This window comes from Schistocerca piceifrons, chromosome 10, assembly GCF_021461385.2.
Source record: "Schistocerca piceifrons isolate TAMUIC-IGC-003096 chromosome 10, iqSchPice1.1, whole genome shotgun sequence".
NCBI lineage: Eukaryota > Metazoa > Arthropoda > Insecta > Orthoptera > Acrididae > Schistocerca > Schistocerca piceifrons.
The window spans coordinates 102,378,607-102,522,785 of NC_060147.1; the positions used below are offsets into that span (position 1 = coordinate 102,378,607).

Sequence of the window (144,179 nt, forward strand, 5' to 3'; positions counted from 1 at the left end):
GTACAAATGTTCTGTGTGTGGTCTCCTTTCTAGACAAACAACAGTGTCCAACAATAATCATGATAAACCGAAATCGAGCATTCGCCTTTCCTACAATCGACCTCAAGTTCCCTTTCCATTTCATGACGCTTTGAAAAGTTACGCGTAGATATTTAATCGACGTGACACGACTGTTCAAGCATTACACAGTTGTTTTTCTTACTCATATACATTACATTTTTCCACGTTTAGAGACAGCTTCCATTTTATCACACCACATAGAAATTCTATTCAGGCCATCCTGAATCGTACTACAGACAGTCAACGATAGCATTATCCCATTCATCCCATAATCTACAGCGTTCACGGTAAAAACAGAAGGGAGTAGATTACTGCTCACCAAGTCCGTGATACCGTTTACGTGCATATAGGACAAGGGCGGTCCTATTATACAATGAAGCGCCAAAGAAACTGGCATATTCATGCATATTCAGATACAGAGAATTGCAAACAGGAGGAACACGGGCCAGCCGGAATGTCCGAGCGGTTCTAGGCCAGTCTGGAACCGCGCTGCCGCTACGGTCGCAGGTTCGAATCCTGCCTCGGGCATGGATGTGCGTGATGCCCTTAGGTTAGTTAAGTTTAAGTAGTTCTAAGTTCTAGGGGACTGATGACCTCAGCAGTTAAGTGCAATAGTGGTCAGAGCCATTTAAAACATTTGAGGAATATGGCGCTGCGGTCGGCAACGCCTGTATAAGACAAAAAGTGTCTTGTGCAGTTGTTAGATCGGTTACTGCTGCTACAAGGGCAGGTTATCAAGACGTAAGTGAGCAATGGGAAACATCTTCTCCGAGGTGGCGAAAAGTTGGGATTTTTCTGGACGAGCATTTCACGAGTGTACTCTGAATTTCATGAGTCCGGTAAAACATCAAATCTCCGGCGTCGCTGCGGCCGGGAAGATATCCTGCAAGAACGGAACCAACGACGACTGAGGATAATTGTACACCGTGACGGAAGTGCAACCCGTCCGCAAACTGCTGCAGATTTCATCGCCGGACCATCAACAAGTCTCAGCGTGCAAACTATTTAAGGGGCTCCGGAACGCCCTATACTTGCAATGTTAAAATAACGCTTATAAATTACATCTTTCCTCACAAAGTATTTGAGGTAGGAAGTTGAACCATTTACAGATTATTTATTGGAATATGGGCTACAACTTAACACAGGGATTTTACAAAATTTTAGTTCAGTTATTAAAGATGATTTTTTTTCAATTGTAATGAAAATTCACAACATTTTTTGCAATTTTTTATTTATATATTCAAAAATATACAGTTTTTTTGGAAAAAGGCTGTGTTAAATTATGCAGAAGGTACTGTGTAACACTTACTGAAAGTTTGAAACAAATATGTTTGGAAGATCCTTAGAAAACATGTAATTAGTATGAGAAAATAAAAGTTTTGGGAATCGAGCGACAAAGATTAGATTAACTTTTTAGTCCATTCCAGGTCCATAGGATGGATTATCTTCATCCTCTGCAAACTCCTCCTCCAGCTTCCTCTTGTTCCTCCTCCTGTTTACTCTTGCTTGTATTTCTAGACTCTTTACAGCCCTGTCTGCAGCCCGAAGGCGTTCCTTGTCTAAAGCAAGCATCGCTCGTTGTTGTGTTCGTAGATTTTGCTACCATTTTCTTCAGTTGCAGTTACTGCAACACTGTTCCAAAACGTGGTCATGTATGAACACTTATCACATTTCAGTTGTATTTCACTAGCAAGTCCTACGTACTTTATTATGGAGAGTTCCAGACCAACTTCACTACAATGAATACATCTTACACAGCTTGAAAAAATTCCTTTGAGAACCGACATATCAAATATTTCATTCACATCCGATTCGCCCATAAAACATTCATAGTTTTCACTCATTGAACCAAGCTTCTTCTGTGAAGTATTTTCTTTCCCACTTTGACTGCTATGGGCAGGTGTACTTGAGAGGTTAGGTTCACTCACTTGGTTATCGTCTTTATTGTTTACAGTAATAACACATACCTTTGGCTTTCAAACATTTCTCCTTTTCTTAAAAGCCTTCAGAGGATTTCTAATAACTTTACTTTTACTCATTATTATACTTCAACAAAACAGAGACTCAAGAAACAGAATTAATTACGAATATTTTCGAGATAACGACAGAGTAAATAAACATGAAACAATCGACAATCACACCAGCGATATATATTGAACCATCACAGGTTAGCCACAACACATACTTTATCTCACATCACTAAAATGTACCTGATGAACACGGACGTTAATAATAACACCATTTGACAGCAGTTAAACAGCGCCACAGTGGGTCACGCCCATGTAGAACACATTTCAAAAAAAATTTAAAAATAGTTGTAGTCTTCGGAATTGAATAAATTATATATCTATTAAAAGGTAATAGTCTGCAGATTCAGAAAACGCAAAAAAGTAAAAATTGAACTTTTCATGATTTTGAGCCTTTCCGGAGCCCCTTAACGAATCATCTTCGATATTGGCTTCCGGAGCCGAAAGCTCACTCGTGAGCCCTTGATGACTGCCCGACACAGAGCTTTCCACCTCGCCTGGGCCCGTCAACGCCGACATTGGACTGTTACTGACTGGAAACATATTGCCTGGTCACACGAGTCTCGTTTGAAATTTTATCGATCGGATGGGCAATTTGGACCAATCTTCGATGAAAATGTCATGGAGTGGAGGATAAGGAAAAATGAAGAACTACGGGAGCTGTACAAACATAGTACCATTGTGGAAATGTTAAAGAAGAGAAGACTGAACTGGGCTGGTCATGTAGCAAGGATGCCGGAGAACAGACTGCCCAAAATAGCATCCACTAAGAAATTAGAAGGAAAGAGAAGAAGAGGAAGACCTCGAATTAGGTGGATGGAGAATATCCGGGAAGATGCAGCTAGGATGGGCATCAACTCTGATTGGACAACAATTTCCCTGGATAGAAATAATTGGAAGAGGCTCGTAGAGCAGGTGTGTGGTCGATAAGGCCTTAGCCACGTGTAAAGTAAAAGTAAGTAAAGTAAAGGATGGGCATGTACGGGTATGGAGACAACGTCATGAATCCGTGGACCCTGTATATCATCAGGCGACAAATGGTTCAAATGGTTCTGAGCACTATGGGACTCAACTGCTGAGGTCATTAGTCCCCTAGAACTTAGAACTAGTTAAACCTAACTAACCTAAGGACATCACAAACATCCATGCCCGAGGCAGGATTCGAACCTGCGACCGTAGCGGTCTTGCGGTTCCAGACTGCAGCGCCTAGAACCGCACGGCCACTTCGGCCGGCATCAGGCGACAGTTCAGGCTGGTGGAGGCTAGGTAATGGTGTGGGGCGTGTGTAGTAATGAACACTCGACATCCAGGTAACGTACTGGGTTCTATTACTTAAGAAATCTATGAGTCAGTCACATACCTGGGAATATATTCCGTAGGCTCAGAGCTCCGTGAAGTCAGTAACAGGTCACTGTGGAAAACGGTGTCCGGAAATGTAGGAATGAAGAATGTGCCTGGTCCCTTCATACATGGTTCGCAGAATGATGTACGAGAAAAGCAAGCTGGGTTTGGCACAAGTCTTGGTTTTTAATCCGTGCTGATTTGCTGACAACCCGAAGTACCTGGCGACGTATTTATCTTCAACTATTTCAATTGTTTCCCAACGTCAGGCATGTCCTCCATACGAAAGTCTGTGCGGCGGTCATACGGTGATATCTCTCTATGATCGCCATGAATGAATGAATGATTGAATGAATGAATCATTTTTCTAAACATGAAATTGCCACACCAGACTGTTCGACGAGTGACTGATAGACCCGCTTAGCCATTTTAAATAGGACAAGAATTTTCTCCGTTTATCTTTCTACTGACGCATGAATTTCCTTCTTCCTGTCGAATTTCTGCATTAATTTTTGAACTGAAAATGGAACAACGTTTTCTCATTATTTTCTGAATTTTTTTTATTGACCCACGACTGTTCTTTCCCGCACTTAACCTACCTACTCGGCAGAGATTTCTCCAGAGCGCGTTTTGGAAGCAGTTTTAACATTGCCCATAGTTCCTTTCGGTCCATCACAATGGAACTAAATGAAGTCCATTTATTGTCTTAATTGGATGCTAACAACCGTTTGTTCTTCTCAGCTTAAAAACTCTCCTAGCGTTTTCGGATTTGTTATGTACACTACTGGCCATTAAAATTGGTACACCAAGAAGAAAAGCAGATGGTAAACGGCTTTTCATTGGACAAACATATTTTACTAGAATTGGCATGTGATTATATTTTCACGCAATTTGGGTGCGTAGATCCTGAGAAATCAGTACCCAGAACAACCATCTCTGGCCGTAATAACGGCCTTGATACGCCTGGCCATTGAGTCAAACAGAGCTTGGATGGCGTGTACAGGTACAACTGCCCATGCAGCTTCAACACGATACCACAGTTCATCAAGAGTAGTATAGTAGTAGTACGCAGGGGGGCGTATTGTGACGAGCCAGTTGCTCGACCTCCATTGACCAGACGTTTTCAATTGGTGAGAAATCCGGAGAATGTGCTGGCCATGGCAGCTGCCCATTTTCTGTATCCAGAAAGGACCGTACAGGACCAGCAACATGCGGTAGTGCATTATCCTGCTGAAATGTACGGTTTCGCAGGGATCGAATGAAGGGTAGAGCCACGGGTCGTAACACATCTGAAATGTAACGTCCACTGTTCAAAGTGCCGTCAGTGCGAACAAGAGGTGACCGAGACGTGTAACCAATGGCACCCCACACCATCACGCCGGATGATACGCCAGTATGCCAGTATAGCGATGACGAATAGCCGGTCGGGGTGGCCCCGTGGTTCTAGGCGCTTCAGTCTGGAACCGCGCAAATACTACGGTCGCAGGTTCGAATCCTGTCTGGGGTATGGATATGTGTGATGTCCTTAGATTAGTTAGGTTTAAGTAGTTCTAAGTTCTAGGGGACTGATGACCTCAGATGTTAAGTCCCATAGTGCTCAGAGCCATTTGAACCATTTGATGACGAATACACGCTTCCAATGTGCGGTCACCACGATGTCGCCAAACACGGATGCGATCATCACGATGCTGTAAACAGCACATGGATTCATCCGAAAAATGACGTTTTGGCATTCGTGCACTCAGGTTTGTCAATGAGTTCACCATCGCAGGCGCTCCTGTCTGTGATGCAGCGTCAACGGTAACCGCAGCCATGGTCTCCGAGATGATAGTCCATGCTGCTGCAAACGTCGTCGAACTGTTCGTGCAAATGGTTGTTGTCTTGCAAACGTCCCCCTCTGTTGACTCAGGGATCGAGACGTGGCTGCACGATCCGTTACAGCCATGCGGATAAGATACCTGTCATCTCGACTGCTAGTGATACGAGGCCGTTGGGATCCAGCACGGCGTTCCGTATTACCCTCCTGAACCCACCGATTCGATATTCTGCTAACAGTCATCGGATCTCGACCAACGCGAGGAGCAATGTCGCGATACGATAAACCGTAATGGCGATAGCCTACAATCCGACCTTTATCAAAGTCGGAAACGTGATGGTACGCATTTCTCCTCCTTACACGAGGCATCACAAGAACGTTTCACCAGGCAACGGCGGTCAACTGCTGTTTGTCTATGAGAAATCGGTTGGAAACTTTCCTCATGTCGGCACGTTGTCCTTGTGTGAATGCTGTGGAAAGCTGATCATTTGCATATCACAGCATCTTATTTCTGTCGGGTAAATTTCGCGTCTGTAGCACGTCATCTTCGTGGTGTAGGAATTTTAATCGCCAGTAGTGTAAACTAAGCACCGTGGTCTAGGGGTAGTTCCGCTTCGAGCGCCGAGCGGGATGGTTCTTGTTTATTTCAGTTGCCGCAGCGTCGCTTGTGTGAAGTTTCCCTCGTTAGTGTTGTTCTTTCTGGCGAGTGAGCCGTAGCACCTCCGCTCTGACTTACTGTGTTCGTCTACCTGCAGTGGCGTCGGCCGCTCCGCTATGGCTACCACGGTTTGCACGTGTATTCCACGAAAAGGTACCTTGAGTTTCGATAAAACAACGCGACATGTGCAGCCCGGGTCTCTAGAAATCCACGACTGGTTTGTTGATACAATTCATGTGGACTGTGACGAGGTTCACAGCGCTTATTTTGACGTAGGCGGGCCGGCCGGAGTGGCCGAGCGGTTCTAGACCCTACAGTATGGAACAGCGCGAACGCTGCGGTCGCAGGTTGAAATCCTGCGTCGGGAATGGATGTGTGTGATGTCCTTAGGTTAGTTAGGTTTAAGTAGTTCTAAGTTCTAGGGGACTGATGACCTCAGCAGTTAAGTCCCATAGTGCTCAGAACCATTTGAACGATTTTTTTTCTTTTTTGACGTATGCCAGTACGTGTTTTACATGAAATTTGTGAATCCGCTTCACGTTGATAAATTATTGTCGCGACATGGTTCTCAAGTCCCGTTCAAGCATCGCGATAATTCCGTTAGCTAAAGTGTCACTCGTAGACGCTGAAATTGAGTGCACCAGTGTTCGAGTGTTCAACCTCCCGCCGCAGGTCAATGACAACTTTCTAAAGGACATATTGACTTCTTATGGTAACGTGAAAAACGCCCGTTGTGAATGTTGTTCTACTGAACACGATTACAGTGTTATAGTGGAATTCGTTCCGAAGAAATGCATGTCAAGCGCAATATTGCGTCACGTTTACGAGTGTGTGGTTATCGCGTTCGTGTCATATATACTGTTCAAAAGGGAACCTGCTTCCTATGTAATGAAAGTGGACACGTTCTGTCTAATTGTCATAGAGGGTTTTTGTATTAAAGCCGTCACTAATGCAGCGTAGCATATTGACGGTTTCTGTTCTTTTTCCTTCCACTCCCGACATTGGACCTACTGTAAGACGTCGTGGTCTCCTGACCTTCATTCCTTACATATTCCGCCCTCACAGTCATATTCCACACATCAAGACGCTTCGTTCGAACCGAAACTCGATAAGATAGAGTCAATATTGTATGAATTCATGTAAACGATATGCGAATAACTAATAAATCGCATTTGCGCACCGTGGTTGAAATACTCGAGGCTGGCATAAACACATACATTCCAGACACTACGGTCACAGGATCTTTTAGTTCGAGAGAGGCAACCGCACGCCAGGAGGCCGGTCCCAACCCATCTACGTCGGCCGGTGACCGCCTGCAGAGCAGACAGCGTTTTGCCCGAGTGTTCGGCTTGAAAGCAAATTCCGCTACATCGTGTGGGAGCGCCCAGCCTACGCATTCTTTACACATAGCACGCAATTTCAGAGATTTTCACAGGGAGACAGCAAACGCCAAACGCCAATACTACAGATTTTCGGATTGGTCGCCTTAAACGAAACGTCATTCTCCCGTTTTTGAAGAGCAGTGCTGATTGGCAGACGATATTTCTGACGCCTTGAGCTGAAAGAGTAATGGAAGAGACCGAAAGATATACCCCTTCACGTCTGGCGTGGAGAAGGGCCATTCCGTTGTCGCTCTTGGAGCGAGAACACGTAATGAGAGCGTGCGCGCTCGTACGTGTACTCAAAGAGAGAGGAACAAGTCTCTCCTCAGTACTTCACTGGGAGAGCACCTCTGTCGAGAGCGAATCGAAGTGCGACTCTATATTGAGTCCTTCCGATTAAGCGTTCGTTGTTCACTGTGTTGGCCGCCACACTTACTGTGTGGCATGAATGAACAGAGTTATAGTTAAACGCCTGCGTTCGATATTTTGAGTGGCATTGCGGTGGATTGTTTATCTGACCGGTGTACCACGCCAATAGCTAGACTAGGGGCGAATAGGAGTCCTTGACCATCAAGTCGTAGGGAGAGTTTGATAGGCGAAGGTCAATCCAGATAGAACGAGAGTTATCTTATTTGTCAGCAGCGAGCGGCGCAGACAGCAGTCATCGCAGCTTACCGTATTGTGGGCTACAGCTCTTCAAGCCCCATATTTCCTCCACAACAGTACACTTCACTGCATTTCACACGCAACAGCCTCGACTGTACCTAGCAACATTCTAATGGATAATTATTCAAGTTGAGTAGGCGCGGCTCTCAGCCATTCTGCCAAGTCAATAACAATCTTAAACTTTGTACAGAAATTTCATTAGCGAATCCTATCCTTAAGAGGTAACTTCACATTCCGAAAAGAACCCGGAAATTACTTGTTCAGTTCATAACTAAAAGTGCCATTGTGATTTCTCAGAATTTTAGCAAAATAAATAATAATTTTCGTTAGTTTCATGTTTTTCTTACACTAACTAGCACTACTCCAGTACCCAAGTATCCCCCTAGTTAAGTAAGAAATTTTGTGAATTTTTGTGTCATTTCATTACAGCAGACGACCCCAGAAGATATTTATTGCTGAAAGTTTTTCAGGCATTTCTCTTTAGAACGTTAGGAGCGTCTGTCTGACTTCTGTAGTAGTGTGGGGGTGGAAATTGCATCTTGCACTAGCCACAGGGTAAAGGGTACATCTCAGATTAATACGTTGCACAGAATGACAGAATAGCAACCCCACGCGCTCGCACTACTTCTGCCTCAGATGATAATGAACAAAAAGTCAATTCTGATAATCGTGTAACTGAATTTCCGCCTCTACCTCCGAAACAGCTTCAGAATCCTATTGTACCAGGACACAACCTGTAACAGTGACAGACAGGCGACGTCGCACTCAAGATAGTGATATTGAGGATTTGGCTTTGCCTTCTGCCCCACCCTCCTCCCCATCGATTGTGTCCCCTGCTCCTCTCGATGCTACGATGCCTCCCATCCGTACTACGGTGAGTGGGGAAAAAGTTATCTCCAGCATCCCTCCTGCTCGCGAAGTGGCTCCTCCTCAACTGCCTGTGTGTGGAGCGAGAGCGGCGTCCCCCCCAACGTCTTTGTGTCCTCCGTTACTGTATGAGACAACAAAATGTCCTCCTGCTCCTTCGTCTTCAGACACCGACGGTTTCCCGAATTTGCCGCCTACAACAACTCCTGAGGAGAATAAAATTAGCGACCAAGTATCGCCTGTATCTACATCTACATCTACATCCATACTCCGCAAGCCACCTGACGGTGTGTGGTGGAGTGTACTTTGAGTACTTCTATCGGTTCTCCCTTCTATTCCAGTCTCGTATTGTTCGTGGAAAGAAAGATTGTCGGTATGCCTCTGTGTGGGCTCTAACCTCTCTGATTTTATCCTCATGGTCTCTTTGCGAGATATACGTAGGAGGGAGAAATATACTGCTTGACTCTTCCGTGAAGGTATGTTCTCGAAACTTCAACAAAAGCCCTTACCGAGCTACTGAGCGTCTCTCCTGCAAAGTCTTTCACTGCAGTTTATCTAACATCTCCGTAACGCTTTGGCGATTACTAAATAATCCTGTAAGGAAGCGCGCTGCTCTCCATTGGATCTTCTCTATATCTTCCATCAAACCTATCTGGTACGGATCCCACACTGGTGAGCAGTATTCAAGCAGCGGGCGAACCAGTGTACTGTAACCTACTTCCTTTGTTTTCGGATTCCATTTCCTTAGGATTCTTCCAATGAATCTTGTGGTGTCACCGCCAGACACCACACTTGCTAGGTGGTAGCCTTTAAATCGGCCGCGGTCCATTAGTATACGCCGGACCCGCGTGTCGCCACTGTCAGTGATAGCAGACCGAGCGCCACCGTACGGCAGGTCTAGAGAGACGTACTGGCACTCGCCCCAGTTGTACAGCCGACGTTCATAGCAATGGTTCACTGACAAATACGCTCTCATTTGCCGAGACGATAGTTAGCATAGCCTTCAGCTACATTTGCTACGACCTTGCAAGGCGCCGTATTCAATTGATAATTAATATTATGAAGCATGTACCGTAACGAGAGATGTTCTACAATTGTGGATTAAAGTTAAGTATTATATCAACTACTTACTTTATTTGCTACTATTAATTCCTTTAACTGTTCCAGACCTCGCGCCAGTCAGCGTGTAATTAAACGCGTGCATTTCGGCCTCCTCTAGAAAAACAGTGTTGGCTCTTCTGCCAACACTACAAATCTCACTCTGGCGTCTGCTTTACCGACGATCAACTTTATATGATCATTCCATTTTAAATCACTCCTAATGCCTATTCGCAGATAATTTATGGAATTAATTGCTTCCAGTTGCTGACCTGCTATATTGTAGCTAAATGATAAAGGATCTTTCTTTCTATGTATTTGCAGCACATTACACTTGTCTACACTGAGATTCAATTGCCATTCCCTGCACCATGAGTCAATTCGTTGCAGATCCTCCTGCATTTCAGTACAATTTTGCATTGTTACAACCTCTCGATATACCACAGCATCATCCTCAAAAAGCCTTAGTGAACTTCGGATGTTATCCACAAGGTCATTTATGTATATTGTGAATAGCAACGGTCCTACGGCACTATCCTGCGGCACACCTGAAATCACTCTTACTTCGGAAGACTTCTCTCCATTGAGAATGACATGCTGCGTTTTGTTATCTAGGAACTCTTAAATCCAATCCCACAATTGGTCTGATAGTCCATATGGTCTTACTTTGTTCATTAAACGATTGTGGGGAACTGTATAGAACGCCTTGCAGAAGTCAAGAAACACCGCATCTACCTGGGAACCTGTGTCTATGGCCCTCTGAGTTTCGTGGACGAATAGTGCGAGATGGGTTTCACACGATCGTCTTTTTCGAAACCGACACTGATTCCTACAGAGTAGATTTCTAGACTCCAGAAAAGTCACTAAACTCGAACATAATACGTGCTCCAAAATTCTATAACTGATCGACGTTAGAGATACCTGTTGTATTGGTAGCTCCACAGAATGCTTCCGTCTTAGTGACTGGACCTGGAGAACATGACCTTTGTTCTACGGGGCAGGAGGCTGTGCCTACGACCCCTCCCACGCTTCCGTCTGGCCATGCCACGTAGCCGACAGAAACAGCATACGTAACCTGATCGTGCGGTGGCACGTAAGATATCTAAGAAAAAAGGTTCTGATGATGGGGGTTCTGGTCTCCCAATGTCTGCTTCATTTGTGGACACCGCAATTGACCATAACGCGCAGCTGTCTACCTAATGCTATACGTAACTAATTCAATACGCTCAATACATCCCTCTATAACAGTGATAAACGACCAAAGCCTACATCTTCCTTTCCTTAAACGTTAATCGTGTGGAATCAGAATTTCGGTTGGCTTCACTGCGTTCATTTATAATTCATGTGCGGACATAATCTTCTTACAGGAGGAGTTATTTAGTAACTTCTCCTGACCTGGTTTTCGTATGATCTTTAATGTAGCACCCGAATATTCTACGGGGACAGCGTTATTCTTTCGCGAAGGCGTTCCTATTGTTGAGGTGGAAATGTTGGATTCTTGCAGGGACATAGGTTGTCAACTTTTTAATCTTACGTTGGTTGTTTTATATGCCCCTTCTGGCACTGGTCGCGCAGTGGATCGTTCGCGTATTTATAAAGAGAATATTGTTTACCTGTTGCGTAAGAGTCCTTCGGGCATTCTATTGGGCGGTGATTTTAACAGCGCACACTCCGCTGCAGAGTGAAAATCTCATTCTAGATTTTAACTGTGTATTGCGTCCTGCGGATCAGTCTTCGAACTTTAATTTCTCTCGTGAAAATTGGTCCTCTCCTTACGCCTAAAAGTCGTCTAGATTTGTAAATAGCCGACGTTAGTTAAATTTACCCACTTTACTGCGACTTCTAGTAGCAGGTTCAAATGGTTCAAATGGCTCTGAGCACAATGGGACTTTACATCTGAGGTCATCAGTCCCCTAGAACTTAGAACTACTTAAACCTAACTAAGGACATCACACACATCTATGCCCAAGGCAGGATTCGAACCTGCAACCGTAGCAGTCGCGCGGTTCCAGACTGAAGCGCCTAGAACCACTCGGCCACATCGGCCGGCCTCTAGTTCCAGGTAAGATAGGTTTTACTGTTGAAGTCATCCAAGCTTCCTTTACGGATATCAATCTTGAACGGCAACCAGTCAAATTGTTTCACCGTCCGTGGATGCTAAACGTCGCTCACCTACGTAACCCCTCTCTTGGTGACATGATGCGAGTCATGTGGGACTGTACTCTATGGTCAACTGGGAATTTATCTTCCACCCTTGACAGGTGGCTCAAATGGTTCAAATGGCTCTACGCACTATGGGACTTTATATCTGAGGTCATCAGTCCCCTAGAACATAGAACTAATTAAACCTAACTAACCTAAGGACATCACGCACACATCCATGCCCGAGGCAGGATTCGAACCTGCGACCGTAGCAGCAGCGCGGTTTCGGACTGAAGCGCCTAGAACCGCTCGGCCACAGCGGCCGGCTTGACTGGTGGAAACAGTTAGCAAATACCAGGCTCAGGCATACTCTGATACTTTTCTGTGCTGCCAAAGCGCGAGACTTTAGGATAACCTATGAATATTACTATTCCATTCTGCGTGAACTTTATGCTGCTCCAGATCACACCACTCTGCGAATTGCGGATGCTAGGAGTGTAAAGGCAAAATTGCTGACCTTGAAGAGAATACAAATGGAAGGTTTGAAAATCCGATCGAAGCCGCGTTCATTGGTGACCGAAAAACTTCCGACGCGCTTGTATTCATTTTCTCACGACAAATAATGGACGTATCGTAATAGCGCAAGCTGACATAGTGCGTATCTTACACCTGTACTACGTAGACATCTACGACATCGATGAGTCCAGTGAAACCCTTTACGACCCACTTGTCTGCATCTTAGATACGACAGTTACACCTGAATATAATGCAACGCTCTTAGCTGCCTTTCAGTCCGAGGAAGTTTACAAACTTATTGCGGAATCGCCTTCTCAAAAGTCCTCGGGTGTAGGTGGCCTTCCATAGGAATTTTACGTGCAATTTTGGTCGTTGTTGTGTGCTTCGCTTACCTCCCTTTTGGATGAAGTGCTAGAGGGTAGAGTAGTACCCATGTAGAAGACAAGATGGATAGAGAATTTACTAAAACTAATCCACAAGGGATCCAACTACAGAGGATGGACATTGCGAGGCTTGTCTCCCGAGACGTAGCATTAATAAGTAGTTCCAAAATTAGTTCAGAAATCTCCGAGAAAACAGGATTAAGTGTTAATGGAGAAAAGACAGAATAGCTCTCTGGCCATAAAGAAGAAAATCCGAAGTTTTGCATCTTAGGGTGTAGGTGGATTCACTTTCAAGATAGTTGACAGGTTTGGGTACTTAGGGAATAATTTAAGTGACAGTAGTAGGTGTATAGGAACAGATGGCAGTCTAGCAACAGGGAACAGACACTTTTCAGTTTTATCAAGATCTTACGAAAAAATAATCACTAATTTCTACAAAATTATATTCCATCAAGCGGCTATTACAGCAGCAACATTGTATGGATGTAATACATCAATTTTCAGAAAGAAAAATGAAGAAAAACTATTAATATTTGAAAGGAAAATAGTAATGTTGATTTTTGGACATGTATGTGATGAAAATAGGGTGGAATATAGGATAAGAAAAAATTAATCAAGGGAGCTGTACAAACGCCATAACATAGTCAAAGTGCTAAAAAAGACAAGGTTGAAATGGGCAGGCCACGTAGCAAGAATGACAGAGAACAGATTACATAGAATAGCATTTTGAAGAACAATAGAAGTAAAGAAAAGAAGAGGAAGACCCAGAATTAGGCTGTGAGATAACATCTGGAAAGACACAATAAACATCGCTCTCGAAAGACGGAAGAGGCTCCTACAGCAGGTGTATGCTAGAGAAGACCATTTCCACATGCAAAGTAAACTACCGTAAACTCACCTACATCATTTGGTGGCCAAGCCGCCCATGAACGATCGAAGGTACCCTCTGTCATGCTTGTAGTAGTAAATTACAGAGTATGTATGTAGTTGTAAATACAGATAATACAGGAGTTGTTAGAGTTGTCAGTTTGTTACGTACAGCCATTACACTCTTGTTCGGAGTGGTGGTTTGCGACAGTCAGTTCATGACTGTTTGTGTCTGGCTGTTGTGATGGGTGGGTGGGGCTGTAGGCAGACGTATTTGTGTCACACCTGCCTCTGGGAAAGAGCTGTCAGCTGCAGGCGACCCTCCCTTACCTCACCTCCCTCCAGCCTAATTACCAGTGCTGCCAACTCTGCGGCGAGATTGCCTCGCTAGCTGGGGACTTCAACTTGCTGCCCAGGTCACATAATCGCTCTGACGGGGCAGACCCCCACTCGCCGGCAGGATTGCAAAACTGCCAAAAACTAATCACGCCAGAGGGCCGGAAGCAGCGGGTAGGCAGTACCTACGGGAGACCAGCCGCTCATTTTAACTTCAGAGATTGTTTAATACATGAAGTGACAATCCGACTTGCTACATAGCAGATTGTCATTTCATTCATCACATTATTTTTAAGTAACTTTTTCTGAAGATGTAAGTTTTATTTTTTAATTAATATATTTTTTAAATCAATTTAATTTCTTTTTTAACTTATTTATCAAGGTCCGTGGGACCGTGTGAACCAAAGCTACTCAGACATGCATCAAGTCTGTACATAACTGAATGCTGGACGGATACTTCAAGAAAAGATTTCCATCACTCATAATATGTCACTGACTGACCTTTTGGAAATAAAATTGTGCTTTTACGAGGGTTTCGTGTCAAAAACTCTAACCATTTCCTGTTGTCTGAAATCCTCATGCTGATGATACTGCCTGCTCTATTAGCTATGTTGTTTGTATTATGTTCCAAGTCTTTCATAATATCACTTGTGTCATATGCAAAGAACATTAAGTCATATTTAGCTGCAGATCATTGATATGTGTGAAGAATAGTAACAGACCAAGAATAGAGCCCTATGGTAATCCCCTCTTTACTTGACCCTAGTCAAAATCAAATGTAGTCCGTGTTTGTTGAGGCTGGGGGACAACCTTCTGTTTTCTACATTCCATACATTAAATGAATCGTTGTTGAGCTTGGTCCATAATCCCAAAACAGTCGAACTTTGCAAAAATATTTCGTGCTCCACACAATCAAGCGCTTTTCTGAAATCAAAGGAAATATGTGTTATCCTCAGTCTATAGATAATCTCTGCTACAACCTCACACACAAATAATTAATTGTGTTAAGGTGAGCTTCTGGGTGTTCTGCCGAGTTGTTTTTTCCATGTACTCGCTGCTTGCATTCCAACCAGACTGTGAGCTATTGTTTGTCTCACGCCGCTATTTATAACCGAGTTCGGTTCACAGCGCCCACAATGTTCTTTGAAGTTATTTCGTTTTTCAGAGATTCCACTGATATGTCATGAAACGCTAATTCTCTCAGTGTTTTCCAACTTTGGTGAATGTCATGGACAGACGAGATTTTACTACACTGAATGCCGGACCCTAAGCGTTATTTGAATTGAAACCACCACGCCTCTTATTAGAGTTTCTGACACGTTTGTTTCGATAGACTTCTTAATGATGCTGTCCCAGAAATTTGGCGCTTGCACCACGATGCTGGTCTCACCGTATTCCATTCTAGGTAGTGCCCGGCTATGGCTGATTTGTTTGGATGTATTAATCAGGAGATACTCTTCGAGAGATAGATACTCTTGGAGAGGACATTATTCGAGAGATAGATATTCTTCGAGAAGTAGGTATTCTTCGAGAGATAGGTATTGTTTGTGAGATAGGTATTCTTCAAAAGATAGGTATTCTTCGAGAGAAAGGTATTCTTCGAGAGACAGGTATTCTTCGAAAGATCAGTGTTCTTCGATGGATCGGTATTCTTCGAGATATCGGTATTCTTCGGTAGATCAGTATTCTTCACATGAATCGTCCTCTTCGATAAATTGAAACTCGATAGATCGAAATTCTTGGAGAAATCAGAATTATTGGAAAGGTAGAAATTTCTGAGCAGATATATATTCTTCGAGAATTGGATCGATATTCGTGGATGGGTCAACATTCTTTGATGTATCGACATGCTTCGATGGACCGATATTTCTCTATGAAACTAAATTCGTCGATGGAACGATATGTTTTAATAGATCGATATTATTCGATAGGGATTTTTCAACAGATCTACAAATTTCGATAGATCATATTCAACACATCCTTGTGTGCCGATAGATCGTTGTTTCTCGACAGATCTATGTTTTCCGGTGGAATGATAATTTACGGTAGACTTTTTTCTTTATGGATCAATATTTTACGATTGATCGATATTTCTCTATATACCGATATCTTTGGGTAAATCGTCAATTTTTAGATATATCGTTAGTTTCCGGTAGCTCTATTTCTTCGATAGATCGAAATCTTTCGATAGTCTGATATCTACAGATCGTTATATACATGATAGGTCAGCGTATGACGATAGGTTGATATATTTCGATAGACTATAATTTTCTATAGTTCTAAACATTTCGGTAGATCGATATATTTCGATCAGTTGATATTTTTTTTTCTTCTTCTTTTAGTGTTCAATCCTGAGGTTTGTTTGCAGCAGAGCAGCATTCCTCTCTTCTGTCTGCCGTCCTCTTCATTTCCACATATGTGTTACATCCAATGTCACTCATGATTTGTTGCATGTATGATATCCTTGGTCGCCCCCCGCCGATTCCTTCCCTCAATAGCTCCTTCTGCTATTGTTCCAATGATGTTGTTGTATCGTCGGATGTGCCCTATAAGTCTGTCTCTTCTTGTTTGGATGTGCCTCCGCAGAGATAAGGTGACAAAGTTCCTTCTCCGATTAAATGCAATATTGGCCTTTTGTATTCTGGTCGCAATTTCTTTCCGGTTTCTACCATCTCTTGTGATTTTGCTTCCCAGGTAAGCAAATTGCTCAATCACTTCCAGCTCCTCTCTTCCGATCTCATTCTCAGAGGTTCCTGTACTGCATACCATCACTTTAGTCTTTTTCTAGTGTATTCTCATTCCATATTCATTGCAAAGAATTTTTTCCATTGTTCTGAGGACTTCCTTTAGATCTTCTTTTGTCTCCATGACTATAGCAATATCATCTGCTTAACGTAGCATGTCTATCTTCTGTCCACTTGGTCTATAGCTTCCTGGATGTAAGCATTGAATATAAGAAGAGAGAGTACACATCCTATCCTTACCCCATTTCTAATATTTGCTTCTTGTTGGTGGTGACAGTTCCTAATCACTGCCAACTCATTCTTATAGAAACTGAGTATCACATGGATGTCTTTTTACTTTATTCCACTTTTCCTCAGCACTCTGAACATCTCTTGCCAGATGTTGTTGTTGTTGTGGTCTTCGGTCCTGAGACTGGTTTGATGCAGCTCTCCATACTACTCCACCCTGTGCAAGCTTCTTCATCTCCCGGTACCTACTGCAACCTACATCCTTCTGAATCTGCTTAGTGTATTCATCTCTTGGTCTCCCTCTACGATTTTTACCCTCCACGCTGCCCTCCAGTACTAAATTGGTGATCTCTTGATGCCTCAGAATACGCCCTACCAACCGATACCTTCTTCTAGTCAAGTTGTGCCACAAATTTCTCTTCTCTCCAGTACTATTCAATACCTCCTCATTAGTTATGTGATCTACCCATCTATCTTCAGTATTCTTCTGTAGCACCACATTTCGAAAGCTTCTCTTCCTGTCCAAACTATTTATCGTCCATGTTTCGCTTCCATACATGGCTATACTCCATACAAATACTTTCAGAAATGACTTCCTGACACTTAAATCTATACTCGATGTTAACAAGTTCCTCTTCTTCAGAAACGCTCTCCTTGCCATTGCCAGTCTACATTTTATATCCTCTCTAATTCGACCATCATCAGTTATTTTGCTCCCCAAATAGCAAAACTCCTTTACTACTTTAAGTGTCTCATTGACTAATCTAATTCCCTCAGCATCACCCGACTTAATTCGGCTGCATTCCATTATCCTCGTTTTGCTTTTGTTGATGTTCATCTTATATCCTCCTTTCAAGACGCTATCCATTCCATTCAACTGTTCTTCCAAGTCCTTTGCTGTCTCTGACAGAATTACAATGTCATCGGCGAACCTCAAAGTTTTTATTTCTTCTCCATGGATTTTAATACCTACTCCGAATTTTTCTTTTGTTTCCTTTACTGCTTGCTCAATATACAGATTGAATAACATCGGGGACAGGCTACAATCCAGTCTCACTCCTTTCACAACCACTGCTTCCCTTTCATGCCCCTCGACTCTTATAACTGCCATCTGGTTTCTGTACAAATTGTAAATAGCCTTTCGCTCCCTGTATTTTACCCCTGCCACCTTTAGAATTTGAAAGAGAGTATTCCAGTCAACATTGTCAAAAGCTTTCTCTAAGTCTACAAATGCTAGAAACGTAGGTTTGCCTTTCCTTAATCTTTCTTCTAAGACAAGTCGTAAGGTCAGTATTGCCTCACGTGTTCCAGTATTTCTACGGAATCCCAACTGATCTTCCCCGAGATCGGCTTCTCCTGGTTTTTCCATTCGTCTGTAAAGAATTCGTGTTAGTATTTTGCAGCTGTGGCTTATTAAACTGATTGTTCGGTAATTTTCACATCTGTCAACACCTGCTTTCTTTGGGATTGGAATTATTATATTCTACTTGAAGTCTGAGGGTATTTCGCCTGTTTCATACATCTTGCTCACCAGATGGTAGAGTTTTGTCAAGACTGGCTCTCCCAAGGCCGTCAGTAGTTCCAATGGAATGTTGTCTACTCCGGGGGCCTTATTTCGACTCAGGTCTTTCAGTGCTCTGTCAAACTCTGCACGCAGTATCGTATCTCCCATTTCATCTTCATCTACATCCTCTTCCATTTCCATAATATTGTCCTCAAGTACATCGCCCTTGTATAGACCCTCTATATACTCCTTCCACCTTTCTGCCTTCCCTTCTTTGCTTAGAACTGGGTTTCCATCTGAGCTCTTGATGTTCATACAAATGGTTCTCTTATCTCCAAAGGTCTCTTTAATTTTCCTGTAGGCAGTATCTATCTTACCCCTGGTGAGATAAGCCTCTACATCCTTACATTTGTCCTCTAGCCATCCCTGCTTAGCCATTTTGCACTTCCTGTCGATCTCATTTTTGAGAAGTTTGTTCCTTTTTGCCTGCTTCATTTACTGTATTTTTATATTTTCTCCTTTCATCAATTAAATTCAATATTTCTTCTGTTACCCAAGGATTTCTACTAGTCCTCGTATTTTTACTTACTTGATCCTCTGCTGCCTTCACTACTTCAACCCTCAAAGCTACCCATTCTTCTTCTACTGTATTTCTTTCCCCCATTCCTGTCAATTGTTCCCTTATGCTCTCCCTGAAACTCTCTACAACCTCTGGTTCTTTCAGTTTATCCAGGTCCCATCTCCTTAAGTTCTCACCTTTTTGCTGTTTCTTCAGTTTTAATCTACAGGTCATAACCAATAGATTGTGGTCAGAGTCCACATCTGCCCCTGGAAATGTCTTACAATTTAAAACCTGGTTCCTAAATCTATCTCTTACCATTATATAATCTATCTGATACCTTTTAGTATCTCCAGGGTTCGTCCATGTATACAACCTTCTTTCATGATTCTTAAACCAAGTGTTAGCTATGATTAAGTTGTGCTCTGTGCAAAATTCTACCAGGTGGCTTCTTCTTTCATTTCTTAGCCCCAATCCATATTCACCTACTACGTTTCCTTCTCTCCCTTTTCCTACTACCGAATTCCAGTCACCCATGACTATTAAATTTTCGTCACCCTTCACAATCTGAATAATTTCTTTTATTTCATCATACATTTCTTCAATTTCTTCGTCATCTGCAGAGCTAGTTGGCATATAAACTTGTACTACTGTAGTAGGTGTGGGCTTTGTATCTATCTTGACAACAATAATGCGTTCACTATGCTGTTTGTAGTAGCTTACCCGCATTCCTATTTTCCTATTCATTATTAAACCTACTGCTGCATTACCCCTATTTGATTTTGTGGTTATAACCCTGTAGTCACCTGACTAGAAGTCTTGTTCCTCCTGCCACCGAACTTCACTAGTTCTCACTATATCTAACTTTAACCTATCCATTTCCCTTTTTAAATTTTCTAACCTACCTGCCCGATTAAATGATCTGACACTCCACGCTCCGATCCGAAGAACGCCAGTATTCTTTCTCCTGATAACGACATCCTCTTGAGTAGTCCCCGCCCGGAGATCCAAATGGGGGACTATTTTACCTCCGGAATATTTAACCCAAGAGGACGCCATTATCATTTAATCATACGCTAAAGCTGCATGCCCTCTGGAAAAATTACGGCCGTAGTTTCCCCTTTCTTTCAGCCGTTCGCAGTACCAGCACAGCAAGGCCGCTTTGGTTATTGTTACAAGGCCAGATCAGTCAATCATCCAGACTGTTGCCCTTGCAACAACTGAAAAGGCTGCTGCCCCTCTTCAGGAACCACACGTTTGTCTGGCCTCTCAACAGATACCCCTCCGTTGTGGTTGGACCTACGGTACGGCCATCTGTATCGCTGAGGCACGCAAGCCTCCCCACCAACGGCAAGGTCCATGGTTCATGGGGGGAGGTCCCACCTGATAACGTTATCAAATGCCTTTTCCATGTCTACAAAGGCATATCCTCCACCTTCTCTTCAATTCTCTTCAGAACAATTTTTATGAGAATTTTTAATGCATGTGATATTATGCTTAGAGTTCGGTACTGTTCGCATTTTATAGCTGCTGCCTTCTTTCGTATAGGAACAATGATGCATTTCTGGAAGTCTGTCGGTATCTCTCCTGTGTTATAGATGGACCTAATAAGTTTAAGCAGCATCATTTTCATGCTGTCACCAGCATTCTTAATTACATGTGCAGGTATGTCATCAATACCCGTTGCTTTGTCGTCTCGTAGTTCTTTCCGTCAAATTCTTTTTGCAGAATGTAATCTCCCTTGTCATCTTCGTCTACTTGCTCTTCCCTTCCTATTAATACCTCCGAAAGAGGTATTCCGGCATACAACTCCTCTATGTATTCTTTCCATCTCTTCACCATGTCTTCACCAAACAGCAATTTCCCCTCTTTATTTTCTATTGTGCCTGAGAGTGTTGTTTTACGTTTGTTAAAAAATTGATTTGCTGTTCTGTAGGCTAAATCAGTTCTTTCGTTCTGCATATTTTCTTCCACTTCTCTGTACATTTCTTCAAGAAAATTTTCTTTTGCTTTCCTAGCTTCTCTATTAATTATATTCCTTAGTCTTCTGTATTCAGCTTTTCCTTGTTCATCAGTTGCATTTTTGTATAATCTCCTGTTTTCTATAAGCTCAATAATATCTGCTGTAATCCATTTCCTCTTGTTTTTTAGTTGAATTCTTCCAACTATCTTTTCTGCTGCTTTGTATATAACAAATTTAATTTGATCCCAGTCTTCATTTACACCACCATGTTGAAAATTCTTAGCTAGGTTGTCTGTTTCATGAGCATAGCCCTTTCCCAGTTCCTCATTTTTCAGTTTTTCTAGTTCCCATTTAAGTTTTACTGGCGTCTTCTTCAAACGTTTGAATCTCAGTGAACTTTTCATCAGGACCAAGTTATGATCACTGCCTATGTCTGCAGACGGATAGCTCCTGCAATCATTTATCTGGTTCCTCAAACGTGCTTTCACTAGAATGTAATCAATCTGTTGTCTCCTCAGGTCTACAGGGGCCTTCCATGTGCATCTTCTTCGTTTGTGATGCTGGAAAAGTGTGTTTGCAACAACTAATTGGTTCCTCGAGCAGAACTCGATAAGTCGATCTCCTCTTTCATTTCTTCTTTCAAGTCCATATTCGCCAAAAATTCCTTCCTCCGGTTCTTCACCCACAATTACGTTCCAGTCCCCCATGGCAATCAGGTTTTCATCTCCCTTAACATTTCTCATCGCATTACTTATTTCTTCGTACATTTCGTCAATGACTCCATCTTCTTCTTTGGATGTTGGCGTGTATATTTGTATTATCATAGTGTCCTTTGCTTTAGTTTTTGTTTGACTAGTATTATTCGAGAGCTATATCTCTTGACATATGAGCCATAGTCTTTCCTCAAAATTATTACAACTTCTATCATTCCTGGTCCATCCAGTGTGAATGACTCTGTATTCTCCAGAGCAGAAATCACCATCCCGCGTCCGGCCGTCCTGATTTAGGTTTTCCGTGATTTCCCTAAATTGCTCCAGGAAAATGCCGGGATGGTTCCTTTGAAAGGGCGCGGCGTACTTTCTTCCCCGTCCTTCGCTAATCCGATGAGACCGATGACCTCGCTGTCTGTTCTCCTCCCCCAAACAACTCAATCCAGAAATGACCTGGTTGGGGCCATCTCATCTCCAATATGCGTAGGATATCGATTCCCAGTCGTTCCATTTCAAGTTTTACATTTTCCAGCTTGCTACACTTAAGCAGTGTTCTCACATTCCATGTGGCTATGTGAAAATTGGGATTCCTTTCCTTCACGTTGTCTGTATCTTTTGCAGTCCCCACCCGGAGATCCGATTGGGAGACTATTTTATCTCCAGAAAATTTTACAGAAGATACTGACATGGTTTACTACTGATGCTTGGCATAACCGTAGTTCTTTAATGTGGTGGTTTCCCGTTGCCTTCCACATCCTATGCCGTTGACCATCGGTTGGTTCTTCCGCCTTTGGAAATGATTTCTCTTTTCCAGGGCAAGAGGGTGCCCTGTCCAGCAAATGGTGGGGTGATGACTTATCCCGGTCATCCCTCGGTCCCTGTCTACGTCAGCCATCACATGAAGTTGCCCACTCTCTACCGCATGGAGGAGTAGATCAGGAGTTTCCCTTCATCGGGTCTAGGACCTTAACGGCAATTCCTAGTCACCTCAAGTACTTTAAAGAGGTTGATAGGTCATTGTAGAACTTCTTCAGCCAAGTTCTTCCATGTTCCCCTATGTGTTTTATAAATTCAGGAAATACGCCATCCAGTCCTGCGGCTTTTCTCATTGTCAATCTTTTAATGGCCTCATTTATATCTAGTTCAGAAAAAAAACAGCGTTTCTGAAATTGAAGGATTGTGCTGCCAGGTGCCGGCCGGTGTGGCCGTGCGGTTAAAGGTGCTTCAGTCTGGAACCGCGTGACCGCTCCGGTCGCAGGTTCGAATCCTGCCTCGGGCATTGATGTGTGTGATGTCCTTAAGTTAGTTAGGTTTAATTAGTTCTAAGTTCTAGGCGACTGATGACCTCAGAAGTTAAGTCGCATAGTGCTCAGAGCCATTTGAACCATTTTTTTTTTGTACTGCCAGGTGATCAGTGACACAGAAGTGATAACTGTGGAGCTGAGTGGCTTAACTGTTGCCTCAGTCTCACGTCATTACAAGCCTGTGTGGGTTTTAGCCTCATCAACAAGTTTCCTCCATTCTGCCCTCTCTAGCGCGGTTCTCCGCCATTCTCGGACTCTGAAAGATTTTATATCTTCTTCCAGATCATCTGTCAACCGTCTTCGTGACCTTCCTCTCTCTCTTCTTTCGATTGGCCTCAATTCAAAAATCCTTTAAGTCGTTCTTCCAGTATCTATCCTGAGGACAGGCCCAAGCCAGGCTATTATTCTACTTCTTATAATTCTTGCGATGTCAGCTCCTTGTATGAGGCGATCCACTCAGTATTTGTTCTAGATCTCCAGAAACCCTTATTATCCTGAAGTGCCCCATAGATCTTGCGCAGTACTCTATGTTCAAATATCCTGAGCTGTTGTTCATCAATACTCGTTAGCGTCCATGTTGCGCGTCCGTAGGTTACAATTGGACTGATGATGATCTCATATAGTCGCAGCTTCAGCTGCCTATTTAATAATCTAGAGGCCAACATTTTCTTAAACGTGAGGAAGCATCTATTACCACTTAGGATGCGCAGTTTTACACTACTGGCCATTAAAATTGCTGCACCACGAAGATGACGTGCTACAGACGCGAAATATAACCGACATGAAGAAGATGCTGTGATATGCAAATCATTAACTTTTCAGAGCATTCACACAAGGTTGGCGCCAGTGGCGACACCTACAACGTGCTGACGTTAGGAACGTTTCCAATCGATTTCTCATACACAAACAGCAGTTGACCGGCGTTGCCTGGTGAAACGTCGTTGTGATGCCTCGTGTAAGGAGGAGAAATGCGTACCATCACGTTTTCGACTTTGATTAAGGTCGGAGTGTAGCCTACCACAATATCGGTTTATCATATCTCGAATTGCTGCTCGCGTTGGTCGTGATCCAATGACTGTTAGCAGAATATGGAATCGGTGGCTTCAGGAGCGTAATACGGAACGCCGTGCTGGATCCCAACGCCCTCGTATCACTAGCAGTCGAGATGACAGCCATCTTATCCGCATAGCTGTAACTGAACGTGCAGCCATGTCTCGATTCCTAACAGATGGGGATGTTTGCAACACAACAACCATCTGCACGAACAGTTTGACGACGTCTGCGGCAACATGGACTATCAGCTCGGAGACCATTGTTGCGGTCACCATTGACGTTGCATTTCAGACAGGAGCGCCCACGATGGTGTACTCAACGACGAACCTGGGAGCACGGATGAATCCAGGTTCTGTTTACAGCATCATGATGGTCACATCCGTGTTTGGCAACATCGTGATGAACGCACATTGGAAGCGTGTATTCGTCATCGCCATAATGGCGTATCACCCGGCGTGATGGTATGGGTTGCCATTGGTTACACGTCTCGGTCACCTCTTGTTCGCATTGACGGCTGTTTGAACAGTACACATTACATTTCAGATGTGTTAAGACCCGTGGTTCCACTCTTCATTCTATCCCCGCGAAACCCTACATTTCAGCAGGATAATGCACCACTGCATGTTGCAGGTCCTGTACGGGCCTTTCTGGATACAGAAAATATTCGACTGCTGCCCTGGCCAGCACATTCTCCAGATCTCTCACCAACTGAAAACGTCTGGTCAATGGTGGCCGAACAACTGGCTCGTCACAATACGCCAGTCACTACTCTTGATGAACTGTGGTATCGTGTTGAAGCTGCATGGGCAGCTGTACCTGTACACGCAATCCAAGCTGTATTTGACTCAATGCCTAGTCGTATCAAGGCCATTATTACGGCCAGAGGTGGTTGTTCTGGGTACTGATTTCTCAGGATCTATGCACCCAAATTGCGTGAAAATATAATCACATGTCAGTCCTAGTATAATATATTTGTGCAATGAATACCCGTTTCTCATCTGCATTTCTTCTTGGTGTAACAATTTTAATGGCCAGTAGTGTATTTTAGTTGATGTGGAATCCGTGCTGTTAATATTAGAGCCCAAATAGTCAAAGTTCCGCAGATGTCCAAAATTATTATTTTCCTTCCTGGTGAAATTCGTTCACTTAGTCTCTGTTTCATTTATGGAACGGCCTCTAGGTCCTGCGGCTTCGTTCAGCTCACATATTGTCCTCTTTAGTGATACTCTTCTTCTACTAATAATTGCTACATCATCAGCATATGCGCATACTAGAGTCGACTCTCTGCCTATGTAAACAGATATCTGAAGCTTAGGCATGGATGCTGATGCTTCAAGATTCAGATTGAAAAGCATCGTAGAGAGTGTGTCCCCTTGTCTGATTCCCAATTGCTCAGTTCTCCATCTTCTCGCACTGCATCCTTGAAACCAGCCAATGTAGCTTGAATAAGTGAGATATACTTCGATGGAGTACCAAGCAGCAGCAGATCATTTAGCATTTGTGCTTTATCGAAACTATCAAACGCCTGCTTGAAGTCTAGGTAGAGGTTATGAAGCTCAGTGTTATATTGTAAGTAGGTTGTTTAGGTTTTTGTGTTGGTAACACCACGTAGCTATCTGTATGAAAATCACTGACTGTGCTGTGTGCAGTCTCTGGCTGGTTGGCATTGTTGGAATAGTCGCTATTGTAGCGTTGTGCAGTTGGAGGTGAGCCGCCAGCAGTGGTGGATGTGCAGAGAGAGAGATGCCAGAGTTTTGAGGGGTTGCTATAAGCGGACGAACTGGACGTGTGTCCACCAGAAAACGGAAATTAGTAAAGATTGATGTCATGAATGATAGGTATATATATGACGACTTTTGAAAATTATTAAGGTAAATACATTGTTTGTTCTCTATCAAAATCTTTCATTTGCTAACTATGACTATCAGTAGTTAGTGCCTTCAGTAGTTAGAATCTTTATTTAGCTGGCTGTACTGGCGCTCGCTGTATTGCAGTAGTTTGAGTAACGAAGATTTTTGTGAGGTAAGTCATTCATGAAACGTGTAGGTTATTGTTAGTCACGACCATTCTTTTGTAGGGATTACTGAAAGTCAGACTGCGTTGCGCTAAAAATATTGTGTGTCAGTTTAGTGATGATCAGAATAAGTAAAGAGAGAAATGTCTGAGTACGTTCAGTTTTGCTCAGCTGTTTGAAAATCAAATAACGTAAGAGGTTTATCAGCATAGTCATTCATAAATTTTTCTAAGGGGAGGTTTCATAAATTCTAAGGGGAGGTTACAATATGCCTTTTCATGTATTTGCCCCAACACAAATATCTGGACTGTCGTTCATCTATTAGGCCGAAATACACACTCGTACTCCCCCAGAATCTCTTCTGCATATGGTGCATTATAGGTTATATTCAGCAGGGTAATTCCTCGGCAATTTGAACAGAAGGTCTTGTCTCCTTTCTTGTGTTTTGCTTGGATTGCACTCAGGGTCCATTCGTAATCTACTTAGCTGATTTTTTTAATGATTTTGCCGCGCGGGATGTGTGTAAGCTTAGGGACTGATAACCTGCGCAGTTGAGTCCCATAAGATTTCACACACATTGGACCGTTTAATGATTTTAGGCGCAAGATTTGTACAAAAATATATATACTAGTTTCCCAAACATACTGTGAATACTTGGCTTCATTTTATTGACTAAATAACTAATTATGAAATATTTTCTATCGTAATAAGCAGTGAAATGATCTTTCAAAAATTACCATGCAAAATAAAAACAACATCCAATTATAGTGTGGAATACAGCGAATCAACCACATCCGTGTATTCTGGTTGTCATGTGATGCTGCACACTACTGCATTGATTTGCTGATATTTTCATAGTGATGCCCAACAGGTGGCAGCACTTGCACATGATGACAAGGTTAAATGGTTCAAATGGCTCTGAGCACTGTGGGACTTAACATCTGTGGTCATCAGTCCCCTAGAACTTAGAACTACTTAAACCTAACTAACCTAAGGACATCACACACATCCATGCCCGAGGCAGGATTCGAACCTGCGACCGTAGCAGTCGCGCGGTTCCGGACTGAGCGCCTAGAACCACGAGATCACCACGGTCGGCGATGACAAGGTTAATACTGGTATCTGTTCTTTCGGACATGCTCTATCCATCTGAACCACCGAGGACACAGAGGATCGCGCGACTGCAGGGATTTATCTCTGGCACGCCTCCCGCGAAACCCACATTCTCAGCGTATTGTCCCGCACTACATTCGTAGTGCCCCCGCCCATTATAGTCATTACTCGTGGCGCGTTGTCGATTCCCGTAAGAGTTCGGGCACTGTTTGTTCATTCGCACGGAAGAAGAAGATGGTATCTTAGTATACAGGGTGTTACAAAAAGGTACGGCCAAACTCTCAGGAGACATTCCTCACACACAAAGAAAGAAAATATGTTATGTGGACATGTGTCCGGAAACGCTTACTTTCCATGTTAGAACTCATTTTATTAATTCTCTTCAAATCACATTAATCATAGAATGGAAACACACAGCAACAGAACGTACCAGCGTGACTTCAAACACTTTGTTACAGGAAATATTCAAAATATCCTCCGTTAGCGAGGATACATGCACCCACCATCCGTCGCAAGGAATTCCGGATGCGCTGATGCAGCCCTGGAGAATGGTGTATTGTACCACAGCTGTCCACAATACCAGCACGAAGAGTCTCTACATTTGGTACCGGGGTTGCGTAGTCAAGAGCTTTCAAATGCCCCCATAAATGAAAGAGGGTTGAGGTCAGGAGAGCGTGGAGGCCATGGAATTGGTCCGCCTCTACCAATCCATCGGTCACCGAATCTGTTGTTGAGAAGCGTACGAACACTTCGACTGAAATGTGCAGGAGCTCCATCGTGCATGAACCACATGTTGTGTAAAGGCACATGTTCTAGCAGCACAGGTAGAGTATCCCGTATGAAATCATGATAACGTGCTCCATTGAGCGTAGGTGGAAGAACATGGGGCCCAATCAAGACATCACCAACAATGCCTGCCCAAACGTTCACAGAAAATCTGTGTTGATGACGTGATTGCACAATTGCGTGCGGATTCTCGACAGCCCACACATGTTGATTGTGAACATGTACAATTTGATCACGTTGGGATGAAGCCTCACCCGTAAAGAGAACGTTTGCACTGAAATGAGGATTGACACATTGTTGGATGAACCATTCGCAGAAGTGTACCCGTGGTGGCGAATCAGCTGCTGATAGTGCCTGCACACGCTGTACATGGTACGGAAACAACTGGTTCTCCCGTAGCACTCTCCATACAGTGACGTGGTCAACGTCATCTTGTATAGCAGCAACTTGTCTGACGCTGTCGGTTATCGTCAACTGCACGAAGAATTGCCTCATCCATTGCAGGTGTCCTCGTCGTTCTAGGTCTTCCCCAGTCGCGAGTCATAGGCTGGAATGTTCCGTGCTCCCTAAGACGCCGATCAATTGCTTCGAACGAGTTCCTGTCGAGACATCTTCGTTCTGGAAATGTGTCTCGATACAAACGTACCGCGCCACGGCTATTGCCCCGTGCTAATCCATACATCAAATGGGCACCTGCCAACTCCGCACTTGTAAACATTGCACTCACTGCAAAACCACGTTCGTGATGAACACTAACCTGTTGATGCTACGTACTGATGTGCTTGATGCTAGTACTGCAGAGCAATGAGTCGCATGTCAACACAAGCACCGAAGCCAACATTACCTTCCTTCAATTGGGCGAACTGGCTGTGAATCGAGGAAGTACAGTACATACTGACGAAACTAAAATGAGCTCTAACATGGAAATTAAGCGTTTCCGGACACATGTATACATAACATCTTTTCTTTATTTGTGTGTGAGGAATGTTTCCTGAAAGTTTGGCCGTACCTTTTTGTAACACCCTGTATATGTAGTTAAGGCTCACCGGTCACTTGACCATCTTCTTCTTCCCTGTGAATGCACAAACAGTGCCCGAACTCTTACGGGAATCGGCAACGCGCCGCGAGTAATGAGTATAATGGGCGGGGGCACTACGAATGTAGTGCGGGACAATACGTTGAGAATGTGGGTTTCGCGAGAGGCGTGCCAGAGATAAATCCCTACAGTCGCGCTTTCCTCTGTGTCCTCGGTGGCTCAGATGGATAGAGCGTCTGCCATGTAAGCAGGAGATCCTGGGTTCGAATCCCGGTCGGGGAACACATTTTCATCTGTCCCCGTTGACGTATGTTAACGCCGCTAAGGGTGTTCATTTCATTGTAAGGTTAAACTATCACAAATCTGTACTTTATGTTTCCATTGCGAAAAAATACTTCTGTTGCAGCTGCGGCACAGTAAACGTTAGTGTACGCAGCTGTAGTCAGAAGGTCCGAATGGTTTAAATAACCGAGATTGCGAGGGTGTGTTACTGAAAGACTTTTCTGATTATTTATGTCCTGAAATCTGGCGTGGTATTCAGTTTAAGGGTGAGAGGCAAACGCAAATAATAATTAGTCTGACGAATGTCGTAGAGCACAACAAAGAAAGGCCACAGTTAAAAGTCACAGCTAAATCCATGCGAGAGGCGAAAGTCCAGATTGGGACTTGCACTTTTCGAGAGACGAGTGGGAAGTACGGCTAATGCTGAAGCATCACAGAGGCGGAAGGGCCCGGACAGAACGGGAGCCCAGATAAGTCCGCTGTGGGCACACACACACACACACACACACACACACACACACACACACAAGCTCTACCCGGCCGACTGACAGCCGGACCGCACGCACATCGGGTTTGGTTTCCGCACGCAGCGCCGCCGCCACCGCCGGCCCTGTGTGGCCACCCGGCCGTTACCCGCCGGAATTAATCGCCTCCCACACGCGTGCGTGCGTGTGCGCGTGTGAGTGCGTCAGACTGGAGTGGAGCGCACGAGCGGCGCTTAAGCGGGCGCGCCGCAGCCGCAGCCGCAGCCGCTAATCCCTCGGCAGGCTCCAGCGCTCTGTTCGCAGCTTTCCGTCTCCATGGCGCTGTTAACGGACGGACCCAGTATGTGGCAGTCGCCGCTCTGTGCCTACATCTCACCACTGCCACCCCAGGCAATTAACACCCACTAGTGTGACAAGGGCCTCATCAACACGTTTCTTATAGTTCTTCCTCAATAAGCATCCATGTAACTCACCCTGCGTTGTGACTGGTATTCGCGTAGAAATTCCAGTCTCGGTGCCGTAATCAAAAATGTTGAAACACGATCTCGTAACAGACTCCGGATGAAGAACGAAAAGCAAAGTTCACCACCATAAAATGGTACAAATGGCTCTGAGCACTATGGGACTTAATTGCTGTGGTCATCAGTCCCCTAGAACTTAGATCTACTGAAACCTAACTAACCGTAGCGGTCGCGCGGTTCCAGACTGTAGCGCCTAGAACCGCTCGGCCACTCTGGCCGGCATAAAGGTGGTGGTTGGTACTGTGTTGTCTGCAGAAAAGTACTAATGGCACAATGGCTCGTTTAGCAGGTCTCTGTGACTTCAAACGTATAGTAGTCGTTGCATGTCACCTGAGTAACGAATCCATAAGGGACATTTGTACCCATCTAAAGTTGACCAAGGGTACAATTAGGATTGTGAAGTGGAAATACGAAGGAACAACCGTAGATAAACCGAGACGAGGCAGACCTCATTCACAGACAGACAGGGATCGCCAAGCACTGAAGAGTGTGATCCTAAAAAATCGCATGAAATCGGAGGGGACTGTGCGGCTGATCCCGGCGGAGGTTCGAGTCCTCCCTCGGGCATGGGTGTGTGTGTTTGTCTTTAGGATAATTTAGGTTAAGTAGTGTGTCAGCTTAGGGACTGATGACCTTAGCAGTTAAGAAACATAAGATTTCACACACATTTGAACATTTTTGAAATCAGTGGAAGGAATCACTCGTGATATGCAAAGTGGTATCAGCAGTCTGGTCAGGTTAAGTAGTGTGTCAGTTTAGGGACTGATGACCTTAGCAGTTAAGAAACATAAGATTTCACACACATTTGAACATTTTTGAAATCGGTGGAAGGAATCACTCGTGATATGCAAAGTGGTATCAGCAGTCTGGCCAGGATAATAACAGTGCGTAGGTAGTTGAAGAGACTGGATGGCAATAGTCGAGCAGTCTTCATAAAGCACACATTTCTGTAGTCAATGCCAAGCAGCGCTTGGCGTGGGGTACCGAAAGTGAATAACTCCCCTACTGTGGTCATCTTCAGACCATTGAGTAGGAACCTCTTTCTGTTGGAGAATTTGTAGCAGTTCTGAAGCGAATGCCGTGAAGTGTTTCCTTCAGTTTAGAAATAGAATTGAACTCACGAGGGCTTAAGTCAGGGAAGTGTAGTAGGTGGAATAGCACTTAGCAGCCCCATCAGTCAAACAAATCAGTAACAGCTTGCACTGTACGTGCTTGAGTATTGTCCTGCAAAATGATGGTCAGAGCCTGCAGGAAGAGTCATCACTTCTGTCTCTTTGCTGTTTATTTTAGGAACACAACCTACGACCTGCTTAGAAGTGATGACACTTTCTGCTGGAACTGACCATCATTTTGCAGGACAATGCTCAAGCACGTACAGTGCAAGCTGTTACTGATTTGTTGACCGATGGGGCTGCTAAGTGCTATACCACCTTCTGCACTCCCCTGACTTAAGCCCTCATAAGTTCAACTGGCTTTCTAATAGGCCATCCGCCACAGAGGCTAGAAGACGTTGCTCTACAGACTGTGGTAGCAATATGAAGGCTGCCGCACCGAGACCCGAACTCGGGATCTTTGCCTTTTTGTGGGTAACTGCTCTACCATCGTCACAGGTGGAATTAAAGCTGTGAGGACAGGGCGTGAATCGTGGTTGAGTAGCTCAGTAGGTAGAGCACTTGCCCCCGAAAGGCGTGTTCGAGTCTCGGTCCGGTACACAGTTTTAATCTACCAGGAAGTTTCGTATCAGCGTACACTCCGCTGCAGAGTGAAAATCTCATTCTGGACACACTGTGATACGCAACAACGTATTACAGCAGCCACTCGGACATCGCCATTGAAATGATAGCACATGTCCAGCAGTCGCTCCATAACACACACGTCCGGCAGTCGCCCCATAACAGGCTGGAAGTGTGTATTGGCCACTGCCGGTGGTCATTTTGAATACAACCTGTGAGGGTCAATAGTCTCGTTACTGCTCAAAATTCAATTAGTGTGTGCACCTTTGTTGTTCCTTAGCGTGTGTTACCACAAGAACGGCACAATGTCATTTTGAAAATACGGCAACTCGTAAAGAGTCCTGCAACGAACACCATTGACATTCTAATTTATTCTACTTTTAGTTTCTTAACGTCAGCAGGCATTGTTCCATTTGAGAAAGCGAATGTTTACGCAAAAATACACTTACTAACTATTATTACAATCTGCTGAGTGGCTAAAAATACGAGCCCCTAAGTACCAATCCATTCGGTTTAAATTCCAAACCAATAGCGCTTCCGATTTGCGGTGGAAGTTTTAGGTGATGGACCCTATATACTGATGCTGTCTAATTCAATATTTCACAGATAATCAAATATAAAACTATGAATGGTTCACAAACTTCCTATAAAACATTTTCAAGTCTCGATCGCATTTAACGTAAATTTTATTTGCAAGGTGATGACAAATTTAGATGGCTTAACTACTGAAGTGTTGGCAGAAGAGCCAACACAGCGTTGCTAGAGGAGGTCGAAATGCAGGCTGTTAAGCTCACGCAGATTGGCGTGAGGTCTGGAACAAGGTAAAGTAATTATCCTATAAAGAAAAGAACGTAGTTCTTGGAATACTTAACTTTAATCCAAAATTGTAGAACATCTCTCTTGACGGTACATGCTTCAAGATAAATATCAATTGAATACGGCGCCTTGCTAGGTCGTAGCAAATGACGTAGCTGAAGGCTATGCTAACTATCGTCTCGGCAATTGAGAGCGTAATTCTCAGTGAACCTTTCATAGCAACGTCGGCTGTACAACTGGGGCGAGTGCCAGTACGTCTCTCTAGACCTGCCGTGTGGTGGCGCTCGGTCTGCAATCACTGACAGTGGCGACACGCGGGTCCGACGTATACTAATGGACCGCGGCCGATTTAAAGGCTACCACCTAGCAAGTGTGGTGTCTAGCGGTGACACCACAACTACCGTCTTCAGACCTGAGAGCAGACAAATCAAAAGAAAAACTGCAGTAAGTAACAAGTTACGTAAAAATTGCTACTGGATTACTTTCAAAAATTTAAATGGAATTAACGTGTCACATGTGGTATTACAAATGCAACTTGCAGCGTTCAACACCGTTGCACTGGTCATACCATTCTATTTTACCTGATCATCAGGTAAAAATCGGTTATACTCAGCCTGAATCGAACACAAAGGCAAATATATTATGTGCTGACAAACGTTTGTCTGTACATAACGAAGAGAAAATTTTATAAAATTAAAAAAATTATAGATGGTTTTTAAAATTTTAAAATTCTCAGAGGAAAAGCAGTGACACTCAAAATGAGCAACAAGAGAAGCACCATGCCGGGCAGGACTCCTCGCGATATTTCCGCAATGAGGCGTCCCCCGAACGGCTCCATCTGACTGACATCTCCTATGTTCTTTGCTGTTCCGATGCACGATCGAAGCAGACGATTATTTCTGCCATTTGACAGCCACAAATTTCTCCTCACTTTCAAAATTTCGCGGGAAGCCCTCAGAATATTCTCCAAAAGCTCATGTTGTATTTCCATGAACTGACTAGAAGTTTGCCGGCCGCGGTGGTCTAGTGGTTCTAGGCGCGCAGTCCGGAACCGCGGGAATGCTACGGTCGCAGGTTCGAATCCTGCCTCGGACATGGATGTGTGTGATGTCCTTAGGTTAGTTAGGTTTAAGTAGTTCTAAGTTCTAGGGGACTGATGACCACAGATGTTAAGTCCCATAGTGCTCAGAGCCATTTGAACCATTTTTTTGACTAGAAGTTGGTAATGGATGGGCTATCACTCCGATTGTCTTTGAATTCGTATAGGCGCAAAATGCAACTCGCTCCCACGCTGTGTACGGTAATATTGTGGTGGCACTTTCTCTGTGTATGCTTTGAGGAAAGGCCGAAGCTGTTTCAGGCTGTTTCTGGCTATCACACCCCCCAGTGAACAATTGTCTCTTTCGCACAGCTGTGAGCACACACCTTATACAGGGTGTTTCAAAAATGACCGGTATATTTGAAACGGTAATAAAAACTAAACGAGCAGCGATACAAATACACCGTTTGTTGCAATATACTTGGGACAACAGTACATTTTCAGGCAGACAAACTTTCGAAATTACAGTAGTTACAATTGTCAACAACAGATGGCGCTGCGGTCTGGGAACCTCTATAGTACGATATTTTCCACATATCCACCATGCGTAGCAATAATATGGCGTAGTCTCTGAATGAAATTACCCGAAACCTTTGACAACGTGTCTGGCGGAATGGCTTCACATGCAGATGAGATGTACTGCTTCAGCTGTTCCATTGTTTCTGGATTCTGGCGGTACACCTGGTCTTTCAAGTGTCCCCACAGAAAGAAGTCACAGGGGTTCATGTCTGGCGAATAGGGTGACCAATCCACGCCGCCTCCTGTATGTTTCGGATAACCCAAAGCAATCACACGATCATCAAAATATTCATTCAGGAAATTAAAGACGTCGGCCGTGCGATGTGGCCGGGCACCATCTTGCATAAACCACGAGGTGTTCGCAGTGTCGTCTAAGGCAGTTTGTACCGCCACAAATTCACGAAGAATGTCTAGATAGCGTGATTCAGTAATCGTTTCGGATCTGAAAAATGGCCCAATGATTCCTTTGGAAGAAATGGCGGCCCAGACCAGTACTTTTTGAGGATGCAGGGACGATGGGACTGCCACATGGAGCTTTTCGGTTCCCCATATGCGCCAGTTCTGTTTATTGACGAAGCCGTCCAGGTAAAAATAAGCTTCGTCAGTAAACCAAATGCTGCCCACATGCATATCGCCGTCATCAATCCTGTGCACTATATCGTTAGCGAATGTCTCTCGTGCAGCAATGGTAGCGGCGCTGAGGGGTTGCCGCGTTTGAATTTTGTATGGATAGAGGTGTAAACTCTGGCGCATGAGACGATACGTGGACGTTGGCGTTATTTGGACCGCAGCTGCAACACGGCGAACGGAAACCCGAGGCCGCTGTTGGATCACCTGCTGCACTAGCTGCGCGTTGCCGTCTGTGGTTGCCGTACGCGGTCGCCCTACCTTTCCAGCACGTTCATCCGTCACGTTCCCAGACCGTTGAAATTTTTCAAACAGATCCTTTATTGTATCGCTTTTCGGTCCTTTGGTTCCATTAAACCTCCGTTGAAAACTTCGTCTTGTTGCAACAACACTGTGTTCTAGGCGGTGGAATTCCAACACCAGAAAAATCCTCTGTTCTAAGGAATAAACCATGTTGTCCACAGCACACTTGCACGTTGTGAACAACACACGCTTACAGCAGAAAGACGATGTACAGAATGGCGCACCCACTGACTGCATTGTCTTCTGTATCTTTCACATCACTTGCAGCGCCATCTGTTGTTGAAAATTGTAACTACTGTAATTTCGAAAGTTTGTCTGCCTGAAAACGTACTGTTGTCCCAAGCATATTGCAACAAACGGTGTATTTCTATCGCTGCTCATTTAGTTTTTATTACCGTTTCAAATATACCGGTCATTTTTGAAACACCCTGTAGTACCCGGCCTGGGACGCCGTTAGCTCTGCGAGCCTTCTCACGCCGTTCTAGTGCCCTCGAGCGAATACATGGAAACTTCCCGATAGTCCGTTCCTCTGTCACCCAACATTCTAAGCTTGCAGTTCGCTTTTCTCACCGCGTTCCAGCAATGGGGAATTTCTTGAACTCGGCACTCCATACTTCACAAGCCCTGTTCCTCGATCCAGAGACTTTCAGATAATACAACAGCAGTAACGACATTTATGGTCACTTAGGAATATGTGGTTCACCATTTACGTCTCAATGTACACAAATACGCCATAATTTCTCTTTCCAGTTCAGTACCTCCTCGTCTGTTATTCAATCTACGCTTCCAAACTTCAGCATTATTCTGTAGCACCACATTTCAAAAGCTTCTGTTCTCTCCGTGTCTAAACTGTTAATCGTCTACGTTTCACATCTATACAAGATTACACTCCCGACTAGTACCTTCAGAAAAACTTCCTATCACTTACGTTCAGCTTCATTCTTCGCCCAATTGTAAATACTGTTTGTATTCGTTACTGGCCAGATTTGGTTTTTATGCCAATGTCAAGCAGTAATAGCTACGCAAGCATGCCTGTCACATAGCTATTGATTGACCGGCAGATGGCAAGAAAACAAAAACGAACAACAAGAAGTAGCCTGTACGCTCCATGTAACTGCACTAAAATTCATAGCAGTAATTCGAACGACACTTGCTGTAAGTGTGTCTTCTGTAAAATCTCACAGGAATCATGAAAAACACAGTATATTCATCACTGAGTGTACATGGAGGTGTGGTTTAAAAAGAAAATGGCGCCCAAGTGTAAACTCAGACTTGGTATTAATAGAAACCGCTACCTTGGTGATAATTAGTAACTTACTAATACCACTGTATAACAACTCATACAAACTACAAAAAACATACTCCTACATATGCAGAACATTGTTTTATTACTACCTCTCGGTAACCCTCAAGTGATACAGTATAAATAATATTTTACATTCAATAATTGATGAGTATTTGTTAATTTTTAGTCTCATTGGGTTCTCCTAGTCCATTCTATGTTATTATAGAATACTTGTAGGCGAGGGGCGGTCAAATGAAAATCGAACTCTCCCCACAACGGGCTCATGGAATGGTATCATGCAAAAGTAGTCTCCACAAACGTTAAGACTTTCATCCCACTGGTTGGTGAGATGACAGATTCTTGTTTCATAGAACGCAGCAGCCGATGACGGATCCACAACCGCATCCACTTGTGCTTTCCCTCATCTGACTGAAATTGGCGTCCATGCGTGTCTTTCTCCAAGTCGCCAAAGATATGAAAATCACACAGTGAAAGATTTGGGCTGTATAGAGGATGTTCCACCGTTTGCCAGTCAAATCGCTGAGCGTTACCTTCGCCCAGTAGGCAGTGACGTTTGGAAGGTAGGAGACGAGGTACTGGCAGAAGTAAAGCTGTGAGGATGGGTCGTGAGTCATGCTTGGGTAGCTCAGTTGGTAGAGCACTTGCCCGCGAAAGGCAAAGGTCCCGAGTTCGAGTCTCTGTCCGGCACACAGTTTTAATCTGCCAGGAAGTTTCATACCAGAGCACATTCCGCTGCAGAGTGAAAATCTCATTCTAAAATCCATAGGTGTTAACACATCTTCCGGTAAGGTCTTGATGAGCTTCTTGTTCGACTGCAGGTACCGTGTGTTCGTCGAAATCCCCGAGTGTGGAACCACTATCAAAGCACAGCCCTATGAAGACACTTTTCACAAGGTGCGACACGCGACAAAGTAATAACGTCCTGGAATGCTGTCGGACAGAATCATTATAGTGCCCGCCACCAGACGAAGGCTACGCTTCAGCGATTTGGGTGGGACAGACTGCAGTATCCTCCGTACAGCCCAGATCTGACACCTTGCGATTTTGACGTCTTTGGCGACGTAAAGAAAGAGATACGTGGACTTCGGTTTCAGTCGAACGAGGAAGTGCAAGAATGGGAGCTGTTGTGTACCCGCCACCGACCGACTACTTTCTACGAAACAGGAATTGATCATCTCACCTCCCAGTGGGATAAATGTCTTAACGCGTGTGGTGATATCTTTTGAATCGAATTATTCCATGGTCCGGCTGTGGCAGGTGTTCCATTTTCATTTGAGTGTCCCTGACAACTTTCACAACGTCATCCCTTGTGGATTAATATGAATATATTGCACAGCCCCAACCTAACGTAACTCAGCAGAAGCTGGAAGAAAGGATAGAGGAAAGCTGAAGTTCTGCCTCAGTACATGAGTCTCAAAAACTTCAGAATACTGCCTGCGAAAGGTAGAGACGTGTGTTAGAGATCCAGAGGAGGATACATGTTTTGCTACATTTATTGTACTCTACAATTGTGAATCTTGAAGTTTTCCTGGCATAACGAATATTCAGTGAGATTTCAGGATTACATACAGATGACGTCAACATCTTGCCATGACATTGCGGCTGAGCTATTTAGCCAACTTCTAGGGAGATTTAAGGTGGAGATTGCTGGTAAACGTAGCTAATTTCATACCAAAAAATGGTGCTGTGGCGCATTCGAATGGGTTAGTGCTACACGATCTCCCACTATCGAGTTCACCAACCTCTGTATAAAGATGTTCCATCAGAGGCACGAAGGCGCACACCTAGTTTTGATATTGCAATCATGCCCTCTATCAAACTGCGGACTCACATAATTAATATTCAGTGGTCAAAATTATTAACTCTGAACAGACGTGTCATTAGGCATAAAATTTTGTCTTTTGACGATATTATCCTGTGTTATCGAGTTGAAACCTACCATAACGATTAATAAGCTCACTTTACCATTATGTTGAACCAACATCCCAGCCATGAGCAAAGACTGTAACTTTTCTTGGCTCGCTAAAGGATGATCTCAGCTTGTGGAAAGTTAGTCTACTGAATATCATGTAAGTGCGGTAAAAGCTACATTGGTCAGACCACATGAGCAATACATGAAATCTGCATTTAACATGATCACCACACTTCAATTTCACACGCAGTTAGTCAGCCGTAGCCAACCATTGTGTCTTCTCAGTTCTGCTCTGCAACGAAAATCTTGGCTATGATGCATTACTTCTGTGAGTCACTTCAATGAATCTGTCGAAATACGTTTGGCGAAGATAGTATCAAAGGTAAGGCGTGGGGTTTGGTGCTTTTTTTAATATGTTAAGAAAGAAAATTATGTGCCTAATGGCCTGTCTGTAGTCGAGACGGCATAAGAAGCTCCCTGACGGCTCATGGTGCTGTTGCCAGCTTTCAGCAGTACAGAGCAGTTGCAACACTAAGGCGTTGCCAGAGACAAAATCGCCTTACGTTATTGGTCCGCGAAGCTGTCACAACAGTCCAAAAATGTCAGGGGTCAATTTTCGCCGACTCAACTACAGCCAGATTATTGTCCCGTGCGCGACTTCGATATGAAATAGAAAGCGAGGTGTGATCTCTTGGCTTTGTGCCGAAGCAAACGTTTCCTTCGTGTCCACAGGGCGCACGCAGCTCTTTTTGCGTGAGTCCACTCTCAGTCGTTTGCCACCGGTACATGCAGGATGGCCAAACAAGGACCATCTTGTCTTTTACACCAACGTATATTCCCAAAATACATGTCGCTCGGATCTGGTGGGATACGGATCCTGGAACTTGATCTGCTGTTTGCTGCTAGCAGAATACACCGGTAAATTAGTATTACTGACAAGAGAACATTACTTTGTAAGTAGGCTGTTTACGTTTTTATGTTGATAACACCTCGTAGCTATCTGTATGAAAATCACTGACTGTGCTGTGTGCAGTCTGTGGCTGGTTGGCATTGTTGGAATATTTGCTTTTGTAGTGTTGGGCGGTTGGATGTGAACAGCGCGTAGCGTTGCGCAGTTGGAGGCGAGCCGCCAGCAGTGGTGGATGTGGGGGGAGAGATGGCAGAATTTTGAGAACGGACGATCTGGACGTGTGTCCATCAGAAAGAGTGAATTTGTAATACTGTATATCATGAACTGATGTATATATATATATATATATATGATGTATGTATATATATATATATATATATATATATATATATATGTATATATATATATATATATATATATGATGTATATATATATATATGATAACTTTTGAAAGTAAATACATTGTTTGCTCTCTATCAAAATCTTTCATTTGCTAACTATGCCTATCAGCAGTTAGTGCCTTCAGTAGTTGGAATCTTTTATTTGGCTGGCATTATTTGCGCTCGGTGTATTGCAGTAGTTCGAGTAACGACGATTTTTGTGAGGTAAGTGATTCATGAAAGGTATAGGTTATTGTTAGTCAGGGCCATTCTTTTGTAGGGATTATTGAAAGCCAGATTGCGTTGCGGTAAAAATATTGTGTCAGTTTAGTGAATGTCTGAGTACGTTCAGTTTTGCTCAGATGTTTGAAAATCAAATAACGTAAGGGGTTTACCAGCACAGTAATTCATAAAGAATTTTCTAAGGGGATATTTCACCTTATTTAACAATAATACAGATTTTTCTCCCGCACTCGGAAAGAAAACGTCCGTGCAACATCAATTGACACGTTACTTTACCAGATTTCGATACTGCCATAAGGGCATTTGGTGTTTCAAGAAGAGATTCTCCAATTACGTAAGTCTGCAAGCTTTCGTGGCCGTTGTCACCAAAGTTAAAATATTCTGGGTTGTTGGACCGCGTCCTATTTCCTTCTAAAATTATGGTCATTTGGACTGCTTTGTTGGGATGTTCTTCAGGATGTTTCCGTTCCACTGTTTTTCCAACAGACGGGTCGAAACGTCGATTATTTTAGATGGAAATATTCCTTTAACACTATGAAAAAGCGGGTGGTCAGTGTAAAATAACCATTTTGGGCATCCTACATGAGGACGATGAACTTGTTCATCTGGTGATCCCAAAAGACTCTACGGGACAGGACAGCCGTTGGATGTATGTGGCTTTCGATATTGGAAGAACTAGCGAGAAAATTTTCAGATCTAGTTCTGTTGAATGACAATGATGTCAATATCCATTTGAGAAACAATATAATCAAGCTGCAGTCACTAGCACATAATCAGTTCTCTTCGTCAAGTCTTACCAAATAACTGAAATAAACATAGTAAAAAGAGAATATTTAGAGGATCGTCCGTCACAGTCTAAGAAGTCTGGTCGATTTTGTTTAACATTCTCTTGTCAATCGTGTGAACTACGTAAAGAAATTTCGTTCATTTTATGCGCACAGTATACAAAAACCTTTATGGTTTAAGTATTTCTTTACAGATTATCATTACCGTAATGATTTTGTTTCACGATAATTAGCTACTTACAAATTTCAGCTAACGCGATACACGTATGAGAAACGGTAATAAACTAAAAAGTAAACAAAAAATATGAATGTAGAACGTAAAATTACAGTTTAAAATATAAAATAAGAATAAGTAAAATGAATAATTACAGTAATAATATACATTTACATGTTTTAATTAGGAACACTAAAAGTACTCCACCAGCACACTGTGTATAGCTTTTAATAGTAAAATGTTATTTGAGAAACCAGCTTTACTACACATGAAAGGGGGTGGTGTGACAACTTACTTCATTTGTGTTATTACAAAAGATTCCGTTTTCCAAATTAACTGTTGTTGGTGGAGTATTTTACAAAAGTAAAAATTATTACAAAAATTATTGTTAAGATATTAAGAACGCTCATTACATTTCAACTTTTATATGAAACACATATTTTATGTATCATGGTATCGAAGATATTTCCTCTGAACCGGGCCGGCCGAAGTGGCCGTGCGGTTAAAGGCGCTGCAGTCTGGAACCGCAAGACCGCTACGGTCGCAGGTTCGAATCCTGCCTCGGGCATGGATGTTTGTGATGTCCTTAGGTTAGTTAGGTTTAACTAGTTCTAAGTTCTAGGGGACTAATGACCTCAGCAGTTGAGTCCCATAGTGCTCAGAGCCATTTTCCTCTGAACGTAATATGTTAAAATACGTTTCCGGGTGTGTTTTACCCCCGGAAAGTGAAACTGGGCAAAAACAAAAACCTGCGTATCGCATCATATTGACCGCTCTACATACCCTGGAAGTTTCATAAAGACTGTTTATTTACACTTGATAATGTTCCCTCGGGAAGCCGGCCGTTGTGGCCCAGCGGTTCTAGGCGCTGTAGTTTGGAACCGCGCGACCGCTACGGTCGCAGGTTCGAATCCTGCCTCGGGCATGGATGTGTGTGATGTCCTTAGGTTAGTTATGTGTAAGTAGTTCTAAGTTGTAGGGGACTGATGACCTCAGATGTTAAGTCCCACAGTGCTCAGAGCCATTTGAACCATTTGTTGCCTAGGGAGCTTCTGTTTGGACTTGTTTGGTGAGCGCATAGTGTGTAGACTGTGGGAAATGTTCTTAGGACCTATCTCCTTTGATACAGAGTTCTTTACGTTATGTGTTTCAGATCTGAGCTAAAGTCGATTTTATTCGACGAGTTTTCCAGTTCCAGTTTGGCTAACTTACACAACTAAAGGTTTCTGTCTGCGTATGTCACTGTACTTCTTGCTCACTGAGATTGAACCCAGTTTGTTTATGAAAATTACTTGTGCTTGTCTTATGTAATTTATTTTTGGTGTCGAGGATTAACTCTGCTGAATGTTGTTTACTGGAAGACTTGTCGGCCTTGTTGTTTAAATTTTATTTATACATAGATTTGTTCATTTGGATCCATCCTAAAGGGCTCAATCAATATTTCTCTGAATATAATTGCCCATTGGTTGTTTTCATATGATGGGCGTAGAGGTGTCAGTTGGTGAGTTGAGCAAATGTTACCGATGATTGATCCTTTCGAACTTATGTTAAGCGAAATCTTTTCTGTCTGTTTTGGTAAGGCCAGATTCCATACTGTGCTTCATTCACTTTGAAATCGAAGCTCTACATAGCGTACAAGGCTAAACCTCAACTGAAAGTTTCCCAATTTGCAAGTGGAAAAAAAATGTGTGTGAAATCTTATGGGACTTAACTGCTAAGGTCATCAGTCCCTAAGCTTACACACTACTTAACCTAAATTATCCTAAGGATAAACACACACACCCATGCCCGAGGGAGGACTCGAACCTCCGCCGGAACCAGCCGCACAGTCCATGACTTGCAAGTGGAAATCTGTTGCTTGTTTTCTTATATTCCTTTGGGTTATGAAATTTCAAGTGCCTCGTAAGAAAAGAAAAACAGTGTTTTTACAAATTATTAAGTTTATTCTGGGAGACGTGTTATTTTTCCTTGCCTTGGCACCTTAACACTCCCACCACCTAGCTTGCTAGCACATTTAATTCATTTTTGACAGTTTGTTCGAAATTCGAAAGAGGGAGTACATATTTGCATACGCGTGCATTCTCAGATGGAATAACATTATACAAATTGCGGTGAAACCGGTAGACGCTGGTACCACAGAGGTAAGCTACTCGCATGGCCCTTCGCGCCAGTTCTCGATACAAAGTAAATGACGAAAAACAGAGACCTCCGGTGTCAAATTCAGCTGAGGTTGCCATAATGAGATTTTCACTCTGCAGCTGAGTGTGCGCTGATATGAAACTTCCTGGCAGATTAAAACTGTGTGCCGGACCGAGACTCGAACACGGGACCTTTGCCTTTCGCGGGCAAGTGCTCTACCAACTGAGCTACCCAAGCACGACTCACGCCCCGTCTTCCTTGGGTAGGTCAGTTGGTAGAGCACTTGCCCGCGAAAGGCAAAGGTCCCGTGTTCGAGTCTCGGTCCGGCACACACTTTTAATCTTGCAGGAAGTTTCAGCTGTGGTTGACTGAAGCAGAGACATTGCGGAAAAATTGCCGACGTCATCTGGCTGCAATCCCAAAACTGTAATAGGTGGCATGCAACAGATAACGTTTAGTCTAACACCATCTGCTCCGTGCTCCCTTTGCAATATCCCAGATGTGCGCCAAGCGAGAAATAAGGAAACGTTCAGGTTCGCTTATTCTTTACCCCATCGTGCTTCTAGGGCAGCTCACAAAACGCTGTGTGACGAAAGGAATTTCAGTCGATGTCCCGCCGCAGTTTCATGCTCGGCTTCCAGGCGGATAGGCAAATTTTCGCCGGCGCACGAGGTCCTCCTTTCTGCAGCCATTACTGTTCGCGGTTACTGCGCCAAGACCTCGGCATCTCCGGCATTACGAAAGGCTCGGTTCGTCACAATGGATTTCCGATACTCCTATGGTACGAGGAGGTTATTTTACGGTTCCCTGTACCGGCATGCACCCGGCACATTAACACTGGTAACCGTTTTCGCAGCAGCGGAGCAAGAACAGATGCATGTAGAAACCGATTTACGCCCCCACACAGAGTGCGCTCGCAGCATGTTTTGAAGACAGATAATGTGCGAGGGCTGTTCAGTAAGTAATGCCCCAATTTTTTTCTCTGAATATATTTATTGTTAAGAGTCAGAATTTGGTGAAAATATACATCAACATGTCTTGTACACTTCCTACTTTTCTACGTAGTCTCTATCACATTCTATGGCCGTACGCCAACGTTGTGGAAGAGCATGTGTTCCCTGCTGGAAAAAGCTCTTGTCCTGTAGGCGAAGCCATGTTTTCACTGCGTGACTGACACACTCTCGTCGTCTTCAAAGTGTGTTCCCCGTAGAGAATATTTAAGCAGCCCAAAGAGCTGGAAGTCTCAGGGTGCCAGGTCTGGACTGTAGGATGGATGAGGCAATTATGTCCATCCCAAAAAAAATGGTTCAAGTGGCTCTGAGCACTATGGGACTCAACATCTGAGGTCATCAGTCCCCTAGAACTTAGAACTACTCAAACTTAACTAACCTAAGGACATCACACATATCCATGCCCGAGGCAGGATTCGAACCTGCGACCGTAGCGGTCGCGCGGTTCCAGACTGTAGCGCCTACAACCGCTCGGCCACTCCGGCTGGCTGTCCATCCCAATTTGGCGATGTGTTCTCGGGTACTCAGACTTACATACGGGCTTGCATTTTCTTGCTGGATTATTATCCGATCGAACACATCTGAAGCGGTTCTTGAGTTTATTCAGAGTCCTCACATATGCCTCTAAATTAATGGTTGACCCTCTTAGATTCGCATCCACTAGAATAACGCCATCACAATCCCAGAAGACTGTCACCATGACTATTCCGGCAGAAGGGGGTTGTTTTGAATTTCTTCTCTTGTGTGTGAATGAAGATGATGCTACTCCATGGACTGACTTTTTGTTTCCGGCGCAAAGTGGTGCACCCAGCGTTCGTCCCCCGTAACGATCCGTCGGTCTTCAAAACGCTCCAACAATTCAGGTGAAAAGCCCTTTCTTTGAATCTTGTAATCCTCCGTGACCATTCGTGGAACCCATTGTGAGTACCTCTCTGAATATCCCAGAATCTCCATCATTGCAAATGCTCACCGACAACTGTAGAGCCAATTGTCGAGTTGTGATGCGCCGGTCGGCACGAATAATGGCATCCGCACTATTCAGCATGTCCGGAGCAGTGGCTGCAACAGGACGTCCCCAGCGTGGCTGATCGTGGAGCTCTGTTTCTGCATAACTTTCTTTCTCCATTGCCCAACTGTACTCCTATCAACTGCAGCATCGCCATACACTGCACACAAACGCTTATGGAAGTTCACCACTGTTTCTTTTTCTGCACATATTAATTCAGTAACAGCATGGTGACTGTAACGTGAGTCGTATATAGACACCATTTTGACGCTGTACTACGGCTCTGCCATCAGCCAGAACGGTTCGAAACTTCACCGGCGCAAGAAACGAACATCAAATGTGTAGAACCAACAAGGACGTTTGTCTATGTACAGTCGTGGACAAAACGAACGAGACCCCTCGCCTTTTCGTTATGCTGATCGGCACAGCTTTAAAGTCTGCTACACAGCATAACAGTCAAGGCGACGAAGTGCTACCAACACTATGCACAGCAGTGAAATTGAAAAACTTTTCGAACTTTGGCCGACTGTTTTAAATCGTGTGGAAGACTATATTGATGCTGATTAGTGTGTTAAACAAAACATGTAAATGTAAGATATAAATGAAAGGAGAAACGCTAATTAGTATGAACTGTACTAATAAAAATGAATTTCAGCTTATCGAGATAACATAACTGTTTTAGTAAGACCAACTACCCCACATCGTTACGAATTAGAAAAATATTATGCGCATTCGACCGCGAAACGGTCTGTGTCAACATTCAGACCAGTCATACTGGATTGCCGTTGCTGACCTACCATGAAAGTGTGCAAATTTAGCAATGTGTGAAGATTCATAACCAAATTCAGTTAAAAATAACCCAGTGCCACATTTAACTCAATTCAATTACTGACAGAAGAGGAAAAAGTAGGCACTAACACGTATGAAATTCTACAAGAGTTTCATATCGACATCCACAGGGCGCCAGTACAGAATAAAGGTAGCAACGAAATATATTGGGGGCGCGAGAATTTCTTAAAATTGCTTTACTGATAGTCTATCTGCCTCCATCGAGATTAGAACCGAAAACAAACCAGACCTCCCTTGCAGTAGTATACACGTTTCACTACGCTTGCAGACAACCCAGGCAAACAGCCCTCTATTACTTCCCCAGACATGAATAAGCCGGCAATTTCGCAATGAAAATGGCAAAATGATCTGCAGTTTCTGTTGCATAGAGCTTTATGGACCCAAAAACATGAGTTTTATACCTTTATGTCCCCGCTTATGTGACATTCATTCGGGATGTTTATAGAAATAACAAAGTACTGTTATTAGCGAGTAAATTTAGTAGAATAATTCTGCATCACCCCAGGAAATAAACGGCGACATAGCTGCCAAACGTATTCTACAATGTTTCAAATCCTCCATTAGATTCACCACAGCTAGAAAACGTTCATTAGCCGAAGTATTTCTTAAGCTAGCTAGCAATGGGAATTCTCGCACTTCTAAAACGAGGTGGCATTAATACTGGACTCTGAATTGCAATGTGTATAGGCAAATGGATTTTATTTGCATTCCTGTAAACATGATTTGGATCGAAAGCGTAGCTACGATTAATATGCTGATGTATCGACTGCAAGTAGAACATGTCGAATAAAGAGTAAGTGGAATTATTTATGTGGCCCTCATCCTCCGTAATTGTCGTAGCTATTTTCGTTGTTAGGATTTCGTCACCTAAATCGATAAAAATGAAACACACTAATCAGCATTATTATAGTCTTACACATGATTGAAAACAGTCTGACAAAGTTCGGGAAGTTTTTCAATTTCACTTCTGTACATAGTATGTTGGTAGCACTTCGTCGCCTTGCCTGTTATGCTGTGTAGCAGACTTTGAAGCTGTGCGGATCAGCATAACGAAAAGGCGAGGGGTCTCGCTCGTTTTGTCCACGACTGTAAATTAATGGCTTTTTTTTTTTTTTTTTAATGTGGGGATTTACTTATTGAACGACCCTCGTAAATACCTAAAGAGAAAACTTATTCTCCTCATTTACACCCGTTTTCCTTTTTTACATCTTGTACATTTTTTTTGTTTTCAATTTGTAACGTTTTCAGATTTAATTATGTTATATTTGAAACTGTTTGTAGTTTATTGTTGTAACATAACTGTCGGTCTGTGTAGTAATGAGAAAGTGTAGAATTGTTCAGATAAAAAAAATGAATGCGAGGATAATTCGGAAAAAAAACTTTTTCGACAAACGTGGATGCACCTTTGTAACATACGTTAAAAACCACAGAACTTTTATTTGAAGTTTTTGTATATATACTATTGTTTCAACAGTTTTCATTCAGAAATGTTAAGCTCAATTTTTTGCCAAGGTGATGCTTCACCCATTTGCCATATGGGCATGTATAGAAAGAAAGTCTCCCTTATGTTGCTCTGTACTACGACATATTCAAAGCCGATCTGTATCGAAGTGCATCACTTGGGTAGGGCCACCTTGTAAGAACATACTGTCAAACCGTCTACCCTGGTTGCGATTTCAGTGTCAACTAGAGGGCTCAAGTAGCAAGTAGCAATTAAAAGTAGGATTTAACGTTCAGCGCCGTGTGCCATCTGTTGGGCGATACTTTTACTTCATCCTACGAACGTTGTGTCTCATGCTGTGGACATATAACCCATGGCCGAAGAAATGAACCAAGAAGCTAATTTGCTGTCACAAATTTTTACCTAGAAGCAGGACTGATGTATTTGGCTGGAATATTAGAGTCTCCCTCCCCTACCCAGAAATCTTGGTTGTGTAGCGTAGCCGGAGACGTAGATTAGATTGAAACTTGATGATTTCATAATTTGATTGAGTTGGTGAAGCCAACGAATATGAATGCCAAATAAAGTTTGCAGTAACACGTTGACTCATAGTGCAGCTTAATGTTTACATTCGTGACGTATTTAAACACACTTAAGGCTCTTTTCGTCACAAAAACTAAAGCTGCAAGATAAATTCAGGAAACGTATATTAGATAATGGACACGGATCCAACGAATATGACGAATATTTTGATGCATATAATAGACGTCTATAGTAAAAAAAAAAAAAAAAAAAAAAAAAAAAAAAAAAAAAAAAAAAAACCTACGAAAAATGTCAGTTTATATTTGACAGTAGTATATACAGAGGATGAATATTTTTTCAACTCTGCAATACGCAGGTAAACTTTTGTTTATGTCTTCAAGTACTGCATGAATCCCATTCCTGGTGTCAACTTCCAATCACTTTCACTTGCATATCATCAACCTCAAAACACAATTAACTTTCTATCGAAAAGAACGAGGCAGAAAATTTAAGGATATAGGAAGGTTTTTAGCAAGATGAGAATGGAACTTTTACGAGTCACATTTATTTATCATCCATATGTAAAACATTCTCGGTATTCTTGCCGCGTCAGTTCTAGATAAAATCTCGAGCTTTCGACGATTACCTCCATCGTCATCGTCAGGAGCTGACTGTCTTCACTGCTGCTGTGGTTGTCTCTTTATAGCCCGTGGACGGCTTCTGATTGGTCGGCATATGATTGGTCGGTTACTACGTACTGCTGTCGCAGACGGTGTCACTGTGTGCGCCGGTGGCGCCACCGCTTCCTTTGGAACGTAAACCTTGGAAGGAACGTTTCTGCTGCTTCTCTGCATCAAGCGCGCGTTTCCACGCACAGCTCAGATGGTATCCGCTATCGCGGTTAAAGTTATTTTGGCTTATTATTATTTCAACAGCCTCCTTAATAACAAAATCCCAGTACGTGGAGGCATGGGACAGAAATTTTGTTTCATCGAACAAAATTTTATGTTTGTTCGTGAGGCTGTCATCCGCAATTGCCGATTTCTCCAGTTCTCTGTTTTTAGTATGGCGTTGGTGTTCTGCACAGCGGTCGGAAACGGTACAAATCGTCTGACCTATATAATTACTTCCGCACTCACAGGGTATATTATAAACTCCAGGGACCCTGAGTTGTCCTTAACAGGGCGCATCATCTCCTTAATTTTCTTAGGAGGACGAAAAATCGGTCTTATACCTCGTCTACGCAGGACTCTTCCTCTTTTGCTGGAAATCGCGCCAGAAAAAGGAAGAACCGCAATCGTTGTTTCATCCTATGAGTGTGCAGCATTTTCACGTTTCCTTTTTTTTTTTTTTTTTTTTTTTTTTTTTTTTTTGGAGAACGCTGCCTTTATATCGCGTGCACCATAGCCATTCTTTCTGAACATGTACTTCAGATGGTTAATCTCGGACCTTATATGGTCCTCGTCAGAAACAGTTTTTGCTCTATATACCAACGCGTTCAAAACGGCTCTCTTCTGAGCAGGATGATGGAAACTCTGTGCAATCAGGTATAAATCGGTACGCATCGGCTTGCGGTGTACAGAGTGGCCAGGACGCCCGTCCGCCTGTCGTTGTACTAAAAGGTCTAAGAAAGGCAGTCTCCATTCCTTCTCCACCTGGACACTGAACTGGATGTTCGAATGTATGCTGTTCGTGTGTTCCATGAATTGTTCGAGAGCCGGCCGAGGTGGCCGAGCGGTTCTAGTCGCTACAGTCTGGAACCGCGCGACCACCACGGTCGCAGGTTCGAATCCTGCCTCGGGCATGGATATGTGTGATGTCCTTAGGTTAGTTAGATTTAAGTAGTTCTAAGTTCTAGGGGACTGATGACCTCAGACGTTAAGTCCCATAGTGCTCAGAGCCATTTGAAGCATTTGAACCAATTGTTCGAGAGCTTCTGCGCGTGTGGCCAGATCATAAATGTATCGTCAACGTAACGATAAAATAAGGATGGACGGAGGGGAGCCGAATTTAATGCACGTTCTTCAAAATTCTCAATAAAAAAGTTAGCCAGTGATGGAGACAACGGAGAGCCCATCGCCATACGTCCGTCATTTCATAAAATTTGTTACCATACAAGAAGTAGGTGGTCGTTATCACGTGCTGGAACAACTTTATAGTTTCAGGAGGAAAAAGATCCGCCAGCATTTTCAAAGTGTCCTCCACAGAAACTTTTGTGCACAGCTATACCACATCCAGGCTGAATAAAGTGTCATTTGGACCAACTCTAATCTGTTTGATTTTCTCAATGAACATCTGGGAGTTTTTGATATGATGTTCACACCGGCCGACTATAGGAGTCATCAACTTTGTGAGGTATTTGGCCAGTTTATAAGTAGAAGAACCAATTGCATTGACAATAGGTCTCATAGGAACATTATCCTTGTGGATCTTCGGTAGTCCGTACAACCTGGGCTGTCTACGAGCTCGGACTCTGAGATTTTTGTAACATCGTCTGGCAGCCCGGAATTCTTCAGTAACTTCATGGTTTTTCTGCTGTACGTCGAAGTTGGGTCCCGTTTCAGACATTTATACGTACTGTCCTCCAACAGTGATGTTATTTTACTATGATATTCGGTAGTATTAAGGACCACGGTGGCATTTTCTTTATCAGCTGGTAATATGATCATCCTATTCAAACCACATATGCCTTGAATGACATATCGTTGAAATATTCACTTTGTACACTTTATGGGAGAGAACACATTTCCGTTGCACTGGAACAGTTCACCTTGTCAGATAGAGGTACACCAGTTAGCAGATGTATTTGTCAGTGTCTATTAGCTTTTACTTGTCACTAATCACAGTGTAACATCTAGAGTGATAAGTAGAAGAAATCATATCGCAACGTTGGTGGAATGCAAAGGGATACAAATTCGTTATTTTGTAAAATGGACTTTAAACTGCGTCAAATCGCGTTTGAGGATCGCAGTTACTGGAAAGAGTGTGAGTTAACGAGCATTTCCCACTCATTTAAGTATATGGCCGAAAGAGTCAGCCTAAAGAAATTGTGAAAGGAACCCTGTCGTCCAGGACCGTCTGCTACAAAGGGCACAGATTCACCACGCGATGGCGAATCTCACAGGCGTCTATTGTCTATTGAGGCCTAAGCGCTGTAGTGTGCGAGTGAGACAGGTGAGAACCTACGTCATTGGGAAACCCAGTAGAAGCCGTTTGTGGACGAGGAGACGAATCAGTGCTAAATGTGGCGGATCTAAGATCGGCCATAAAGGGAAACATTTATGGAAACTATTTAATTGTCTGGTAGTGCAGGGAATGAAGCCAGAGTAATTTTAATCCGCCATCCTCCATAAAATTTCACGGTGATCCCGATAAAACTTGAATATTGGTCATATCTGTAATGGTTTAGGATTTACTGCTTAAGTGAAATTGACAAGTTTTGTAACAAAGACCTGAATGCTAAAGTCTGAACGCTTTCGTCGATCTTAACGATCGACATTTCACATAGAAGCGTATCATTGAAATGACGAATGTTGTAAACATCAACTCTGTGACTTTATTTGTTTAAAAGATATAGTAAATTTAAATTATCAGTATTTTCAGTTAAACATCAGATCATCATTTTCTCCACACAAAACACATTGAACGATGACAGCATGACATCTTATTGAATCAATAGGTAATAGAATATTTGTTTCAAAGTTTAGTGCATAATACTTACCTTTGTTCTTTATTTATTTATCAGAAAGCACATTGGTGCAAGGCTACTGGCCTTGACATTCAAAGTTAAGAAGGAAATTAATTGTATTGCTTTTATGCAAAGGAATTTAACAATGGATATTATTGCTACTTTCTTGAGAACGTGAAAGTGGTCAAACTTTGATTATTTAAATATGTTAAAATGTTAAGTAATGTAAAATAAGCTGTAGCCAATCAAATGGACGGCTTCAGGAAAGGGAACTGCGCTAGTCATTTGAGCGAAGATGTTCGGCGAGCGGAAAACGCATTTGGAGACAGCAGAGGGCAGTTATGGTCTAGACAATAGAGGACAGTTCGGCTGGAGACACCAAAGGGTACAGTTTGGATTGAGACGCGAAAGCGGACAGTCGGTCTTCAGGCAGCTAGGAAGTGAAACGTCTTAGAAAATTTCGCGTTGTGTGGTACCGCGGGTCTTAGGCTCTGAGCGGTGAGCAGCCGCGCGCCTTGTATTTAGCGATGAGATTGTGAATGATCGAACTGTGCCAAATGGATATTCGCTCGAGTGTAACTCTAAATACGACCACTTTCGCTATTAGTTTGCTTTCTTAATAAACATTATTCTAACCAAATCGCAACTGTGTGGCCTACATCATTTATGGGTCGTTAATTTAGTTCCCGGTATTATTATTACTGTTATTATATGTTATGTTAACTTTGAATTTCGCGAACTTGCCATCAGCGAGACAATTTAACCCACGGGTCACAATTTAGGGCGTGCGGTTCAACCCCTGGACGAGTTTGAGCCAAGACATTTCGTCGAAGAGTAACTGCATGTTAGCCCGAACATCTTTGGGATGTTAGCTCGCCGGCCGTTGTGGACGAGCGGTTCTAGGCGCTTCAGTCCGGAACCGCGCTGCTGCTACAGTCGCAGGTTCGAATCCTACCTCGGGCATGGATATGTGTGATGTCCTTACGTCAGTTAGGTTTAAGTAGCTCAAAGTCTAGGGAACTGATGACCTCAGATGTTAAGTCCCATAGTGCTCGGAGCCATTTGAACCATTTTTTATGTTAGCTCACAAGCAGCATTCTCAAAAATCACCGAAATCGCAAAGCCACAGTTTAGCGCATTCCTACTTCTGCCCTTTCCCCTGGAGGAAACAAGCTTTTTATATGACTGCTAAGAGGGACGCAAAGTGAGGGATCCCTTTACAGAATGATGTCCAGCCTTTTTCTGTATGGGTGGCACTACTGAGCCCACAGAGGCAGCTTGTTTAACGCTGTCGTGTTGGCACCGCCAGTCGGCTGCAAACGGTAAACATCATTAGCCGCCCCGTTCTGCCTCTGCTGGCCGGCACCTATTCCGGGGGTTCCCCTGGAAAGGGGCGCGGGAGGGGAGGTTGCTAGTGGGGAAGGGGGCGGGGGAGGCGGGGCAGCAGCGAGCTGGGGCGGCTTCGCTCTTTGAAGCCGCTGCGAATAATGAGGGACCCGTTTAATCAACGCGCGGTGCAAGGCTGCATTCCGAGCACAAAGGACGCCGCAGCTGGTTTCGGGGCAGGGTGGGTTTGCCCCGCGGGTGCCACAGGCCCGGGGCGCTGTGTGTACCAGTGTGTGTGTGTGTGTGTGTGTGTGTGTGAGAGAGAGAGAGAGAGAGAGAGAGAGAGGGAGGACCCAGGTGGGAACAGCCGATGCTCAAAGGTCAGCGTGGCAATAATCGGATAGCGCTGATTGCGAATGTCAGGGCACAGGGCTCCCACTCTGAGGATACTCTTTAGGCGCTGACGTCCGGCTAGCTGCAGCCCTGTTCAGTTGGGCGAAGAAGTTCAGTGGTGACGCACGGTGTCGCGTGCTGACGAGTGATCGAACTCTGAGAGCGTTTAGATGACGAGCGATTCAGCGCCTTAGTCGCTGCGGCTTCTCCGCAATCGGTTTCGGTTTCAGATATTTTGCAAGCCGTTATTCAGTACTCACATAAATATGGAAAACAATGGAAAACAGAATATACCTGGAGTAGTGTTATTGTCCGTATGAAATCATAAGACACTGTGATGAAACAACCATATGAATAAAAACTAGTATATACAAGATGTAAATAAACATACCGGGTGATCAAGGAGTCAGTATAAATTTGAAAACTTAATAATCCACCGAATAATGTAGATAGAGAGGTAAAAATTGACACACATGCATGGAATGACATGGAGCTATATTACAAAAAAAAAAAAAAGAAAAAAAAAGTATTGCTAGACGCATTGAGAGATCTCTTGCGCGCGTCGTTTGGTGATGATCGTGTGCTCAGCCGCCACTTTCGTCATGCTAGGCCTCCCAGGTCCGCAGACCTCAGTCCATGCGATTATCGGCTTTGGGGTTACCTGAAGTCGCAAGTGTATAGTGATCGACCGACATCTCTTGGGATGCTGAAAGACAACATCCGACGCCAATGCCTCACCATAAGTCCGGACATGCTTTACAGTGCTGTTCATAACATTATTCCTCGACTACAGCTATCGTTGAGGAATGATGGTGGACATATTGAGCATTTCCTGTAAATAACATCATCTTTGCTTTGTCTTACTTTGTTATGCTAATTATTGCTATTCTGATCAGATGAAGCGCCATCTGTCGGACATTTTTTTAATTTTTTGGTTCTAATAAAACCCAATGTCATTCCAAGCATGTGTATCAATTTGTACCTCTCTACCTACATTATTCCGTGATTTATTCAGTTTTCAAATTTATACTGGCTTTTTGATCACCTGGTATACGTGACAAATATAACGGAAAAATTGTTGCCAAAAATCTCGATACGTTCTTGACCGATTTACTCCAATTTTTACACAATACTCTAATGAGCATTTGCTTAAACATAGACCACATATTTTAAATAGATATAGTACAGAATTATATGTAATATTTAAAGTGAAAAACGTTTTACCAAAAAATCTCGTAAAGTTCTTGATCAATATTCTTCGAATTTTTGAACAATACTCTAAGGAACAAACGAATGGACATTAGCTATTTGTTTTTATGTATAATATGTAAATACATGTGCAATATATAAAGAGGAAACATTGTTATGAACAGTTTTGAATAGATCTTGACCGATTTAATTCAAATTCATACGATACTCTAATGAACATTTCAACGGACATAGAATATATATATTTTTATATACATAATATATAAATTTAATTGTAATACATAAAAGTGTACCATTGCTTCCAAAATTTATAGGAAAGTTCTTGACCGATTTACTTTAAATTTTGACACGATACACTAATAAACATTCAGATGGATATAGGCTATATATTTTTTTCAAACAATAATCTACAGGTTTTCTGTTAAAACTTACTACGAGAAAGAAAATGTTGTGAATGTCGTGCATATTAACAGTATCATTTCTTTTTTCTTATAGTCTGCTTAAACTACAACAGGAAGCCGTATAAACCGTTAGAAAAATTGTTTCTCACATGTATATTCTCTCTACTCACATATAATTTCAAGCAAAAATTGTATACACAACAGTGTACTGTCTTAGTTTCCACCTCGCTGCCGGTTTAAACAGAAAACAGGAAATGTGCGTTTGCGGCTTATCGCCTCATGACTAGAATACTACGACGGAATCTGAATCGTTCGAAACTTCACAGAAAATTATGCGAAATACTGTGCCGGCCGTTGTGGCCGAGGGTTCTAGGCGCTTCAGTCTGGAACCGCACGTCCGCTCCGGTCGCAGGTTCGAATCCTGCTCCGGCCATGGATTTGTCTGATGTCCTTAGGTTGGTTAGGTTTAAGTAGTTCTAAGTTCTAGGGGACTGATGACCTCAAAGTCCCACAGTGCTCAGAGCCATTCGAACCATTTAAGCCATTTGAACCTGCAACTGGAGCTACTATCGACACAGATTCAGCAGTACCCCATATAGTAATGGTCCAAATCAGTTTACTCATTTATTTTAAACCACTTCCATTCCCAATCCAGGTTTCGTTCACAAAACAGTAAACAAGGCTTAAGATCAGAGAGGGGAGAGGAGGTAATAGACAGAAACGGGGAGAGAAAATGGACATAGAAAGGGAACTAAGGACATTCACAGAGACACAGTGGAGGAAAAGATGGACAGCGAGAGTGGTGGGTGGGGGCTTGTGGGGGGGGGGGGGGGGAATCGATGCACAGAGGAAGGGGAGGAGAAGGCGATCGAGAAAGAAAGATGGGCAGAGAGAAGAAAGGGAAGTAGTTTAGTGGTTCAAAGCTTTTTTTGATGTGTGTAATAACACATAAAAAGGAATCGTAACAGATCGACGGACTCACAATCTGAAAACAAATAAAAAAAGAAGTTTTTGTAATTGTGATATAATTACAAATTAATAGTTTTCATTTTCATTACTTGTACTCTGCTACCTTGCTTCTTGTCAAATGTCATTATTGTAAGTCAACGGGGAGTACCCTATACATTTTAATGAGTGACTTTGCAGGCCCTATCGTTTCGTTACATTGGCTTAGAGGCTTAAACGTTTTAAATCGGCAACGGACGTCAGACCTTAGTATGTGACAGACAGAGGGACACAGAAAATCCTACAAGGATTCCGGAACCCAAAAAATGGATTGAAATATTTCAAGGATAAGAAGGGGAAACTACAGCCGTAATTTTTCCCGAGGGCATGCAGCTTTACTGGAGAGCTGCATCAAACCAGTCTCAGGACTGAAGACCACAACAACAACAACAACAACAAGAGTACGCAGTGTTTCGTCATTGTATTAGAGGTCTCGATAGTAAGTATTATACAGTTCCTTACATTTAACTTAGAAACATTTTTTTTTTCTCTGGTGCTGTTAGTATTACGTGACTCTTAACTACTGTTGTAGTTTGATAGAGATCCTCGCTTATGGAAAAGACCGCGGCTATGGGATTTTCAGAGATTCCGTTCTATATGAAAAAATCACTGGAAAATCTTAGGAGATGCCGAAACAATGATCTTTGACAGACACGACGTGGAACTTCCTAGTTAGGTGATGAAGCTGGTGGAAACGTTAATGAGACTCTACGGCGGGAACTGTTGAATAACTTCGGCACGTAGATTTGTTGAGCGAACTTTTGGTACAGCGCGTAATAAGTGGAGACTCCTACATCGCTAATTATATGTCAATGCAGATTGTGCCTAGCATATTATAAAAGTGATTACAATACTTAACAACTGTGTCCGACAGAATCTGGCGCAATATCTCTCAGGAGAACACCCAACAGCGCCAAGCAAGGGGAAGAGATGGACCAACACGTTATTAACTCGCTCACTTTGTGAAGGTCTTTCCCTCGAATAAAGCATCCAGTTTTTCTAAAATTGTGATGGTTTGGCCCGCATCTCGTGGTCGTGCGGTAGCGTTCTCGCTTCCCACGCCCGGGTTCCCGGGTTCGATTCCCGGCGGGGTCAGGGATTTTCTCTGCCTCGTGATGGCTGGGTGTTGTGTGCTGTCCTTAGGTTAGTTAGGTTTAAGTAGTTCTAAGTTCTAGGGGACTGATGACCGTAGCAGTTAAGTCCCATAGTGCTCAGAGCCATTTGAACCATTTTTTGTGATGGTTTGTTCATTTGTACATGTACGTCACATCTACCGACTTCCGTCCCATTCAGATAACTGCTTCATGGTGGATCTTTTTGTTTTTCTTTTGTTGGTTTGAAGATGCACAGTAACAATCAAAATGTTATCATTTAAATGACACAAAGGCAGAGATAACGCGAACGAACTTGATCCCCTTCTAACAGTAGTTTGTCGTCGGTACGAGAGCAATGAAGAATACCTCCGATGCGAAAAGGAATACGAGGCAATTATGGTTCAAATGGCTCTAAGCGCTATGGGACAGCTGAGGTCATCAGTCCCCTAAACTTAGAACTACTTGAACCTAACTAACCTAAGGACATCACACACATCCATGCCCGAAGCAGGATTCGAACCTGCGACCGTAACAGCGTGGTTCCGGACTGAAGAGCCTAGAACCACTCCGCCAACGCGGCCGGCAGGACAATTATGATTTCATGAAGGTTCGTCGAGCTGATCTACATAATTATTACCGAGATCATGCCCATGCAGCTTCAATACGATAACGCAGTTCATCAAGAGTAGTGACTGGCGTATTGTGCCGAGCCAGTTGCTCGGTCACCATTGACCAGACGTTTTCAGTTGTTGAGAGATCTGGAGAATGTGCTGGCCAGGGCAGCAGTCGAACATTTTCTGTATCCAGAAACACGCGTACAGGACCTGCAACATGCTGTCGTGCATTATCCTGTTGAAATGTAGGATTTCACAGGGATCGAATGAAGGGTACAGCCACGGGTCGTAACACATCTGAAATGTAACGTCCACTGTTCAAAGTGCCATCAATGCGAACAAGAGGTGACCGAGACATGTAACCAATGGCACCCCATACCATCACGTCAGGTGATACGCCAGTATGGCAATGACGAATACACGCTTCCAATGTGTGTTCACCGCGATGTCGGCAAACACGGATGTGACCATCATGATGCCGTAAAGAGAACCTGAATTCATCCAAAAAATGACGTTTTGCCATTCGTGCACCCAGGTTCGTCGTTGAGTATTCCATCGCAGGCGCTCCTGTCTGTGATACAGCGTCAAGGGTAACCGCAGCCGTGGTCTCCGAGCTGATAGTCCATGCTGCTGCAAACGTCGTCGAAGTGTTCGTGTAGATGGTTGTTGTCTTGTAAACGTATCCATCTGTTGACACGGGGGTCAAGACGTGGCTGCATTGTTCAAATGGGTCTGGGCACTATGAGACTTAACATCTGAGGTCATCAGTCCCCTAGAACTTAGAAATATTTAGATCTGACTAACATAAGGACATCACACACATCCATCCCCGAGGCAGGATTCGAACCTGCGACCGTAGCGGTCGCGCGGTTGCAGACTGAAGTGCCTAGAACCTCTCGGCCACACCGGCCGGCCCGTGGCTGCATGATCCGTTACAGCCATGCGGATGAGATGTCTGTTAACTCGGCTGCTAGTGATACGAGGCCGTTGGGATCCTGCACGGCGTTCCGTATTACCCTCCTGAACCCACCGATTCCATATTCTGCTAACAGTCATTGGAACTCGACCAACGCGGGCAGCAATGTCGCGATACGATAAACTGCAATCGCGATAGGCTTCAATCCGATCTTTATCAAAGTCGGAAACGTGATGGTAAGCAATTCTCCTCCTTACACGAGGCATCACATCAACGTTTCACCAGGCAACGCCGGTCAACTGCTGTTTGTGTATGAGAAATCGGTGGGAAACTTTCCTCGTGTCAGCACGTTGTAGGTGTCGCCACCGGCGCCAACCTTGTGTGAATGCTGTGAAAAGCTAATCATTTGCATATCACAGCATGTTCTTCCTGTCGGTTAAATTTCGCGTCTGTAGCACGTCATCTTCGTGGTGTAGCAATTTTAATTGCACCAGCACAAACAGACTAGTTTTAAAAGGGCAACGATAAGACAAAGCGTAATATTATTACACCAGTACGTTGCAGTTCCTATACAGTATTGACACTCATAAGAAAAGGTAGAAGCTAGTGATAACACGGGTAGGCCTGAGTGCAAAAGTAGAAAGCTTGAATGTCTACTTATTCAATAGACAGCTGCGTGGTCCATAGTTCAACTCTACTAGGTCCAAAAATGGTTCAAATGGCTCTGAGCACTATGGGACTTAGCATCTATGGTCATCAGTCCCCTAGAACTTAGAACTACTTAAACCTAACTAACCTAAGGACATCACACAACACCCAGCCATCACGAGGCAGAGAAAATCCCTGACCCCGCCGGGAATCGAACCCGGGAACCCGGGCGTGGGAAGCGAGAACGCTACCGCACGACCACGAGATGCGGGCTACTAGGTAAATGAATAACACATTGCGTCCTGTGTACAAGACGATGGCGCATTCACTCCTCAGGAACTTGCAATAACAGGCCCGCTTCCGCACTCCACCCGTCAAATCCAGCGAAGTCCACGCAAACACGAGTTTCACTCTCTGAGCAGCGACACGTACCAGCCGTTCCGAAGCCAAAACCCAGTCTGCCCGCCAGCCCACCAGCACCAACACCGGCAACGAGGCAGAGATAAGCAACGCCAGAGGGAAACAATCGATCCGGCTGAATCGAACGGAGAAAGCGACTGGCGCCAGCGCCTCCCCACGTATCAACGACCGCCCCGAAAAAGCGCGAGAAGCAATCCGAGGCCCTGATCAGGCGGCTGCCTTGGATCTGTGATGAGAAGACGGTCCAAGAGGGGCTGCCACGTGCCGGATTCCGGGGTGCAACCACTAAGCTGCACAGTCGGACGAATAAGACGAGGCCGCCGCTGTGCATCGTCGTAGTTAAACCTGCGACGGATGGCAGCGACACCATCGCGATAAGGAAGCTCTTAGACTTTCCTGTGGCCGTCGAAGCTCTCCCCCTAGGCACGGACGCTAAGCCCCAGTGCTTTAGGGGCCAAGCTGAAGGTCATACGGCAGAATACTGCCGCAACTCGCCGGCGCGCGCGATACCCGCGTCTGTGACAGGCGACGATATGAGGCGCCAACTTGTGCTCTCTGCGGCGGGCCGCATGTGGAAAACGGCCTTTGCCAACAACGGCTGCGCTGGAGACAACGCTCAAACTGAGAAGAAGGGACGGTGCCGTAAGCGCCGCCGAGAGGGGAGAAGACAGCTCCCACTGCCCACTGGCGGCCGGAATACCGCGACAGGGAGAGTGGCGCGTGAAACCTGCCGCCAGTGGTAGCACAGCAGGCTCCGCAAGTGCAGGAGATGCGCGCTGTGCCGGCAGCCGCGGCGGAGGAGGCGATTGCGGCCTTCAAAGCCGCCACGGACGCAGATAGGGCAGCTTTTAAGGTCACCCTGTCTGCGGAGACGGAGGAGGCGTGCAGCCAACTGCGGCAATTGCGATCGCAGCTGGCGCACGACACCTGCCACCGCTCCCCTCATGGAGCAGCAGGCGCGAAGGACATACCGAAGAAGGACTCGGGTGCCGCCGCAACAACGCCGGAGCCCATCGGATCCGAGCAGCTGTGCTCCGAAAAGTGGGCAATCGAAGCGATCAGGACGCTCAAGTGTATCGGCTACGTCGTCCTCAACACGGGGAAGACTCAACCGTCGCCCTCACTGAGCCTGTCAGAGCAGCCAACGAGTGAGGATTGGTGCCGCTACGCTACTACACATCTCCGACACCGATGGCCGACCTGGGCCTAAGCCGCAGCACACCGTTCTGCATCACCGTAACGGGCTGATCTCTTATGACGAAAGTATTGCTAGATATGGTAAACGCTTCCATGATACCCACTTTAACTTAACCCATCCTTGCACGATCCGTCGCAGTCGGCAAGATTCCGCCACTGCTCTTACTGACCGACCTAACCATCGCAGAGGTTTTTTATCCCTTGGCGTTTGCCTAGGCACTTTTTCCCCTCTGCCCTTCAAACCGCCACCCTTCGTTTAAGCCGGCCGATGTGGCCGAGCGGTTCTAGGCGCTTCAGTCGGCAACCGCGTGACTGCTGCGGCCGCAGGTTCGAATCCTGCCCGGGCATGGATATCTGTGATGTCCTTAGGTTAGTTAGCTTTACGTAGTTCTAAGTTCTAGGGGACATCTCAGATGTTAAGTCCCATAGTGCTCAGAGCCATTTGAACTATTTGAACCTTGACTTTCGACCCAGTCTATCTCCAGATGAAAAAAATGAAATGTCGTGTGGCTAGGGCCTCCCGTCGGGCAGACCGTTCGCCTGGTGCAGGTCTTTCGAGTTGACGCCACTTCGGCGACCTGCGCGTCGATGGGGATGAAATGATGATGATTTGGACAACACAACTCCCGGTCCCTGAGCGGAGAAAATCTCCGACCCAGCCGGGAATCGAATCCGGGCCCTTAGGATTGACAGTCTGTCACGCTGACCACTCAGCTACCGGGGGCTATCTCCAGATGAGCGCATATTAATGGATAACCTTAACCAGACGTACGCGAGACCTCACTTTAGTGAAAACTGACCCATATGCAGAGATGGCAGTAGACATTTTGTGTTGGCCATCATGCCGATGTGGGCGTGCAGGAGCACCTCCTCTTATAAATAATAAAACAAAATATCAGCACACTCTTAGAGGAACATGACTGCTAAGTGGTATACAATCTGGAACAAACACCTTCTCTTTATTGATTTAAGCTGCTTTGCTACACCCAAGATATCTACTTCCTCCATGGTAACTGAATTTTAGCAGAACAGGGTGTTCATTGGACCTTCGATGATAGCTCCAACATTCCATCCAACCCCCCCCCCCCCTCCGGCCCTACCCAGTCCCCATAAAGATGTCCTTTGCACACTGGGACTTAAAGTTGGGTTGCAACAAGAAATTCATCCGACCTCGTAGTAATAGTCCAGGATGAGTGCATTTTATAAGAACGGATGAACGTATGTATGTATATACAGGATGTGATCAAAAGTATCCGAACAGAGCCAAAAACATACGTTTTTTATTTTAGGATTGGGCTGCCACCTACTGCCAGGTACTCCACATCAGCGACCTCAATAGTCATTTGACATCGTGAGAGAGCAGAATGGGGCGCCCCGCAGAACTCACATTATTGTGTGTCACTTGTGTCATACGTCTGTATGCCTTTCCACACTCCTAAATATCCCTAGGTAGACTGTTTCTGATGTGATAGTGAAGTGGAAACGTGAAGGAACACGTACAGCACAAAAGCATACAGGGAGACCTCGTCTATTGACTGCCGGAGACTGCTGGTAGTTGAAGAGGGTCGCAATGGCAGACATCTATCCAGACTATCACATAGGAATTCCAAACTGTATCAGGATCCACTGCAGGTACTATGACAGTTAGATGGGAGATGAGAAAAGTTAGATTTCATGGTCGAGCAGCTGCCTCTACGCCACACTTCACCCCGGTAAATGCCAAAAGACGCCTCTCTTGGTGTAAGGAGCGTAAACATTGGACGATTGAACGTTGGAATAACGTTATGTGGAGTGACGAATCACGGTACACAATGTGGCGATCCAACGACAGGATATGGGTATGACGAATGCCCAGTGAACCGTCTGCCAGCGTGTGTAGTCATGATTTATTACTTCATATTAAGGGGAGGGGGAGTAATAATGTAGAGAGAGAAGGGAGGAAGAGATGGACTGACAAAGAGGGGGAAGTTTGATATGGACATAGATATGGGAGAGGAGGAGTAGGAGTAGGAGTAGGAGGAGGAGGAGGAGGAGGAGATGGATGGAAGGGAGGTGAAATGACAGACAAAGGAACAAGAGGAGATAGATGGAGTGAGGGGACAGAGGAAGGAAAGACGAGGAGATGGACAGTCAGGATGGAGGAGGAGATAGACTGGGAGAGAGTGGGGGAAGAGATGGACAAAGAGGAGGAAATGGAGAATCGGAATAGGAGGTGGACAGAGAGAGAGAGAGTGGGAGATGGACAGAGAGAGGGAGGAGAAAATAGACTGAGAGGGGGGAGTAAGAGATGGACAGAGTGACGGTGAGAATGAAATTAAGGGAATGAGGAGGAGAAAGGGGAGGGGGAGATTGGACTAAGTGGGGGAGGAGGAAATGAAGGGGAAGGGGCAGATGGGTGGAGAGACGTGCGAAGAGCATATGGACAGAGAGAGGGGCAGAGAGTGGGAGGAGGGAGTGGACAGACAGATGAGGGAGAAGGAGGTAGATGAGGGCAGATGGGATGAACAGAGAGAGGGGTAAGGAGGAGATGGACGAATAGAATTGGAATAAATGCAGATTTCGGCAACAGCAAGCACTCAGCTAGTGTTTTATCAGGTGGGGATCAATTGTGTTTCAGATGTACAGTACAAAGCAAGTCTCAGTGAGCTGGTTTCCACAGGTTACAGATTCAGCTTGTGCCAGAAAAGTACATTTCACACTCGTAATGCATCGCGCAGTACCACTTCGCAACAATAATACTGGGCCGTCAGTAGCCAGACGTCCCCAAATCCGGCTACGGCTGGCAGCATTGGGTGCACAGTGTGTCGCCGTTTGCCGGTGCGGCTGGGAAGCGGCAAATAACCTCCCGCGGCCTCATTAATTTCGCAGCGACGTGGTGGGCCCTTTGTCACGACGCTGCCCTTTGTCGAGGGCCATTCTGCAGTCCTGAGGAAGGTGCCTACCGCGGAAGCGAGAAACGACGCTCTTGGAAAAGGCGGCCGGAAATTCGTTTACCTCCTTTTACACGGGATTACGGCGCCGCCGTCTCTGCAGGAGCGAACCTATCCCTGTGTTGGGCTCCCGGTTCTTTTGTTCCGCGGTCGTTCGGCGCCACAACTGACGGGCATTAGTCTCCAATAGGCGAATAAAGGGAAGGGAGGTTTCACTAGCTCTCTCCGTGATCGGGCGTCGTATTACTACGCCCATCTAGCGGGGCGGCTCACCGGTGAAACACTGGAATTGGATTCTGGAGGACGCTTATTCGAATTCTATCCCACCGTCCACTTTTACATTCTTTGTGGTTTCCCTAAATGACAAAATTCAAATACTGAGAAAGTTCTTTAGAAAAAAAGTAGCGCAGTTAGGGTGTCTCCGGCTCTTTCGTTGGTGCTGCTGGAGGCAGTTCGTTAGAGTTTGCCACAGGAAGGCGAGTGGTAATATCTTGTAGCCAATGAGAATCGCTGAATATTATTTTCCTTTTTTTTCTTCCAAGAATTCCTCTTCCGTGCCAACCTCTTCATCTTAGAGAAGAACATGCAACCTACGACCACAATTACTCGCTGGATGTATTCCAATCTCTGTCTTCCTCTACAGTTTTTACATCTCCCTCTAATACGATGGAAGCTATTCCCCAATGCCTTAAGGGGGGCGCACGTCAAACGGGCCGATCTGGAGCAGGAGAGGTACCACAGGACATTTTAATTTCCACTGTCTATACTTTTACAAGTAAATTCATAAAACTTTGTCAGCATGACCGGGAAGGATTCAGGATTCACACTCGTAACAGCGGAAGTTCAAAAAATCGGTAAGTGGGTCGAAGGCTTCCATCCAGTCACTCACTGATCAGTCAGGCCTGGCAACGGAAGACAGCAAAACGAAAGCTGAAATTTTAAATTTAGCAGGAGGATCGTGCAAACATACCGCCGTTTGAGTCTCGTACAGATCCTCGTATGGATGACATAGTGATAGACAAAAAATGGTTCAAATGGCTCTGAGCGCTATGGGACTCAACTGCTGTGGTCATAAGTCCCCTAGAACTTAGAACTACTTAAACCTAACTAACCTAAGGACATCACACACATCCATGCCCGAGGCAGGATTCGAACCTGCGACCGTAGCGGTCGTGCGGTTCCAGACTGTAGCGCCTTTAACCGCTCGGCCACTTCGGCCGGCATAGTGATAGACATCCCTGGGGTTGTGAAGCAGCTGAATGGGTTGAAAATAAATAAATCGCCAGATCCTGATGGGATTCCAATTCGGTTTTACAGAGAGTACTCTACTGCATTGGTTCTTTACTTAGCTTGCATTTATCGCAAATCTCTTGACCAACGTAAAGTCCCGAGCGACTGGAAAAAAAAGCGCAGGTGACACCTGTATATAAGAAGGGTAGAACGACGGATCCTCAAAATTACACACCAATATCCTTAACATCGGTTTGTTGCAGGATTCTCGAACACATTCTCAGTTCGAATATAATGAATTTCTTTGAGACAGAGATGTTGCTGTCCATGCTCTTGGAAAAGGCGGCCGGAAATTCGTTTACCTCCTTTTACACGGGATTACGGCGCCGCCGTCTCTGCAGGAGCGAACCTATCCCTGTGTTGGGCTCCCGGTTCTTTTGTTCCGCGCTCGTTCGGCGCCACAACTGACGGGCATTAGTCTCCAATAGGCGAATAAAGGGAAGGGAGGTTTCACTAGCTCTCTCCCTGATCGGGCGTCGTATTACTACCGTCTAGCGGGGCGGCGCACTGGTGAAACACTGGAAGCATCGGTCCCGCGAAACGCAACTCGCCATTTTTCACATGATATCTTGCGAACCATGTATGAAGGCTATCAGACGGATGCCATATTCCTTGAGTTCCGGAAAGCGTTTGACTCGGTGCCCCACTGCAGACTCCTAACTAAGGTACGAGCATATGGGATTGGTTCCCAAGTATGTGAGTGGCTTGAAGACTTTTTAAGTAATAGAACCCAGTACGTTGTCCTCGATGGTGAGTGTTGATGGGAGGTGAGGGTATCATCTGGAGTGCCCCAGGGAAGTGTAGTAGGTCTGCTGTTGTTTTCTATCTACATAAATGATCTTTTGGATAGGGTGGATAACAATGTGCGGCTGTTTGCTGATGATGCTGTGGTGTACGGGAAGGTGTCGTCGTTGAATGACTGTAGGAGGATACAAGATGACTTGGACAGGATTTGTGATTGGTGTAAAGAATGGCAGCTAACTCTAAATATAGATCAATGTAAATTAATGCAGATGAATAGGAAAAAGAATCCTGTAATGTTTTAATACTCCATTATTAGTGTAGCGCTTGACACAGTCACGTCGATTAAATATTTGGGTGTAACATTGCAGAGCGATATGAAGTGGGACAAGCATGGAATGGCAGTTGTGGGGAAGGCGGATAGTCGTCTTCGGTTGATTGGTAGAATTTTGGGAAGATGTGGTTCATCTGTAAAGGAGACCGCTTATAAAACACTAATACGACCTATTCTTGAGTACTGCTCCAGCGTTTGCGATCCCTATCAGGTCGGATTGAGTGAGGACATAGAAGCAATTCAGAGGCGGGCTGCTAGATTTGTTACTGGTAGGTTTGATCATCACGCGAGTGTTACGGAAATGCTTCAGGAGGTCGAGTGGATGTCTCTAGAGGAAAGGAGGCGTTCTTTTCGTGAATCGCTACTGAGGAAATTTAGAGAACCAGCATTTGAGGCTGACTGCAGCACAGTTTTACTGCCGCCAACTTACATATCGCGGAAAGACCACAAATATAAGAGAGATTAGGGCTCGTACAGAGGTATATAGGCAGTCATTTTTCCCTCGTTCTGTTTGGGAGTGGAACAGGGAGAGAAGATGCTAGTTGTGGCACGATGTACCCTCCGCCTCGCACCGCATAGTGGATTGCGGAGTATGTATGTAGCTGCAGTTGTAGATGCATAATTAGTTCAAAAGGCTCTGAGCACTATGGGACTCAACTGCTGAGGTCATTAGTCCCCTAGAACTTAGAACTAGTTAAACCTAACTAACCTAAGGACATCACAAACATCCATGCCCGAGGCAGGATTCGAACCTGCGACCGTAGCGGTCTTGCGGTTCCAGACTGCAGCGCCTTTAACCGCACGGCCACTTCGGCCAGCTTAGATGCATAATTAGGTGGAGATGTTTGACTAAAGGATTAACGAAAATAACATACGCTATAAGAAAAGAAAAAAAAGGGTCATACCACGAAGGCGTTATCCGAATGGGACTGAAATCGGTAGATGTGGTGTACGTGTGAAGACAAACAAATGATTGCAATTTCAAGGAACAGTACGATTTTTTCAAGAGAAAGAGCTTCACAAATGGAGCATGTCAGTAACGCAGTAGTGTACCTCTGACCCTTATGCAAGCTGCCATGCGCCTTGGATGTGCTCCTGATGGATATCGTGCCTAATTCTGTCCAGCTGGCACGCTATACCATCCAAATCCCGAACTGGTTGGGGGGCTCTGCTCATAATGTTGCAAACGTTCTCAATTGGGAAGAGATCCAACGAGATTTCTGGCCTAGGTATGGTTTGGCAAGCACGAAGACAAGCAGTAGAATCTCTCGCCATGTGCGGGCGGCCATTATCTTGCTGAAATGTAAGCCCAGGATGGCTTGCCGTAAAGGGCAACAAAGCAGGACATAGAATACCGCTGTGATGTACCGCTGTGCTGACGCACCCCATATTATCATTCGTGGTGGTCGAACTGTATGGCGGACGACAGTCGGGCTTGTAACACATAGTTTTGACCTATTTTTGTATCTGTATCGATATTTATATGTTTGTAGTATTACTTATGTATAATGTTGTATCTGTCGTGGAAATTCTTCGACCATGTATAAATGTATCAGTTATGTGAAACTTTTGAGCGATGTTGTTTAAATTATGCTTGTGGATTTAAATAACTAATGGAATAATTGTTTTGTAGTGTACTTTGAATGACTTGATCCATAGTTAGGGAACATAGGGTTGAATGTAAAAGATTTGGGGAAGCCCCGAAGCTACGGAAGTAGCCTGGCGGAGTGGAAAATGTGTGATTGGCGCGCAAGGGGCAACTCGTCCTTCGTAACGAGTAAGGAGTCTGGGCTGAGCAGTAGTGGATAATTGTGGCGATATTCCTGAAATTTTGAGGCCAGAATAGCTTAAGAGCAGTATTTATGGGCCTCGGATGCTCCCTTATCATGGCATAGTTTTTGGGCCTATAAATATAATTCCGACGCCAACAAGATACGCAATAGGGCGAGGCCAACAGTATATCTATGATTGCATCGCCGCCAACTTAATATACACTGTAAATTATGCCACCAATACCACCAATCTTCCGCTGAATTGTTTATATTTGGCACTCTGTAAATGGAACAGATATTTGTGAAATTTGGTTGAATTTATAATAACTAGCTATACCCGGCGAACCTCGTTCCGTCTCTGAAAATCTTTATATTTTATAGCTGACCCGGCAAACGTTGTTTTGCCGTATAAATTATCTATGGTCTATAAGAATAACGTACACGTGTAACACAATATATAAGTGTAACAGCCGGACGGAGTGGCCGTGCGGTTATAGGCGCTACAGTCTGGAACTGCGTGACCGCTACGGTCGCAGGTTCGAATCCTGCCTCGGGCATGGATGTGTGTGATGTCCTTAGGTTAGTTGGGTTTAAGTAGTTCTAAGTTCTAGGGGACTGATGACCACAGTAGTTAAGTCCCATAGTGCTCAGAGCCATTTGCACCATTTTTTTAAGTGTAACACAATAGCCATTGTTGGCGGGAGCTCGTGACACAAACAATAATAATGGCCGAAAACTGTGCAAGGAGTGAGAAAAGGCTTAGGGGGAAGTCCGGCAGTATCGGCCACTATTAGTTCTAGCGTTTCTACGGTAGATCGCGCTGATTTGACAATTGCAGCCGATACACTGCTTTTCTATGAGCATACAAACATAGCGGCATTTTCGTGTCGAAACGTGTTCACCAGCGTTATGAATGAGGCCAAGCGCACAAGCATCGATTTTTATCGTACGTAAAAATATTGTACGATTAAATTCTTTAAGAGGAACAAGGGAGAGCATAGGAACTTCTTTGTTCCACTAAAAGAATTTGATCGTACCATATATTCCATTACGATAAAAATTGATGCGAGTGCGCTAGGCCTAAATGTCGGTTTGGCGAATGACGCGTGCTACCTAGTTAAACTTCTCGGCCTAGTTACGTCGATTCAGAGAGGGATATTCGAGTCGCTGCTTTTGGTACGTTTTCCTCAATTAACTATCTGTCGAATAGTGAAAGACTATCACCGGTAGACACCTGGCGGGGATAACTGATCAAGTGGTAATTGATCAGTTATCGACCGGGGTTGAAAATTATTACTATTACTAAAATTGCTATTAAAAATAGGGGTTGGTGGTAGAAGGGTGAAAATTTAGGGTTGCGTGTATATTTTAATGCCACATCATAAAAAAATAAAAAGTTCTGTCCAAAAAATAAAAAAAAAATTGGGGTGGACCACCCTTATTGCTTAGGGGTATGTAAAACAGATTACGACCGAGTCTCAGATGTACCGAATATACATGTAAAATTTCATCAGAATCGATCGATCCATTTCGGAGGAGTATGGCAACTAACACTGTGGCACGAGAATTTTGTATATAAGGATTTTGGTGTTGCTAAAAACTCTATCTTACACCCGTGATTGTCCCAAATCACAAACCTGGACAGGAATCCTATTCTAGTGAATTTAATTCCGAGTGCCATAATTTATTGTGAGGGAGTGATTGAACTTGATTTTAATGTTATGTTGTCATTTGCACAGCCAATTATAATTCTGAGTAGGTCAAATGACTGTTTATGAAAGCACATTTGTTAGTTAAAGAGTTGTAGTTTGTTGTGCTTTCCATAATTGATTGTTAATGATAAGAATACTTACCATTTCTCATAAATACTAGTGTAGTTTTGTTAATGAGCATGGCTCTTCAAACCATGAAAGTTGAAGGGTCTTCATGTATCGGACCAGTTAGTTAAGGAAGCAATGAAAAGGCTTCTTCAGAGCCACTGTAGTCAGATTTGCATTGTGTTTAATTGCTACAAATCGAGTTTAAGAAAGAACTATTTACTGTGTTATCTAATCTAATGCAATTTGGTTGATGCACAGACATAGAGACCCTGTACTAAGCAACGAAGTTATGATCATTATCAGACCCCCTGATTTAAATTTAGAATCATTTCAAGCTTTTCCCTGTTCAGTAGTGGTAATAGTTTCATGTATGTCGGTAATTGGTTTTATAAACTGTTACACCTAGTTCATTTAAGGTACGTGTTGTTGAGAGGCCTATGGTTCAAATGGCTCTCAGCACTATGGGACTTAACATCTGAGGTCATCAGTCCCCTAGAACTTAGAACTACTGAAGCCTAACTAACCTAAGGACATCACACACATCCAAGCCCGAGGCAGGATTCGAACCTACGACCGAAGCAGTCGCGCGGTTCCGGACTGAAGCGCCCAGAACCGCTCGGCCATCGCAGCCGGCTGAGAGGCTTATGTTACTATCTCATTGGCCATTTGTTTGTTAGTAGCACATTTATCTGAATCGTTAGGTTCCTGTGTCAAAGAAGGTTAGGTTAGCCTTAGCACTGACTTCTGGTTTATCATTTTACTTGACACAAGAATGCCTAATTAGTCTGGCGAACTGTTTTAATACGTGTATGTTATAACTTACTTTTGTGCTGGGAGAACGTCTGTTCCTGACCCAGCTGGTTACTGTTGGTTTGCTGAAGTGTTTCGGAGACGAATCCCAGTTTGATCTGTTTACATCAGGTTATCTCACGGTCACAACTCTCAAAAATTCCTCGCAGAAGTGTAACGTTAGCATCGATTGCCGTTTGAAGGTGACCGGTGGTAGCGTTACAGGCTGTTATCTCACCACAGTGAGGGGCATCTCCAGACATGTCTTCGCTGGTCATAGAGGCCCACTTCGAAGCCGGACTCATCACTGAAGACAATTCTGACAATTCTACTCCGTCAGTGCAGTGATATTCCAGGTCGAAGGCGTGTCTGGGGACGCCGTGGACAGCGGTGAGATGCGCATAATTCGCGTATAATTCTGCCTGACTGTGAAACTAAGCTTAATAGTTGAAAAGAGGGTAATACTTTAATTTTCAGTATCATGTAGCAAAACGATATATGTGAGATGCAATAAACAGATTGCAAACAGTGGTAACGTCAATAAGCGGTGAGCTCCAATCTCTTGCCTCTTTACAGGCTTTGCTTTAGGCCGCCGTGTAAGCGAAGTCATGACACACCTCGTACTAATGTGCACTATTAATTGTCCTGATATTTTTGGTCAGATAGTATAGTTATTTTGGAAACGAGAGAGTACAAACTACTACACATTGTGCATTTGTTATATTATGCATTTGTGTGCATGTGTCCTTCACAGCAGCTGTTATACATCAAAGTACAGGGTTTATCAAAAATGACCGGTATATTTGAAACGGCAATAAAAACTAAACGAGCAGCGATAGAAATACACCGTTTGTTGCAATATGCTTGGGACAACACTACATTTTCAGGCAGACAAACTTTCGAAATTACAGTAGTTACAATTTTCAACAACAGATGGCGCTGCGGTCTGGGAAACTCTATAGTACGATATTTTCCACATATCCACCATGCGTAGCAATAATATGGCGTAGTCTCTGAATGAAATTACCCGAAACCTTTGACAACGTGTCTGGCGGAATGGCTTCACATGGAGATGAGATGTACTGCTTCAGCTGTTCAATTGTTTCTGGATTCTGGCTGTACACCTGGTCTTTCAAGTGTCCCCACAGAAAGAAGTCACAGGGGTTCATGTCTGGCGAATAGGGAGGCCAATCCACGCCGCCTCCTGTATGTTTCGGATAGCCCAAAGCAATCACACGATCATCGGAATATTCATTCAGGAAATTAAAGACGTCGGCCGTGCGATGTGGCCGAGCACCATCTTGCATAAACCACGAGGTGTTCGCAGTGTCGTCTAAGGCAGTTTGTACCGCCACAAATTCACGAAGAATGTCCAGATAGCGTGATGCAGTAATCGTTTCGGATCTGAAAAATGGGCCAATGATTTCTTTGGAAGAAATGGCGGCCCAGACCAGTGCTTTTTGAGGATGCAGTGACGATGGGACTGCAACATGGGGCTTTTCAGTTCCCCATATGCGCCAGTTCTGTTTATTGACGAAGCCGTCCAGGTAAAAATAAGCTTCGTCAGTAAACCAAATGCTGTCCACATGCATATCGCCGTCATCAATCCTGTGCACTATATCGTTAGCGAATGTCTCTCGTGCAGCAATGGTAGCGGCGCTGAGGGGTTGCTGCGTTTGAATTTTGTATGGATAGAGGTGTAAACTCTGGCGCATGAGACGATACGTGGACGTTGGCGTCATTTGGACTGCAGCTGCAACACGGTGAACGGAAACCCGAGGCCGCTGTTGGATCACCTGCTGCACTAGCTGTGCGTTGCCCTCTGTGGTTGCCGTACGCGGTCGCCCTACCTTTCCAGCACGTTCATCCGTCACGTTCCCAGTCCGTTGAAATTTTTCAAACAGATCCTTTATTGTATCGCTTTTCGGTCCTTTGGTTACATTAAACCTCCGTTGAAAACTTTGTCTTGTTGCAACAACACTGTGTTCTAGGCGGTGGAATTCCAACACCAGAAAAATCCTCTGTTCTAAGGAATAAACCATGTTGTCTACAGCACACTTGCACGTTGTGAACAGCACACGCTTACAGCAGAAAGACGACGTACAGAATGGCGCACCCACAGACTGCATTGTCTTCTATATCTTTCACATCACTTGCAGCGCCATCTGTTGTTGAAAATTGTAACTACTGTAATTTCGTAAGTTTGTCCGCCTGAAAATGTACTGTTGTCCCAAGCATATTGCAACAAACGGTGTATTTCTATCGCTGCTCGTTTAGTTTTTATTGCCGTTTCAAATATACCGGTCATTTTTGAAACACCCTGTATTATTGCTATTGCAGGCTTAAACTTACTGCAGTTTGGGAGTGTTTTATTTATTTTTTTTTTTTTTACCAGACGCGTCTCGTTTTTATTTACAAGGAGTGTTCATTGATAGTTCTGGGAATGTAGTATAGATAATATATTTTTCCATATTGTTGTTTATAGATTTATAATGCTTTATTGAAATTGTCTTGACTGCAGTAACTAACGACAACGTTGAAAGGGTGCAACTGCTATGTACCCATCGTAGCTGTCGCACTGATGTTTACAACATGAGTAACTGCCTTTTGTTTTCCTGCGTCACGTTTATTTTTCACATTTTACAAAAACTACCTGCATTCTGTTCGTTTTGTTCTTTGGTTCCGATGATGGCGCTTAGCAATTGAAACCAGTTAACCTTGGTACTGATTACTGCAAACAAGACAATGTCGATAAAAGCATTTGTGAGTGTTATATCGCATGTTCCACAGTGTAACAGTTTACGCCGGGTATTCGTCCAGTCCCTTAGTAAGCGGGCCTGTTATCCAAAACCAAGTCACAGATTACAGTGTACGATATTCTCTGTTTCAGTGACTAACATTTATTATTGAAATGGCAATCTCTTACATATTATCTTTGATATCTATATTTACTCAATATCTCAACACTAGACTAACCCGCTCCTCATTAGCAATGTTTGTTGACATGTCATGGTTATTGCCACATTTGAAAACATGCGATAAACCAAAAGTGATAAATTACAGAGCAATTTAAATCATAATAGCACTCAACCTAGTCCGACGCACACCACAACTCATAAATGACCATTTAAATTACTACACAAAACAAAAGCGTAACTTACACTGACGAAATACACATTTCGTAAAGTTAGGTATTACAAAAAGTACTTCCCTGTTTAAGAATTCATATCTTATCAAGAAGCTTACGCGACGGACCAGAATAAGTTTCTACTGTGTCAAACAGGCTGGACTGAGCTTTTATTGAAGCATATAATATTTATACTACATCGTAATTTACTTCATAACTCAGCTGATTTGTATTCTTGATAAAACGAAAATCGTTTTTAGATTTTCAAAACATTAAATTAATGAATAACATTTTAAAACTCCCAATTTGACGAAAACTAAGTTTAAAATGTTTAATTATCGAAGGAGTTTTCAAAACAACTCCCTAGTCAAAATACTTGCGCTATTTGCAGCCGAAACTGGAAAAAAATTGTTTACCATAATAAATAATCATTACACCAGTATATAATTTAGCCATGAAAGCTGCCAACATCTGAATCATTTTTAACACTATTATTGTTTGCTGTTAATCACTTGCTTAAGAAGGTTATAGTGTAACAGATAAGTTGATACTAGCAGTATTTCTACGACCTTGGACGTACTGACACAAAACGTCGCCCTCAGTTTGGATGTATTGTAAAGAACATGATTGTAAAGTACTCTGCATATGGATCTACTACGAAATTCTCTCATGATAGCACTGGGTGAGTCTACCACAAATAAAGAACTGTAATAAATTTTACAGCAAGTGTTCTTGTGTAAAAAGCAGCAGAGAATATTAAGAGGTGTCTACATAATATTTTAGAGGACTGTTGAAACTACTCAGCGCATTTTCAGTTTGGAAAAAAGCACCGTGACTCATGTTAAGTAAAAGTTTTTTCTTGAACCATTTAGTCTTTTTTTTGCTATCACATAGTTCCTTGTACAAAATTCATGTTATGTCAGTGCACCAACAAACTGTAGACAAGAACGCTGAATGCCAATTGACAGTCCCTACTTTCACGAAATTTTTTTTATAAATTTCCTCTAAGATATACTTTCGGTGCTTTTCCTCTCGTTTACGTCTTCTAAAGTCATTTGCGTTTCTCACGATGACAGAGTTCCAAGTTGAAAAAGAATTTTGCTTGCCCAGTCACATTCTTCGATTTGTCTGCAAATGAAAGTATAACAAGAGAAAAAGCGACTATGTAAAAGCCGAAAAATTGCGTAAAGTGAAAACCAGGTTTTTCCGACTTCATCCTCCGCTAACAACGATGGAAAATAATTGGGCCTGAGAACATATAAACAAGAAGGAAAACATCATCGGTAAATTGTCTGCCAAATTTATAAAGAAAAGTGTTTGTAATCTACAAACACCAAAATGTAGAAATATGTTATGTTTATGCCATATTTATAGTTTTATCACTGAAGGTGCTTTGTAAATAAAAGCGCTTCATGACTGATGGCAAAAACACTCGTGAACTGCAGTCAACCGAGAGAGGTGTTGCAGTGGCTATCACACTGGACTCGCATTCCGGAAGACGACGGTTCAAACCCGCGTCCGGCCATCCTGATTTAGGTTTTCCGCGGTTTCCCTAAATCACTCCAGGCAAATGCCGGGATGGTTTCTTTGAAAGGGCACGGCCGACTTCCTTCCCCGTCCTTCCATAATCCGATGAGACCGATGACCTCGCTCTGTGGTCTCCTCCCCCAAACAATCCAATCCAAACTGCAGTCATCTTAAGATGGGGAATTCAATAATGACTGATATAATGTATAATTTTGACACATCTCCAGCCCCTTCTTTTCTCTTTAGGTTCAAAACGAAATTATATTTCCTTTTGTTCATATAAGTAGTAAGTACACACATTTTCTCACAGATGTGGCCAATGAAGACAGTTTACATGTTTTGTCTTACAGTGATGAAAAGGTATTTAATTCATTGACCTTGTCTCTTACGGTAAATCAAACATAGACTTCTTTTCTTTCCAGGTATGTTCAATTGCACAATTCGAGACCCCAAAACAGCGCAGATCTGATTGTTGCTGATGCCACAGGTATTAAAGTTTTGGTACAAGTTAAAATATTGTAATTTATAGAAAATTTTGGAATTTTCGAGACTCTTAGTTATCATCCTCAAACGGTAAATTTGGAAATTTACCTGTTAAAAAATAGAAACGTTGGTAATGAAATAATAATTTCTTTTGGGGAGGGGAGGGGTGTCAGGAGCCTCACTCCCCCTCTCCTCCCCCCCCCCCCCCCCACCTTCGCTCTTGTGCATCGGTGTGTATGACACTTTCCCAAAACGGTGATTATAAAGTTCAAACATTTGTACATTGCACGGGTGTTGTTGGAGGGCGACAGGTCGATAGAGGATGGACAATCGCGAAAAGGTAGCAAGCTGTTGGTTAGGACTTGGATAGAATGCATGTGATGAATCAAGACGGTAATTTGATTTGTGTTGCATAATTATTTTGTTCCACATTTGGTTACGTTTTTTGAGGAACTAAATAGGAACCAATTGTAGCTTTCGAACTTTAATTAATGTAATCATACTTATGGCCATTAAACATTGACAAAAATGCTAAAATAAAAATTATTGTTTACAATGACAATTAGGTAGCTTTCCTTTCTCGTAATAATGATTATTAGACAAAACTGAATGATAATTACCACAAAAGTGAAAGTGTCTTACATTTTTGTTATTTTTTCTGACGCCTTTATGGTTGGTTCTGAGCACTATGGGACTCAACTGCTGAGGTCATTAGTCCCCTAGAACTTAGAACTAGTTAAACCTAACTAACCTAAGGACATCACAAACATCCATGCCCGAGGCAGGATTTGAACCTGCGACCGTAGCGGTCTTGCGTTTCCAGACTGCATCCTGACGCCTTTATAAACAAATAAATTTTTTTCCTTATTATTAACAACAAGAAGTAAATAATTACTGTATTTAAAGATATTGATTTGCAGTTTGTTGTTAGCAACTAATATACCTAATAATGTCATCACTCGCACAAAGGAAATACACTACTGGCCATTAAAAATGCTACACCAAGAAGAAATGCAGATGATAAACGGGTATTCATTGGTCAAATATATTATACGAGAACTGACATGTGATTACGTTTTCACGCAATTTGGGTGCATAGATCCTGAGAAATCAGTACCCAGCCAACACGATACCACAGTTCATCAAGAGTAGTGACTGGCGTATTGTGACGAGCCAGTTGCTCGGCCACCATGGACCAGACGTTTTCAATTGATGAGAGATCTGGAGAATGTGCTTGCCAGGGCAGCAGTCGAATATTTTCTGTATCCAGAAAGGCCCGTACAGGAACCGCAACACGCGGTCGTGCATTATCCTGCTGAAATGTAGGATTTCGCAGAGATCGAATGAAGGGTAGAGCTACGCGTCATAACACATCTGAAATGTAATGTCCACGGTTCAAAGTGCCGTCAGTGCGAACAAGAGGTGACCGAGGCGTGTAACCAATGGCACCCCATACCATCACGCTGGGAGATACGCCAGTATGGCGATGACGAATACACGCTTCCAATGTGCGTTCACCGCGATGTCGCCAAACACGGATGCGACCATCACGATGCTGTAAACAGAACCTGGATTCATCTGAAAAAATGACGTTTTGCCATTCGTGCACCCAGGCTCGTCGTTGAGTACACCATCGCAGGCGCTCCTGTCTGTGATGCAGCGTCAAGGGTAACCGCAGCCATGGTCTCCGAGCTGATAGTCCATGCTGCTGCAAACGTCGTCGATCTGTTCGTGCAGATGGTTGTTGTCTTGGAAACGTCCCCATCTATTGACTGAGGGATCGAGACGTGGCTGCACGATCCGTTACAGCCATGCGGATAAGACGCCTGTCATCTCAACTGCTAGTGATACGAGGCCGTTGGGATCCAGCACGGCGTTCCGTATTACCCTCCTGAACCCACCGATTCCATATTCTGCTAACAGCCATTGGATGTCGAGCAACGCGAGCAGCAATGTCGCGATACGATAAACCGCAATCGCGATAGGCTACAATCCGATCTTTATCAAAGTCGGAAACGTGAAGGTACGCATTTCTCCGCCTTACACGAGGCATCACAACGACGTTTCACTAGGCAACGCCGGTCAACTGCTGTTTGTGTATGAGAAATCGGTTGGAAACTTTCCTCATGTCAGCACGCTGTAGGTGTCGCCAGCGGCGCCAGCCTTGTGTGAATTCTCTGAAAAGCTAATCATTTGCATATCACAGCATCTTCTTCCTGTCGGTTAAATTTCGCGTCTGTAGCACGTCATCTTCGTGGTGTAGCAATTTTAATGGCCAGCAGTGTATTAATACAGTAAAAGAGAGACACACAGGATATTAAAAGCTTTTTGGGTAGTTGGTAGTAAGTGTACGTTATTGGTGATATTTCCATGCATTGTAATGAATATATTTTGGGAAATGTTATGTAGAATTTTGTTTGAATAAAGTGTATTTTACGATGCTTTTCTGCTGAAAAGACTAAAAGAAAATTTATTGTTTTTTTCGAGAAGTGGAAATTGGTTTTTGCTTTGGGGCATTGTGTAAACCAAATGAATTCTTTTATCGCCACTGACTGAACACGAAGTATTCTGTTACGCTGTACTATAAGCCAAGTAAGGAGTTGTAAGAGTTAGGGCAGGCCAGACTGGACGTGCCTGACCTGTCCTCAAAATTATCCATCAAAGAAAACTGGCGACCTGGCTGGGATGTCGTGGTGGCAGCACCGTCATGTTTACAGGGAGAGCATAGAGTAAAAGCATACAATCCACAACTTTTATAAGTGGAGACCAGAGTATAAAAAATGTTCAAATGTGTGTGAAATCTTATGGGACTTAACTGCTAAGGTCATCAGTCCCTAAGCTTACACACAACTTAACCTAAATTATCTTAAGGGCAAACACACACACCCACGCCCGAGGGAGGATTCGAACCTGCACCAGGACCAGCCGCACAGTCCATGACTGCAGCGCCTTAGAGCGCTCGGCTAATCCCGCGTGGCACCAGTCTGTAGCAGATATTGTGAGTTCCATCCAGTAATAATTCTGTAGTAATATTTAACAAAGTCCTACTGCTGGAGATTTCGTTATTATTAACCAATAATGCTATGATGTGGGAAGGAGTTCAAGAAACTTCTCCCACTCCGTGGCACGTTTCTCAAGCTGACAAACAGGAAGGCTAACACACAGGCACACATGAGAAAGTGCACTTCTGTGGAAAATAACACTATGAACCAATGAGGACTCTTGTTCCAGAAGTTTAAACTGAACATTCTTCAGCAGTATGCCTGTCAAGGCAAACAGCGTTTCTGACGCTACATTGTCTCTGGAGAGCTACACCTGGCTCAGGTTTTCATTTTCCTAAAACAGTTCTTCGAACAATATTGTTTTGTGTCAGACAGCTGGCCCTGTGTACCGCCTGGAGTGCGGGGATGGGTGAAGCGAATTCTGTTCACAGCTACCGGCGCTGGGAGTCAGCCTTTGACTGTAACCTGTTTATGATGCTCCTCCTTTATGATGCTTCTCCCTTTTCGTTTAAGTAAATTCGTATCTCGTCACAGCAACTTGGAATCGTTCTACCGTGTAGAAGAATAACGAGCCCTTACTGTAATAAAAGAGAACTGGCAGTTGGCTGGGCAGTCACTGTTAATACTAAATATTATATGCAGTTATGATGCTATGATGTAACACAAGAGTGCGACTGCACTATGACCAAATGAAAGGAGCATATATTATCACGATGCAAGACAGTTTTGGGAAAAAGTTGGAAGCAGAGCCCCGCTAGTGGACCAACAGCACCAGAGAGCAGACGAGTCTTGTGGCTGTCTCCGTGAAGGATTAGCCTCCACTTTCGACGCAGAGACACTTTCGCCACAGAAAACCATGTTGTGGGAGATGGTTGATCCTCCATGCGTATGAAAACAGTGACACAGTTATTCCTCTGATTTCTCCCACACTCACTGGATTTCTGTGGGTTTTTTATTATTGAAGCTTGGAAATTCTGTAAATGGCATATGACGTACAAGGTAACATGCCCCGCACCGGTGCTGGTGGCATGGTAGGGGAGGCGACAACGGCAGTGGGGGAGCTCTGTTCTGAATGGCCACCACACAGTAGGGAAGGTGCAGTGCGACAGCTGAAGTCTACTCAGTGGTGAATAACTTGCATTATACACTCTAAGAAAAAGAAAAAAACTGGTGCACCGCAAATGAGTTATCCGAATGGCACCGAAATCATTAGATGTGATATACATGAACAGGAAAAAAAGGATTACAATTTCAGGAAAATCGGATGAGTCATTTACCGGAATAATTGGTCCAAATTGAGCAAGTCAATAATGCGTTGGTCAACCTCTAGCCATTATGCAAGCACTTATTTGGTTTGGTACTGTCGGAGTTCTGAGATGCCCTCTGGATGGATCATCATCATCTTCATTTCCTCTCTATCCAACATCTGCTCGGGTTGGGGTATCGATGGTACTTCGCCACTTTACTCGGTCTTTCCGCCATTCTTCTTCCACAATTTGGTTCCGTATCAGATTTCTCCTCCTTAAACTCATCTTTATTGTATCAATCCATCTTGTTCTCGGTCTTCCTCTTGGCCTCTTGCCCTCAAACTTGAACTCCATCATCCTTCTTGGTATTATTCCCTCTCCCATCCTCTTCACAAGCCCAAACCATTTTAATCTATTCTTTTCAATTTTCTCAGTCAGCGTCTCCACTCCAATTTCCTTCCTAACATCTTCATTTCTCACTCTGTCTCTCCCTGTCTTGCATAGTATACTTATCAGAAACTTCATTTCCCATGATTGTGTTCTACTTTCCTCTGTTATAGTCATAGTCCAAGTCTGTGAGCCATAAATTACACTCCTGGAAATTGAAATAAGAACACCGTGAATTCATTGTCCCAGGAAGGGGAAACTTTATTGACACATTCCTGAGGTCAGATACATCACATGATCACACTGACAGAACCACAGGCACATAGACACAGGCAACAGAGCATGCACAATGTCGGCACTAGTACAGTGTATATCCACCTTTCGCAGCAATGCAGGCTGCTATTCTCCCATGGAGACGATCGTAGAGATGCTGGATGTAGTCCTGTGGAACGGCTTGCCATGCCATTTCCACCTGGCGCCTCAGTTGGACCAGCGTTCGTGCTGGACGTGCAGACCGCGTGAGACGACGCTTCATCCAGTCCCAAACATGCTCAATGGGGGACAGATTCGGAGATCTTGCTGGCCAGGGTAGTTGACTTACACCTTCTAGAGCACGTTGGGTGGCACGGGATACATGCGGACGTGCATTGTCCTGTTGGAACAGCAAGTTCCCTTGCCGGTCTAGGAATGGTAAAACGATGGGTTCGATGACGGTTTGGATGTACCGTGCACTATTCAGTGTCCCCTCGACGATCACCAGTGGTGTACGGCCAGTGTAGGAGATCGCTCCCCACACCATGATGCCGGGTGTTGGCCCTGTGTGCCTCGGTCGTATGCAGTCCTGATTGTGGCGCTCACCTGCACGGCGCCAAACACGCATACGACCATCATTGGCACCAAGGCAGAAGCGACTCTCATCGCTGAAGACGACACGTCTCCATTCGTCCCTCCATTCACGCCTGTCGCGACACCACTGGAGGCGGGCTGCACGATGTTGGGGCGTGAGCGGAAGACGGCCTAACGGTGTGCGGGACCGTAGCCCAGCTTCATGGAGACGGTTGCGAATGGTCCTCGCCGATACCCCAGTAGCAACAGTGTCCCTAATTTGCTGGGAAGTGGCGGTGCGGTCCCCTACGGCACTGCGTAGGATCCTACGGTCTTGGCGTGCATCCGTGCGTCGCTGCGGTCCGGTCCCAGGTCGACGGGCACGTGCACCTTCCGCCGACCACTGGCGACAACATCGATGTACTGTGGAGACCTCACGCCCCACGTGTTGAGCAATTCGGCGGTACGTCCACCCGGCCTCCCGCATGCCCACTATACGCCCTCGCTCAAAGTCCGTCAACTGCACATACGGTTCACGTCCACGCTGTCGCGGCATGCTACCAGTGTTAAAGATTGCGATGGAGCTCCGTATGCCACGGCAAACTGGCTGACACTGACGGCGGCGGTGCACAAATGCTGCGCAGCTAGCGCCATTCGACGGCCAACACCGCGGTTCCTGTTGTGTCCGCTGTGCCGTGCGTGTGATCATTGCTTGTACAGCCCTCTCGCAGTGTCTGGAGCAAGTATGGTGGGTCTGACACACCGGTGTCAATGTGTTCTTTTTTCCATTTCCAGGAGTGTAGTATGGGTGTGAAGTAAGTCATGTATAGCACCAGCTTGCACCTCATTGACACTTCCCTTCCCCACACCAAGCCCCTCACACACTGTTGTATTCTTTTGCTAATTTCTGTCTCCAGACGAGCATTTCCCATTAATACACTTCCCAAATATTTAAAGTTGTCCACTAGGTTTAGCAAAGTTATTTGTTCTTTTACCACTTCCAGTACTTCACTATTTTTTCAACTTACCATCCATTTCATTTTTTCCATTCTCCTCCAAACTCACATCGCGAGTGCTCTTCTTGAGTGTCCTACTTTCACAACCTTACACACAAACACTCGACACGTACCATTTAACCAAACTTTTTCTTAACTCGAACACCATTTTCGCGGATAATACTCGTTTCTGTTTCTGGAACACTTGCTCTGCCATTGCAGTTATTGATCTTATTACTTTTTCATTCGTCCGCTTACCAGCTGGCATAGCCCCCAAACTGTTCAGTTTCACCATCTGTCGTTTTCAACATCTTCTCTGCCGCCTACTCTCATCACCTTACTTTCCTTTGTGTATCTTTTCATTGCGTACTATCATAATTCTTCATTTCTCCACAGCTAAAAGAATTTAATAAAATACGACCGCCACATTAACGTTAATCGACGATTCGTCTGAAAGAGTAACTGTACACAAATAATTATCGTCCAGTTTCATTACTGAGATTGTTTTCCTAAACATTTGAAAACTTAATGTACTGAAAAGTAGCCTCAAACTTAAGTGGAAAGAAGCTATTTAGCATATCACCGTTTTGATTCGAGAGTGGTTTCTCGATTGCGTATGCTATTTATACATTCACTCATCAAACAGTACAAGACTAAAACAATAAAATATCGCCAATTGGTATTTTCTGTGAAGTATCAAAAGCGTTTAATTGTGTAGATCATGTTACTCTCCTAATAAAATTCAAGTTTTATGGAATTGGTCGCTCTACACGCAGTAGGTTGGAATCACACTTAAACGGTTTTCAAAAGGCTGTCCTGAATAATTCGGACAATATCGGAATGGCAGAAAATTTTTGTTAGTAGGGAGAAACCACAGAGAGAATCCCAAAGGGTTCAGTTTGGGATCTACAGCTGTTCCTTATATATGTGAATGACCTTCCACATAGCATTCAACAAACCGAATTGGTACTTTTTGCAAATGATACAGAATTATAATAAATTGCATTAGACAGAAATCAACTGAAGAGATGGTTAATGATACGTTCCAAAGAATTATGAAGTGGGTCTCAGAAACTGGTCTACCCCTAAACTTTTAAATACTGCGCTATGTTCTGTACAACAAATAGGGTCATACCGATAGTTGAACTAGCACGTGAGCAAGAGACAGTAAACAGGGTAGAATGCTCCAAATCTTTGGATTTACATATTCATGAAAAATTTGACTGTCAGAAACATACTATTGACCTTCTCAAACAATTGCACCATCACAAAACCTATATTCGCTAATGAAATTCGTCATATACAATCCATCTCGGTTTGAGAAGAATGGTTATATCCATACCTACAGAACCAGAGGGGGAAATGATCTTTATTACAGATTTTTAAAGCTTTCAGTGAGTCAGAAAGGAATTGAGTATGCAGCGACAAAAATTTTTCATCATCTTTCAAATAATATAAATCGTTCTACAGGTAGAAAAGCAAGTTTTAAATCTTAGTTAAAATCATTTCCTCTGGAGAACTCCTATTCTGTTGACTAACTTCTACTTAAAAACTGGAGGACAGCAAAAAAAAAAAAAAAAAAAAAAAGGAATATACAGAAAGAGAAAGAGAGAACTTTTGTTTTTAAGTGCGGTGTGCGGTTCTATGAGTAAGACTAAAAAGATGGTTCAAATGGTTCAAATGGCTCTGAGCACTATGGGACTTAACTGCTGAGGTCATTAGTCCCCTAGAACTTAGAACTAGTTAAACCTAACTAACCTAAGGACATCACAAACATCCATGCCCGAGGCAAGATTCGAACCTGCGACCGTAGCGGTCTCGCGGTTCCAGACTGCAGCGCCTTTAACCGCACGGCCACTTCGGCCGGCACTAAAAAGATAATGTGTTCCTTCATGTTAACGCTAATCAGGTATAAATATCCTCTAAACTACTCATTCCGCATCATTTAGATAAAAGAACCATTCAGATTATCTATAGAACATGTAACTAACTAACATTAATCGAAATAAAGTGCTCTGGACCAAAGTGCTTTCGTGTGATCCTACTTACAGGACTGGACAGCAATATTGTGACCGATTGTGACTGATTTCAGGGCTGCTAGATGTGTTGAGATAGCAACACACCATCTATTATTTGGGCTGCTCGTGGGAAGACTTCATAAACACAGGAATCCCTGCTGAACTCGCGCAATACAAGGTAAATCTGGCACAGAACCGCATAATCGTCACGCGTCCTGGGTGATTCCACCCCTTTATTCCGAAGGGCGGCAGGATTCGGAGACTGTCACTTCTCGACCTGAGCACTTGGAGCGTTCTCCTTGCCATCTCTTTACTACCTGGCACAGGAGTCTCCGTACAACTTAGGTGTATGGGAAGTTCTTGATGATCGGGCACGTTATATGCAATGAAATTAATTGCACACAAGTGCCCAAAACTTAAGTTTAATCACGAAAGCAGTAAGTACAATTGTTCACTACTCTACATTTTAACCCTTCTTTATGTTTGTGATTTACTGTTGGTGGGGTGCACTCAGACTCGTTTTGCTGTCGTTGGTCCTTAGTTTATGTTTTTAATATGCCGTTATGTTGGTGAGGTATGCTACAAGAAGAGAGACGTGTCAAGGTAACCAAGAAAAATAGAACTTCATTACTGACACAGAGAATACACAATAAATTTGGACTTCTGAGTTTATGCATCTGGGCTGATGAGAGTTTTTTTAACACAACAACAGAACTTGAACGTATAATCTGAGTACACAGTGAGTCACAATAGGGGAACACTCTCGTAGGCAAAGTCCACATACGCTGCACTGATAAAGTCTCAGGTTTTGGCTGGCGTGCGCTGTGCTCTGATGTATAGATTCCGTTATGTGGTTGGTGGCTGGTTCGTAAGGTGTCAGCCGAGACCCCACATTTCTCTGTCCTACGGACGAGATGGCAGAACCATCTCGCTGTGTACTCTCAGGCTGTGACGTAGGTGACAGTCGAGGATGCAGCAATGTTGGTTTCTTAGTACTTGTACTTGATACGATAATATGAAAACTCACCAGCTGAACCTGAATTCACTAAAAAAGGTGGGGGCCGCACCACAAAGGAATTATCCTAATGGACGGAAATCGGCAGAGACAAAAAAGTTATTACAGTTTCAGAAAAATTTGATTATCTACTCAAGAGGAATGTCTTCACAAATTGAGCAAGTCAGTACTGCAGTTGTCCACCTTTAGCCTTTATGCAAGCAGTTATTCGGCTTGGCACCGACTGACAAACTTGTTGTATGTCCTCCTGAGCTAAATCGTGTCATATTGTGTCGAACTGACGCGTTACATCGTCAAAATCCCGAGCTGGTTGGTGGGCCCTGCCCATACGATCAAAACGTTCTCAACTGAGAAAGATACAGCGAGCTTTGGCAAGCACGAAAACCATCGCCGAGCGGGAGTGGGCATTATCTTGCTGAAATACAGGGTGATTCAAAAAGAATACCACAACTTTAAAAATGTGTATTTAATGAAAGAAACATAATATAACCTTCTGTTATACATCATTACAAAGAGTATTTAAAAAGGTTTTTTTCACTCAAAAACAAGTCCAGAGATGGTCAATATGGCCCCCTCCAGACACTCGAGCAATATCAACCCGATACTCCAACTCGTTCCACACTCTCTGTAGCATATCAGGCGTAACAGTTTGGATAGCTGCTGTTATTTCTCGTTTCAAATCATCAATGGTGGCTGGGAGAGGTGGCCGAAACACCATATCCCTAACATACCCCCATAAGAAAAAATCGCAGGGGGTAAGATCAGGGCTTCTTGGAGGCCAGTGATGAAGTGCTCTGTCACGGGCTGCCTGGCGGCCGATCCATCGCCTCGGGTAGTTGACGTTCAGGTAGTTACGGACAGATAAGTGCCAATGTGGTGGCGCTCCATCCTGCTGAAATATGAATTGTTGTGCTTCTTGTTCGAGCTGAGGGAACAGCCAATTCTCTAACATCTCCAGATACTGTAGTCCAGTTACAGTAGCACCTTCGAAGAAAAAGGGACCAAAAACTTTATTGGCTGAAATGGCACAGAAAACGTTCACCTTAGGCGAGTCACGTTCATACTGAGTTGTTTCCCGCGGAGTCTCAGTGCCCCATATACAGACATTGTGACGGTTGACTTTCCCGTTAGTGTGGAAAGTTGCTTCATCACTAAACACAATCTTTGAAACGAAAGATTCATCTGTTTCCATTTGAGCAAGGATAAAATCACAGAAATCGATTCTTTTAATCTTATCAGCTGCAGACAGTGCTTGAACCAATTTCAGACGATAAGGTTTCATAACTAACCTTTTTCGTAGGACTCTCCAGTTGACTGTGGAATTTGCAGCTCTCTGCTAGCTCTGCGAGTCGATTTTCCTGGGCTGCAAACAAATGCTTGCTGGATGCGTGCTACATTTTCATCACTCGTTCTCGGCCGTCCAGAACTTTTCCCTTTGCACAAACACCCATTCTCTGTAAACTGTTTATACCAACGTTTAATACACCACCTATCAGGAGGTTTACACCATACTTCGTTCGAAATGCACGCTGAACAACTGTCGTCAATTCACTTCTGCCGTACTCGATAACACAAAAAGCTTTCTGTTGAGCGGTCGCCATCTTAGCATCAACTGACGCTGACGCCTAGTGAACAGCGCCTCAAGCGAACAAATGTACAACTAAATGAAACTTTATAGCTCCCTTAATTCGCCGACAGATAGTGCTTAGCTCTGCCTTTTGTCGTTGCAGGGTTTTAAATTCCTAAAGTTGTGGTATTCTTTTTGAATCACCCTGTATAATCCCAGAATGGCTTGTCATGAAGGTTAACAAAACTGACTGTCGAATATCGTCGACGGACCACTGTGATTTAAGGATGCGATGATGACAATCAAAGACGTCCTGCTAAGGATAGAAGTGGCACCCCAGACCATTACTCACGGTTATCAGGAAATATGGGGGGTGACGGTCAGGTTAGTGACCCACTGCTGGCCTGGGCATCTACAGAGACATCTTCGCTGATCATCAGAACTCACTTTGAAGCAGTACTCATCACTGAAGAAAATTCTGCACCATCCAGTTCGGGACAGTTGACGATCTAACGTGGTAGCTGCACAGAATTTATCACGATATCCGTCCGGATATTGTGATGTTGTGGTGTGGGTAACAAGCATCAAGGAGGTACAAAAACAAATAGACATCCTAAATGATAAGGTCGAGAAATACGGAATGACATTTAGTGTGGAGAAAAGCAAGACCATGATGGTAACCAGAGGGGATATAGAGGGAAAGGAAAATGTTCTAGGATTTACTGGGTGTCTAAATACATGTGTCAGAAATTTCAGGGGTTTGCTCTTTACATCCAAACATCTGGAGCACAGCATTGGATGACAGTGAAACATGGACTGTGGGAAAACCGGTAAAGAAGAGAATTGAAGCATTTGAGATGCGGTGCTACAGGAGAATGAAAATTAGATGAACTGATAAGATTATAAACAGCCGACCAGTTGCAATGGATAAATAATTCTTTACCTAGGTTTCGACATACAGGGCTATTACAAATGATTGAAGCGATTTCATAAATTCACTGTAGCTCCATTCATTGACGTATGGTCACGACACACTACAGATACGTAGAAAAACTCATAAAGTTTTGTTCGGCTGAAGCCGCACTTCAGGTTTCTGCCGCCAGAGCGCAGTGGGACAAAATGCCGACAGGAGCCGAGAAAGCGTATGTCGTGCTTGAAATGCACTCACATCAGTCAGTCATAACAGTGCAACGACACTTCAGGACGAAGTTCAGCAAAGATCCACCAACTGCTAACTCCATTCGGCGATTGTATGCGCAGTTTAAAGCTTCTGGATGCCTCTGTAAGCGGAAATCAACGGGTCGGCCTGCAGTGAGCGAAGAAACGGTTGAACACGTGTATCTGGACATGCTGGAAAATTGGCTCATGCCACAACTGGAGACCGACAGCGCCGACTTCATCTTTCAACAGGATGGTGCTCCACCGCACTTCCATCATGATGTTCGGCATTTCTTAAACAGGAGATTGGAAAACCGATGGATCGGTCGTGGTGGAGATCATGATCAGCAATTCATGTCATGGCCTCCACGCTCTCCCGACTTAACCCCATGCGATTTCTTTCTGTGGGGTTATGTGAAAGATTCAGTGTTTAAACCTCCTCTACCAAGAAACGTGCCAGAACTGCGAGCTCGCATCAACGATGGTTTCGAACTCATTGATGGGGACATTCAGTGTGTGGGAGGAACTTGATTATCGGCTAGATGTCTGCTGAATCACTAAAGGGGCACATATCGAACATTTGTGAATGCCTAAAAAAACTTTTTGAGTTTTTGAATGTGTGTGCAAAGCACTGTGAAAATATCTCAAATAATAAAGTTATTGTAGAGCTGTGAAATCGCTTCAATCATTTGTAATAACCCTGTACATGAATTTGTCTTCTTCAGAAGGTGCCAATTTTACATTAGTAAGGACTAATGTACCATCGCCGTTTTTACAAATCTCGACATAGATCCATTTGTCAAAATGAAATATAGCCCTTTGAGGGTTGGTCAGCGTGGCGGATTGTCAATCCTCTGGGCCCGCCCGGGTCCGATTCCCGGCTGGGTCGGGGAATTTTCTCCGTCCAGGGACTGGGAGTTGTGCTGTCCTCATCATCGTCCTATCATCCTCATCGACTGCAGGTCTCCGAAGTGGCGTCAAATTGACAGACCGGCACGCGGCGAACGGCCTGCCTGACGGGGGGCCCTAGCCATACGATTAAACAAATAAACAAAAGCTTACGTAAAGAAATGGAAAATACCTATCAGATCAATGTGTGCAATAACAGTTTCATGGTGTTAAAAAATAGGCAAATGGAAATAATGAAAATGCACCATGCTCATGAATGAGCCTAGTTTTAATACGCTGCTGGCTGTACCAACGAAGCTAAAGTTCAGAATAACACTACAGTTCAGAATAACGAGCTGTAATTTCGTGGCCGGCCGGTGTGACCTAGCGGTTCTAGGCACTTCACTCTGGAGCCAGGCGACCGCTACGGTCGCAGGTTCGAATCCTGCCTCGGGCTTGGATGTGTGTGATGTCCTTAGTTAGGTTTAAGTAGTTCTAAGTTCTAGGGGACTGATGACCTCAGATGCTAAGACCCATAGTGCTCAGAGCCATTTGAACCATTTTTTTTTTTTGTAGTTTCATTTTTTGAAACTTGTCTCAGTCATTGGCATGGCATGTTTCCATTATTCCCATTTGCATGTTTCTGTGGTGTTTTGAAGTGGTTGTTGTTCACACTGGTCCGAGATTCATTTTCCACTTCTGTACGTAGCGAGAAGCTATAATAACAGATGATGGAGTTCTGACTTACAGTTTTTATAGACGATGAGAGAAATGTTCTCAATATTTAACGGTCGTTACATTGTTCTTGAAGCTCGTTGAAGTCAACTTAACCTTTTTGTTTTTGATAGTTTTTTCAGATCTGAAGATGGCTATATAACATCCGAAACTTCTAATCAATCGAATGTAAAGTAAATTTTTTGCGGTCAAGAGGAAAGATTATGTACAAAAAAATTTTAGGAAGTTTTTAAAATGTTAGTGGGTCTGCTAATGTATCATTTTCTTTCCACGAATAATAAATCCTTTGCAGAAACGTTGGTACCATACATCACGAAAAGCACTTGACCTATTTACTTCAAAGTTCTTGACTGATTTACTTGAAATTTCTACTTTTAGATGAAACGAAGTAGAAAATTAATGGTTCAAATGGCTCTGAGCACTATGGGACTTAACATCTGTGGTCATCAGTCCCCTAGAACTTAGAACTACCTAAACCTAACTAACCTAAGGACATCACACACATCCATGCCCGAGGCAGGATTCGAACCTGCGACCTTAGCAGTCGCGCTGTTCCGGACTGAGCGCCTAGAACCGCGAGACCACGGCGGCCGGCAGAAAATTAATAAAAATCAAATGCCTAACGAACACAGTGTATCGTGGCTAACTGACTAATTTCTGGCGCGAGGATAAATTACAGCGGCAATACCCATCTCGGAGATAGTACATCGCGGAACGAGGAAAGCTCGAGAATTTGACAGAAACATGGTTACAAACTCTTATTTATTATCCGTTCACCGCTGGTGATTCAAATACGCCCATATTTTAAAAGGATATAATATTCGCCGTTGACTGTAGGAATTATTTATTTCGCAATTGCTATCTAGGCCTTTGGGCCATTTTCAAGTGGTACTGCAAAAGATTTTGCTTCTGCACACGTCAGACTTTAAAATTCTCTGACATGTATACATGTCACCGTCACAGATGTCAGAGGTTTTCAAAGTCTGACATGTGCTGAAACAAAATTGTTTGCAGTACCACTTGAAAATGGCCCAAAGACCGAAACTACAATTGGAAAATACATAATCACTACAGTCAACGGTGATTATGACGTCCTTCAAAACTTCTGCACGACTGTGAACCCCTAAACGAGAGAAATTAAATATGCTCTTCGTTTATAAGGGACTGCAGTTTCCCATGTGGCTTGCATTCGCTAGGAGTAGCAACAAGGCACAGGACCAATTTCTCTGTGTGACAAATATTAAACATCATGGGCACCGCAGGGCACTGCAGCTAATCTGACATACGCTGGAAGTACAGAAGCAGATAGGCAGACGAAAAATAAAAGGCTGGGTCAAGTGAAAAGAGACGACGAGGCAATTGGTCCGGAACAGTATGACATGAAGACAGCGTGGTGTCAGGACCTGCCAATAGGAAGAACATCTTATATCTTATGATGATGATGATGATGATGATGATGATGATGACGACGATTTGGCTAGACATACAGGCACAGTAGGTCGAAGTACACTGACGTGACATAAGTCATGAGATAGCGATATGCAAATATGCAGATGGGAGTAGTATCGCTTACACAAGGCAGTGCACTCAGGTGATTCATGTAAATAGTTTCCGGCGTGATTATCATCGCACGACGAGAACTGATCGACTTTGAATGTGGAATGATAGTTGGAGCTAGACGTATGGGATATCCCATTTCGGAAATTGTTATAGAATTCAATATTCCAGGGACCACATTGTCAAGAGTGTGCCAGGTATACCAAATTACAGACATTACGTTTCACCATGGACAACACAGTGACCGGCGGCCTTCTCTTCACGACCGATAGCAGCGCAGAGTTGTCAGTGCTAACAGCCATGCAACACTGCGTGAAATAACCGCAGAAGTCAATGTAGGACGTACGACGAAGGTATCCGTTAGGGCAGTGAGGCGAAATTTGGCGTTAATGGGCTGTGGCAGTAGACGACTGGTGTAAGTGACCATGCTAACAGCACGACATCGCCTGCACCTCCTCTCCTGAGCTCGTTACTATATCGGTTGGAGCCTACACTACTGGAAAACCTTGGCCTGTTCAGATGAGGCCTGATTTCAGTTGGTAAGAGCTGATGGTAGGATTAGAGTGTGGCGCAGACGCCAAGAAGGCAAGGACTCAAATGGTCAACAAGGCACTGTGCAATCTAGTAGTGTCTCCATAATGCTGTGGGTAGTGTTTACATGGAATGGCTGTGTTCTCTGGTCCAACGAAACCGGTCATTGACTGGAAGTGGTTTTGCTCCTTTACACTCCTGGAAATGGAAAAAAGAACACATTGACACCGGTGTGTCAGACCCACCATACTTGCTCCAGACACTGCGAGAGGGCTGTACAAGCAATGATCACACGCACGGCACAGCGGACACACCAGGAACCGCGGTGTTGGCCGCCGAATGGCTGCGCAGCATTTGTGCACCGCCACCGTCAGTGTCAGCCAGTTTGCTGTGGCATACGGAGCTCCATCGCAGTCTTTAACACTGGTAGCATGCCGCGACAGCGTGGACGTGAACCGTATGTGCAGTTGACGGACTTTGAGCGAGGGCGTATAGTGGGCATGCGGGAGGCCGGGTGGACGTACCGCCGAATTGCTCAACACGTGGGGCGTGAGGTCTCCACAGTACATCGATGTTGTCGCCAGTGGTCGGCGGAAGGTGCACGTGCCCGTCGGCCTGGGACCGGACCGCAGCGACGCACGGATGCACGCCAAGACCGTAGGATCCTACGCAGTGCCGTAGTGGACCGCACCGCCACTTCCCAGCAAATTAGGGACACTGTTGCTCCTGGGGTATCGGCGAGGACCACTCGCAACCGTCTCCATGAAGCTGGGCTACGGTCCCGCACACCGTTAGGCCGTCTTCCGCTCACGCCCCAACATCGTGCAGCCCGCCTCCAGTGGTGTCGCGACAGGCGTGAATGGAGGGACGAATGGAGACGTGTCGTCTTCAGCGGTGAGAGTCGCTTCTGCCTTGGTGCCAATGATGGTCGTATGCGTGTTTGGCGCCGTGCAGGTGAGCGCCACAATCAGGACTGCATACGACCGAGGCACACAGGGCCAACACCCGGCATCATGGTGTGGGGAGCGATCTCCTACACTGGCCGTACACCACTGGTGATCGTCGAGGGGACACTGAATAGTGCACGGTACATCCAAACCGTCATCGAACCCATCGTTCTACCATTCCTAGACCGGCAAGGGAACTTGCTGTTCCAACAGGACAATGCACGTCCGCATGTATCCCGTGCCACCCAACGTGCTCTAGAAGGTGTAAGTCAACTACCCTGGCCAGCAAGATCTCCGGATTTGTCCCCCATTGAGCATGTTTGGGACTGGAGGAAGCGTCGTCTCACGCGGTCTGCACGTCCAGCACGAACGCTGGTCCAACTGAGGCGCCAGGTGGAAATGGCATGGCAAGCCGTTCCACAGGACTACATCCAGCATCGCTACGATCGTCTCCATGGGAGAATAGCAGCCTGCATTGCTGCGAAAGGTGGATATACACTGTACTAGTGCCGACATTGTGCATGCTCTGTTGCCTGTGTCTATGTGCCTGTGGTTCTGTCAGTGTGATCATGTGATGTATCTGACCCCAGGAATGTGTCAATAAAGTTTCCCCTTCCTGGGACAATGAATTCACGGTGTTCTTATTTCAATTTCCAGGAGTGTATGTGGAAACCATTTGCAGCCGTTCATGGTCTTTACGTTTCCAAACAACGCTGGAATTTTTATAGATGATAATGCGCTATGTCACCGCGCCACGATTGGTTTGCAGAACATTTAGACAATTCAGGAGATCTGTCCACCCAGATCACCCGACATGAATCCCATCTAGCATGTGTGGGACATAATGGAGACGGCAGTTCGTGCACAAAATCCTGCACTGGGAAAATTTTTGCAGTTATGGATGGATGTAGTGGCAGCATAACCAAGATTTGTGCAGGGGACTTCCAACGACTTGTTGAGACCATTCCACTTCGAGTTGCTGCACTACGGAAAGCAAAAGGAGGTCCGATACCGTATTAGGAGGATCCCATGATTTTTATCACTCCAGTGTGATTAATTGATCTGAGGCGGAGGCAGATGGACGGGTAGCTCTACGCACGGTTCTGCCTGCCGCGTAATCCGAGCCGCGCCTGCCTGCTTTTACCTCTCACCCCTCACCCCTTACTGCCCCTGTCCTGGAAGCTGCATTGTGTCGGCGCGCGCTCCTGGCTGAGCAAACAGCGCCGCGCGTTATTTTTTTAAAGGTCCGCCCTGCCGCCCCCACCTCACCCCCGCCCACCCCCACCACCCCGTGTAATTTTAAACTCCCTCCCTCTTTAGCAGCGGCGAGGTAGGCTACCGTCTGCTTCGCTGCCCACGCGGCGCAGAATAACGCAATATCCGTCGCGCTGACGCTAAAGCGACCCCCAGTCTACGACTACCGGCCTAAACTGCTTTTCCAGCCACTTTGCGCCCCGCACAGGCTGTCCCGAGCGTTTATGGTGGAAATGATCCTCTGAATACTTTGCGTGAGCACTATCCGGCAGCTTGATTGTACTTAAAAAAATAAAACCGATAAGTTTGAGTAGGACTCGTGCTCTCAGGTTTCTGTAGAAACAAAATAATGCAAATAGATAGTTCGGCTACAAGTTTCGACGATCTAGTTTGCCAAAATCAAAATATTCTTTGACTGAATTCACTTTGAAGCTTAAATTTTGTACAAGTCAAAGAGATCATAGACTCTGGTACCTCTCTTGAAATTCAACTTTATGCATCTACCAGTTAGCCGACGTATTCTGAGGCGTGGAGTTGATCTATTATTCTGTCATTCTGTGCAACGGATTAATCTGAGATGTACCCTTTACCCTGTGGCTCCTGCAAGATGCAATTTCCACCCCCACACTACTACAGAAGTCAGACAGACGCTACTAACGTTCTAAAGAGAAATGCCTGAAAAACTTTCAGCAATAAATATCTTTTGGAGTCGTTCGCTGTAAGGAAATGACACAAAAATTCACAAAATTTCTTACATAACTAGTGGGATACTTGGGTACTGGAGTAGTGCTAGTTAGTGTAAAAAAACTAGCGAAAGTTATTATTTATTTTGCAAAATTTCTGAGAAATCACAATGACACTTTTAGTTATGAATTGAACAAGTTATATCCTGGTTCTATTCGGAATGTGAAGTTACCTTTCAAGGATAGGATTCGCTAATGAAATTTCTACACAAAGTTTATGATGGTAGTTAACTTGGCAGAATGGTTGAGAGGCACGCCTACTCAACTTGAATAATTATCCTTTAGAATGTTGCTAGGTATGGTCGAGGCTGTTGCTTGTGAAATGCAGTGAAGTGTACTGTTGTGGAGGAAATATGGGGCTCGCAATAGCTGTAGCGCACAATACGGTAAGCTGCGATGACTGCTGTATGCGCCACTCGCTGCTGGCAAATAAGATAACTCTCATTCTATCTGTATTGACCTTCGCCAATCAAACTCTCCCCTATGCCTTGATGAAGTCAAGGATTCCTATTCGCCCCTATTCTAACTATTGGCGTGGTACACCGGTCAGATAACCAGTCCACCGCGATGCCACTCAAAATTCGCTCGCAGGCGTTTAACTATAACTCTGTCCGTTCACACCGCACAATAAGTGTTGGCCAACACAGTGAACAACGCTTAATCGCAAGGACTCAATATAGATTCGCTCTCGACAGAGGTGCTCTCCCAGTGAAGTACTGAGGAGTGACTTGTTCCTCTCTCTCTTTGAGTACACGTACGAGCGCACACGCTCTCGTTATGTGTTCTCGCTCCAAGAGCGACAACAGAATGGCCCCTCTCCACGCCAGATGTGAAGGGGTATAACTTTCAGTCTCTTCCATAATACCTTCAGCTCAAGGCGTCAGAAATATCGTCTGCCAATCAGCATCGCTCTTCTAAAACGAGAAAATGACGTTTCGTTTAAAGCGACCAATCTGGAAACTTGTAGCTTTGGCGTTTGGCGTTTGCTGTCTCCCTGTGAAAATCTCTGAAACTGCGTGCTATGTGTAAAGAATGCGTAGGCTGGCCACTCCCACACAATGTAGCGGAATTTGCTTTTAAGCCGAACATGGGTTTGCTCCCAGCTTTCCACTCGGGCCCATGCTGTCCGCTACGGGCGGTGACCGGCCGACATAGGCTGGGTCCTCCTCTGAAGGGACCGGCGTCCCATTGTGCGGCCTCTCTCCTGAACTAAAAGCCTCTGTGACCGTCGTGTCTGGAATCTATATGTGCACTCCAGCCTCAAGTATTTCAATCACGGTGCACTCACTTGTCAATTGCATATCGTTTACATGAATTTATACAACATTGACTTTATCTTATCGAGTTTGGGTTCGAATGAAGCGTCTTTATGTGCGTAACATGATTGTGAGGGCGGAAAATGTAAGCAATGAAGGTCAGGAGGCCGCCACATCTTACAGTATGAAAAGACAGAAGGACAACAAACGGCATATAGAACTGCAAAAGTCACTCATCAAAACCTATAGGGCACTTCTCGTTGACCTAGGAGGATGAAATTTGGTGAGAAACATGGTTTCACAGTACAAGCAAAGAAAAAATAAATCCGAAAGTTCTTAAATTAACAGTTTTCAGATGTTTTCCTTTACTTGTACAGTGAAAACTTGTTTCTTGACAAATTTCATGATTGTAGGTCAACTGGAAGTGCCCTATAGGTTTTCATGAGTACCAATCTCACTATCTACAGTAAAAGGCGGATATCGAACCGTTAGCCGGCCCTGTCTGACTACCCCCTCTCAAGCAGATCTTAGGATCTCTTAATGCTCTTTAACATATAAATTACAACCTCAACACAAATAAATGATTAAGGCAACTAATACTACTAAATGATAAACGTTGTTTCTCATTATACCTTCATTGTAGATTAAAAACCAACCCTTTATATTACAATTGTCTATATTTCGTGACTAAAATTGCTGATCAATTGCTCAACTCTTCCTCTTTTTATGGCCACGCGATCTAACATAAATAACGCGAAATGGCCGACATCATCTACGTACCAAACACTAGAAGACACTACTTTCAAAGATGATCTACGGTGGTGTGGAACCTCACTAGAAATGAACTAACGTGATGACAGCTGTTTAGCTTTACAGCCCTTATAAGCTGAAGCAATTAGCAACATCTCCGTATATACTGCGTCCAGTTCATCGGAGTGATGGTTCTCGTACACCTCTGCGACGATGGAAGAACTACATTCACAAAATAAAACACTTTCAAACACTAGGACGGCAGAAGGCGGTCCTCTGACTAAAATACTCTAATACTGTCTTCTCCTGTTTGTGTTCTACAGACGAGAAACGCGAACTCCCAGCCACAAGCATGAAATAACGTCTCAACGTAAGTATAGGCAGAAGAAGTACTCTCCGTCACTGAACGCTGCACACGCAACGACGATTTCCAACCCGGAGTCGAAGTCCACATTAGTACAAGTTCGCAACAGTACAGTGCCTAACTGTTCTAACTATAAACTTTCCTGAGAGCAAAGACAGCAAGTCCGTCTATATCAACAAAGCTGATACTGAGCGACCATCACACACGGGTTCTCAAAAACGGTAGACCACTTCCTCTCCACCGCTGGCTTCCCAGCAAGACTCGGCTCCCCTCCCTCGTACCTGCGGAAGGCGAATGATATTCTCCAAACCCCGGAATATTCTCCCTCTCCACAGATTCTTCCGAACGCCGAGCAACCATATTTTAGTCTTTTGTCGTCCAGCGCGGAAAGATTGTGAAGGAATACCTATACTCGTACAATGGCATGCTTCTGAGTAAAAATCATGGAAGTAACAGAGCCTGCTTGATTTCCGAGGTAACGCTTTCTAGTATCACTCAGCTGCGTCCAAGATTTGCAGAGTTTCTGGTTATCCTTCCGGTCCCGCTTCAATACCGGGCCGAGTCCTCCCTCGGGCATGGGTGTGTGTTTGTCCTTAGGATACTTTAGGTTAATTAGTGTGTAAGCTTAGGGACTGATGACCTTAGTAGTTAAATCCCATAAGATTTCACACACATTTAAACATTTCAAACCGGCTGGCCGCGACTCTGTTGTGCTCCAGCGCTCAGGTGCCCCGATGTCCATTTTGCCTCATCCTCTGTTTAAGCAGGACCAACACACCTGTGTGGGCTTTTCCACCCAGGGCTTGATTTCCCCCTGCCGTTTCATTTCCACTGGCGTTCCAACCTCTACCAGTATAGGCAATCATTCATTACGCCATTTTGATAATAAAGACACTCCATCGCCTTCCATGGAAAAGCATTAATAATTATTGTCAAGACATACGTGACAATGTCAGTCTTTTTAAATATTCATAGACAGGGTGGTCCATTGAAAGTGACCGAGCCAAATATCTCACGAAATAAGCATCAAACGAAAAACCTACAAAGAACGAAACACGTCTAGCTTGAAGGGGGAAAGCAGATGGCGCTATGGTTGGCCCGGTAGATGGCGCTGCCATAGGTCAAACGGATGTCAACTGCGTTTTTTTTTCATAGGAACCACCATTTTTTATTACATATTTGCGTAGTACGTAAAGAAATATGAATGTTTTAGTTGGACCACTTTTTTCGCTTTGTGATAGATGGCGCTGTAATAGTTACAAACGCAAAAGTACGTGGTATCACGTAACATTCCGACAGTGCGGACGGTATTTGCTTCGTGGTACATTACCCGTGTTAAAATGGACCGTTTACCAATTGCGGAAAAGGTCGATGTCGTGTTGATCTATGGCTTTGTGATAGATGGTGCTGTAATAGTCACAAACGTATGTGGTATCACGTAACATTCAGCCAGTGCAGACGGTATTTGCTTCGTGATACATTACCCGTGTTAAAATGATCCTTTTACCAATTGCGGAAAAGGTCGATATCGTGTTGATGTATGGCTATTGTGATCAAAATGCCCAACAGGCGTGTACTGTGTATGCTGTTCGGTATCCTGGACGACATCATCGAAATGTCCGGACCGTTCGCCGGATAGTCACGTTATTTAAGGAAACGCGGAGTGTTCAGCCACATGTGAAACGTCAGCCACGACCTGCAACAAATGATGATGCCCAAGTAGGCGTTTTAAGTGCTGTCGCGGCTAATCCGCACATCAGTAGCAGACAAATTGCGCGAGAATCGAGAATCTCATCAACGTCGGTATTGAGAATGCTACATCAACGTCGATTGCACCCGTACCATATTTCTATGAACCAGGAATTGCATGGCGACGACTTTGAACGTTGCGTACAGTTCTGCCACTGAGCACCAGAGAAATTACGGGACGATGACAGGTTATTTGCACGTGTTCCATTTAACGACGAAGCGTCATTCACCAACAGCGGCAACGTAAACCAGCATAATATGCACTATTGGGCAACGGAAAATCTACGATGGCTGCGAGAAGTGGAACATCAGTGACTTTGGAGGGTTAATGTATGGGAGGAAGGAAAATTGGCCCCCATTTTATCGATGGCAATCTAAATGGTGCAATGTATGCTGATTTCCTACGTAATGTTCTACCGATGTTACTACAAGATGTTTCACTGCATGACAGAATGGCGATGTACTTGCAACATGATGGATGTCCGGCACATGGCTAGCGTGCGGTTGAAGCGGTATTGAATAGCATATTTCATGACAGGTGGATTGGTCGTCGAAGCACCATACCATGGCACGCATGTTCACCGCATCTGACGTTCCCGGATTTCTTTATGTGGGGAAAGTTGAGGGATATTTGCTATCGTGATCCACAGACAACGCCTGACAACATGCGTCAGCGCATTTTCAGTGCATGTGCGAACATTACGGAATGCGAACTACTCGCTGTTGAGAGGAATGTCGTTACACGTATTGCCAAATGCATCAGTTTGAGCATTTATTGCATTAATGTGGTATTTACAGGTAATCACGCTGTAACAGCATGCGTTCTCAGAAATGATAAGTGCACAAAGGTACGTGTATCACATTGGAACAACCGAAAGAAAATGTTCAAACGTACCTGCGTTCTGTAACTGAATTTAAAAAACCTACCGGTTACCAACTGTTCGTCTAAAATAATGAGCCATATGTTTGTGCCTATTACAGCGCCATCTATCACAAAGCGAAAAAAGTGGTGCAACTGAAACATTCATATTTCTTTACGTACTACACGAATGTGTAATAAAAAATGGGGGTTCCGATTAAAAAAAAACGCAGTTGGTATCCGTTTGACCTATGGCAGCGCTATGTAGCGGGCAAACCACAGAGCCGTTTGGTTTCCCCCTTCAAGCTAGACAAGTTTCGTTCTTTGTAGTTTATTCGTTTGACGCTTATTTCGTGAGATATATGGGCCGGACACGATCAATGGACCAACCTGTATACAATGTACATGCTGCCAAATGATACCTAATTGTGGTTGTAGACCACGGCAAAGTATGTAGTTGAGTGCTGTGGGGTGCGAACTAACACGAGCCTAACCCTGCAGTTGCGCTCTACGCTATACTTGCGAATTTTACACTCAATTCCATCTCCAAGCGTAGTCATCTAAATTTCTCCTGTCTATATAAATGAGATCAGGCCTTGAGTGGTGGTAAGATCTGCCATCACCGACGTGAGGGCAGCGTCACACGTCTTCTGTATCTGAGGTCCCGAATGGCGCTCCCATGTTTCGCCCTTAGATTGTTACTACCGATATCTGAGTGCTTGTTTACATTATTGGCCATTATTGGCCATTAAAATAGCTACAACACGAAGATGACGTGTTACAAACGCGAAATTTAAGCGACAGGAAGGTGATGCTGTGACATGCAAATGATTAGCTTTTCAGAGCATTCACACAAGGTTGGCGCCGGTGGCGACACCTACAACGTGCTGACATGACAAAGTTTACAACCGATTTCTCATACACAAATAGCTGTTGACCGGCGTGGCCTGGTCAAACGTTGTTGTGATGCCTAGTGTAAGGAGGAGAAATGCGTACCATCACGTTTCCGACTTTGATAAAGGTCGGATTGTAGCCTATCGCGATTGCCGTTTATCGTAGCGCGACATTGCTACTCGCGTTGGTCGAGATCCAGTGACTGTTAGCAGAATATAGAATTGGTGGGTTCAGGAGGGTTATACGGATCGCCGTGCTGGATCCCAACGGCCTCGTATCACTATCAGTCGAGATCACAGGCGTCTTATCCGCATGGCTGTAACGGTTCGTGTAGCCACGTCTTGATGCAAGGATCAACAGATGGGGACGTTTGCAAGACAACAACCGTCTGCACGAACAGTTCGACGACGTTTGCAGCAGTATGGACTATCAGCTCGGAGGCCATAGCTGCGGTTACCCTTGACGCTGCATCATAGGCAGGAGCGCCCGCGATGGTGTACTCAACGACGAACCTCGGTGCACGAATGACAAAACGTCATTTTTTCGGATGAATCCATGTTCAGTTTACAGCATGATGATGGTCGCATTCGTGTTTGGCGACATCGTGGTGAACGCACATTGGAAGCGTGTGTTCGTCATAGCCATACTAGCGTATCACCCGGCGTGATGGTATGGGGTGCCATTGGTTACACGTCTCGCTCATCTCTTGTTCGCATTGTCGGCACTTTCAACAGTGGACGTTACATTTCAGATGTGTTACGACCCGTGGCTCTACCCTTCATTCGATCCCTGCGAAACCCTACATTTCAGCAGGATAATGCACGACCGCATGTTGCAGGTCCTGTAAGGGCCTTTCTGGATACAGAAAATGTTCGAATGCTGCCCTGACCAGCACATTCTCCAGATCTCTCACCAACTGAAAACGTCTGGTCAATGGTGGCCGAGCAACTGGCTCGTCACAATACGCCAGTCACTACTCCATGCACCCAAATTGCGTGAAAATGTAATCGCACGTTAGTTCTAGTATAATATTTTTGTCCAATGAATACCCGTTCATCATCTGCATTTCTTCTTGGTACCGCAATTTTAATCGCCAGTGGTGTAGTTCCATTACGTTCGCCATGTACATACTGCTCCCCTTCGATGTCCCGGCATCATCTGGAAAGTTCGGTGTCTTCTCGATTGCGCCTCTGACGTCACAGACCAATGGACCCAAATCCGCAGATTGCAAGATGGTAGCTTCGCAGCGCCGCATGCGTCACCGCTGTGGGCCGATTGCTCATTTCCTGATTCGCGGCAGGTGCGGCGCTACGGTGGCGCCGCGGTGGGCGCTGCGGCGGCTCGCGGAATATCTGTGGCGAGTGGATTCTGGCTGGGTGGCTGCGGGAGCAACGCGAGCGGATCCAGAGACTGAAAGCGAACGTGTCGCTGCAAACGGCGTGTCGTTATGGCGACTCGATAGCTACTGACTAAAACCTGACGGTTTGTAGCTCTTGATATTCTCGACAGCTAAATCAGTTTGATAACAAATGCTGTGTATTTACTGGTACACAAACTCACCACTCTTTCGGTGACAGAGACTCAGCCCTTTTTACATGGATCTTACCTAGAATTAACTTGAGGGTGATCCCATATCCAGAGTAATTGTGTACACTCAGTATGATCGAACTCCACGTTGCATCTCATAGCTGAAGACATAATATCCACAAGGCATCGTGACCACATCCAACATAGGCTACAGAAATGCCAACACCACTTGGGGCACTTTTTATTTCATTGCTGTGATGTCCGACCGTTTAGTACCTTAAGCGTCTCATTACCTAATCTAATTCCAGCAGCATCGCCCAATTTAATTCGACTACATTCCATTATCCCCGTTTTGCTTTTATTGATGTTCATCTTACATCATCCTTTCAAGACACTGTCCATTCCGTTCAACTGCTCTTCCTGGTCCTTTGCTGTGTCTGACAGAATTACAATGTCGTCGGCGAACCTCAAAGTTTTTATTTCTTCTCCATGAATTTTAATACCTACTCCAAATTTTTCTTTTGTTTCCTTTACTGCTTGCGAAATATACAGATTGAATAACATCGGGGAGTGACTACAACCCTGTCTCACTCCCTTCCCAACAACTGCCTCTCTTACATGTCCCTCGACTCTTATTAACTGACATCTGGTTCCTGTACAATTTGTAAATAGGCTTTCGCTCCCTGTATTTCACCCCTGCCACCTTTAGAATTTGAAAGAGAGTATTCCAGTCAACATTGTCAAAAGCTTCCTCTAAGTCTACAAATGCTAGAAACGTAGGTTTGCCTTTCCTTAATCTATTTTCTAAGATAAGTCGTAAGGTCAGTATTGCCTCACGTATTCCAACATTTCTAGGGAATCCAAACTGATCTTCCCCGAGGTTTTTCCATTCGTCTGTAAAGAATTCGTGTTAGTATTTTCCAGCCGTGGCTTATTAAACTGATAGTTCGATGATTTTCGCATCTGTCAACACCTACTTTCTTTGGGATTGGAATTATTATATTCTTCTTGAAGTCTGAGGGTATTTCGCCTGTCTCATACATCTTGCTCACCAGATGGTAGAGTTTTGTCACAAATTTTCATATGTCTAAAACAGCTGACGTCAATAAAGTATTCACTGATTGTGAATTCGTGTTGTAAGATATCTTTTACTAAATTTGCTGCGACGTCTTTTGTGATTCTACAATTTATTGTGAACGTTCCTTCTTCAACAGTTATCGCAGCCCAGTGCTACAGCTTTATATTCCATTTTGCAGCCTTTATTCTGCCGGTCCTCCAACTGGTTGTATGGTGACCCCCCACCTATCTCAATTTGGCTGACATCTTCCAACAAGGGGATCCTAATACACAACCCACGGCTCATGGTGTTACCTTCTCTTCTGACTTCCTCTTGCACAGGTTGAGTCAACGATTTCTCGAAGCATATTTCTGTCAAGGGCATCTAGCACTGCAATAAATTTTGTTGCTGATGATAAAGTACACATATCGTACCCAAACTCTAGTCTTATAAATATTTTACAAAAGTTTAATAGCTGTTATTAACTTCTGTTTAATTTCATAAGGAGAGGGGTGACTGTCGATACCAGATTTTTAAATTTCTTTCGAAAGCTGGTCAGCTCTTTGCATGCTGTTGTCGTAAGCATCTAGGGAGACTGGTTGAACGATAGTTAAACCACGAGTAACCAACAAGTTTTTGGATGTTCAGACCTCATCGCGGAGTGTGGAGGTTTGTGGTTTGTCGGCTCTGTGAAGCAGGATGGGTGACGATCTGTGGCACCTCTGACGACAGAGTACATTGCTGGTGAAGGCAAAACTGTTTTTAAATAATTACTATTAAAAACAGTCTTGACCACGATTTATTTAACAAGGTGACCGGTTTCGACCACTACTGTGGTCATCTCCAGACCTATAAGTTGTATACAAAGCTCTAATTAGAGGGCTACATACATTAAACAAAATACATAAAGTTATAAAGCTATAAAACGTTGAATTACCATTGAGTAGGAACCTCTTTCTGTTGGAGAATCACTACTGGAGAAACCAGTGCACGTCTTACTATATATAATGGAGGCTCCACCCACTTCTGACTGCATGATGTCATTATTAACCAATGAGTAATAAGTCGAATTACAATTTAAAATTTCTTAGTTAAAAGAACATTGTCAAGAATTAGAAATAAATACACACTAAACTTAGCTTATTAAACAGCTATTGTCAATTAAAAAGCGTTAAAATATTTAAATAACTTGAGGAATAGCAATGCCTTAAATGAAAAAAAGGCTCATGTAATCTACATATCAACTTCATAGATAATATTTCATATATATGGACAACTACTTCGTATCGTATTTGGGCAGCATGTAGTATACATGTCAGCTACAGATTATTGTAGCTTACTCTTTTCGTTTCAATAAAGACAAGTTGCTGCTCAATAATACATCGTCTGGCGCCACAGTCTTTGTCATTCTACTTCGCAACAACTTCGTTGGAAAGAAGCCTGCTGCCACATCTTTGCACTGGCGTTTGTCCTCACCATGGCAACCACTAGTTCGACTATCGACTTTACAACAACTTCAGTGAAAAAAGCCTGCTACTTCATCTTTGCAACGGCGTCTAACTTCACCATAGCAACCAGTGGTTCCAAATGGTTCGCTGACAGGCCTTGAGAGGGCAACCCATGTACTGCCAAACCGAAGTTCATTTTCCCACATATTTAAATATTTTAACGCTTCTTAATTGACAATAGCTAATTAATAAGCTAAGTTTAGTGTGTATTTATTTCTAATTCTTGACAATGTTCTTTTAACTAAGAAATTTTAAATTGTAATTCGACTTATTACTCATTTGTTAATAATGACATCATGCAGTCAGTAGTGGGTGGAGCCTCCATTATATATAGTAAGACGTGCACTGGTTTCTCCAGTAGTGATTCTCCAACAGAAAGAGGTTCCTACTCAATGGTAATTCAACGTTTTATAGCTTTATAACTTTATGTATTTTGTTTAATGTATGTAGCCCTCTAATTAGAGCTTTGTATACAACTTATAGGTCTGAAGATGACCACAGTAGTGGTCGAAACCGGTCACCTTGTTAAATAAATCGTGATCAAGACTGTTTTTAATAGTAATTATTTATAAGACATTGATAACTGCTGTTCCCGTAATGCATTCAAAAGTAAAACTGTTTTTGACCACAGTGGTCTGCGTAGACAGTTGAACGTGGGGTTCCAGAGCAGACGAGCCCTGTGTATTGGTATGTCGACCGAACGACATCGTCAATTAAGACTGCAGTGGCTACAGGATCATCGAGATTAAATCGTGGATCAATGGATCAAGTGGCCCAGTCGGATGAATGAAGTTTCTTATTACACGAGGTAGATGGTCGAGTTCAGACATGTAGACTTAGAAGCCAATGGATGCTGACAACATTCACTCCGCTGCGGCAGTAGACCGGCTGGGGCAGTATCTGGGTACATTGACCTGGTCTTCTGTGGGACCTGTGGAAGGAATGGAAGGCACCGTGACAACTCTGGAGTATGTGAACACTATTGCAGACCAGCTTCCATTCATGCTTCACGTCTTTTCTGATGGCATCTTCCTGCATAGTTACTGTACGTGTCACAATGGAAGACTCGTGGTACAGTGGTGTGGTGTGCATACTGTAAGACCTTCGGTACACGCACCATCAGATTATTTGACTTGTAGCTCTAACGAAGTAGGCGAGTGTCAGCAATATGTCTCGTGGTCTTATCGTGGCGTGTTTATCTTCTGCCGTTAGGTCAGACGATAGAAATGCCACTTGCACGCTTAGAGTAGCAGATTGACGGTGACCAACTTTAAACAGAACTTGATTAATTTTCACACACATTTATTAAAGCAATAAAAAGCATAGACATTACGTAACTTGATTCTGGATGCTGTTTACAACTGACAATCTTAAGTTCCTTTGGTCTTGGTACGTTAATCTTATTCTCACATATCTCTGATACTTGACAAAATATCTATACATTTATCTTCATGGCTATGTACAGAAATATGGTTATCTTATTAGGCGCAGACTGAAACTTGACTATAGACTGGTGCAGACTAATGCAGACTAATGCAGACTGGTGCAGAAAAATGCAGGCTGACTAATCGGAGGTCTGTACACTCGTTATAATACCTCGCACGTTCAGATATCACTGCGCGAGTGTGATCCGCGAGGAGAAAAGGTTCTACATTAGCAGCAATCTCATTGACTGCGTTACATATTAATACGCGGATCGGTGGATGCAGAATTTTGTCCGTCTCTAAGGCAGCGCCATCTCATAGTGCGGAGACGGACGAGCGCTGCGCCTGCGCTATTGTGCTTAGCGGGGCATGCTCTAGTGGGAAAGTTGTGTACGCCCTGACTACGCGGAAGTATGTACACAGCAAGTGGTTTGACGAGCGTAACAGTGAACTCACGTTGACTCCGGGTGATCTCATCCTGACGGAACACATCTATGTTGCGATTGGGCACAACTGTGTGCATGCGAACTACCGACCCGTCATTTGCGGGAAAAGACTAACTCGTGCGTACGCATCTGGTGCCACATATCAGTTGAAACCTACCAACGAATTATTGAATTTGTACCACATAGAATCGCAGCTATGTTGCGTTCCAAAGGTAAACCAACACGCTACGAAGCAGGTGTTGAAAACGTTTCGGCGCAACAGTGAATTTTTTGTGTTGTCACTGATATTTATTTATGTTTCTGGGTTAGGATTAAAACTGTGCTTTTAAGTAAAGCACACGGTAATGTAGTCCCCCACTTTTTTCTTTGAGTCACCAGCCTTCTGACTGGTCTCACGTACCCCACCAAGAATTTCTATCTTGCACTAACCTTTTCGTCTCAGAGTAGCATTTGCGACTTACGCCCTGAGTTATTTGTCATTGTGTTCCAATCTCTGCCTTCGCCTACCCTTTTTACCCTGCATAGCTTCCTCAAATACGGGATGTTCAAAAAGTCTCTCCGCTGTGCCGTATGATTGTTAGCCGCGCGTGCCGTACACCACAGTGAATACAGCGAAATGAAACTCAGTGAAATGCAAGTTATTAATTTATTGAATATTCATTTTTACTTACAAATTTACACATTAAATGTTGAAAGTGTTCCCCCCCCCCCCCCCCCTCCCTGTTGTTGAACATACATTTCAATTCGTCTCATCATGTAACATTCCTTCTGTCATAGAAGCAGTGAAAGTGGATATTGCAGTTCTCAATTCATCGATGGATTTTGGACGGTTTTTATATACAGTTGCTTTCGTTGCACTCCAGAAGAAAAAGTCATGTGGTGTTAGGTCAGGCGATCGTGGATGCCAAAGTCCCTGTGAAATTGTGCGATCACCAAAAACATCAGCAAGCCGTGACACAGAAACGCGAGCTGTATGCGCGGTTGCACCATCTTGTTGAAAATAACCGTTCAGTATTTCACGTAACATAAGTTATCCTATGAATGGGTACTGCAGTATCGTGGTGCGTTTATTGTTTCGTTGAAAAATATGGAGCCCCCAATCCGACGTCTAGAAATTGCAATCCAAACTCCTATTTTCACAGAATGAAGTGGTTCCTCATGAATACAGAATGAGCCGGCCGGAGTGGCCGACCGCTACGTTCGGAGGTTCGAATCCTGCCTCGGCTTGTATGTGATGTATGTGATGTTTTTAGGTTAGTTAGGTTTAAGTAGTTCTAAGTTCTAGGGGACTGATGACCTCAGAAGTTAAGTCCCATAGTTCTCATAGCCATTCGAATACAGAACGGATTGGCAGTACTACACATACGAGAATTTCACGAGTTCATGTACCCTGATAAATGAAACTACGCCTCATCAGTGAAAAACGTTTCATTAAGAATATCCCTTCCATTTTGTTGAAAGAAATTTTCCAGCCATTGACAATAATGCAGCCTCTTGCCATGAACAGTATTTTTCAGTTCTTGCACGACTGTCACTTTGTATGGGAAAAGTTCTAATTTTCTCCTTTCAGCTGTGTGGGCCGTTCCGACACTAACTTCGATTTCCGGGGCGAGTTTTGTTACTGGCTTGTTCGGACTTATAGACATTTTATCGGAAATATCGAGTAGTTTATCCTCAGACAAAACGCTAGGACGACCACTTCTCGGTGAGTCTGTCACTGAACCCCTACTTCGAAATTTGTTAATCAAATCTCGCAGAGTATCGCAGTATGGGAGTTTTGTCTACGGGAAAACTGAATTAAATGTTTGACGAACTGAAACTGTGTATTTACCGCCAGCTTTGAACACTTGTTCGACTAAAAACACACGTTCTTCAATGGTTAGCATTTTAACAATGACAATAATGAAACAAACGAACTGAACTTAAACGTTCACGTCATCACGTAACGACACACACCAGCGATACTACTGACGCTGGCTGAGATAAACGAAACAGTGGAATGTTGGGAGAGTCCACTTGAAGGGAAGTAACCCAGGCAGGCGAACAATCATACGGCACTGCGGAGAGACTTTTTGAACACCTCGTACTACAGATCTTATTTCCTGACGTTGTAATATATGTCTTATCATCATGTCCTCTATTGTTGACAGTGTTTTCCATACGTCCCTTTCTTCTCCGATTTTGAGTAGAACCTCGTACCGTACCTTATCAGTCCACCTAATTTTCAGCATGTAGCACCACATCTCCAACACATAGATTCTACTCTGTTCTCTATCACCCGCAGTTCATAATTCAATGATGTGCTCCAAACGTACGTTTCAGAAATTTATTCCTCAAATTAAGGCCTACATTTGACACCAATAGACTTCTCTTGGCCAAGAATGCCCTCTTTGAAACTTCCTGGCAGATTAAAATTGTGCGCCGGACCGAGACTCGAACTCTGGACCCTTGCCTTTCACGGGCAAGTGCTCTACCAACTGAGCTACCCAAGCACGACTCACGCCCCGTTCTTACAGCTTTTATTCCGCCAGTACCTCGTCTCCTACCTCTCTAGCTCAGTTGTTAGAGCACTTGCCCGCGAAAGGCAAAGGTCCCGAGTTCGAGTCTCGGTCCGGCACAGTTTTAATCTGCCAGGAAGTTTCATATCAGCGCACACCCCGCTGTAGAGTGAAAATTTCGTTCTAGAATGCCCTGTTTGCTTGTGCTGGTCTACTTTTCATGTCTTCCTTTCTCTCTCCATCATAGGTTATTTTGCGGCCTAGGTAGCGAAATTGCTTAACTTCGTCTACTTCGTGATCACTAATTTTCTGCTAATCTTCTCGCTATTCACATTTCTGCTGCTTCTTATTACTTTTGTCTTTAACTGGAAATCCTCGAGTCATATTGTGTACTCATTATACTGTTCATTCCACTCAAAAGATAGTGTAATTCTTCTTCAGTTTAACTGGGGGAGTCGTCAGGAATTCTTTTCACTGATATCATTTTACCCACGATTTTAACCACAGCGTTGAACTATTTCATTTCCGTCATTGCTTCTTCGATGTGTAGATCGAACAGTAGGGCTGAAAGGCTGCATCGCAGTCTTACAGCCTTTTTAATGCGAGCGCATCGTCCTTGGTCTTCCCCTTTTATTGTTCACCTTTTGTTCTTGTGCGTATTGTGTATTACCCGCCATTCCCGTAGCTTTCTCCAATTTTTCTCAGAATTTAGGAAATCTTGCGCAATTTTACGTTGTCGAATGCTTTTTATCGGTCAATATATCTGATGAACGTGTCTTGATTTTTCTCCAGTCTTGCTTCCATTATCAACTGCAATGTCAGGACTGTCTTTCTAGTACCTTTAACTTCCCTAAAGCCGAACTAATAGACATCTACAAGATCTTCAATTTATCTTTGCATTCTTTCATTTTTTATCCTTTTCAGCCGCTTGGATGCATGACCTGTTAAGCTGATTGTGCTATAGTTCTCGCAATTATTTGATTTTTCTGTCTTCGGAATTGTGTGGACGATATTTTTCCGAAACTTTGACAGTCGCGAATAGTCGTTTTGTTGCCACTTTCGCTAGTGATTTTAAATATTCCGGTGGGTTGTTGTTTATTCCTTCTGCCTTATTTTATATTACGTCTTCCAGAGCCGTCTACATTCTGACTATAAGATTGGATCATCTCCGCCTTGGTTATCGATTCTAACTTCTCCCTATCTCATGTCGTCAGACAATTCCTCCTCTTCATAGAGTCCTCCATTATACACTTTCCATCTAGCCGCTCTCTCACCTGCGTTTAACAGTGGAATTCCTATTGCACTGTTAATGTTACCACCCTTAGCTTTAATTTCATCGAAGGTGTTTTCAATTTTCTGTATGCTAAGTCAGTCTCTTTTTCCATTACTTCACATCTTTCCAGCTGTCATTTCACCTTGTCTGTCTTGCTAAATGTTTCGTTTCTAAGAGATTTCTAAATTCAAGTGATTAGTTTTTGAGGAAAAAAATCGGACCTTTTATAACTCTAATGCACCTCGTAATTATGCTTTGGTATTACGTAAATATACACATTAAAGATCTCTTCAAACGCGTCTTTTTTGTACGTTTTGCTGTGTTAAATAGTCTAGAATGGTGACGTCAGCGGCTGAAGAAGAAGTTACCATACACTGGTCCATTGCAATTATGTCTTTAGCCTTGCCTGGCATTCTCCTTCATTGCTGCCTCGCGGGATTAGACGAGCGGTATGGGGCGCTGCAGTCATGGACTGTGCGGCTGGTCCCGGCGGAGGTTCGAGTCCTCCCTCGGGCATGGGTGTGTGTGTGTTTGTCCTTAGGATAATTTAGGTTAAGTAGTGTGTAAGCTTAGGGACTGATGACCTTAGCAGTTAAATCCCATAAGATTTAAAAAAAAATCCTTCATTTGCTGTCGGGTTTGGGGCACCAAGTTCCTCTTTAGTTTCAGACTAGACTCATGTTCCGATTTGTTGGATTAGATTAGATGAACTTCTCGTTCCAAAGTGAGCACATCTTCCTAATAAACTACCAAATAAAGTGCACATCAACTCATACTGCGCTGCTATCGGTCTTGCGGTACTCTATATATTCTATTGTTCGCGGTAAAGTAACACTCATAAGAACTCAGGCGCAGAAAGAAACGTGCTGACAAGACATTGTATCCAGCAAACGCCACTAGCAAGAAGAGAAATTCTTAGCACCTAAAGTTACCACGATGTGTTTTGCGTGCTTAATTCCTGTAGTCGCTACGGGGTGCCACTTGCGCTACCGTATTCCAGTTCACTCCAGCGAGATGTTCAGGAATCTAACATACCTTTGCTACAGTAGGTAGAACTGCTAATGCCAGAAACAGACAACTTTCGTCATCGCTATCAAAATATTAATATTTTACATCAACATCAGTGCACACTCCGCAGTCCATAATATGCTGCGTGGCAGAGTGTGCTTTGAACCCCTACTAATCATTACTCCTCTCGCAAACAGAACGAGGGAGAAATGGCTGTCTATATGCCACCATATGAGCCCTGATTTCTCACCTCATATCTTCCTGTCCCTTACGCGAAATGTACGATGATAGCAGTAGAATCCTTTTGCAGTCGGCTTCAAATGCCGGTTCTCCAAAATTTCGCAGTATTGTTCCTCGAAAAGAACGTCGCATTCCCTCCAGGGATTCCCGTTTGAATTAACAGAGCATCTCTGTAATACATACATTATGATAGAACCTACCAATAACTGAAATCTGGTTTCGAGGACAGAGCGGATCAGGTTGTGGAAAGGGGCCAAGGTCAATTACTGTTAGTTATACAAGAACACACAACTTTATTGCTTGAACCAAAGCACAGCCTCCTCTTTAAAACAACAAACGTCAATTCACGGCTGAGGGGCCAAGTAACTTCTCCAAAATAAGTTTAAATGATTGTCAAGATTTAGAGTAACGGCTGAAGGCCTTATTTAAGTAAAATTACAATATCTTCTCGGCTAAAGACCAAAATAATGTATTTGAGATCAGCTAAGGGAATTCTTTAAAAGAATGAGACGACCAACCAACGGTCGTCCTGCTCCAATCTCTTTCCGTCGGACAGCTCATGTGTTTATTATATTCGAACTGAGAATATGCCTGAGAATACGGCACCAAACAGATTTTAGGGGTACTGGACTGTAATTTTGCGAGTCTGTCCTTATATACAGGTGGCACCTACACTTTTTTCCAGTTGCTTGGTACTTTGCACTGGACTAGAGATTATAAATGCAACCTCAATTAGGGGCAATTACTGTAGAGTAGGTACTCTTTATCAAACCGAACTGAGATTCCATTGGCCGGCCGTGGTGCAGTCCGGAACCGCGGGACTGCTACGGTCGCAGGTTCGAATCCTGCCTCGGGCATGGGTGTGTGTGATGTCCTTAGGTTAGTTAGGTTTAAGTAGTTCTAAGTTCTAGGGGACTTATGACCTAAGATGTTGAGTCCCATAGTGTTCAGAGCTATTTGAACCATTTTTTGATATTCCATTGACACATGGTGACTTATTTGTTTTCAACCCTTTCAGTCCAAACAAAATGATGCCCATTCATTGTCTAACTTCATAAGTGGGATTGCTAAGAACTGCTTATCTGTTCTTTCTAGCAAAAATACTCTCCTAGCCGTTTTGATTGGTTTATTTTTAGTTACCATAGTAGCTACAATATAAAATTATGACATATTAAAAGTCGATTAATGACTCCTCAGAGCATAATAGATGTATACAGAGATAGGAAGTCGATAGGAAAGTTTCAGTAACTCTGCTGACTTCCTTTAGTGTAGTAGAATGTGAAAACCAGGTGGAAGTTGGTAGGACACAGTCTGAACGTAGAGAGCCTCTGGAGGGGCCCTTAAGAGCTGACTGCCAAAGACGCCACGCTGCCAGACGTCTGCTATGTGCAGCTAACACACACTTGAAGGTACAGCCTCAAGACTAGTTACTACCTGTTCAGAAAACATCACTTAATATCAAAAGATGACTGTCATTACTTAAATCCGTATTAAACATATTTGAAATGCATGCTGATAAATTCTTTAATCCATTACTCAGAAATATATTTTAATATATCCATTGGGGCAGCTGCATATCAGAGCCTTTAACTAAGAACCGCGCCTGGGAAAATTTAGTACAGAAATTTAATTTCTCCCTGACCCATACTGACTGCGGAGGCTCATAGCATGGCAGCAACCAGTGGCAGGATGCCTCCGGGGGGGCAGGATGAGACACAAAGGACGGCATGTGGGGTGAGTGCAGTTTAATGAAAACCGAGGGCTCTCTGCCAGGTATGCAGGTGGGGGCCGAAGTTTGCGTGTAAACAGGCCGGCAGGGAGCGGCGTCCAGGCGTCACGCTGTGCAAACAGGGCCACCCAGCCACCGGTTGACCTACTCACCACACTGCCCCCCCTCCCAGCCACCCCAACACACACCCTCACCATGGCCGCTAACCTCTGCCTCCCCACCCTCCATCCCCACCACCTTCCCCACACTCAGTTACCAGCAACATAGCAGAAACGGGCCTCCGACAGGGGTGAGCTGACTGCCCGGGGCAATACCTTTGTAAAAGGGGTCTTGTCTCTTTTGTCAGCCTGAAGCGGCAGTCAATAACAGCGTGCCCTCACACACAGGCATATACACACACAATACACACACACACACACACACACACACACACACACACATGCACACACAATATCCATGAGCACACTACTTTTAATGTCAAACTCATGGACATCTAATGTACCCCATCCACTTTTCAGATTTTATGAGTCAGATGTAAGATCAGAATGTATGGTTAAAGAGTGTCGATCATAAAATTCGTGAAAGTGTGCAAATATTACACAACTTGTTGAATTAAATGGTCATTCAACTGAGCACAGAATATGGGCTAAAGTGAACTTGTAGGTCGGCCAATTTTTCATTCTGTTCTGATGTTGGTAATTTATTGACATTGGTCGTAGCCAACTTGGTGATGTGGTACACTCTATATGGATATGGTAGCCAATGAAAATCACTAAATATAATGATTTCTTTTGGCAGAAGATAGGAATTGATAACATTGGTTTTCGATTTGGACAGTTCCACAATAAATTCTCCAGAAATGGTTATCCTGTATTTTAAGATTGGTTACTGCTTCTCATTTTTATTTCATGACTGAAAAAGGGACTGGATGTGGTGACAAACTGATGTTTAGCAAAGACTGAGGCCTAGGGTGCGTTGGAAAGCGAGAATTCGGTTGTGAAGTGATGAAGCTAACGAATGTGAACAGAAGAAAACTGTATGTGTTGACAGACTGACCTGTATTGAGGTCAAGGCCAAGATTAAATATCAGAATCTGCTTGTGGGCTGGTGAAGCCATCGAATCTCAATGTGAAAAGGGTACTGCTGTAATAGAGTGATGGGCAAGATAGCCCAGGCTATGCATTCGTGACTGCAGTACCCTACATATCTGTTTTATTTCCGATTTTGCCGAATATGCTGATGAGGGGATTGAATTATGTCATATTCAGTTCCCATCATTCAGCATGCTAGTTACCACCAACATCAGCATGTAATGCAACAGCTATGGACACCACAAGTGTACATTTACTCAGGATCTGGGCTGAGAGTTAAAGAAAAACAAATATATCGAGGAGCAGCAGATTTGAGATAAGCTGGGAATATTACGTCACAGTTGGGGAGCAGAGACTAGACAATTGAAGAAATTGTGCCACAGAACTATCCTAAGATGGCCAAGACAAGGAAGTCATAAAATAAGGCTTAGAGTGCATTTCTAGTCAAAAGGACACCACTGGTATCAAATATAATTCTTAATTTGAGAGAGGAATTTCTGAGAATCTATGTCTGGAGTAGAACTGTGGGCGGAAGCGAACTATGGTGAAATACATTAAGCTAGAGCCAGGGTGCCAGTTTCATTTTTGTCAATAAGAATAGCTGCTCAATCAAGAAGCAAAAAGATTTTTTCCCGTTTTTGTGTTACCATTGTGAGGTTTGGTATCCAAATGAATGTTACATTATGACAGTGCTGGATCTCTTTCTGAGTCTTGGCGTGGCCAACCGATGGCCACTGGTGACAAAGCGATCCTGTACTGTTGAGTGTGGCTGCACAACGGCCATCTGGGTCCTCAGATAAGCGACTCGCTAGCGGGATGGGTGGTCCACCCTTCAATTTCCCCCAATACTGAGTACTTTCAGCACATGCTGACTGATTCCTGCGTTATCGGATGTGGCATCATGCACAGATTGTAGTCCAGAGATTCTGGGAAATTCTGCCATGTGTTGCTAATACAGCGTGAGGAAAATAAAGTAGCGGATACGATTGGACTTAAATGTATGCATATACCCACATGCTGTGACATACACACCGTGGGCATGCTCACCACTGATCCACATTGGTTCAGAGCGTAGTGTGGGCTGTGTTAGTATGTTAGTAGCAGTGCAAAGGGGACGACTAGTACTCACAGTGGAGCAGTGGGTGTTCGTTGTGGAAAGTTATGTGAGAACAAAGTCATGGAAATGGTGCACTCAGATGTTTGCTGAGAAGTTTAATTGTGTCAAAGTGCCAGCAAAGAGTGCCACGCAACGCATAGTTTGAAAATGGTGTCAGAGAGGATCTGTATTGAACAAATAAGTAAAAAATAAAATTTCTAAACGTGCCCGCACACTAGAAAAAGAGCCAAGAGATGAACGGTGATCACTTTCAACATCTGCTATAGCCAGGTTAGTACTGTATTTCCTTTCCTCTGCTGGGTTTCTTTGTGCCCAGGAATTCTGTTCTCCAGGGCACTTTTATCTGCCCCACCCTGTATATTGTGAAAGGCGTAGCAGGATCATTGTGTAAACATTAGATTTGCTTCATTTTCCACCACATTGCTGATGGTGCTGGCCTGGTGATCCGAGATGAAACTTCGCGAAAAGTGGGCTGGTTGGTTGGGCTGCAGATAAGATCCTGAGCAGGACATGGAATTCTATGTACATCTACATCTATACCATGCAAACCACTGTGAGGTGCATGGCCAAAGGTACTTCTACTGTAGTAGTCATTAGGTCTTTTTCCCTGTTCCAATCGTGTATGGAGCATTGGACGAGTGATTATTCAGATGTCTCAGTGCGTACTATAATTAACCTAATCTTGTCCTCACAATCCTCGTGGGAGTGAGGTGGGATTGTAGAATATTTCTAGAGCCATTATATAAAGCAGGTTCTTCAAAATTTGTAAGAAGGCTGTCTATATTTTCAAGAGCGTGCCACTTGAGTTTCTTCAGTATTTCTGTGACACTCTACCATGAGTCAAAGAAATCGGTAGCCATTCATGTTCCCCCTGTTAGTCCTCTTTGGTATGGGTCCCACAGTCTTGAGTAATATTCCAGAATAAGTGATTTCTAAGCAATCTCCTTTGCAGCCTCATTGCATTTCCTCGCTGTTCTACCAACAAGCCGAATTCTGCTATCTGCTTTACCCTGGTGATTGTTCCATATCATGTGCCTACAAAATGCTTCCCTCCGGTATGTGTAAGAGTTTACCGATTGCATACATGGTTCACTTATACTATGACCATAGGCTACCTTCTTTATTTTGTTTTGTGAAGTGCACAGTTTTACATTTATGAACATTTAGAGAAAGTTGCCAACATTTGCATCACTTTGAAATTTTATCAAGACCTGACGGAATGTTTCTGCAGTTACTTTCAGATAGTACTTCACTATAGGTAGCAGCATAATCTGCACAATGTCTGAGGCTATTATTAATATTATCCACAAGTTCTTTAATGTACACCATAAACAGCAAGCATCACAAACACTTCCCTGGGTCACACCCGAATTTACTCTTACTTCTGTCAATGATCCTTCATCTAAGGTAACTTGCTGCTTCTTGCCTACCAAGTAATACTCAATTCACTCATAAATTTCGCTTGATACCCTATGATCACACTTTTGATAAGAAGCATACATGTGGTACTCAGTCAAACATGTTTCGGTTCAAAATGGTTCAAATGGCTCTGAGCACTATGGGACTCAACTGCTGAGGTCATTAGTCCCCTAGAACTTAGAACTAGTTAAACCTAACTAACCTAAGGACATCACAAACATCCATGCCCGAGGCAGGATTCGAACCTGCGACCGTTGCGGTCTTGCAGTTCCAGACTGCAGCGCCTTTAACCGCACGGCCACTTCGGCCGGCCACATGTTTCGGAAATCAAGAAATACTACATCTACCTGACTGGCTAGATCCAAAGCTTTCAGTATATCATGTGAGAAAAGTTCGAGTAGGGTTTCACATGATCGTTGTTGCCGGAATCCATGCTGAAGGGCATGGTTGAAGTCATTCTCTTCAAGATATCAAATGGTTCAGAGCACTATGGGACTTAACTTCTGAGGTCATCAGTCCCCTAGAACTTAGAACTACTTAAACCTAACAAACCTAAGGACATCACACACATCCATGCCCGAGGCAGGATTCGAACCTGCGACTGTAGCGGTCACGCGATTCCAGACTGTAGCGCCTAGAACCGCTCGGCCACCAGGCCGGGCTCAAGATATTAGTCTTTGCGTGACTAGAGTAGTGCTGCTGACAAGATTACTCTAGTATATGCTGTTACTGATATATATTTGACGATGATGGTGCTATTTTGTGTTTAACATTTGACGATGCCACTATGGCTTTTAAAACACATCTGAAGATGGTCATTATAGACCGAAACCGGTAGTATCATGACAAAAAATTTGTGGCCATAGACGTAAAGTAAAGGAAATTTAGTCTAGTACAGTTACATTTACTGAAGAGAAATGTCCGCCGTAGCTCAGTGCTCTGGTATTTAACGAGGCAGCAACCAATCACTATCCACACACATGATGACCGTGGGGTAGCAGCCGTGGGCCCTTGCAGACGTTGGTATAGTTGGTTCTGCCAAACATACAGTGCCTCGCTATGAGTGTTTCTAGCGCTGCTTATCGATTGTTGTGCGGTACTCTCTGGAGTCGTGAGTACCATCACCACAGGCAGCTTATAAAAGCGCCAGTTGTTCAGGGAAGTTCCTGCAGATTCCCCAAAAAACCATGATTTTTGGGTGGGAAAAGTACAAATTGTGTGGATGGCCACATCTGTAATTTCCTAAAAGACATTTTGAAGTTTTCAACCTTGGCTGTTTTTCGTAAGTATTCAGTTTACTATATCTTGCACAGCTGGCCAATTTCGAATTTACAGGACACTTTCAAGCACAGTAAGTGCTGATGTGGTGTACTATGATCATGTCAAGAAACAGTGATATACTCGATCTGAACAGGAGCACGTAACATGTAAGCATCAGAATTATTCTATTAGTGACTCGTCGCCACCTTAGCTGTCACAACGCCAGATGCTACTGTCTATTCTCCAGACTTCACATTGAAGCTGGGTGACAAGCGTTTGTCAGGAGTCCTGTTCTTCACAAGAGTTCTCATCCTCGCTACACCTAACCTTGCTTTTTACAAATACTTATCAGTACTTCGGCCTTGTGAACTCGACTTGTAGTGTGTTCAATTCTTCTTCTTACATACATTGTTGTTAATGATTGACAAGTAACTAATACAAATTTTCGCTCATTTCTCAGTTGAAATTTTAAAATTCAGTGAACTAAAATTTCCCTCCAATGCACAACGCGCCTGTAACCTCTGAGTCGATAAACTCCAGCCCAGTGACTGACCCAGAGGTATAGATTTATTGGGGGAGTTCATTTGCTTTTTCTTTCCTGCTTCAGCCGCTCTTTCTCTGAAGGTCACTTCGGCACAACAGTGAATGTAGCTGCCAGGAAACCATATGGACGACACGAGCCGATATGAAAGCCGTATCGAGGTTGGAGGTACCTTCGGTGTGTTTTCTCTTGTCGCGGAACGGCCGTCCATTACTGGGTATTGGTGACAGCCGGAGGGGAGGCTCCAATCTGTGAGTAGGGGAGGGGTAGCGAGGAGGGAGGGGTGTGTGGCAGGGGGGGGGAGGAGGGGAAGTGTCGCCGTCTGGCCTCTCGCCGCCGCAGCTCATAAATCATGTCTCGGCCGCTATCAGAACGGGCAGGGTCCATCTGGCAGTGGATGACTGAAGATGACAACGCGGCAGAAGGGCGAAACGTCGGGTGCTTTCAATCAGCTGCAGGCCAGGCACAGGCGGGAGGCATGTGTCACTCGGGGGAGCGTAGTGGGGGAGTCCGTACTGACAACGCTCTGCGGCATGTCACTATCAGTTGTGGACCGGTTGTGAAGAAGACAATTAAAATTTGGGAAGTTTCTGGGCACGCTTAACGTTTTAAAGAAGTGTTGCATTAAAGCTTTACAAAATCACTGAAAGTTGTGCAGTGTTATTCAGCGTGGAAATGGAGCAAGCAGGAAAAGAAAATGGAGGATCAAATTAGTATATTAATTAATGTTAAGGGAGAAAAAAAATTAATGTTCGACAATGACAGAGTCATTCTGTCAGAGACGCCAAAGCCGTTACGAGATCAGTCGAATGGAATAGATAGTGTTATGAAAAGAGGGTACAAGATGGACATGAACAAAAGTGAAACAGGAGAAATGGAGCACAGTTGAATTAGATCAGGCGATGCTCAGGGAAATAACACGTCACACTAATAATTTTCACCCCTAGGTGACATCATACTGCAATACGACCACAGTAGCATATTTAGTAATCGTTTTGACTCTATTTTAACTTGAATTCAGCAATTAATAATTTACCTTTCCCGCTTCACCACTTGAACTTCGACGGAAACTGTTTCAGATTTGCATATTTATGAACTTTCAATTTCGTCTCTGTTCATGCCAACTAATTTCTGAGTAGTTACTGAACAAATACTGTACGGTAGGCATCCACAAAAAAGGCAATTCTTTTTGATACGACGAAGATTCAAATGAAATATACGACATTAGTTACAATAATTTGTGACAGATGCCACTTACATGCTTCATTGCGGTCTTGCAAATGTCTATAGTTTGTCGTCCCTAGAATTTTTTGTCATCTGTTGTTTGCTATGGAGAATTTTCTGGATTTTAATAAGAACTAGCTGACAATTCCAGCATTGCCTGGGTATTTTATATTGCGTATATTCTTGTAGTGTAAGATCGAAATGATTTCATTTCCTTGTATTCGTGAAAACAGTTTCGAAATTATGAAACGTCCTCACAAAGATCCCAGGCAGTTACTGTACGCGGGGCGCAGCTTCTTCGGTTGTCTACAATGGTATTTTGCAAACTTTTCTATAACAATAACTCTTCATAGCTCCATAAACGGCTGTTGTTTTCGCCGACAGCCGTTTGTGCTTCGCTGTGGAAAGCTGACAAAAGCGCTGCCATGTGTCAGGGATTTCCTTAAGGTGATTCGACTGTAGAATGTCTAAGTAGTAAAGTTTAAATGTATTGGAACTCCATGTATGATGAGGCATTTTTTCGTACATTTGAGAGTTTATGACGTCATACCTGTTGTATTATGTGGCGTACAATGATATGTTTGTGTAAGTACCTACAGCTGCATATGTGGATACTGTATGCACAATATGTTCCAAATAGATTTAGCAGCAAGGAAGTAGTAAGTTCAAACGTCACGCATGATGCGGCATTCTGTGCTTATGAAGTCATATCTTCTGATCTATGCGTCATAGAATGATATATTTGTGTAGGTACATTCAGCGACATACGTGAATACAAAATGTGTTGCGCATGGGGTTAGTAGGAAAGAAGTGATAAATTTAAACGTCATGCACAATGCGGCAGTTCCTCACCCATCACAGTCTTTTTGACGTCGTATCTCCTGAACCATGTGTGATACAGCTGCCAAGAATTCTTCAGGGTCGTATGGCCGTGGTCTATGGATCTCTTCTATCCCTGATGTTTCGTCCAAAGCTACGTCGGACATTTTTGGGGATGCTCCAGGTCGTGCCGAGTCTTGCCGACTGACTCAGCACAACCAGGAGGACCTCCGAAGATGTCCAACGTAGCTTTGGACGAAACATCAGGGATAGAAGAGTTCCATAGACCACGGCCATACGACCCGGAAGAATTCTCGGTAGCTGAAACATCCGGTCGTCAAAGCGTTCACTGTATGTATTGTACCATAGTATAATTTTGTAGGTCAATTTAGCAGCTTACGTGGATACTGTATGTGAAATTTACAGCAAACAGAGTTGGTAGCACAGAAATAATAAATTTAAATGTCATGCACGATGTGGCAGTTTTTCTCGCTTTCCATTCTCTAGGGCGTCATATCTCCTGGACTGTGATAGGTGCCGGCCGGTGTGGCCGTGCGGTTCTAGGCGCTGCAGTCTGGAACCGCGAGACCGCTACGGTCGCAGGTTCGAATCCTGCCTCGGGCATGGATGTGTGCGATGTCCTTAGGTTAGTTAGGTTTAACTAGTTCTAAGTTCTAGGGGACTAATGACCTCAGAAGTTGAGTCCCATAGTGCTCAGAGCCATTTGAACCATTTGAAATATGATAAGTAGGTGGTTTTTACACCAACTACGATTGTTGACTGATAAAAAGGGATATGTGTAATAATTGTGGTGGGAATTGGTCTAGTCGGTAAGGAGAGGATGTGGAACATACACACATACATACATATATTCTTGTAAAATCTATATACTCTGTAAAAAAATAATTCAATAGGTATCGAACAGTTTTTATATCCCTCCCGTTACCAAGTTTTTCACACCACTATATTACCAAGCGGGATATTTGGACTACCCCAAAAGAGTTTTGTATTTTACTGTAATATTTGTTCTCATATTTGGTTATTTACATTGAATGGCTTTTCAGGTTATGAGAAGTATTTAATCAGATCACAAAGTACAAAAAGTTTTTATATGTTTCACTAAATTCAGTACTAAACGAACAGAAAATTGATAATCTATGTACTTCAACAGTCACTGCAGTAAAACAACACAAGACTTTTTTCAACTTTTCAGTCAAGTACATTTTTGCACTGCATGCACTTCACAGTAACAGTTTCTTCTCTGTGTATATTACAAACAGGCGTCTTGCACATTACACAACAGAGTATTGTTTTCCGATCTTCGTTTCTCTTGCAGTCTTTACATCGTTGTGGCGTTGGTAACTTGGAACACTGGGTCTGGATCACTGCTGTAGGAATTGCAATACTACAAGCTTTCATTGCATCTTGTACATCTTTATGAAGACCGTTGATATTTTTGGCTCTTTCTTCCATGTTGCCTTTGCTGAGTCCAAATGTCAGTTCAGCCGTGAAGAGTTTACGTCGGCTTCGGTTATTCTTCTGACATTCAGGAAATCTTTGAGTGTACAGAATCTATGGATTCAGTGCTGCAATATCTATCATTTTCATGAAGATTATTAGTGGCCATCGCCTCGTTCCTCTAACAAACTGTATTCTCTTTTCATTTTATCCCCATTATCTACAGCACCTTTGGTTTTGTTTTAGTGCAATATGACTTCGGGTTTGTGTTCACTTTCTTCACCACTCACTGTGTACCTTTCCTTTCTTTGGAACATAGGAACCTAGGGTCATGTCATTTGTGAAACCAAACATTGAAGAGTGAGCTTCTCTCTTTCTGTTTGGCAAGGATTCCTTCGGAATCTCTTTCTTATGTCGTGTTTCGTTTTAGCAGTCCAGCAGCCAATGGAAAACTGGTGAAAAAATTATCAGTTGTTACACCATGACCGTTATTCATAAATGGTTCCATCAGATCCAAAACAACTCTGTCCTTGATTCACTTCCCGAGTATTGTCCACCATTTCTGTGTAAATTTGCATCCGTAATAAGTAAGATGTCTTCACATCAGCATAAACACAAATTTTAATGCCATACTTGCCAGGCTTTCTCTTCATATAAACACTAAAAGGGCAGTTTCCTCGGTACGTTGCTAATCGTTCATCAATAGTCATGTGTTCATAAGGATAGAAGTTCTTGCACAAGTTAGAATGAAATTCGTCGAACACTACCCTGATGGCTATAGCTTGTCCTTGTTTTCTTCCATTCTCTGTGCTCTTGTGTCTCTGTTGTCAGATAGCAAGAATTTCAGTATATACAAATATCGGTTTCTTGACATGACAGCAGAAAAGAATGGTTGCCGAAAGGCAACATTACCTCCCCACAGATCGGAAGCACTTGTGCGATGTCCATGAGTTCGACCAGCTCCTATTAGAATTGCTAATACAGTGTACACTTCAGCTGCATTTATATCTCTCCATGTCATTCATGTCATTTTTTTCGAAGAATGAGCTGCATTCCACAAAGAAATTACTCGTTTGACTTACGTGTTCGTTTCTTCTACAATGATGCTCACGATTTCTGGTGAGATAAATAATAAAAATGTCTGTTATTGTTTTGATTGTTTTTCCATCATTCACTGGGCCAGGTGTTACGTTCAAAATGTTGCGAGGTCGACGGCGCTCACTTTTTGGTGGTTCACTAGAAAATTGTAGTCCACTTCTAGAAACAAACAAATCTCCAGTGCCTTCACCTTCTTCTTCTTCTTCTTCCTTTTCTTCTTCTACTTGTTCACGTGAATGTGTAGTGTCTTCTGACATTTCATCATCAGCTTCGTCTGATGCTATGATAAGGTCTTTGTCAAGAGATTCTATAAATTCATTCAGTTCATTATCAATGTCGCATTCATTTTCATCGTCACTGACATTAGAATTGTATAGAATTTCCATGATCTCTTCGCTAGAAAGTCCTTACTTGCTGATGATATACTGACTCGTGTAATGTCAGCTCAACAGTGAACGTCAAATTCAACTCAACAATAGTAACCAGCAACAATAACGAACATTGGATCTATTGCAAAACTCAACAAAGAAGATGAATGACAGATATATTTCCCAAAATCTTCTTTTTCTGCAAATAAGAAAATAAGACGTTTCATACCAAGTGGGGTAGTCTCACAACCCCACCAATAAATGACTTGAATAACAATGATAAAGCCAAAAAGATTAGACAGTCGTGAGTCTGAATTCAACGTCAATCATTTTAGTACAAAGTCATGAAACCGTAGGCATGTGGCCCTTCAGATAACATTAGTATAGGGAAAAAAATCAACCTGGGGTTGTCAGAATACCCCACTTGGTAATGTGAGGGATATTTATCGATTGTGCTACAATAGCATAAGTAACAACAGCTTTGTGTTTCCAAAGTTAATTATAGAAATATTTGGTTTTATACAGGTTATGGGAAAGGGAAAAGTCTTTTCCCCAAGGAAACAATTGATGATTTTGGGACTGAAGGGTGAAGGGCTCTCGAATAGGGAAGTTGGTAGGAAAATATCAACTGAGCACAAAAATGTATTGAAAAAACAAGGTGAACCAGAGAGGTAAAACTTGAGGTACATATGTGGTTGGAAGAAAATCTGCAGTCCCAGACTGTGCAGGAGAGTGAAAATAACAACAAAGTAAAACAGAAAACTGAATTCAAGGCAGATTGCTTTTAAGACTGAGCAGGAGGTTTGGGTCTCAACTTCCAATCAAAAAGTTTAAGACGCCTTTACGATATGAGTCTTACAAAGTTAAAATATGGAAATAATGTCCAGCTAACACAAAAGCATATTGAAGAATGAAAAAGCTTTCTCTATCTGTGTCAACACTGGACATCTGAGGACAGTAAGACAGAAATTTTTTATCTGATGAGTAGTGTGTATGGCGACAATAGCTGCTTGTAAGTGTGGATAGAGGCGGGAGAGGAATCGAAGAAAGATTGTATTTTTTCTACGAATAAGGGTTGCAAAAGTGTAATGCTGTTAAGAACAATGTTTTCCAAAGGAGTGGAAAGAATTAAGGATTTCTTAGCCTCAATTGTAGCGTTAAAATACTGTGATGTTCTTAAAATTAGGTCTTAAATACTGCAGTGGATCATTTATTGGAGAAAAATTTGAGCTATCCGTTTTCCAATACGCCTATGCTAGCAGCACCATGTCAGTGTCTCCCAGGAATGTTGCGTATGTCTGAGCACTGAGCATTTATGGGGGCCCCCCAAATTGTCCAGACATAAGTCCTATCGAGAATTTGTGAACCATTATGTCTTAAAAACTACGTAAATGTTGTTGTGTCAGTGGAGTAGGATTAGCTGAGAGAACTGTCCACGCTGGACCATGAAACTGAACCTAGCACATGCGAAAAAATTTGTCATGTCAATGACAGATCGAGTTCACTCCTTGAAAGGCACGAGGTGGACACACACAAACTAGTAATTTTGAAGTAATATATTATGTACAACGTAATTTCATTTTAAACAAAAAAAAAACACTACGCAAATGAAATGTAGCATCTTTGTTGTTGTTTTGACATACATTAAGCAAAATTTGTAGGTGGGATATTATTTTGGACCATACGGTTGTAATGGGTAACATCACCTGCAGCCTTTATCATGGCCTCAGTTCGGCAAGGAACGGAATCTATAAGTTTATTCAGGTATGCTGTATATAGCAGAAACCGATCCCTGAATATTAGATACAGTAAAGCTACTAAATTTCATGGATGTCGATTACTGTGTTAACTTTTGTAAATAGTCAATAGCATTTTCTACGGGAATCAGAAAGGGTAATTTAGTGGGCTGTTCGAGGTGCAGTGGTGTGCCTGAGTGTTTGTTGAACCAGAGACATAGACTTGCAGCCCTGTGAACACCGATGTTGACATTTTGTAAGACCGGAATGTGTACTGCATGCTCGTCATCAAGATGTAGGCGAAAATGCAACACTTGATATCCGAGAATGTTGCAGGAAGCACCGCAGTTCAGCCCACGGTAACCCGAATGAGTGCTCCCAGTCATGGTGCGGAAAATGCCTCCAAATCATATCAGAATGCCTCAAGTCCGAGCTGCAAACTCCTCACACTGCAGGTGAAACGCGTCGTTGGGTCATTGGTGCACTCGACGCCTCGCTAAAGTGGAGAATCACAACTCGCCATACCACACTACATGCCTCCTGTCAGCTGCCATCCAGATTCTGTGTGGCTTGACTCATGTCGTAACAATTTAATGTGTATGCCGGATAAAAGGCTGATGAAAATTTTTCAGATAACATTTAAGCAAGCTCAGGCTGGTGGCTCGGAGTTCCACTCTAAAGGCGGACTGGTTGAAAGGCTCCGGTTCTTTCAGGCAGCCTCCCTGTTTGCCCGATGTAAAATTTTGTTACAATCTTTACAAGTCAATTTATAAATTCCTGATGCAGCAAGCACCTTGTTTTTAACATCTCCTATACTGTGCCTAAGACTACTAGCTATGGTAGAGAAAGCAATCGTAACATGCGAATTCTTGAACAGTTTGTTTATCTTATCTGATATAGTCCCCATATACAGCATCTTCGCAAAACAGGGAGAAGTTTTAATACCAGATTTAAAGAACATACTACTGGAATAGCACGTAATAAATCACTCTTCGGACAGCATTTAGATACGGAAAAACATGCAGAAATCAATACAAGGGAAAATCTGAAGATACTGCATGTAATCCAAACAGGACCCATGGTTTCCAGAGCCTGGAAATTTTTATACATAATAAACGGAATCCGTCAGCGATGCTGAATGAACAAATAGAGAGTCACGATAAAAATTTTTTCGAGCTATTCGAAAATATTATTTGTACACAATGATGCTACTTTTCCTTTTATTATTTTAATACTTTGATTCCTTTAAAGGGTACTACAAACGTGTCGTACACTTTTATCCTTTTTTTAGATTTTTTAGGTTATCCTTGATTGTCGATATTTCCACAACCTAAAATAAGTGACCTCTGTGGATTAAGAGCCATGACATACCGCTACTACGGCAACGCACGCCGTGGCCAGGTCAAAGATAACATACCAGCTGCTACCATGACGACGGCGTCCTCGCTACACAGACTAGAGGGCGCCTGATATACGCCTTATAATCCATGGCAACGGCGTGCTCACCACAAGGAGAAGAGCGCTCTGTAGTCCTTTCATATTAGCCGTTTTAGTAAACTGACTCAAATGTTTTCTATGTAAATATATTATAATACAAGACGACACCAGTTTTTGTGTGTCACAAATTGTTTTACTTTATATTATTGCACATAATATAATACACTTTTACGAATTTTACGAGTTGACTACGGAACATTTGTTATTATTTTATAATTAACACTATAATTGTAAGTCTCTTTAAATGAAACGGTTTTGTTTCCTGTTATTTACTGTCACTTAAATTTATGTTAAACCAAGGTGACTAGTAATTACAGATAATAAACTGTATTAAATGCCGTTGATCGCCGCTGAGGGTGTGGCCGTCTATTCACGTGATCTCAGCACGCTATTTAAGCCCATACGAAGGGTTAGTCTTGCATAGTTTCCTGCCGTTATATAGACAGGAGTGACGCCACCAGCAGTCGACCAATGGGTAACATATTTTAAATTTACGCAATTTTAGCTGTTGTATAATGGAGTCTTTCTGACGGATATCTACAGGGTGTTACAAAAAGGTACGGCCAAACTTTCAGGAAACATTCCTCACACACAAATAAAGAAAACATGTTATGTGGACATGTGTCCGGAAGCGCTTAATTTCCATGATAGAGCTCATTTTAGTTTTGTCGGTATGTACTGTACTTCCTCGATTCACCGCCAGTTGGCCCAATTGAAGGAAGGTACTATTGACTTCGGTGCTTGTGTTGACATGCGACTCATTGCTCTACAGTACTAGCATCAAGCACATCAGTACGTAGCATCAACAGGTTAGTGTTCATCACGAACGTCGTTTTGCAGTCAGTGCAATGTTTACAAATGCAGAGTTGGCAGATGCCCATTTGATGTATGGATTAGCACGGGGCAATAGCCGTGGCGCGGTACGTTTGTATCGAGACAGATTTCCAGAACGAGGGTGTCCCGACAGGAAGACGTTCGAAGCAATTGATCGGCGTCTATGACTCGCGACTGGGGAAGACCTAGAACGACGAGGACACCTGCAATGGACGAGGCAATTCTTCGTGCAGTTGACGATAACCCTAATGTCGGCGTCAGAGAAGTTGCTGCTGTACAAGGTAACGTTGACCACGTCACTGTATGGAGAGTGCTACGGGAGAACCAGTTGTTTCCGTACCATGTACAGCGTGTGCAGGCACTATCAGCAGCTGATTGGCCTCCACGGGTACACTTCTGCGAATGGTTCATCCAACAATGTGTCAATCTTCATTTCAGTGCAAATGTTCTCTTCAAGGATGAGACTTCATTCCAACGTGATGACATTGTAAATTTTCACAATCAACATGTGTGGGCTGACGAGAATCCACACGCAATTGTGCAATCACGTCATCAACACAAAATTTCTGTGAATGTTTGGGCACGCATTGTTGGTGATGTCTTGATTGGGCCCCAACATGTGCCTTTACACAACATGTGGTTCATGCACGATGGAGCTCCTGCACATTTCAGTCGAAGTGTTCGTACGCTTCTCAACAACAGATTCGGTGACCGATGCATTGGTAGAGGCGGACCAATTCCATGGCCTCCACGCTCTCCTGACCTCAACCTTCTTAACTTTCATTTATGGGGGAATTTGAAAGCTCTTGTCTACGCAACCCCGGTACCAAATGTAGAGACTCTTCGTGCTCGTATTGTGGACGGCTGTGATACAATACGCCATTCTCCAGGGCTGCATCAGCGCATCAGGGATTCCATGCGACGAAGGGTGGATGGATGTATCCTCGCTAACGGAGGATATTTTGAACATTTTCTGTAACAAAGTGTTTGAAGTCACGCTGGTACACTCTGTTGCTGTGTGTTTCCATTCCATGATTAATGTGATTTGAAGAGAAGTAATAAAAGGAGCTCTAACATGGAAAGTAAGCGTTTCCGGACACATGTCCACATAATATATTTTCTTTCTTTGTGTGTGAGGAATGTTTCCTGAAAGTTTGGCCGTACCTTTTTGTAACACCCTGTATAATTTCACAGTGTAAACGCCAAGAAGATGACCCCTACGTGGGGTTGAAACCGGTTGGCGGTATAATAATAATAAATGCGATTAAGGCTGTTTTTGAATAATTGATTAATCATACTAATCGCTGCTTCATCTCCACAACCATGTTGTCCAAATATCTATGAGATGCAAGGTGGAGATCAATCATACTGAGTGTACACAATTACTCCAGATATGGGATCACCATCACGTTAAGTCTACGTAAGCTCCATGTAAAATGGACTGAGTGTCTCTCAACGAATAAGTGGTGAGTCTGTGTACCGGTAAATACACAGCACTTGTTATCAAACTGATTTAGCTGTCGAGAATATCTAGAGCTACAAACCGTCATGTTTTAGTCAGTAGCTAACGAGTCGCCATAGTGACACTTTGTGCGCCGTATGTATAATAATAATAATAAATGCGATTAAGACTGTTTTTGAATAATTGAGCCTCCATTTCAGTTGTCAGAATTTATTTGCGCTATTTTTTATGAATTTGTTAATCAATCAGTATATCCTCACCGGATGGTAAGAACGATGCATTTTAACACGAGGTAGGTTGACTATGGTTAGTGTACAGTAAGCAGCATATCTGTACGACTTAATTTTTCGGCCAGTAATAATTTCTGTCTGCTCTGAGTTCAGGCTGGCTGTGAATTTGCTAGCGGGTGCCGGTCTGCAACAAAGGTGAAGGGGACGGGCGGCTATTCGGAGAATTGGCTGCACCTGAGGTAAAGCTGGGCAATAACCTCACCTCACACCTGCCAAACTGGCGCAGCGCCCCTCGCGCTTGTTCAAAAATGGCTCTGAGCACTATGGGACTTAACATCTGAGGTCATCAGTCCCCTAGAACATAGAACTACTTAAACCTAACTAACCTAAGGACATTACACACATCCATGCCCGAGGCAGGATTCGAACCTGCCACCGTAGCGGTCGCGCGATTCCAGACTGAAGCGCCTAGAACAGCTCGGCCACACCGGCCGGCTTAAGTACATGTTGTAGGACCATTATTTCTCCATAGCAGTGTTTGTAAAAATATGATAACGGGTCTTTAACATTGTTTGTTTGCAAACTGAGTGCAGCTAACTGTTCACGTGCTGTGCAAGTTTACGAAACATTGTTGTGAAATCTCTCAAGTAAACATTTTTAAATCTCCGAATTGTTTCAGTTTATGATTCTAAGATTTGCTATACCAACTTTTACAGCCGGCCGTAGTGGCCGTGCTGTTCTAGGCGCTACAGTCTGGAACCACGCGACCACTACGGTCGCAGGTTCTAATCCTGCCTCTGACATGGATGTGTGTGAGGTTAGTTAGTCTAAGTTCTAGGGGACTGATGACCTCAGAAGTTAAGTCTCATAGTTCTCAGAGCCATTTTTTTGTTCAACCCTTCTCTAAGGGCATTCTGGGACGGCAGCACCGTCGAAGGTGATCTGCAGACATTTATTTAAGGATCTAGGGATATTCACAGTAGCTTCTCAGTATATATACTCTCTTATGAAATTTGTTATTAACAACCAAACCCAATTCAAAAGTAATAGCAGTGTGCATAACTACAATACTAGGAGAAAGGATGATCTTCACTATTCAAGATTAAATCTATCTTTGGCACAGAAAGGGGTGAATTATACTGGCACTAAAGTCTTTGGTCACTTACCAAATAGTATCAAATGTCTGACAGATAACCAAGAAGTATTTAAGAAGAAATTAAAAGAATTTCTGAATGACAACTCCTTCTACTCCATAGAGGAATTTTTAGATATAAATTAAGAAAAAAAATTAAAAAATAAAAATAAAAAATAAAGAAAAACAAAAAACACAAAAAATAAAGTTGTTATATTAACTTAATTATGTTGTTAAATTAACCTAATTATGTCATGTATTGGAAAATTCGACTCGTTCCACATCATAACGAAATATCGTATTCATGATCCATGGAACTAGTATTAATCTAATCTAATCTCTAATCTAATCTGACCTCTTTGGAGTTTAACGCGATCACAATTTTCACCGGGATTTACAAGGTGGAACCACTGTGGACCGCTCAAAATCATTTGACGAAATTTCGAACGTAATCCGAGTCACTGCTTTTATGCTTTCTCAGCCCTCCTGTTCCGCGCCGTTTTGTGGAGTGACCACCTATGGAGAGGGAGAGGCGCAACATTCAAAAGTACTTGAGTGTTTGAATGAAACAGCATATCTCTACGACTTAATTTTTTGGCCAGTAATAATTTCTGTCTGCTCTGAGTTCAGGCTGGCTGTGAATTTGCTAGCGGGTGCCGGTCTGCAACAAAGGCGAAGGGACGGGCGGCTCTACTTCGCCAACAGTCACACTGCAACATATCCGTACACAGACATCTATCAGCTAAGTGGCGCTACGCTGCATGACATCGTACTGTTGCTCATACCGCTGCCAATTGTCGTTTACGCCATGGCATGCGTTTGAATCAACGCCCCAAGGAAAGGGGGCTTTCATTGATGCCATTTATGCCACCACTTGACACCTTACCCTGTCCATTCTGAGCGGCCGTGTGTCTGCAGTGTTTTCCTCGGCCATCCATAAGAGAACTGTGTGATTTTAACTCTGTGTGTCATGTTTCTGTCCACTGAAGAGACCTCAAAAGAAGGGTGAAATGTGGATAAGAGGGGCTGTGTCGACCTTCCGTTCATGTGGCGCGTCCGCTGTGGCATTGGGTAGAAATGTGGTGAAATTTGCTTGCTCGTCTTATACATCGCATGAACTTGTGAGCTCTGGCCTTTTTTTTCACAAGTGTCGACGTCTTACTGTTTTATACGTCGCAGGACTCCTCGCTTTTACACCATTACAGAGTAAGTTTGTAGACACCTGTGAGCCAAATCTCAAGGTTATTCGTCGCAGTGGGAGACAATTGCGGGGTTTCTGAATAAGTGATCATTTGATTGAATTGCTCTATTGTCCCTAACATTTGTGCCATCACACTGTCACGTAAATTCACGTAAACAGTGGTAATAGACACAGATTAACAGACTTTACTTGCTTTAATAATATTCACGTTTACATAGCAACACGAGTTGAAGGTCATTGGCGTTCAGAAACATATTCAGTCATAGTTATCCACCTCGTCCTCCGATTTGCACAAATCGTTCCATATTTCTGGCAGCAACATCGCAAACGTTACTGCTAATGGGAGCTGAATTTCTGGCGTTTACTACTGCTTACATGCACACCTACTGACAAACACAACATTAGCGAAAATCTGATTTTTTTTTATAGCGTTGCCATCCGTTCATTGTACTGCTATCAATTAATGTGAATAACACGAGTCACGTACCATGTTTTACACAAAATAATTCTGTTTCTCAACGACTGGTCCTTACCACTGCTTACAGCCGAAGTCTTCATGCACTGAAGAGCCGAAGAAAATGGCACAACTGCCTAATATTGAGTAGGGCCCCCGCGAGCACGCAGAAATGCCGCAACACCATGTGGAATCCTCTCAACTAATGCCTGAACTAGTGCTGGAGGGAACTGTCACCATAAATCCTGCAGGATTGTCCATAAATCCAATGTTTGTGTGCGGGTTTAAACGCAGAGGGGTGTTCGTGGAGCCACTTTGTAGAAATTCTGTGGGATGTCGCATTGTCCTGCTGGAACTGCCCGTCGGAATGCAAAATGGACATGAAGTTGCAAGTGATCAGAGAGGATGCGTACGTACGTGTCACATGTCAGAGTCGTACCTAGACGTACCAGGGGTCCCCTATCACTCCAACTGTATACGCCCCACACTATTGCAGAGCCTCCACCAGCTTGAACAGTCGTCTGCTCCCATGCAAGGACCTTGGATTCGCGAGGTTGTCTCCATACCTGTACATGTCCAACCGCTCGATAGAAAAAAATGGTTCAAATGGCTCTGAGCACTATGGGGCTTAACTTCTGAGGTCATCAGTCCCCTAGACTTGGAACTACTTAAACCTAACTAACCCTAGGACATCACACACATCCATGCCTGACGCAGGATTCGAACCTGCGACCGTAGCGGTCGCGCGGCTCCAGACTGAAGTGCCTAGAACAGCTCGGCCACAGCTGCCGGCTGCTTCATTGAATCTGAAACGAGAGTCATCCGTCTAGGCAATATGTTTCCAGTCATCAACAGACCAATTCGGTGGTGACGGATCCAGACGAGGTGTAAAGGATTGTGTCGTGCAGTCATCAAGGGTACACAAGTGGGCCTACGGCTCCGAAGGCCCATAGCGATGATGTTTCGTTAAATGGTTCGCGCACAGACACTTGTTGGTGGCCCAGCATTGAAACCTGCAACAGTTTGTGGAATGGTTGCATTTCTGTCACCTTGAACGATTCTCTTCAGTCGTCGTTGGTCCCGTTCTTACAGGATCTTTTCCGAGCTCAGCGATGTCGGAGATTTGATGTTTTACCGGATTCCTGATATTTACGGTACGCTCGTAAAATGTTCATGTGGGAAAATCCCCGCTTCTTCGCTACCTCGGAGTTTGTGTGTCCCATCGTTAGTGCGCCGCCTATAACACCACGTTCAAACTCACTTAAATCTTGATAAACTATCATTGTAGCAGCAGTAACCCATCTAACAACTGCGCCAGACACTTGTTGCCATATGTAGACGTTGCCGACCGCAGCGCCGTATTCAGCCTGTTTTCATATCTCTGTATCTGAATATGCATGCCCATACCAGTTTGTTTGGCTCTTCAGTGTATTACACCTATTACATCATACTAATTGTAATTACACTACTGGCCATTAAAATTGCTACACAACGAAGATGACGTGCTACAGACGCGAAATTTAACCTACAGGAAGAAGATGCTGTGATATGCAAATGATTAGCTTTTCACAGCATTCACACAAGGTTGGCCCCGGTAGCGACACCTACAACTTACTGACATGAAGAAAGTTTCTAACCGATTTCTCATACAAAAACAGCAGATGACCGGCGTTGCCTAGTGAAACGTTGTTTGATGCCTCGTGTAAGGAAGGGAAATGCGTAGTATCACATTTCCGACTTTGATAAAGGTCGGTTTGTAGCCTATCGCGATTGCGGTTTATCGTATCGCGACATTGCTGCTCGCGTTGGTCAAGATCCAATGACTGTTAGCAGAATATGGAATCGGTGGGTTCAGGAGGGTAATACGGAACGCTGTGCTGGATCCCAACGGCCTCGTATCACTAGCAGTAAAGATGACAGGCATCTTATCCGCATGGCTGTAACGGATCGTGCAGCCACGTCTCGATACCGGAGTCAGCAGATGGGGACGTTTGCAAGACAACAAGCACCTGCACGAACAGTTTGACGACGTTTGCAGCAGCATGGACTATCAGCTCGGAGACCATGACTACGGTTACCCTTGACGCTGCATCACAGACAGGAGCGCCTGCGATGGTGTACTCAACGACGAACCTCGGTGCACGAATGGCAAAACGTCGTTTTTTCGGATGAATGCATGTTCTGTTTAAAGCATCATGATGGTCGCATCAGTGTTTGGCGACATCGCGGTGAACGCACATTGGAAGGCGTGTAATCGTCATCGTCATACTGGCGTATCACCCGGCGTGATGGTATGGGGTGCCATTGGTTACACGTGTCGGTCACCTCTTGTTCGCATTGACGGCGCTTTGAACAGTGGGCGTTACATTTCAGATGTGTTACGACCCGTGGCTCTACCCTTCATTCGATCCTTGCGAAACCCTACATTTCAGCAGGATAATGCACGACCGCATGTTGCAGGTCCTGTACGGGCCTTTCTGGATACAGAAAATGTTCGACTGCTGCCCTGGCCAGCATATTCTCCAGATCTCTCACCAACTGAAAAAGTGTTGTCAATGGTGGCCGAGCGACTGGCTCGTCACAATACGCCACTCACTACTCTTGATGAACTGTGGATGGACAGCTGTACCTGTACACGCGATCCAAGCTCTGTTTCACTCAATGCCCAGGCATATCAAGGCCGTTATTACGGCCAGAGGTGGTTGTTTTGGGTACTGATTTCTCAGGATCTGTGCACCCAAACTGCGTGAAAACGTAATCACATGTCAGTTGTAGTATAATATATTTGTCCAATGAATACGCGTTTATCATCTACATTTCTTATTGGTGTAGCAATTTTAATGGCCAGTAGTTTACTAGTCTAAAGATTTTGATCTCTTGCGTAATGGAATTGGCTGATTGTTCTGACACATTGCTTCGGGTGCCTTCTGTGTGGGTGTGCGGGCACACGAGTGTGCAAAGGCGAACAGGGCTGCAGTCGGCGCGTCGCGTGACTTTGGTGCGTCAGACACGGACGCCGGAACGACAACGACGTCATGGCCTTGAGATACCCCCCCCCCCCTTTTCTTTCTGCAACGTTAGCTTCCCACACACACCCCGCTGGGAGAATCTCAGACTCTGCCAGAAGCGACCTCATACTGCGCGACGAGGGAACGCAGACGTTCCATTCACGAAGGGTCCTCCATCTACCGCGGCACGTCTCCAAATAGAGGAGTTTGCGATAGGACTGTCGTAGAGGTCGTTAGGGATGGACGAATCACGAACACACTTATTTTTTTCATTCGGTTATACATAGCGTTTTGCCTGTATTTTCTAGAATTTTTGTTACAATTTGTGGTTTTCTTCTGCACCAAATGTGATCGATGTCTTCACATTCCTTCGCCATAGAAGTCAAAGTAAGTATTCCAGGATTCGAATCAAAAATTGTTGCCAAGATGAGTAACTTAAAAGTAGATATCCACGGAGTTGCGAAGCAGCTTAAATCAATGAGGGCAAGTCTTCAAGTCCAGAGTGCATACCAGAGGGTGCCGAGCCACTGAAGGGCCAAAGAAACTGGTACATATGTCTAATACCGTGTAGGCCATCCGCGAGCATGCAGAAGTGCCGCAACACGACGTGGCATGGAATCGACTAATGTTTGAAGTAGTGATGGAGGGAATTGACACCGTCATTCCTGCACGGCTCTCCATAAATCCGTAAGAGTACGAGGAAGTGGAGATCTCTCTCTTCTGAACAGCACGTTGCAAGGCATTCCAGATACCCTCAATAATGTTCATGTCTGTGGAGTTTGGTGGCCAGCGGAACTGTTATACTCAGAAGAGCGTTCCTTGAGCCACTCTGTAGCAATTCTCGACGTATGGGGTGCTCATTTGTCATGCTGGAATTGCTCAAGTCTGTCGGCATGCACAATGGACATGAATGGATTCAGGTGATTAGACAGGATACTTACGTACGTGTCAGCTGTCAGTCGTATCTAGACGTATCAGGGGTCCCAAATCGTTCCAACTGCACACGCCTCACACCATTACAGAGTCTCCAACAGCTTGAACAGACCCCTGTTGACATGCACCGTCCATGGATTCATGAGATTCTTACCATACCCGTACACGTCCATCCGCTCGATACAAATTGGAAACGAGACTCGTCCGACCAGGCTAAATGATACGAGTTACAGGTGACACGTACGTAAGCATCGTGTCTGATCACCTGAATCCATTCATGTTCATTGTGCATGCCGACGGACTTGGGAAATTCCAGCATGACAATGAGCCACCTCATACGTCCAGAATTCTAATGTCGGTGTTTGCAGGCCTAGGCGAGGCGTAAAGTTTTGCGCCATGCAAATATCAAGGGTACACGAGGCGGCCTTTGGTTTCGAAAGCTCATATTGATGATTTTTCGTTGAATGGTTCGCACGCTGACACTTGATGGCCCATCATTGAAGTCTTCAGCAATTTGCACAAGCGTTGCACTTCTGTCAAGTTGAACGATTCTCTTCAGTCGTCGTCAATTTGCAGTAGGATTTTGGAACATATACTGTATTCGAACATCATGAATCACTTAAAAGGAAACGATCTATTGACAAAGAATCAGCAGCGTTCATGCATTATCGTTATTGTGAAACTCAACTATCTCTTTCTATCGTCAAGGGACCTCTTATTCGGTATTTCCAGATTTCCAGAAAGCTTCTGACACTATTCGTCGCAAGTGACTTCTAAGCAAACTGCATGCCTACGGAGTATGCCTTCAGTTGTGCGAGTGGATTTGTGATTTACTGTCTCCAATGTCACACTTTGTAGTAAATGACGGAAAGTCATCGCTTTCCCCAAGAAAATGTTACACAGCCTCTGCTATTCCTAATCTATATAAATGACTATCTGAGGTGCGCTTTGAGGTTATTTCAGGTGTTTCTGTCATTTTCCATCTTCTAATGTCACCGGATGATCAAAAACCAACTGAAAAATGATTTAGACGCGATATATGTACAGTGCGAAAAGCGTCAATTACCTTAAAATAACGGTAACTTTGAGGTCTTCCACATCAGTACGTGAAAGAATTCGTTAAATTTTGGTTACACGACAAATCACACCAATCTAAAGACTGTCAGTACAACTATATACATAGGGACTGTAATTACGAAAAGGTTGAAAGTGAAACGGTCACTTATATACTGTTGCATGAAAAGCGAAACGAAGATTGCACATGTTGCCAGATCACTTAGAGGATGCAACAGGTATGCTAGAGAGATCGCCTACCCTGCACTCGTCCATCCTCTTTTGGAGCGTTGCTGTGCCTTATGGGAACATTACTAGGTAGGGTTGACGGAGGACATCGAAGAAATTCGATGGAGGGCAGATGGTTTTATGTTACTGCGAAATAAGGAAGAGAATGCCACGAATATGACACGTGAATTGGCGTGGGTATCATTAAAACAATGGCGTTTTCCGTTCGATGACGTCATTTCACGAAATTTCAGTCACCAATTTTCTCCCGTGAATGCGAAAATACTTTGTTGACGCCGACCTACTTAGGAAGAAATGATAATCGCAATAAAATAAGGGAAATCAGACCTCGCGCGGAAAGATTTCAGTTTTCGCTTTTCCCACGCGACCTTCGACGGTGGTACATTAGAGAAACAGTCAGGTGGTGCGAGACCTGAGTTTCTCCTGGCGTATACAACTTTCAAATAACTTCCGGGAATTCAGCCAGGTAACACTTTCAGCGACCGCCGATATTTCGGCGAGAGAACACCCCGCCATTTCGAAGGCAAACTGCAACGGATAGGTGACGTACATGCAAATTTAAAACCTCGGTTCTCGGACTGATGCAGGAAAGAACACACACACTGAACACTAGTGCCACCAAAGATGACCAAAGTCAGAGATATCGATCGACTACGAACTCGCAGGTGGGGTAACATTGAGTCTGTCCCTCTGTTTTTTTGGCAAGGGAGAGAGCCGGATTCCAAACAGAATTTAAACAGAAACCCCCATCCCTGTTGCTCGCTAATTTAATCTCAACTGCCTCCTTAATAACACTGTCCCAATAGCGGGACGTGCATGCCAATATCTCGGTGTTATTATATAACATGGGGTGACCAGTATCGAAGCAATGTTCGGCAATAGCAGATCTACTTGGCTGCTGTAATCGTGTGAGCCGTTTATGCTCAGTACATCGGCCCTCCACGGTCCTGATAGATTGAGCAACGGCATGCCGCAGCTACATGGAATACCATATATACCCGCCTTATGCGACCAAGATCATCCTTAACAGAACTCAAAAGCACTTTAATTTTAGATGGAGGTCGGAAAACACATTTCACATCGTATTTCCGTAAAATACGACCGAACTTGTTGGAAATGTTTCCTAAGTAAAGCAAAAAGGCAGTAGACTTAGGTGTCGGCTCAGAATTATCATTAATCACCCGATGTACAGTTGGTCGATAGCGCAACGCACGTTCAATCTGTCTATCACTATAACATTCTGACAAATCGTAACTTCAAGATTATACTGGTCAAACCATCAGGACCGTGGAGGACCGATGTACTGAACATAAACGGCTCGCACGATTACAACAGCCAAGTAGATCTGCTATTGCCGAACATTGCTTGGATAGTGGTCACCCCATGTTATATAATAACACCGAGATATTGGGATGCACGTCCAGCTATTGGGACAGTGTTATTAAGGAGGTAGTTGAGATTAAATTAGCGAGCAATAGGGATGGGGGTTTCTGTTTAAACTCTGTTTGGAATCCGGCTCTCTCCCTTGTCAAGAAACAGAGGGACAGACTCAATGTTACCTCACCTGCGAGTTCGTAGTCTATCGATATCTCTGACTTTGGTCATCTTTGGTGGCATTAGTGTTCAGTGTGTGTGTTCTTTCCTGCATCAGTCCGAGAACCGAGGTTTTAAATTTGCATGTACGTCGCCTGTCCGTTGCAGTTTGCCTTGGAAATGGCGGGGTGTTCTCCCGCCGAAATATCAGCGGTCGCTGAAAGTGTTACCAGGCTGAATTCCCGGAAGTTATTTGAAAGTCTGAAGGTGGTTCGATGAACCGTCTACCAGACGCTTACATGTGAACTGCAGAGTAGTCATGGAGACGAAGATGTAGATGCAACGTAATCTATGAGTATAGTGTGTGTGTTGCTGGTCCATGTATAGGATCGATAGAATTGTAACGATAAGGTAGAAAAACGTGGAGGAAAGCTCCTATCTGTTAAACAGGCGCTGTAGTGAGCACATCTCGCATCATATACAACATATGTGAAGCTACACCCAATTTTCGCCAGGGGTGGTCGCTGAATCAGATAGCTAACATGTGGAATGTTTAAATAATGATTTATTACAAGCTCCTCATCTGCGCTGTGAAGGCCCAAGGACGTCTGCCAGCCGCCCCGTCATCCTCTGCCTTGTGGCGTCATGTGGATGCAGAATGGAGGGGCATATGTTCAGGACTCCTCTCGCCCGTCTGATTCAGAGGCTTTCCAGAACATGGAACCGCTACTACTCGCTAAAGTAGCTCCTCAGTTGGCCTCACAAAACTAGGTGCACCATGCAGCAATCCTCCCACCAAGGAAAAGCCATTTTTAGTATTTGGAATCAGGTCCTCTGCAAGGCAGCCACAGAGGCAGACCGACTGTTCTTTATGGCAATACTAGCCTTTTCTCTGCAGCGTTGCTTGTGTTTGTCCACCACATACATTGAACACACCTCTTCCTCCTCCTTTCTGTGTCCACCTATTTCTCCATCTCTCTGTCCACCTCATCCTCCCACCTCCATTTGTCTGCCTCTTCCTCTCCACTTTCTCTTTCATCTTCTCTTCCTTTCTCTTGGCCCACTTCTGCCACCATCTCTTTCTGGTCATATTTTCCTCCCTCCTGACTCTAACCATATCCTTCTCTTAGACTCTCTCGTCATCTCCATCCTCCCTCCTCACTGTAACCATATCCTTCTCTCAGTCTCTCTGGCTGTCTCCATCCTCCTTTTAGTTTTCCACCTGCTCTGCATACCTCTACACCTTCCAACACCCTGCCTCAAACTTCTCCCCCACCCCTCTAGCTTTCCATTTCCTTCTTTTCCAAGTTCCATCCATCCCTCCCCCCCCCCCCCCTCTGTTCATCTTAATCACTCCCCAAACATGCTCATTGTCACATGTAGTCCCTGCTGTACATTTCAATAAAGCAAACTGATCCTATGCTACAACTTGTCACGTATCAGGTTCTTCAAAATCATTTATTAGCCCCTAGCAAATAGGTCACCATGCACAACCGGTCGATAAAGTGGGCTGATATTATTCCAACAGGACATGTCTGTCATGCAGGGCAGCCTACATGTCATGGCCTAAAAATACTGCTTGTTGCCCCTGAAATATAGGCTGTCCTTTAAGGCAGGTTGATTTGGTAGGCAGCCTGTACATCAGGTGTTGGAGAAACATGTTTTTGTCCGTATCTGCACTGGTGTAGGAGCTAGCATGTTATAAACCCCACATTGATGGTATTCACGAGGCCTGCTGTTTCTCTGCCAAATTGATGCAGGGGTCTTGGGAGGAGATCCTGGACATACATACAGATTTTTAATGTGTGCATTGTAAATGCTGAGGCTGAAAGTACACAATATTAAATGACATCAGCATAGTGCTTCACATAGTCACCTGCAGGTAATGACGCATTTCCTTTACAATTGTAAATCACATGGGCCAAGATTTATTTTTGTGAATTTAATTTACTTTGCATGTGCATTCAGATGGGTGTTCAAATGGTTCAAATGGCTCTAACCACTATGGGACTTAACATCTGAAGTCATCAATCACCTAGATTTAGAACTAATTAAACGTAACTAACCTAAGGATATCACACACATCCATGGCCGAGGCAGGATTCGTACCTGCGACTGTACCAGCAGCGCGGTTCCGGACTGAAGCGCCTAGAACCGCTCGGTCACAGAGGCTGGCCTCAGATGGGTGTATTATTGACCCAAATCACACTACCTCGCCCATAACATAAATTTTAGCTTAGCATCGTAATTACAAAGAGGACTGTCGGAAAGTTTGGGTTTGCTGAAAAGTAATTTAATTATTGAATTTAGTTAAACTTTTTCAGTAGAAAAGATGATCAAGTGCTTTGCGAAATGAGTTGCGTAAAAGTAATAAATAAATGGTTCAAATGGCTCTGAGCACTATGGGACTTAACATCTATGGTCATCAGTCCCCTAGAACTTAGAACTACTTAAACCTAACTAACCTAAGGACATCACACACATCCATGCCCGAGGTAGGATTCGAACCTGCGACCGTAGCGGTCGTGCGGTTCCAGACTGTAGCGCCTTTAACCGCTCGGCCACTCCGGCCGGCAGAAAATAAGGTGCTGATTGAGAATGTACATTCCCTCTCCTAATGTTCGAATGTTTGTCTGTTGAAAAATGTTTGAGACTGAAATATTGTAGGAACTTTTTTACATCTTTGAGCATGGCTGATAGAAATAAGTGAAATCCATAGAACAGCAGACTTCATGGTGTACATAATACAGCAAACAAATATCTGACAGTACTCTTTAAAAATTTGAGATGCTAAGGTAAACACTGAACTTTAAACAATCAATTGTCAGCTCATTTGCTGCACATGATTTCGAGCAACATTCAAAGGTAAGTGAAATGTTTCTGTAATTTGTTTTATTTCGTATTTTTAGACGAACTGTTTCACAAAACATTGCTATACTCTTTTCTAATTTCTTGTTTATTTTCAAGTTTTGATCAGAAAGCTCGATCTTTCTCACACATAATTTGCTTAACTACCGTATTCTGTTCTCGAAATGACATGATTGTAGAGTCAAATTAGGAGAAATTCGTTTTGACAGTGAAATGTCACAGCAGTGTAACTTTTTATATGCAAAACAGGAAGACCTTGAAAAGATAAATTTTTCTCAGGCCTCATCTCTCCTCCTAGTCTCTGCTGTTTTCAAAATGTCCTAAAGTTGGTTCTTGTTTCGTAGGAAGCCATTTTAAAAATCAAATATGGCATCAATGAAAGTTTTCGTAAACAAAATAGTTACTCCTTGAAGAGATGAACTTTTTGACACCTCATTCGCGTCCCTAGTGTGTTCTGTACTCGTAATGTCCTGAATTTGGGACTTAATTTGAAGAAAGTCGTTTTGACAGTTAAATATTACGCTGATGATACATTTTTCATCGAAAATTAGGTAGACCTTGCAGATACCTTGACGTTTCATTTACATAGACAGTAGTAGGTGGTCGTGTAGTACGTCAGTTTTCCCTCAAAATTTGTTGGAAAATTAGACCTCGTGCTTGTTGTATCTGAAAACCCGTTGTCTATTTGTGTTAGTTCGGCTAGGAAAATTCGGACAGGAACCCACTATGTATTCCTAGGGAGTCATTTGTTCCAAAGATGACTGCTGGGTAATGTTGTAATAGAATAAGGATTTCATGAGAAGTTGATCAATAATTTAATATTAACTTTATTATGACAGTATTATTCAACAGAAACTCAAGATAAACTGACTTATTTTAGTATTTCACTGCCTAATGTTCGCTCGTATCTGCTACGCCACATCGTCAATTCCTGGTCTGCGAACAGTTCGTTATCAATAACCTTGGCCAGTTTTCTGGTGGCTTGAAGAACCCAGTACCTCGTTGATGCTGTGGTTCCCATCTTTCTAGAGCTCCCAATTTGTGTACTTATTCACTACAACTATCTGTTCTACTCTCGAGGAGACGACAGTTTCTTCTTCGGAGAACGTAGGCGAATAATTTTGTTGTCATCCGTGTGTCCTTGGTGAAGCGGAACCAGGCGTTATTTGCCACGTACTCGGAGATATGACTGAATAATGCCTTGCCCCAGTTTGTGCTTCAGGATATCTGGCAAAAGTAACGTAATTACTGTGGAGTTTTTTCCTTGGTTTTAGTATATACGTGACACACGAGAAACGTAACGTGTCACCCACATCACGCACCAAGTCTTGGGGTCGGATTGACACGCCACAATTCCACACACGCGACGTTGTTACAGGAAAAAACCTCAAAAAAAAAAAAATACTACGGAGCACCGAAGGACACGAAAGAGCAATAGCCTCTCATAACGTGTACATAAGGAATATTTTACGCGCTTCTATGCTTATACTGGAGACAGAAGTAGCTGTACTATTTTAGTATTGTAAATGTTAAAGCATATTGACCTTACATGTTACAAGGCTAGCAAGCTACCGTCTTACAAAATGCGTGAAAGAAAAGTTCACTGCAAGACAAAAAGGCGAAAAACTCAGAAGGGAATGGGGAAACGAAATGGTACTACAGTGGTTGAGACGATATGTTGTATTATTTCAGTGATTGAAAAATCGAGACAGATTTACAAAGAACTTGGTATTATAAAAACACTTATCAATATGGCGTTGCAGCCCGTCTGACCCGTTTGCAGCACTGATTTTGTTTCAGTGGATGCGATAAAGCCGTTGTATCTTCTCCTGAGGCAAGCTGGCACGCAGTTGTTGTATATGGACAGATCTGGGCCGGCCGCTGTGGCCGAGCGGTTCTACAGTCCGGAACCGCGCTGCTGCTATGGTCACAGGTTCGAATTCTGCCTCAGGCATGGATGTTTGTGACGTCCTGAGGTTAGTTGGGTTTAAGTAGTTCTAAGGTCCAGGGGACTGATGACCTCAGATGTTAAGTCCCATAGTGCTCAGAGCCATTTGAACCATTTGTTAAGTCCCGTAGTTCTTAGAGCCATTTTTAGACAAATCTTGGGATCTTGCTAGCTACGGGAGTACCTCAACATGACG

The 144,179-nt window shown here is 43.7% G+C and overlaps 1 non-coding gene across 1 annotated transcript; it reads left to right on the top strand.

Moving 5' to 3' along the window:
- Nucleotides 1–29,381: 29,381 nt before the first annotated feature.
- Nucleotides 29,382–29,455, top strand: Trnat-ugu. The gene has a single exon. It is a non-coding gene; the product is annotated as a tRNA-Thr (tRNA).
- Nucleotides 29,456–144,179: the final 114,724 nt, after the last annotated feature.